Source organism: Cajanus cajan, chromosome 5, assembly GCF_000230855.2.
Source record: "Cajanus cajan strain Asha chromosome 5, NIPB_CcT2T_4, whole genome shotgun sequence".
Lineage (NCBI taxonomy): Eukaryota > Viridiplantae > Streptophyta > Magnoliopsida > Fabales > Fabaceae > Cajanus > Cajanus cajan.
In genome coordinates, this window is record NC_138521.1 from 4,990,720 (window position 1) to 5,105,783 (window position 115,064).

The 115,064-nt window shown below is 32.5% G+C and overlaps 6 protein-coding genes and 1 pseudogene across 14 annotated transcripts in view; 5 read left to right on the plus strand and 2 right to left on the minus strand.

The window, feature by feature from the left end:
* The window catches only part of LOC109802346 (aminopeptidase M1), an 8,334-nt gene extending 2,005 nt beyond the window's left edge, over positions 1 to 6,329 (plus strand). For 3 of the 5 annotated variants that reach the window (XM_020363678.3, XM_020363679.3, XM_029272075.2), the window contains 14 exons: positions 127 to 280; positions 818 to 922; positions 1,004 to 1,120; positions 1,305 to 1,418; positions 2,342 to 2,524; positions 2,644 to 2,965; positions 3,182 to 3,303; positions 3,395 to 3,492; positions 3,861 to 4,038; positions 4,143 to 4,257; positions 4,370 to 4,437; positions 4,524 to 4,601; positions 5,205 to 5,282; positions 5,567 to 6,329. In XM_020363678.3, coding sequence (XP_020219267.2) covers positions 127 to 280; positions 818 to 922; positions 1,004 to 1,120; positions 1,305 to 1,418; positions 2,342 to 2,524; positions 2,644 to 2,965; positions 3,182 to 3,303; positions 3,395 to 3,492; positions 3,861 to 4,038; positions 4,143 to 4,257; positions 4,370 to 4,437; positions 4,524 to 4,601; positions 5,205 to 5,282; positions 5,567 to 5,749 — 1,915 coding nt within the window. In that variant the 3' untranslated portion in view covers positions 5,750 to 6,329. Of the gene's footprint in view, positions 1 to 126; positions 281 to 817; positions 923 to 1,003; positions 1,121 to 1,304; positions 1,419 to 2,341; positions 2,525 to 2,643; positions 2,966 to 3,181; positions 3,304 to 3,394; positions 3,493 to 3,860; positions 4,039 to 4,142; positions 4,258 to 4,369; positions 4,438 to 4,523; positions 4,602 to 5,204; positions 5,287 to 5,566 lie in introns of those variants that run through there. The other 2 variants (XR_014433834.1, XM_029272074.2) reach the window with 2 other exon arrangements.
* Positions 6,330 to 6,334: 5 nt separating this feature from the next.
* On the minus strand, positions 6,335 to 8,059 carry LOC109802610 (uncharacterized). Its single transcript, XM_083074194.1, has one exon. The coding sequence runs from the start codon at positions 8,057 to 8,059 to the stop codon at positions 6,335 to 6,337; it is 1,725 nt and encodes a 574-aa protein (XP_082930320.1).
* An 8,003-nt stretch (positions 8,060 to 16,062) lies between these two features.
* Positions 16,063 to 19,840, minus strand: LOC109802422 (large ribosomal subunit protein eL20z). 2 transcript variants are annotated; one of them, XM_083074799.1, is made up of 5 exons: positions 19,649 to 19,840; positions 19,094 to 19,227; positions 16,863 to 16,989; positions 16,647 to 16,764; positions 16,063 to 16,402 (listed from the first exon to the last, which is right to left on the minus strand). In XM_083074799.1, the coding sequence occupies exons 2-5, from the start codon at positions 19,128 to 19,130 to the stop codon at positions 16,349 to 16,351; spliced, it is 336 nt and encodes a 111-aa protein (XP_082930925.1). In that variant the 5' UTR covers positions 19,131 to 19,227; positions 19,649 to 19,840; the 3' UTR covers positions 16,063 to 16,348. The 2 variants fall into 2 exon arrangements, with proteins under 2 accessions (XP_082930925.1, XP_020219382.1); XM_020363793.3 differs by lacking the exon at positions 19,094 to 19,227 and having other exon boundaries at positions 19,649 to 19,839.
* A 2,183-nt stretch (positions 19,841 to 22,023) lies between these two features.
* LOC109802612 (U-box domain-containing protein 35) lies at positions 22,024 to 26,996 on the plus strand. Of its 2 annotated transcripts, XM_083074800.1 has the most exons (9): positions 22,024 to 22,474; positions 22,924 to 23,021; positions 23,137 to 23,264; positions 23,653 to 23,943; positions 24,459 to 24,547; positions 24,635 to 24,726; positions 25,013 to 25,114; positions 25,210 to 25,638; positions 26,057 to 26,996. In XM_083074800.1, the coding sequence occupies exons 1-9, from the start codon at positions 22,159 to 22,161 to the stop codon at positions 26,759 to 26,761; spliced, it is 2,250 nt and encodes a 749-aa protein (XP_082930926.1). In that variant the 5' UTR covers positions 22,024 to 22,158; the 3' UTR covers positions 26,762 to 26,996. The 2 variants fall into 2 exon arrangements, with proteins under 2 accessions (XP_082930926.1, XP_029127956.2); XM_029272123.2 differs by having other exon boundaries at positions 22,026 to 22,474; positions 24,459 to 24,726.
* A 5,286-nt stretch (positions 26,997 to 32,282) lies between these two features.
* On the plus strand, positions 32,283 to 75,364 carry LOC109801768 (midasin-like protein). 3 transcript variants are annotated; one of them, XM_029272076.2, is made up of 77 exons: positions 32,284 to 32,657; positions 32,912 to 33,231; positions 33,875 to 33,941; positions 34,029 to 34,264; positions 34,354 to 34,563; positions 34,790 to 34,959; positions 37,570 to 37,679; positions 37,796 to 37,915; positions 39,085 to 39,160; positions 39,672 to 39,794; positions 39,918 to 40,017; positions 40,103 to 40,196; positions 40,287 to 40,421; positions 40,498 to 40,548; positions 40,660 to 40,836; positions 40,934 to 41,059; positions 41,137 to 42,897; positions 43,225 to 43,292; positions 43,427 to 43,622; positions 43,729 to 43,836; positions 44,074 to 44,379; positions 45,039 to 45,232; positions 45,329 to 45,419; positions 47,870 to 48,020; positions 48,686 to 48,759; positions 49,463 to 49,610; positions 49,941 to 50,039; positions 50,128 to 50,228; positions 50,321 to 50,410; positions 50,490 to 50,555; positions 50,682 to 50,846; positions 51,124 to 51,331; positions 51,465 to 52,357; positions 52,840 to 54,345; positions 54,580 to 54,748; positions 55,040 to 55,111; positions 55,919 to 56,004; positions 56,083 to 56,334; positions 56,529 to 56,664; positions 56,774 to 56,859; positions 56,951 to 57,027; positions 57,892 to 58,033; positions 58,132 to 58,221; positions 59,434 to 59,557; positions 59,813 to 59,967; positions 60,132 to 60,245; positions 60,890 to 61,039; positions 62,885 to 63,064; positions 63,142 to 63,330; positions 63,441 to 63,542; positions 63,637 to 63,861; positions 63,959 to 64,081; positions 64,940 to 65,021; positions 65,109 to 65,239; positions 65,343 to 65,507; positions 66,233 to 66,308; positions 66,400 to 66,512; positions 67,537 to 67,598; positions 67,700 to 67,813; positions 68,018 to 68,086; positions 68,180 to 68,336; positions 69,064 to 69,221; positions 69,301 to 69,413; positions 69,524 to 69,747; positions 69,829 to 70,074; positions 70,438 to 70,659; positions 70,746 to 70,904; positions 70,992 to 71,216; positions 71,302 to 71,607; positions 71,698 to 71,841; positions 71,955 to 72,161; positions 72,253 to 73,968; positions 74,058 to 74,339; positions 74,443 to 74,622; positions 74,706 to 74,804; positions 74,894 to 75,019; positions 75,112 to 75,364. In XM_029272076.2, the coding sequence occupies exons 1-77, from the start codon at positions 32,553 to 32,555 to the stop codon at positions 75,142 to 75,144; spliced, it is 16,326 nt and encodes a 5,441-aa protein (XP_029127909.2). In that variant the 5' UTR covers positions 32,284 to 32,552; the 3' UTR covers positions 75,145 to 75,364. The 3 variants fall into 3 exon arrangements, with proteins under 3 accessions (XP_082930928.1, XP_029127909.2, XP_082930927.1); XM_083074801.1 differs by having other exon boundaries at positions 43,445 to 43,622; XM_083074802.1 differs by lacking the exon at positions 70,746 to 70,904 and having other exon boundaries at positions 32,283 to 32,657.
* An 8,921-nt stretch (positions 75,365 to 84,285) lies between these two features.
* Positions 84,286 to 86,844, plus strand: LOC145958183 (glutathione S-transferase T2-like; annotated as a pseudogene).
* Positions 86,845 to 94,194: 7,350 nt separating this feature from the next.
* LOC109802613 (uncharacterized) lies at positions 94,195 to 110,557 on the plus strand. Its single transcript, XM_083074804.1, has 4 exons — positions 94,195 to 94,394; positions 94,679 to 95,831; positions 101,113 to 101,498; positions 110,335 to 110,557. The coding sequence occupies exons 2-4, from the start codon at positions 95,473 to 95,475 to the stop codon at positions 110,550 to 110,552; spliced, it is 963 nt and encodes a 320-aa protein (XP_082930930.1). The 5' UTR covers positions 94,195 to 94,394; positions 94,679 to 95,472; the 3' UTR covers positions 110,553 to 110,557.
* Positions 110,558 to 115,064: the final 4,507 nt, after the last annotated feature.

The window sequence follows — 115,064 nt, forward strand, 5'->3', positions numbered from 1 at the left end:
TAATCCCAGAAATATACATTAATTCTCATTCTTGGTTCAGGTAATTCAGGGTTTTTTTCTTCTCTTGTCCCCATATGTAAGTTTCTGCCATTGATGTTAGTTGATAAAGTTTTTGACATCATCTAGGTACTTCTCAGTGCCTTATCCGCTGTCTAAGCTGGATCTAGTTGCAGTTCCTGAATTTTCTGGTGGAGCCATGGAGAATTATGGTTTGATTGTGTACCGTGAAAATGAACTACTTTACCATGACCTATACTCTACAGCTGCCAAGAAGCAAAGAGTAAGTTAGAGCTAAGCTTTCTAATACCTCATTTTTATCTTTGCATTGAAAATTTTATCTTTTTTTTTTGTGGGTGTTTTTTAGGTCTTAGAACGTGCATTTAAGTCTAATTCAACCCTACAAAACCGATTTGTAAGATGAGGATTGTTCCTCACATATATACAATATTTTGGCCTTATACCTAGTTCATATGTAATCTTCAACACACTTCCTTCATGTAAAATACTGGATATCTCAAATATAAAATTTGTAGAACTGAACATCTACGAGTAGTTTGATAACGGTCCAACAGTAGGTGACTTGTTAAACAAAACAACAATTAATATTCACTAAGACAGTCTCTGCATCATCTTAGAATGTAGGTTTAGACTTAACCCTAAACCGGTTTATAAAATGATGATTGCTCATGACTTGTATGACCTTATCACTAGTTGATGTGGAATCTCTTATTGGGCTTATGATTATTGTTCATTTACTATGCTCATGAAATGCATAATTATAATCAACCATGTATTAGTCTTCACTTGTTACCTTTAGATAACAATTGTCACAGCACATGAAGTAGCTCACCAATGGTTTGGCAATCTGGTAACTATGGAATGGTGGACTCATTTATGGCTCAATGAAGGTTTTGCAACATGGGTAATTGGTTCTCTTAACCTGGTTGTTTTTATTTAACAAACCATCTGTGAATGATATTCAAATTTGCCATCATGTTTGCAGGTAAGTTATATGGCCACTGACATCTTATTTCCAGAGTGGAACATTTGGAGTAAGTTTCTTCTAGATGCTGCCGATGGTTTACGAATGGATGCCCTAGAAAAATCACATCCAATCGAGGTAAGAAGTTGTCAATATTTGTAATTATGCCTTGCATGGTTCACTTTTTTCAATCTTGGGTTTTAGTTTGTGTCTTATTCCCCTCTTTAAAGAAAAGGGTAGTAACATTACAAATGTAATTGTCAAGCATTATTGCACCAAGCAATCTATTGGTTTAATTTACTTTTTATTGGCATATTTTCAGGTAGAAATACACCATGCACGCTCAGTTATTGAAATTTTTGATGCTGTTAGCTATTATAAAGGATCCGCTGTGATTAGAATGTTGCAGGGTTATCTTGGAGATGTTGCATTTCAGGTAACAATAGACACAACTTTGTTTAAAATCTTAAATTGTTGAGGTGGAGCATTGTCTTTGCATTTAGGAGACTATTTTTTATTTCTTCCCTTACGTACTTATTGGATATTACTACAACAGTTTATTAGATTTGGAACTTTTTCTTGTAAATTACTTTAAATTTAAACTGGAATGTTTTTTGTCTGAATTTGGACTTGCATAATTTCTAGCCACATTGCAAATTTTACATAAGAAGACTAACAGGATCAGAAAGTGCACATATGCTGCTTTCTGTAAGATTTTTATTTCTTTGAATGTGGCTATATTTTATATGTTGAAATGCCAAGCTATCTTTATACCACATTAAGATGTCAAACTTTTCAGGTTACATTCAAATCTATAAATGATGTTCATCTAAATGAGTTTTATGTACTTTGTTAACTTTCTTCAGAATACTATTACTTGCTGTCCTAAATTGATCCACCAACTTGAAAAGGAATTAATTTAGAGAAAATTAACAAGATTATCAACTAATGATGCAAAACTAAAGGTGAAAGACCGAAAATAGCCATTCCTGGAATGGCGTTGAGCATTCAGAATGCTTAAGTAACCATTTGGAATAGTTAATTGGTCCTTCCTGTTCTTTTTGCATTATTAACTGTGCTTTCCCCTATTATCCCTTGTATTTTATCTCCGCAAATAATTTGTGCTTTAAACCTAGTTTATGTTTGAAATAGAAATAATCTTTCCAGTAGCCTTTTCTTAGCAAGATTGATATCATGAATATGGTATTTAAATAAGCCTTTCTTTGGAAGGGAAACAAAGGGTTAGGATTTCTAGCATGCAGTTTTGCTAGTTGTAGTTTGTAGCTTCTGAAAGTGGTGATGATTTTTGTTTTTCTATGCGCATATCCTTCTGAATTCTATATTTTATTTTACAACCAGAAATCGTTGAGCACATACATAGGAAGATATCAAGCTCAGAATGCAAAAACAGAAGATCTGTGGAATGTTCTTTCAGAGATATCTGGTGTGCCAGCCAACTTAATGATGAACACTTGGACAAAGAAGGCAGGATATCCAGTCATTCATGTTGAATTAATAGATGGTATTTTGAAATTCAAACAGGTATTATGAAGTTTCTATCAAAACTAACAAGTACCATTTACTTTGACAATGCTTTTCAAATTTCACCTTAAAACATAACTGTTACTGGAGACTGTCTGATGTAGCATTTGATTTTGCAGTCACAATTCCTTTTATTTTGCCAACTTGTTGATGGACAATGGATTGTTCCTATAACCATGTCTATCGGTTCATATGAAAGACAGAAAAAATTTCTTTTGGAGACAAGCCATGGAAGGGTGGACATATCTGAACTGATTCAATCTATTGGAGATGATACAAACTCAAATGAAAAGAAGTATGAGGATGATAGTCAAGAAAATATATGGGTCAAAGTTAATGTTGATCAGAGTGGTTTTTATAGGGTAAACTATGAAGACAAGCTTGCACTTCGGCTGCGGAAAGCCATACAACAGAACTGCTTGCTGCCTACTGATAAATTTGGTGTGCGCAAATATATAAATAGAAACCATTGATACATCTTTTTTCTAGGCATGTTATATTTGAGAGAATATGATGTATGTAATTAAGTACCATTGCATGATTGGAAATGAATATGTATGAGAGGTCCAGTACAATTCTGAAGAAAACTTAATTTTATAAGTTTCTTATACCTATTTATCAGTTACAAGTTGTGAATAAAAAACTTTAACTTTACAGGCATTTTGGATGATGGTAACGCTCTTTGCCAGGCTTGTGAACAGTCACTATCAACTTTGCTTATGTTGATGGATGTTTATAGGAAAGACTTCGATTATGTTATTGTATCCAAGCTGATCAACGTAAGTGGAACTTCTGTATTGTGTAATCTACTTCTATTAACTTCAGCGTTTATTAGTAGGAACATGATTTTAGAACTAATTTACATGCCAGGTTTGTCTTGATGTGCTGAAAATCTCCATGGATGCCATTCCAGATTCAGTAAATGAGCTGAAGCAATATTTTATCAGCCTTCTCATGTTTTCTGCAGAGTAAAGACTAAATTTTATGTATTTTAGTAGGGTTCTTCCCTTTTCGCTCAAAATAAAGCACCTTCATGATTGGACTTTTTCTTTGAGTGAATATTTACTTTGGTCGTGAATTTATATCCAATTTGGAGCTTATAGATGCCTTGTCCATAAAAGTTGTGCACTTATAAAATCAATATGTCTATAGGGATACCGATATCTAAAATCAGAGAATTTTGTATGCATAATGTTATGTATCCAACCTGATAATTGATCCTGTATTCCTTAATTCTATGTTTTATCTTCTGAATACTTCATTAGAATCCTTTTAAAATCTGTTGCCTGCTCTTACAGGAAAATGACATACTAGCTTAAGTTTACTGTTTGTGCAGACAGTTAGGTTGGGATTCTAAATCAGGTGAAGATCATTCTATTTCACTCTTGAGAGGAGAAGTTTTTCAAGCCTTGGCTACCTTTGATCATGATAAAACACAGGAAGAAGCATTACGCCGCTTTCAGATTTTGTTAGATGACAGAAATACTTCTCTACTTCCAGCCAACATTAGAAAGGTAACATCAACTTTCTTCTTCTTCTTTTTTTCTGACAATATCATTGCATCATTGTTTTGATTCTACTTATTTTTTTACATGTATATTTGCAAAATACTTTTCAGGTTGCTTATGTAGCTGTAATGAGGAATACTACCACCGAAAATAGGACTGGATTGGAGTCCCTGTTGAGTTTCTATAGGAGTACTGATGTATTGCAAGAAAGGGAAAAAATTTTACGTATGACCCAAGCATTTAAACTGAATTCAACTTCTCAAATTCCATAACCAGCATCACAGTAGCTAAAGCGCTAAGTCACTTGATTAAATATCTTCGTTATAAATTCATGCAGGTTGTATTGCATCAAGTGCAGATCCAAATGTAGTTATAGAGGTTCTGAATCTTTTGCTGTCTGATGAGGTATTATAGTTTTCTTATGCAAGTTCCGGTAATAAGCAGCTGAATTTCCTTCTTGTTTGACCTTTGTTTATCTGAAATCTTCCTAGATTCCAGATCAAGATATGATTTATGTACTAGCGGGAATAAGCATGGAAGGCAGTGAAGCTGCTTGGAGATGGTTGAAGGTGTGTGCTTCTATCGTAACAAGTTCTTTGAGTGTGTTGTTTCCCAGATTAAAAATTCAATGAAAGCATGGGAATGCATTATGGGATTGCAATATTTCCATGTTCGTTACGAGTTTCAAAAATTAATCTCACTATCGTTTATTTCTGGGAAAGTTATCATATTGTATTTTCTAGAAGTTTATTCCCATGTTGAGGGGTGGAAGTATGAGAAATTACATTCTAAAACGCTTGTAACTTTCTTAATTAATTGTTTTTTATTTAAATTATTTTAAATTTTAAAAGATTATCCCAGGAATATCATAATATAACCAAACACCTTTTCTAAATATATCCGGAAATTACATTCGATTGAAAACAATTTGGGAATGAAATGTGATACCTTGAAGTAAACGTTCCCTTAGTTATTCTTGTTTTGTCTTTACCAATTCACCATATTTGAACTGTGGAAAATATTTAACAGCAACAAGTACGTAATATTTAACTTATAATGTCTATAGGAGTAGGAGTAGATTGGAAAGAAGTTCTGACTTCTGAGATTCATCTAAAACCAGTGCATATCTATTTTGATTTTATGGTCTCATTTTCGTTTGACACCAAATGCAGGATAATTGGGAAAGAATATTGGCCAAATATGGTGCTGGACTTTTACTCACCAATTTCATAAGGCAAATAGTCCCACTGGTAAGCAAATGCAGAGAATGTCAGAAAACTTTAAATTAGTGAGTTTTTGGTTTTGATGAATCGATCAACGTAGGCACAGCAATTTAACTGTTCATGGCAGGCAGCCTGTGAGTTTTTGTGGCTGTTGGCATTGATATCTTAAGTAACAATATGTGAATTAAGTATGAAGACTGAGTAAATTATTACACTATATGGTGCCAATTCCAAAGTTATGAAACGTGGCAATATCTATATGCCTTCGTATTTGAAACCTCTCATTCCTTGAATTTCATGATCTGTGACAGGTTAACAGTGATGAAAAAGCAGATGAAATAGAAACATTTTTTGCCAGTCACATGAACCATTCCATCGTTATGAATTTGAAGTTGAGCATCGAGCAGATCCGTATCAAAGCCAGATGGATTCGAAGTGTAGAGCAAGAGCACTCTCTGCCTGACTTAATCAAACAATTAGCTCAGAGGAAATGATAAGCTTTTTGAAAGCACTTTTCTTTTAAGCAAATCTTCTTGGCACAGACAGTTTTCACTACGCTGTCTATACTTCTGCTTCTTGTGCATTCCTAATTTATAGTTATATCCGAGTAAATTCTTGTATGGAATAATGAGTAAATTCTTGTTTGGAATAATAGTTATATCTATTGAAGTTTGTATCCTCCTTATTTGATCGAACTTTAAACTATGTACTTGTAACATTAATGAAAATGGCAAGTCTATTCAGTGGATAAATTCTAGTTTACAGTGAGCTAAAATTTGAATTATGTTAATTGTCCATTGATTAATTAAATAAAGTTTGTACTATAGTCTGTAATAATATTCCAAATTATACAGTCACAACATCCAAATACTTAAGCGTAAAGCCGTAAACCACTCCACCCAGAATAAAAGAGCACTCCAACAAGTCAACAACTACAAGTCAGAATTCTTTTACACAAGAACCACTCCTCTCATTCCTCTATACGAATTTAAACCCTATGTACATGTGTGTGAACAATTCACTTTAAGAAAAAACTGTTTAGAAAAATCCAAAAAAAAAAAAAACAAAGCAAAACATCTTCACCATTCATGGTTAGGTGAAGGGCCAAGATTGGACCTCCCAATCCCCTGCCTCTCCTTCATGGAGTTCATCTTGGCCATCCTCAAACCAGCCCTGAAGCTCTCAATGAAGTTGTGAGCCTTGGTATCAACATCAGGGCTAGGACAGAACAACGAGGGTGCACTCACACTTGCAGAATCTTCACCATCTCTGGCAAAAGGACTATTACATTGGCTTGTTTCATCATGAGTACTAGTTGTTGGTGTGTCCACACTAGCTTCATCCAGATCAGGTGACCCACTTCGTGAACTACCAATGCTGTCTACCCTAACATAGTCACCCTTCACCCGGAACTTCCACGCCGGCAACTTGAACGGCGGCGGCGGTGGTGGTGGAGGAATAGGAATCAATGGTGACTCATTACCGGTTGTCATCACATTATAGGAGGAATTCTCCTTCTTGTTTGATACGCTTGCTGTTGCTACAGAAACAGAGTGGCCTTTTTTGTGTTTCCCTTTCTTCAAAGAAAATAGGTTCTGAAAAACCCTAGGTGGTGGGGGAGGCGGCGGTGGCGGTTGTGGAAACAATGGTTCGACAAGTAGAATGCTATCAAAATTTTCAACGCTTCTTTGTCTTTGTTTTTTCTTCTTCCCTCTTAAAGATGTCAAGAACTCCTTAGTACCAATCCCTCTTTTCTTCTTACCCGTCACCGTCTTCACCTCCGCCGGCAGCGAAGGTGGCGACGGCGGTGAACTCTTCACAACCATATCATTTCTTTCCGGATTGACACTTCGTCGTACATCTTTCGTTTGCGTCGCAGACGGTGGCGACGGCGGTGATTGTGAATTTTCCAAATCTAGATCGTTTGTTTTCCGTTTCTCGATGGTTTCCGCGTGATTTGTTCGGTATGCACTTCGTCGTCGAACACCTTTTGTTCTCGTCGACGGCGGCGACGGCTGCGGTGAATCCATCGCAGGTAAATCATTTGTTTCATGTTTCTCGATTGCTTCCACTTGATACGCTCGATTGAAATTTCGACGAACACTTTTCGGTCGTGTCGCCGCCGACGACCGCGGTGGTGAAATCTTCCCGTCTATATCGGTTTCTTCGTGCTTCTGAATGGTTTCCACTTGAGACGCTGGCATGACATTTCTTCGAACAGCTTGCGACGGCGGCGATTGCGGCGGAGCGGTGGCAACGTGCTCAATTACCATTTCTTTTATTTCTCCGTCTTGAGGGTGGTGGCGGAGGAGGAAGGTGTCATCGTAGAAGCGGAAGCGTTCTTCTCCGGCAATCTGTTGGCGGAGATCGGGGTAGGAGTTGAAGCTCCTGAGCCTGTTAAAGGAACGATAAGGAGTGTGAGAGTGGTTGTAGTGATAGCAGTGCGGTGGCGGCGTGGAAGGATTGGAGAAGGTTCTGTGATTGTGGTAATGGGAACGTGGTGTTACAGTTTCGTTGGCGTTGTTTCTTCCGAGGAAGCCGCAAACGATGGCGAAGAGAACGAGTACGAGGTTTAGGGAGTCCCAACTGTTCTTAACCGTACGAGGTCTTAGGATGTTGGAGGCGAAGGAGTGCAACGTGGGGACTAGGATGAGCGAGAAGACGAGGACCAGTACGAGGAAGAGTAAGAGGAGGGAGGTGGAGGTGAGTAGCAGAGAGTAAGAGCGGCGGAGACGGCGGCGGTCCCGGTGCTCCGCCGCCCAGAACGGCGGCATTGTCCACGTGTCTCCCTCTTGTTGTTCCATTTTTAGTAATGTGGTGAGTATGCGGTGGATGAAAGTGAACTTTTGCTTTAGGTTCGCCTTTGTGTGTTGTGTTTAGTACTACTGTAGTATGCTTTAGGTTAGGTTAAATACATAAAGGTGGGGTTAAGACTTAAGAATGTGAAAAATGAAAATGAGCAAAGAAAATGCTGGCAATTGGGTGTTCTTTGTCGTTTAGGGGAATCTGACAGCTGAATTACAGAAACAAGGGTGGTAAAGCATGTGCCCACTTTGAAACAGAGCCTTCTAAATTCTAATTCTCACCTGCTACCTAGGCAGAAATACTACTTTTTTAATCCAATAATATTATATTTTATAATTTATAGTGAAATATTTATCAACTATGTTGTTAATTAATGAATTTTATTGATTAAATCCAAAACTTTATTTAAAAAATCAAATAGATTGACTAATGAGTTGCGGGCTCAGATAATTAGATTTTAGTTTTATCTAACATGGGACCATGAGTTTGGAAATCAATCAGCCATAATGAGTTGTCGCAATTGCTGGCCTAAATTAATGCATTCTCTGAATCGTGTAAATGGAATGGAATTGAATGCAAATACTTTTTTTTCTCTATTTTCCTCCTTAACGTAGCCAACATTAAGGAGATAGTTAGTACCTTATATTTGGAGAGATCGTAAAAATGAGTTATACCTCCTTAATAGTTTCTGATAGGTATATTTTTCATTAAGATGGATATATTAACTCAAGAGATTAGGATATTTTATCGATAGTAAAAAGTAATTAGCGTAGAGGAGTAAACAATAAAAAATATTTAAAAAAAATCATCATTTTTATAAGCTGTGATTTGAAGTGCATGGTCATGCAGTTTTATTTGAACGTAGCTGGTAATGATCAAAAAAGCAAAGAAACAAATAATTAAATAGTGGCCATACACGTCTTGGAAGAAAGCGCGTTACGTGACTAGTGATTAGTGTTGAAGTAACAAGAAGTCGAAAGTTTTGTTGTTTGTGCTAAAACAAAGCAGATTCTATTTCAGCTGCAAAAGGATGCCGAAACAAAACAGTTTATTATTATTGATCAGACAGGGAAATGTTACTTGTACACTATTAGTGTATAATACTACTTTCAACACCCTAGCTAAGCAAATGATTATATGTGTGCCTTTCGCATCTCATGTACAATATTTGATTTTGAATTCTAGCATAGTTTATGGTGATAGTCGGAGTTTGGGGAAAACAAATCTATGTATGGTTAAGGTGGAACATAGATTGAGTGTGACAGAAGGTATGAGTTGTGTGATGTTGGGATTGGATGTTTGAGAATTTTGGTTTTGGAGATGGAGGCTCGAGCATGTCGTGTTTGGGAGTGGCTTTGGTTTGGTACGTGAGAAAATTGGATTTTTTTTGTCTTCTTTCATTAAGTTTAGGATATTGCATTTTTGTCATAAATGGTATCTTACATGAGAAGTTTTATTATTTTAAATGGTATCTTTTTAATTATTTTTTTCTTACTAATTAGGATTTGAAATTGAATCTAAAGTTATTTTATATAAATTTATGTTAAAATGAGATCAAATTTTTTTATGTTTTATAATTTTAAAAATGAAATAAGCAATTCCTAAATTTTTATGATTGTTTTGTATATTTTTTTTTTTTAAATCTAACCATAATAAATTATAGAACAACAATGATTCAAAAGATTTAATTTTGTGGTTGTTCTAGTTTAGAAAATGAAATAGTGGGGGCTATAGAGATATTAATGATCAACTATATAACTAATTGGATTCTTATATTTTTTTACAATAGTTTTTTTATTAGGGTTTATTTGCCCCCCACTAATTAAATAGGACCCTTAATTTGTGTTTTCTTTTTCTCTTATCATTTTATATTTTCATTTTTTTAATTACAAAATTATTATCTTTTTATTTTTGTTTTCAAAATTTATAAAGAAAATAAGAAAATAATTTTTTTACGAATAGTTGAAAATAAGAAACATATTGAAATAAAGTATCAGTTTGTTATTAAAAAACAAAATAGACAAATAAAAACAAATGTAGACGGTCTAATTAACCATGTCATTATTTAAGTCTAATTTCACTAATCTACATAAGAAAAAAGAAAAGAACTAGATAATAATGACATAAATTATGTAGGAGAACAAATGAGCATCGTTTATCGAATTAACAGAGTTGATAAAAAAGATAATAAAATAAAAAGCTTTTTTTTTTTAACAAAAGAAGATTGAGAAAGACGGATTTGATGGACAATAAAAAGTTAGAGAAGATTAAAGAAAAACTATAAAAAAAATACCGAATTGAAACATAAATAAAGTTAGAGGATGAAAATATTTTTTTTACGTAAAATTAAAGTAGAACAACTTTTGTTATTTTTTTTTTGAATATACTGAAGAAAAAGTGAAATGATATATTGAAAATTCTCAAAGTATTTCAAATTACTTTATTATCACTTTTAATTTAAAGTGAATATTTCTCAGATATGTAAATATGAAGGATAAAATATATATGTAATAAATAAAGATAATTGTATATAATATTGAATATGGTATCAAACATTTTATATAAAAATAATAGTCTTTTATATAAAAAGTTATGTGACACTAAAAGTGGTCACAACTGCTTGCACTTTTTTTAAAAAGAATTGTTATATAGTGAGTATTTCGTTTCAACTTTTTAAAAAGCAATTTATAGTTTTTTAACCTCATGAAATAATTTAAAAAAGAAAAAGCATATTAAAAAAATGGTTATTAGCAAACACACACAAACTGGCCATTTTTTTTTATAGAAATTTTTGTTTTATCACAAACTTTTTCTTTTTACTAGTATATTTAGAGATTAAAAGTATTTTTTTAATAAAAGATTAATTTATTTAAGATAAATAAGATTATTTCAAGTGATAAAATTTTTCTTTTAAAGTTTTAATATAATTATGCATTTAACTTTTGAAGTTAAAATTTTAAATTAAATTAAAATAACATTGTTCTTTAAATACGTGATCAATATTGAGACTTGATATAAAAAAATATTTGTTGCAAGAAGTGGAGGAGAAATCTTGAGGAGGATACCTCAACCGGAATCTCATTGAAGAAGTCATTGTCAGCAAAAGACACCAATTTTGGGGTCCAAAAAATCGTGGCCTCCAAAAAAAGCTTTACAAATAGTCAACAATTCACTTTTTTTTAATAAGGACATACTAATTAATAGCAAATAATTTCAACAGTTGAATTTAATATTCTATATATCTTAGGGTTGATTACTACTGGCATCAATTGAATCACCTAAAAACTTCTTCGTGTGCTTACTATACCCATGCTAATAAGGTGTTTCATGTTAGAACTTTTTTCAATTAAAATTCCTAAATGTTTTTAGGATGAAGTGGTTTGTTGTGTGTCTCACCCATAATATAAGAAATTTATCGATGATTGGCTATTTTTAATTGGAAAAATAATTTATTTTATAATAGAAATTTTAAATTTAATTTAAAATGTTTGTGCTGTGATGATTGTCGAACCAAAGAGAAATGGTGAAATGTGTGGATGAAAAACTTTAGCAAAATTGCAATTGTGAACCTAAATCAGAAGATCACAAACCCTTATGGTGTGTTTGGATGAAGAATTTATATAGGGTAATTCATTTATTTGAAGAATTTCAAATTCTTTGAGGTGAAATGTTTTGTTTGGATGAAGAATTTACAAAGAATTTGAAATTCAAGCATTTGTGAAATTCCTTAAAATAGTAGAATTTCAAATTCTCCTAAAAATGGGAGAATTTGAAATTTCTCATGTTTGTTTTTCTTATTTCACCTATATATTTTATTTTATCTCTTCATCCTTTTAATTATTGAATATTCAAAAATATTTTTAAAATTATTAAATATTATCTTATATTAATTTTTAAAAATATTAAATATTATCTAACATTACTTTTTAAAATTATTAAATATTTAAAATGGATTAATATTTATTTTTATAAAATTTAATTTAAAAATCTCAATATATAAATATATTTTTAAAATCAGGAATCAAATTATCATATTCAACCTAACAATTTAAAATTTAAGAAATTTGAATAGACTCATCCAAACAAAATATTTTAAAAATGATATAAATTGAAATCAAAGTAATTCAAATACAAAAAATTTAAAATTTTTTGAATTTGTAAAATTTCTTATCCAAACACACTATTAAAAATCTGGTGGTAGTGGTTGTTGTTAATCTGTAGTAAAGTTATCGGTGAAAGAGAGAAGGGCATGATGGTGGAAAAATGTTCGACAGTGATTAGCTTAGCTCACTGTAAAAGCATACAGAGGAAGAGTTTAAAAAAATAAGGAAAGAAATCGGTTAAATAAGTCGTAAGTAAGAACATCCATTAAATATTGTTCGATGCTTTTGCCCCAAATTTTCAAATATGCCTATTATGATGTAACATGTTAGGCACGTGCGATGGAACATTTAACTTTTTCTAATTTAATTAATCAGCGATAACAATTATTATTATTTTAAAAATTATTATTTTATTATTATTTATAATAATAATAATAATAAAATTTGAACCAAAGACCTTTCCATATTAATCCTCAAAAGTTAAAAAAGTTATATTTAGATTAAAAATAAATAAATGAAAGTTAATTTTACAATTTTCTCTTAGTACAAGTTTAAACTTTCATTATTCAAATATCATTATCAATTTTTTATTTTTACAATCAAAATATATTTATCTAAAATCCTTAATAATGTTACTTTCTACTTAAATAGTTAAGAGTTTATGATGTTGGGAAGAAAAGATATTTCTTGTAACACCCATCAAATTTAAGGTTTTAATGACACTTCATACGATGACACTTCACACAACTTTTTGTTGGTTAGAATCATTTGCCAATTAGAACCCTAGTTGGTTAGACCTTGCTTGTGCCTTGAGTATTGTTAGTCAATTTATGCATAATTTGGGAGAAAAATATCTGAACGTTGTTATGCATATTTTGAGATGTTTAAAATCTACTCTAAGGAATTTTGTTCTCAAAAAATGAAAATAATTAAAGTGAGTGTATATACTTACACTGGTTGGACTAGACCTATAGATGACAAAAGATCTACTTTAGATTACTTTACCTTTGTTGGAGGTAACCTTGTCACATGGAGAATTAAAAAAAAAATATTATTGCACATTCAAGTGCAGAAGTTGAACTTAAAGGGTTGGTTCTTGGGCTATGTGAAACACTATGGCTAATATTTCTCTTATCAAATTTGGGTTATCCACTTGAAAAACCATGTGGAAGTACACAAATTCTTCATAAAGGATAAATTGGATGAGAAGATACTGAAGCTATCAAAAATATGATCAGAGAATCAATTGGTAGATATCTTGATTAAAGTAATTTCATCTCAAGTGTTCTCAAAGACTGTGACCAAATTGGGCATATCAGATATCTATGCACCAACTTGAGGGGGTGTGTTGAAATATTTTTTTGCTTAATTTAAGGGATTCATATTTTTCTCGTAAACCAAGGATTTAATTTTCTATAAATCTGGAAATTGTAATTAGCAAATTGTTGAGTCTCCATTTAGGGTTAGCTTCCTTCCTTGTTAAATGTAATTGAATTACTAACCATGGGCTCAAAAAACATGACAAGCTAACCATGGGCTCAAAAAACATGACAAGTGCATCGGTCATTCAAGTATTAATAAAGATCGTATCCACAAGGATTAGATAAGGTAAAATAAGCATTTAATGACTATTAGTGACTAAAGAATGATTCCATTTTATAGTATGTGTTGAAATGGAATTTAAATGATATAAACTCGTATAAAACCAATTTTAGAAAATAGTTATGTATGGAAAAGACAAAGAGGTGATATTATGGAATTATAGAATTGCGGGGTTAGACCTCACCAAACTATACTCTTATGCATTAATGTTTCTCTTGTTGCAAACACTATTTAGTCAACCCATAACTATGCTTACCTAATTCCTTAGAGAGAGAGCCTACGAACATACATTGGATATCAATCCCTTAAGTACCCAACCTATGCTCCCACATTAATGGCTAGGGTTTGAGACTACTAATGGGTTAAGTTCCATTCCTAGACATATTTTCCATTAGGTATTTGGTTCCAAAGCTAGTTTTAAGGGTTGTTTTCCAACACCCAATGAACCCTATATCAAGTAATGGAAGATCAATCCAGAGCAAGCATTATGAATAGAAACATAATACAATAATGAATGAAACAAACATTTATCATTAATAGAATAAACAATATATAAGAGTTTAGTTGGTTACATCTAACTCCATAAAAATTGGGTAGAACCACTCAAAACTATGAGGGTAAATCAAAAATAGAGATGAAAGAATCGAAGGAAAGACCCATACACAGCACGATCCTAAGCACAAGGAATCCCTTCCACAGCTCCTAGAAGTCACAATCTGTGTGAATATCATAGAAACTCTCAAAAATGTGTTCAAATATGAGCTGGATGAGTCAGGATAGAGTTTATGCGTCCAATGCAATATAACTTCGCGCTCGGCACTAAGTCTTCTAGAGAGTTGTTGCTCTCTACCTTGAATCACGCTCGACGCAAGTACATACGCACCCGGCACAATAATGAAATTCAAAGAGTGGTGCTCTCTGTCATAAGCATGCCCGACACAATAATGCACAAGTCCGACGCAAATTGTTTTCTCCTACTCTTTAGCTCTTTATTTTTGGCTTTTTCAAACTCCAATCCCACATATCCTCAACATCAAACTCTTCTACTCAATATCTACACAAAAATGAGGTGTATCAAGATATTGTTAGATGATTTTCAAGTTAGCTATCTATGCACAAAACTTTGAATCAAAAAAAGAACAAATATTATGTAAGATTGAATGAAGGAGTTGAAATTGCTCAAAAATTTGTAACAAAAAATAAGTAGAAATGAGACTTAACACAAATATGTGGACAAAGTTACTTTAGTTTTTTTTAGCTTTCTCACTTTGTAATTGATGACTATATATTTTGTGCATAGTTTTGTCATGAAATAATATACATGAAAATATTCTTCTTCACCTACTTAACCCCTAGATTCAACCACCCAAAAAAAGTCATTAAAGCCTATTTTTTTTCATTATCAAAGAATATTTTCTATCAAACGGGAGAAAAATCTCTTTCACGAGTTTGACACACACAAAATAGATGAATCTCCTCCTAACTTAAAGTTTATACATTCACAAGAGTCAAAATTTAATCTCTAATCACTTGATTTTTGGTTCACTTCCCAAAAGTATTTTTCGTCCAATACAAAAATAATATCTTTAATCAGTTTGACATATACTAAATAGGCGGACATTTTCTCTTATCTTAAATTTTCTGCATTTACAAGAATTAGGATTCAATTCCTGGTTAGTTCGCCTTCAAGTTTTCTGCATTAAAGCCTTATTTAAGAATACATTGTCTAGCTTTATCCGTATCAGCATGATTTTCCGTGAAATTGGAAGATAATATAAAAGCTCTGAATATCCTTCAAAAGACCGACGGAACTTTTGTTACTCATGCCCCTACTATTCCTACAAGAGATGTTCATAACTTATTTTAAAAGAGTAGTAGATTATTGTGCATTATGAATTTATTTTAGAAAACAGCTTTTTGAAACCAAAACATGATGAGAGTCAAAAAATTGTTTACTGAGTAAAGTAAAATTGTTTTACAAAAGGGGTCCTTAGTTTTCTCTCTTATTCTCTTCTCTCTAAAGAAAATAATTTTGTGGTCCACCAACTTTTCTTTCCCCCCTATGTTCTTCTCTGTGTACCCAAATCGATGAAGTGTTTATTTTCTACGTTACCTCTTTCTGTAATCTCCCACTTTCGTCATCTCTATTGGTACATGAAAACAAACAGAAATTTAAGGAAGGAACAACACAGAAAACCACGCTTTCATATGGTCAAATACCACCAGCAGTATATTTTCACTTTCTTGTTATTCTAATAATGATAATGATAGCAACTAATTACCAATCGCAAGAATCATACACACCAAAATAAGTTAAATAGACTGAACCATCTTTTGGATAAAATCCGAATTACATCATCCTTGTCTATATACACAATTCCATCATCTTTTGGAACAAAACCAGCTGCATGTCAACATAATGGAACTGGCTTAGGTGCTTTGCTGCCTATTTTCTTGATGTTCAAAAGTGATCACAAGAGCTTGATCCACCGTGCCTGAATCAGCCTTGCCTTCCTCATGTAGGGGCGATATTATATTTTCATTTTTTATCTTTAGCTAGAGATTGGTTAGTGGAAAGTAAAATTACAAGACAATAACAGCTACTGTTATCACCGCAGCAATTGTGAAAACTAGAGCCTGCAACACCAATAAAAATGTATTAAAACAATAACAAGAAAACAATCACTCCAATGACAACATATACAAGACTTGATATGGCAAATGAAACAACAGTATATAAATCAAAGAGCCTGCAATGTTTGGCAATTTCAATTTTCGACAATGGATATGCAGAACATAAATGTATATTTATTCTTAAGCACAAGACTTAGAGCAATAAGCTAAACATAAATGTATATTTATTCTTAAGCATAAGACTTACAGCAATTGCAGAAGCAGCAAGCCCGGCTCGTTCTCTTGGATCCTTATGATAGTAATTTCCGAAGTAGAGAATTGTCGCATAGTACCACAATAGTGGGCAAACAAATCCTAGCAGAAAACTGGCAAAAAAAAAGGAGAGGGGAGGAGAAAATGCAAAAATCATATCATGCAAGCAGAAGAATTTAAGAAAGGAGCAAATATGGAAAAAATTACTCACGAGAACCATCCAATTCCACAGCCAAAACATGGAAGTGGCTTGTCAAATTTTCCCAATAGTGGGTTCTCTGAATCACTTCTAGGAGCATACTCGCCTTTTCTTTGATCACCTGTATCCATCTGGAGCCCTGTGTATATTAAACTCAAGTTCAGTTTACTTTGTCTCATAAAAAAGGAATAATAATTGCATATTAGAATTTGAGTTTTTTTTTTACAAAAAGGCCTCAGCAACAAATCATGGATTTTATCATAATCCTTAAAGTGAAACCAAAACAAAAATGAGAGGGGAAAAAAGTTCAGACGAGAAGTTGGTGCCAATTGCCAAAGCTCGTGATCATTGCCAAAAAAAAAACAGAGAGAAAGAAATATATCATATAACTGTAAAAATAGCATTGAAACATAATTAAGATCAGTTTTAAAATCTCGTTCCACAAAAAATCCCTAACTGCAATGAAAACTTCCTGTGCCATATTAAGTATTAACAGCTTAGTCATGAACTTTTTAACCATGCATTGACAAAGAGGGATAAGTATCCCTTAAGTCTTTTGCAAGCATATCATGTGTTAACCCTTGTAACTCCAATCACAAGCTATAAAAGATGAGTTTTTGCCCAAACCATTGTTTGGGACTTTCCTACCAGAAATCTAAACATGCTACAAGTAGGCAATTATTCATGGCCAACCCATAAGTGGCTAAAAATGCTTTGCTTTATTGTTCTTTTCCTTCTAAAAGACAACAAAAATTCATCAAGAAGCTGTTCAGATGAAAACCTTTTGCTAAAGTGCTTCAACAGTTAAATATACAAGATATTTATTGTCCATTTTGCAGAGATGAAACAGAGTAAGTACTAGTTTCAGTGACACCGAGTATCTTTTACTAAAAGGTTAATGGCTCCCTCTTCTCAGCAGGAAAGATCTAGTTCTGAAATTGGACTAGAATACTTAGCTGCACCCCAATAGGGAGTAAACACCCTCTCGTGGCCCAACAGCTACCGTTTATCAAAACAGGGGAATCTTATAAAGTGAAAGTTGTTGAGTGATAGGAGTTATTTAGTTAGGATCTGGGTAGGTTTGGATATATCCTTATTTTCTTTCTGTTTTGTTATTTACCTTTATGTATTTCCTTTATCATTTGAGAAGTGAGAAGATAGTATAAAGTTTGATAAAACCTTACATCCTTTTCTCTCTCCTCTCTCTCTTGACATATTTGTAATCAGTTTCAGCTAAAATAAGAAAAGCATCACTACTCTCCCTACATTTTATAAAAAAGGATCTCTATACTATACATAGTTTGACACAAGTCAGTCAAATTCAGAAAATCATTTCCAGCTCTAATGATTAACACCAGATTAGCATACTCTATTTCACTACCTGTAAGAAAATAAGTGTACAAGGGTTTAGGACAATTGGTTTGATAAACATGTACTGCTTTAATGGCTCAGCGTTGAACAGACAGGGTGGCATCATGATAGTTTTTGAGGCATTAAAACAACAACCACGCTTATCTAATAGTTTCTGAGGCATTATATATGGTAATATAAGCCCCAGTAAAAAGAAAGCTGGCAGTCAATACTACTGATGAATGATGAGATTATAATATTATGATTTTGAAGAAAAGGCTGGCACCACATCCATTCCTCTTGTATGACATTTGCATAAAAAAATCATCAATACAATCAGCATCCTACAATAGCAGGTTAAACTTTCAGAGCACAATTCTACCTACCTGGAGCCACTAAAGTAGAAGAAAACTTTTAAGTGTTTAACTTACAAAAGAGAACAAAATATTCAAAATCAAACAAATTAGAGGTCCTTTCAAACAGTATAAACAAACATCCAAACAAACAAGAGAAATTGCACTTTTCACATGATAACTAAAAACAAAATGACACGGAATTCCATCATTTCACTAAAAGGTACCCTCGGCCACAAGCTGGGGTGGCCTCCTTACAAAAAAATCCCAAATCTCAATCCTGAATTTCACACGTGACTGGTTTCAAGGGAACAATTTCAGATCAAGATTTCTCAGTCGTAACTTACAATCAGTTTCACATCTAAGAGGTGGACCCTCCACGGATTGAAAATAGATGCTTGTTAGGGGATCTAGTGCTTTAGCTCAGAAAAAGGGGATGATCAAACTAAGAAATTAAACACATGCCATAAAACAAGCATCTATTTTTTCAATATCACAAAAATATAATCCATCTACAGTGAGTGAAAAGATAACACCCACCGGAAAGTGAATTATCAGCTACTACTTCAATCGACATTCAACATAACCAAGCATGCAAACAATGCCCAGATATGAACTCTAGATATAGTTTAGCTTTGCTTCCTTATGCAAGCCGGAGGATCCATCACTTATAACTTACAAGGCAAAACAAGAAAACACTCGCATTAGCCAGTTCCCTATCACCGATTGCATTTCAAGCTATCCACCCCGATTTACACAAATACCAAAATCACAAGTCAAGCATAATAATGCAAAAACTTCAAAATCAATATAAGAATAAAGAAAAGAGAACCACACTAAAACCAGAACTACCTTGCAAGTAAAGTTATTAGCTCATCTAAACTACATATGAAAAAATATAAATAAAAAAATGCTTTCTCCCAAAAGCTTTAATACAATTTAAGAAAATCACCAAAAAAAAAATTTTAAAAAAAAAGATAGTGATATCACATGTTCGATTAACGGAATTCCTTCAATGCCATCTTCTAATTATCCACCCCCTTCCTCCATTAGAATAAATAAATAAATAAAATAGCATAAAAAATAAAAAGTTACCTGTGAATTTAAAGCAGAGGGAATTCAGAAAGAGAAGCCCTTCTGAAGAAGAAAAGGGAAACACTTGGATTCTACATGGCTGCGTTCATTTGTTGGGAACGGTAAGTATAAGAACATAAAAGCAACAACTATGGCTGAAGTGAATAGTACGAAGTGAAAACTCTCGATTTTTTCTCGCTTCGGTTGCGAGTACAAAATCAACAAATAAATACAATACCTTGGTCATCGGAAGTAATGGATACGACGTCGTGTATCCATTTTTTTATTATATTCTTTTCAATAAATGTGGCTAAAATAAAATTAAGTTTCAACACATAATTATATTTAAAATTTGTATAAATAAATATTTTAAAATATGTAAATTATATTTTAAATTTCTGGTATATAATTTATATTATATTATAATATTATTTTTATTTATTAATAATTTTTAAAATATTAAAATATAATTTATAAAAAATTATGATAAATAAAAAATAAATTAAATAAAAAATTTAAAATTTTCTAAAAATTATCTTATTAATGAATAGTTCCTAAAAATACTCTCGTACAAAATAGAAATTTATGTTTAATATATAAAAGTTGATTCATTCAATAAAATCATATATTTATACCTTATTTTGTATAAAGGAAAGATCTACTTATTCCAACAATAAGTTTATCTATTATTAACTCATTTTTTATATTAAATTTTAAATATTCAATTATTAAATAAAAAATTAATAATGCATACATCAATTATGCAATATTTTAAAAATTTTAAAAATTATTTAATACTTCATTATATAAATTCAAATCAATGTATAAAATTCTCTTTTTAAGTGGGTCCCTCTTCTTTTATACTAGTAGAGTTTTTTATATTTTATTTTATAAAAGTGTTTAAGAATTATCAATATTTATTAGAAGAAAACAAAAAACGTATTTTTTATCTCTTAAACTTTTCAAATAAAATTAAATAAAAAGGATAATAGAATAAATATGTAAAAAATTATTAGAGATGAGAAAAGGTTAAGTCTTAAACAAAGGCTTATGATTTAACTTGTTTAAAATTTGACTTATTTAATAAAAGGTCAAACTTTAGACTTTTAAAAAAGATTACGATTAGGTAATATAATAATACACACAATATGTGTATATATATATGTGTGTGTTAAGATAAATTTATTTTTTGTCTCTCAAATTTAAAATTATTGATTTTAGTTCCTATAATTTAAAAAAAATGTTATTTTAGTCCTCATATTTAATATTTGTTAGAAAATATGTGAAATGTCTTCACATAAAATTTATCTATTGAATATATCACATTAAATCTAATCGATGCTACACAACTATTTTAATATGTCACTTTTAAAATATATTATTGATAATTAAAATAAATTTTAAAAATTATAAAAACTAAAATAATAATTTTAAATATAAAAGATCAAAAATAAATTATTCTAAATTTAAGAAATTAAAAAGAATATTTAAATCATAAAAATATTATATTAAACCAGCTGAATTTCTTTATACACATCATCAATGATATTAATATTACATGTGGTCATGAGTGATTAAAAATGTTGCTTTTAAATTAGAGGCATAAAAATATCAATTTAAAAATTGGATAAAAAATAACCTTATCTCAATTTTGAGGAATAAAAATATATTTAAATTTAAATTTAAATTTTTTAATATTTATCGGTGTACATATTATAAGTCAAAATTATATTCATGAATTGTATGCGTTTGTTTAGAGTAATAATAATAAATTTGTAGTATCGAGTTTTAAATTAATTATTCATTTGGAGTTAATTACCCTAATTTAGAAAAGGAAAAGTTTGAATATAGTTTTTTTTTTTACATTTTTTAATAAATATTATTTTAATTCGTGTAACGTATAACATAGATTTTTATATTACATGACTAAAATTTATATAAATAAATAAATATTATTTTACTCCATCTGATTTATGTGTTCCATTATCCAGTGTGTTAGATGCTTACATCTTACATGACTAATGTATGTCATTTGCCAGTTGAAGTTAAATATGTGCGACGTGGGTTACAAGTGGACATACACATCAGTGGATGTTTTTATTTTATTACATGTTATTAGAATTATTTCAGATTTTTTATTTTTATAATTTATAATTTAATATCCTAATTAAAATAGATGGAATGTGTCGTGTCCTTCTATTTTCCTAATCACTTTTCTAGAAATCTAGTCGTAGCATACAAAGTCAAAGTGTGACCTATTACGATAATATTGTAAGGTTTCTAAAAATAATACAAATATATAATATGATTCACGTTCACCCTCTATCTTTGAATTTGTTACAATAAAATCATGTCAAATGGTGCAAATGATGTAACATTTTGATTTGTTGTTTGTAAAAACATGAAGATAGAATGATAATTGATAACCTACTGTTTTTTTTCCCATATAGGCACTTCATCAATGTCATCATATTTCTAATCCCTAGTGCAAGAGTGTTCTAGAAATCCAACTTTTCACTTCCAGCTAGATCATGAGGGCAAAAAGCCTCATCTTACGTGTTAGTAACGGTTTGGCCAACATTACAACAAACCTGATGAGAGTGGCACAACCTTATTGCTCTGTACCTTTTTTATTTGTATTCCCAACGTGTGAGACACCATTTCTCACAAACATGTTCCACATGCAAACTTCTCCGTCATCCCTTGTAGCAGCAGGAGACGCCACCGTCATCGCCGTCAGTGGCGGCCGGCACAGCCATTCCGCGGTCAAATGGGCTGTGGAACACCTTCTAAAGAGGAACTCCTCATGTATCCTTATTCACGTTCAGACCAAGTCCATGCATGCCAGTAGGTACCCTTCTCCTTAGCCCCTTAATAATATTGTGGTTTAATTAATTATGATTTCTATATTTCCATCAACTTTCATTCTTTATATTTAAAATTTTTTGTTTTAGTCTATAGGATAATAATTTTAATATTTTAGTTTTCGTCTCTAGTTTTTATCGAGTTAAATCGCCACAAATTGAATACATAAGTACTAAATCATAAAAAATTATTCATAAATTTTTAGGACTGAGATTAAAATGAGAATTCTATGCAAGTATAAGGACCAAATGATTAATTAGACGTGATATTATCTGCAAACCAGGGCTAATAATTGAAAAGTGGGTGATTAAAATATACGATATTAGAGACTTTATGGTATTATGACTTGGTACGTACTAGTAGTTTGTTCATGTTACATTCCCAATTATCCAATTGTTTGTATTATGGCTTTTCAAATTTGGTTTTTGCAGATGATGTTGTTGACGTACCTAAACATGGTCGTACACCAACTGAAGAAGAATTGCACCAATTATTTCTTCCCTTTAGAGGGTTTTGTGCTCGAAAAGGGGTGAGTAATATATGAATTCAATAGTTTTAATATCAACTCCTGAATCCTCACATTTGTATTGTAGTGTAAATATCTTGTTACAGTTTATAATTATGATGGACGTTAATCGTTTCAGATCGCAGCAAAGGAATTGGTCCTGCATGACATTGATATTCCAAAAGCGCTTACAGATTACGTCGTTGAAAATTGTATCAGCACTGTTGTTATTGGTGCTGATACTTCCTCCTGGAATACTTTTATGAGGTCCTTCTCTCTCACATAAACATTTATGCATGGAAATATCAATGTATTGGTGAAAATATGATCATGCCTAGGCTAATTGACTATCAATGCAGTAAGGTGAAATTTTCATCACAAACGATTTAGTAACTGCCATAAAAAATAATTAATTAACGAATTCACTTTTCTTTTGGCTATGGATTCTCTTGCAATATTAAACGGGACACAATCTCAAATACTACATTTTCTTGTTCACTTGGAAATGGGTTGCATTTGCACTTGAAAGTTATCATCATATTTTACTTGCTTCCTAGCAGCTTGGTTGTGAGTGTTGAACATATTATAGTGCAGAGATTGAGTAGTGACAAAGCCTTATCTGAAGTTTAACCAGTGATTTCATTTTGATCTACAGGAAATTTAGCAAAGATGCAGATGTGCCAAATAGTTTATCGAAGTCTTTGCCAGAGAACTGCACTTTATACGTCATAGCAAAAGGAAAAGTACAACATATCCGACCAACAGGTCTTCCTTATCATCAACATATTCATCCTCATCAACAACATATTCATCCCCATCAACAACATATTAAGGTCAAACCAACTAAATCTATAAGAGACATAGTCACGCTCTTGAACAATGCCCCATTGGTTCATCCACATATGAATCTTGCAGAGACCTTTGTAGATTCTGAAGATATTACCATGTATGTTCACCATTACATCATATTTACATTTTTTTTTTGTTTTCCGGAGACACTTTTCACTTCCCAAACCTGATGGTAGCTTTATCACTTTATAAGAAATGTTAATATAAGTTTTCTTTAGCTTATAAGTTTTACAGTCAATCTTAGGAATGAATCTCGTGTACATCTTTTATTGAATAGGACACCTGGAAGAATTTTTTTTTGGGGCTTATTTGAGCTTAAGACTCCTTATAACCTTTTATTTTTCTATCTTAAAGTTTTATGGAAAATCTCATCTAAATAAAATCCTTTTAGCATAGTCATGATTGTGAATGAGTGTGAATATGATAAGCTCTTTTAATAGTTTAAAGTCATATACAAATCATTAATTAATGGTTTTAAGAACTTAACATATAATTTTTTTATTAGTATGAAAAGGAAGTTTTAAATGGTTTCTATAATTTTATTGATTGGTGGGTGCTTTCATTGACTTATTTATATGTTTTTGGCATTTTGACATTGTCTTAAATGTACAGAAAATCAATCAAAGATCCAATTGGGAGGGACTCCGGCAAAGCTTGGGAATCTTTACGTGAACAAACAACATCGCATAAGCACAATGAAGGTAACAATTCACCAAGAGGTCCAGAAGAATACTCCTCATTACAAAATTCATCAACTAGAAGTTCTTCTGAAAACAGTGACAACACAGGGCAAATGCTTGATTCTCCTATGGCTGATAAGTCACGTGGAAACCATGAAGTAGCTGTAAACTCAGACAAGCCTAAGTCTCTAAAACCCCAAGTAAGTACTGGATTATTATGCTATTAAAGGAACACATCACTTTCTTTTTCCCATGGTTAAGCATCTAGGAAAATAACAAATTAGCATGAAATGATCAAGTTTGCATGCATTTCAAAATTTAACAGATGATGTAATGTTTGAGATTGGATTGACATAGTTGATACTTCACTCCCAATTTCAATCATTTGAAATGAGTTGAAAGTTTTTAAGCATAAAAAATACAATTTTTTTCTTTCATATGTGAATATTTAAGTTTTTTTCCCCTTTTGCATGGATTACCTTACAGGTAGACTTAGAGATGGAAATGAGGAAATTGAAATTAGAATTGAGGAAAACAACGGAGAAGTATGGCATGGCTTGCAAAGAAGCTGTTATAGCAAAACAAAAGGTAATGTCATGTCATTAAGTTCTGTCTGATCTAATGCCTTTTATGATAAATCACTGTGAAAAATAGGACTTAGAAGACATGTTTTTGTCATTTAGGCCACGGTGCTTGAAAAGTTTAGACAAGAAAAGGAACGCAATGTAGAAGAAGCTAGGCATGCTGAAGAGACTGCATTGGCTTTGGCAGAGGTAGAGAGGCAGAAAGCCAAAGCAGCTATGGAGTCGGCAGAAATGTCACAGCACCTGGCAGAAATGGAAATCCGAAAGAGAAAGGAAGTCGAACTAAGAGCCAAGCAAGAGGAAAAAGAGAGGAACAAAGAATTGCATGATGTTGTGTGTAATAGTATTCCATACAGAAGATACAAAACTGAAGAACTTGAAGCTGCAACAGATAACTTCCACGATGCTTTGAAAATTGGAGAAGGTGGATATGGACCTGTTTTTAGAGGAGTGATTGATCACACTGTTGTTGCCATTAAGGCCTTGAGACCAGACCTAGTCCATGGAGAGAGGCAATTTCAACAAGAGGTAACTGTAGTTTTCTTTTGGTAGAAACAAAGAGCATGAATATTAATCATAACAAATTGGATCAATTATTTATCGACAAAACATAAAAGCTAATACAAAATATTTGTGTTCATATTGTTACCATTAAGTGTATACACTTCAATAAAAGGAATAACACTAATTCACTAGTCAGGACTTCACATTGTACTTGAGCAAAGTATGCCACAGATAAACCTATACACGATGTCTGTCAAAGTCACGTGTACTATAGAAATCTAGTTAGGATCACTTTCTGGATAGTGACACAATAGCATTTCTATCTTTTTTATAGAAAAAAAAAAAAAAAAAACCTCTCTCTACCAATTCTAAAACTATCTCTAATATTAATGAGACCCTTATTCTACCAACTAGTTATGCATGATGAATGGTTCTTATGCAGCTTATTGTTTTGAGCACCATAAGGCATCCAAGCATGGTGCTCCTCCTAGGAGCATGCCCGGAGAACGGATGCCTCGTGTATGAGTACATGGAAAACGGCAGCTTAGAAGACTGCCTCTTCCACAAAAACAACACTCCACCAATTCCATGGAGAACGCGTTTCAAGATAGCCTCAGAGATTGCCACAGCCCTTCTTTTCCTCCACCAAACAAAGCCCGAACCCCTCGTGCACCGCGACCTTAAGCCAGCAAACATCCTCTTGGACAAGAACTACGTGAGCAAGATCAGTGACGTGGGTCTGGCACGCCTTGTTCCCCCTTCTGTGGCAGACAAAACGACACAGTATCGCTTGACAGGTGCAGCAGGAACGTTCTGCTACATTGACCCTGAGTATCAGCAATCGGGCTTGTTGGGTGTGAAATCAGACATATACTCATTAGGTGTGGTGCTGCTACAGATCATAACAGGGAAGTCTCCAATGGGTTTGTCACACTTGGTTGAGAAGGCTCTTCACAAAGGCACCTTCAGCGAGGTGCTTGATCCTAGTGTCACAGATTGGCCTGTGGAGGAGGCTATGGCATTTGCCAACTTGGCCTTGAAGTGTTGTGAGTTGAGAAAACGTGACAGACCGGATCTTGGTACTATCATTTTGCCTGAGCTTAATCGAATATCAGGGATATGGGATTTTGAAGAACAACCACGTTAGTTCTCCTCGTTTTTGAATAAACTGCATGCATGCATGGCGTGCAGTTGTTGAATGTTGATGCAGTTGCTCTTTATACTCTACACTTTATATTTTATCATAATTTTTTTTTAATATTTATGCACTGCATGTTACATTGTAATCAAATAGAAAGTAGGTATGACTTTTAAAGTAGTCTTTGTAAAATTACACAGATTTTATCATTCATAAAATTTATGATTAAAGACATTTTACGGCATGTCATAGTTTATTTTTAAGTTTTACAACATGTTTTGATGTAAATGTAAAATATTCACCGACTTTTGACGAGGGAATCAAAAGTCGATGAATATTTTACATTTACATATATAACTTTAGTCAAAGTATTTTTGCACTCTGCTATAAAACGTTTCTTTATAATTTGATTTAAATCTAAAGTCTTTCTATACACTATAAAAACAATTTGATATCATTTTAACCTAGATATTTAGGATAAAACCAAAGCTAACTTACTACTTTATTAAAATCTTTTGATATAGTCTGATCAAGATTTTACTTGTGCAATTTCTAAGTAACCTATATTCTAATTTGTATATAGAAGGATCGATAAAAAAAAAAATTTGTTAAAATATAAATTATTTATTATAAATATTAAGTATAACTTTTTTGTTTAAAAATACTTATTACAAGTTTAGTTGATAATGTAAATATATAGCTTATGTATTCCAAAGTATTTATTTATGTATTGTAAATATAGCTATATAAAATAAATATTTATCATGTACATCACATAAATTAAAATATTAATTTTGAAATTGAACTTGAAAATATATTTTTAGAACTATAAGGTTTCATAAAATACTAGTATTTTAACATGTACAATAAACATGTTAAATATTTAATATATAATTAAAATTTATAATAAATTATATATAAAAAATACTATATTTGAATATATAAATTATATTCAAATTTTATATAAATAGATATGTTTAAAAATATAATTTTATTTGAGATTTACGATAAATAATTTTTTAATGTAGCACAAGATTATTTTTATTCATCTTTAATTTTTTAAAAATCTTAATATTTAATTTATAAATAATTATGATAAATCAAATCAAATTAGATAAAAAAGTTAATTAAAAAATTTCTTAAAAATTTTCTTAAAAATTTTCCATTAAATAAAAGTCTCTAAAAAAGTTATTGCACAAGAAAAACATTCTTGTTTAATACGTATGAGTTGATGAGTTGATTAAATAGAAGATTTTAGAGTTTATTTTGATAAATATTTTGTTAATCTCTTATTTTTTCTAATTTGTTATTTTCATATTTATTTTAATAAAATTTCATTTTTAAAGTTATCTATAATTAGAAAAATCTTACCTTATAATATAAACTATTTATTATAAATTTAAAATATAATTTATATGATAAATTAGTTTTTATTATAATATAAATTATTTATTAAAAATAGTTGCTTGTTATAAGTTTTGTTAAAGATTGATTTTTCACATCGCCAGATACTAAAGTACTAAAATTTATTTATTAATAATTTTAATTATAAAAATTAAATAATTATCTCCTGGATTAAAAATCTTTAAATACTATTTTATTTTAAATAAAAATAATAAGCATTATTATATTTAAATTCAAATTTAAATATATTAATACATATTCTTTTGCCAAGTGAATAAAGATAAAATAAGTAATTTCAGTTATTAATTGATGGGAAAATTAACAATTGTTATTTTGACATCCATAATTTATTATGGATTACTAAGGTTATTTTACTTTTAAAGCGAGAGAGGAGATGATCGTATAACTTTTAATCTTATATAATGGTATAAATATCTTTTTAATCCATGAAAAATGAGTGAATTTTGTTTATATTATTTTTGAGATTTAAATAAGCTTTAATATTAATATTTTTTATTTAATTATTATTATTGTTAATATTTAAGTCTTAAAGTTTCCAATTTCAGTATAATTAACAAAATTGGAGGATATTTTTGTCAATATCAATTTATCAAAAAGAAAATTTAATCTAAAAAAAATGATCGATATTTGATTTTAATTTCAGTAAAAAAATTTATAAAATTTATAAATATTTTTTTAGTCCTCGTAAAATGAGAAAATTTTGATTTTGGTCTCTGAAAAATATTTATATTTTAATTTTTATCTCTAAAATTTAAAATTATTATTTTTAGTCCATGATAATAATTTTGAGATAAATATATAACAATTAGAGTAAATTATATACATTTCTAATATTTGTTAAAATTGTATTTTCCTTCCTCAATAGATTTGAATATATGACATTTGACTAATATTTGTTTTAATTTTTTGTTGAAGTTTCTTAATTTTTGTTTCAAAAATTTATTACCAAACACTCTTTACATCAACATTTATTAAGAAATATAAATATCACACCATCCTCCATTCTTGTGTTAAAATAAATATTTTTATATTAATAAATTCAAATGTTACATTTTTACAACTTATATCTTAATTTATATATTTATTTTGTAACACTGTACGTAATAGGTAAATTGTTTAGAGTTAGTTAACTCTAGAGAAAAAAGTATATAATAGTTTTTCTAAGAACGGAGTTTTATAAGCTCATTTTCAAAGAATTTTAGAGAAAAGTTTTAGAAAGAAGGGTTTTGGGTCAATGAACTCCTTTATTTATCAAATTTCTCTGTTTAATTATTCTTCTCTGGATCACTAATCTCTTCAAAATTTTCTTTAAATTCAGGCTAGAAAGCTTATTTTTGGCGGATTGAAGTTTGTAGGTTGACCGCTTGGAGTTTTCTCTTCCTTCTTCCTCTTCTTGGCTGTTTTGGGCCAATCTTCAGGTGAGGAAAGCTAGGATGTTGTTGAATTATTTGCTTGTGAGTTTAGAAACTTAATTAATTGATGCATGATTTGGGGGATTCTATGTTGGATTCAGGGTTTTAGTGTTTTCGGGCTAAAATGGGAATTGGTGATTTTGGTGCATGTAATGGATGCATGTTGAATCCGAGTTAATTTTTGGATTGTATGGAGTGTATTTGTTGTTTTGTATGGATTGCATGTGGTCGAAATTTCCTGATTTGCAGCTTTTGGATGGATTTTCTGGGTTTTGGTTGTTGTTGTTTAAATTTGCGTCGGGTGTGTGTTCTTGGTGTCAGACGTGCATTTAACAAAAGTAGTCATTTCCTGATTGCATCGGGTACAATGTTAGTCGCGTCGGACGTGATTTGAGATGGGAGCCTCTGGATGAGTTACGCCGAACACGATACCAGAGAGTGATTGTGTGTGGACTTTTACTGATATGGCGCCGGGCGTAGGAATGATTACACCAGGCATGGAGACCCTATAAGTCTTTGACTTCATGAGGTCGGTGCAAAATGAATTGCATTGGGCGTAATTTCTTAGGAGAGTCTCTACTATATTGACGTCGGGTGTGGTACCCTAATGTCGGGCATGAGAGAGCGTGGAGCTCTCGAATTATGATTAGCTCGAGCGCAAGATGGGTTGTGCCAGGCGTGAGTTATAACTTGGTGTCATAATTAAACTGTGATGCTTTAGCATGTCTTGATGTTTGATGTTGGATCATGTATGTATGGTATATGATGTGAAGTGATGTGTGGTTCATATGTATGCTTAGAAAGATATGTATGAATGTTTTGTAATATGATTTGATATGTATGCATGTTCCTATGTGGATGATATTGATCATGATGGTGGATCAACTATGCATGATGTATGATGCATTGTTTGCATGTGGTGCCTTGTGGCATGTGCTTAACTTTGGACTTGAGGAGAGGAAAAAATATTTTGGACCGGAAGAGCTCACGTAGAATCTCTTGAGAGTGGTGCTTGGATAGACCATTAGTTTTGGTTGAGAATGGTGTTTGGATAGGCCACTGGTTTTGAGTGAGAGTGATGCTTGGATATGCCATTGGGTTGGATGAGTCTCCTCTAAGTCCTTAGCCAGTATTGGAGCGAGTATGAGGTCGAAGGTTATTCCTTTAACCAAATACTGGGAAAGGTGCATGATTTCTAGCGGATAGTTGGTGGGGAAACTCCACAATTGGTAATCCATGCCAAGATCGTGGTAAGCCTTTTATCCAGTTGTGTTGTACCTGACGATGAAATTGAACTTCCAAGTGTGTAAGTGACATTATTCGTGTAAACTCGAGTGGGGATTTTATATCCTGATTTACTATGATGAGCGGACATATTGGGCGTGAAAACGGTTTGGTAGGATAAAATGTCACTTATACTACTATGTTATTAGGGAGATTTTCTAAGTGAATGGGTGACAACACATTAAATGATTTATATGTATGGATGTCTGTCATGAATTGCATGTATTGCATGATTATTATGTGACAGAGTGCATTGTTTGACTCTATGAACTCTAGTTTATCCTTCTGTTTCCATGTGGATGGACTGTGATAGTCATAATATGTATGGGAGTAGGTCAGAGTTAAGTTGGAGCTGACGGCTGCTGGACGCTGGAGTTTTGTCTTAATGTCAGGATTACCATTTTGGGTAACTAGTAGGATGTGCTTGACCAACACTAAAAAAGTATTATTATTTGAATGACTATATATACATAGTATTCCATTTTATATTTGGTGATATGGTTTTTATTTATATGTATACATGTATGTATTTTGTTTTTCAGTTTAATAATTTATCCTAGTTAACTAGTATAATTAATATTCTAAAATGTATAAAGACCACTACGAGTCGTTACATATTTATTATTTTAAAAATTATTATAAATTTTATAAAAACTAAAATTAAAACTTATTTTGTTGAGATTAAATATATATTTATATCTATTTTTAAATTTTGTAAAAAAACTATTTTTAAATATGTTATTATAATTAAAATTTAATAGTCATACACAAAAGTTACAATTTATACGAATTTTAAAATAATAGTAAAACTCAACAAACTTATTATATATAATGAATTACAATAGAATATTATTACTATTTAACTTTATAATTATATACTAGTAAATTTTAATTAAATAAAATATTGTTTAATACTTTATATTAATTTCCTTTTTTTACATCTATTATTTTCTTATAAACATTGTTAATTTTTTATTAAAAATATAATAATTTTTTTGACAGATATAATTTTTTCTTCAAAATATAATATAATAAAATAATTCTAATTTTAAAAACAAATGATCACATATAAGATTATTTAGGGCTTATTTTAAACTGTTAGCTAGTTATTAAGAAAAATACTCTTCAGGTGTTGAAAAAAAACTCTTCATATCCTTAATAAAATAAAATACTTTTTTAATTTTTTTTTTTATATTATCAACTGTATAATTTTTTTTCTTCTATTTTTTATCTTAAACTGGCTAGTAAATAGTTAGTAAATCTTAAATCTAGAAACGAAAGAATTTCATTATTTTATAATAAACAGTTTTTTTTATCTTTTCTCTAGTTCATCAAATCAAATCAAAATAAAAATATATATTAAGTCGATTTAGTGATAACCAACAACGTATATATATAATTTCTGTTAAACCCTAAAACCCCGCACGAGCACAGACAGCAGAGAGTTTTCGTGAAGAGACTTGCTGCGTCCAGCTTGAGAGCACCCGTCACACAAACACCACAGCCTACGGAAAACTTTTCTCGAGCGAGCGAACGAACGCCAACACTGACAACCCTAACCTACTCTATTCACTCTTTTTTTCTTTCCTTGCGTATTTTTATTTGAATATTTTGCTTTTTATATATACAATACAATACTCTTTCACTGTTCATCTTATAGATAAGTGTTTCAGTTTGGAATGGCGATTGACGGTAGTTTCAGCCTCTATTCTTCGCTTCGGAGATTTCTCGATCGCTGCCCCAAGCTCCAGAGTTTTCCGCAGTTTGAGTCGCTCGTACAGAAGGTATTGCTTCAATTTTCAATCCTCTGCATTGCTTGCTTTTCGTATAAATTTATGATCAGCTTGCATGTAAAGAGTTCAATTCAATTCATTCCTCTGTTGTTGCAGTCTTGATATAGGAAGCTTTTTGCGTTGGTTGTTATTTTATTCTTATTTATTTGTGTTTTTCCGTGCTTATGCGTTCTTACTACATGCTCTTTTTGGAGGAATATTTTTTTCATTGATTTTTATTTTATTATTTTTTTCGTTGTGCGCAGGGAGACTTGGTCAGGGAAGAGGAAGTAGTTAGTGTTTTAGTTGGAGTGTTTCTGCACCCCAGTTATACAATTCCATTGATGGGATGTTTCCGTCCAATGGCTCGACTTATTGTTGATAAGGCTGTTGCATTGCTTCGTCTTGTGCCAAATTTGAGGTCTAATCCTGAGGATACTTCTGCTGAAGAAGATCGTGACAGAGTTTTGGATGGAGTTGTGAATGTCATAGAGTTTTATAGTCAACAGGGAAGGGGTCTTGATCTTCATGAGCTTGCTTGTCTAGCCTTCTGTAGGGCTCTTGACATGGATTCATTTCTTCTGAGGTTGATACCTACCCTGAGCATAGTTTTCAATAACTTTGTCTATAGAGCTTAGCTTATGCATCTAATTTTCATGCTCTGTTTGTCTTACCCTATTTGTGCTTTCATAGGTGTGATATTCGTATGATTTTGGTAGAAAGATGGTTTGTGTTGATTATTATCATAAAAAACCTAGGAATGTAAAATGTTTCTTCTATATTTACTTTCTTTGTTTCTGTGGCTGGTTTAGTGTAAAATCTTATTTAATGACAAGAAAGTCTGCTTATACTTTCCAAAATGCAACAGTATAACTGTTATCTTCGCATGACGTGACAAGTTTGTATTTCAAAAAAGTAAGGTATATGTGCGTGTGGAATTGGAGATCATTGTATTAATGGTTTTATTTTCAATTTCTATATTCTATCCCTCCAACCCCATTTACAATTCAGTGCTGAATCTCTGCATAATTATAAAGAATATGGTAGTTTGTTTGTGGTATCAAGTTATTATCTATCTTCCTATCTTCACAAATGGCATGTCCTTTTCATAATGGATGATGGTTTCCTGTCAAATTTTTTTAGTGGTCTAAGGTTTGTTCTAGCTTGTTATATTCTAATTTAATTTTTAATAACGTTATCTGATCATCTATTTTTTCTGTTCGATTCAGCTCTATATTAAGCTATTTCAATTTTGCTCCTGCTCCATTTGAAAGATTTTCGGTGAAACAAGTTACGGTCAGTATATCTTCTGTAAATATTTTCTTGAGAAACAATTTTGAGACATGCTTCTTCATATTGCCAAGTAATGCCTTATTCTTACAGGTTGAGACCCATGAATTGCATGTTGCCCAAATATCATACCGCCTCCTTCTAATGGAACCTGAAATTTTCTCTAAGCGTTGGGACTGGTCTTGTTTTCTGGAACTCGTAAAAGACCCATGCAAACCAGATCTTACATGGTGCATGGTGCAGATATTAAGAGTTTTGCTCAAATTAGGCTATAAAGCTGTTGAAAACTTAAATATTGGAGCTGAGGAAGCATTTTCTTGTCTACTGCGGTCAGTGTTGTTTACTTCTTTTCATCTGTATATATTGTACTTAAAATGTAGTTCATGTTTAATTGCAATCTTCAACTTGCTGAATTCAGTTGGGAAGAGTTCTGTCAAGACACCTCACTCGAGAAAGCTGGTTGGTGTGTTGAGCCAATACCAGACTATGTGTCTGATTCTCCAGATAGAAGTATGGATTTCAATAATGAGAACTGTTTAAAATCCTTTGGCTTTAATTATCTTCCTGTTAATTCACCAAAACTTCACGAGTTACAACCACCTTTTAAGAGGCAGCGGCTTACCACAAGGTACGGCTTATTTTATTTGGATTTGAAACACTGATGTTTTTGACTTGTATTGGAATAATTTGATTTTAAACACTTGCTTTCTTTTTAGTGCTTGAACTATTTTAAATGATCCGTTTATGCTTTCCCTTTGTTTATTTCTTTTGGCTTCTCTTTGGTAATTCTTACTGATATTCTGTATTTCATTTGGATTACCACTTGAATTTTGATATCTTTTTTGTAATTTTAGGGATGATGTATCATTAAGTAACACATTCATATTAACCTCAGCGGTGAAGAGAAGTTATGATAGAGTTCTTTTAGCAGTGAGTCAGAAGTGGCCTGTTCTTTTATATGGTCCCTCTGGTTCTGGAAAATCTGCTCTGATTGCCAAGCTGGCTCAGGATAGTGGAAACCAAGGTATGCCTTAATATTTACTGGTTATGTATTATTATTTTTTGTTTTTCCTTGTCTGCAAATTAATTGAGCATATAGAGTTGAAATAACATATCTTATTTATTTTTTTATTTTATAATTTTTATTAGGAAGTTGTTGGCTTTGTGGGTTGGACTCTGGGTAAATTAGTTTTCATTACATGTTTCATGGATGATGGTAACCAAGATTGGTTTTATACCCACCATGGTGGCATTTGTTGAAGTATGCTAGTTTTTTGAAATTTATTTTTGATATTTACTTTCGTGAGCACTTAAATGCAACTGTTAATAGGTGTGAAAGCAGGGATGTTGATGTGATTTCTTCGTGGACATTAAATATACAGTGCACTTCATATGTGCTAGTTGACAAATTATTTGTTTTTGTTTTTTTAATTTTTATTTGGCATTTGTAGAATTTTTACTGTGATTTATTGTTCATTTTGTCATAATAAATTTTCATGTGTGGCATTATGGTGTGACATGGATGGAGGTTGGATGTCTTTTTTTTTTTTTTTGTTTAATTTTATGGTGGATGTCCTTACTTAGTGATAATATTTCTAGATCTGGTGTTAATTTTCACAAAAAGAGTTAAAGTTGGTTCAGAGGGAATTGTCATTCCTGTTTTGCAATTTGCTAATGCTAATGATACCATTTTATTTTTATTTGAGGATACAGAGAGCTTTTGTAATGCCCTCACTCTGTTTATGCCTTTTGAATGTGCTTCTGGGCTGAAAATCTTAAATCAATGTCTTAGATAGATGTAATGTGGACCCAACAATTTTTCCTCTTTCTCCATAATGGCTGGTTGTCCTGTCTAGGATTGGCCTCTTGTTTCCTTTAGGCCATATTCTTAGAGCTGCCTCCTTTTTGTATCCAGTAGTGAATAAAATCTCTAAGCACATAGATATTTTGAACAGGGGCTTATTTTTCATTTTCTTTGGGGTCGGATCAGATTACCCTTTTTCAAGGCTGACCTCCAAGTATTTTTTTCTATAGTCTCTTCTCTCTTGTACTTTCTCTATTTCCAGTGGGAGTTGCTCAAATAGTAGAAAAATAGAGAGGGATTTTTTCTGTTGTGTCACATACAAAATGGGATCATTGGTGACTTGGGAGCAATGGGAGGCGTGTTTTGTCCTAAGAATGGAGTCTGTTGGGGACTTCAAAATTGTGTCCAAGAGTGGTTTTGACAGCTAAAATGGCTTTGGCAATTTTGTATTTTTGGATCTTTCCTATCTTTGGCACCAGGTTATCCATATCATGGTTTAGATCCAGGTGAGTGAGATATCAACATTGCCATGAAGAGCTCTCTTCATTTTAGTCATTTTAGTCCTTGAACTAAAATGTTAACAAGTGAGTGAGAAGTGTCCTCTCAATGTTACTTTAAGGTTTTGCTTTGCTTGATGGTGGGCACTGATTTATGTTAAAATTTAGAAGGACCTATCGATATTATTTATTTATTTTTTTACTCGTGTCCAAGATTTTTTTATTTTTTATGATCGTTTTCCAAAATTTAGATGATGGTCATTTTCTAAATTAGAACCCTTTTTGGGTCTATTTGACACTGTTCATTTGATTTGTCTTCATGCTTTATTTGTCCTCTCAATGTTACTTTAAGTTTTTGCTTTACTTGAAGGTGGGCAGTGACTTATGTTAAAATTTTGAAGGACCTATGGATATTATTATTTTTTTTACTTGTGTCCAAGAATCTTTTTATTTTTTTATTTTTTATGATCGTTTTCCAAAATTTAGATGATGGTCATTTTCTAAATTAGAATCTTTTTTTGGGTCTATTTGACACTGTTCATTTGATTTGTCATCTTGCTTGAATAAAAGGATTTGGTCCCTCGATCCTGCTGTAAGTTTGTTGGGTCTATTTTGTTTTTCAATTTCTCACTTTTTCTTTGAATAAGAATACTTTTCTTCCTGATAAACAATTATTGAAATGCAAGACTCAGATGAGATTTAGTCTTTTATTTGGATTTTGGTTCTCGATAGAGTTAATACCAATGATATATTGGTGAGTTCATGGTCAACTAAGGTTCGTTCCCTTGGTATGTAATTTGTGGGGCATGCTCAAAATCTGTATCTCATCTGTTTTTTCACCATTCTGGTGCTATTTTTTATGGAACTTTATATTCATCATTTCTGGTGAATTTTGATGTGTCTTAGGTCTGTGGACTAATTTTTGATGATTAGTTTTCATAGTTTTTAACTTTTGTATGAAGTGGAGGCTATTTTTTGTTCCAATGTGTAAACTGTGTTACATTACTGTATATTTTGTTAGAGTGGAACTTTTGTATCTTCGAGGAGGTTTCCTTGGTAAATGACTTGGATAAGACTAGGTAGTTGGTATTTATTCAGTGCAAAACTCTTTGCCTTTTTATTTTTTATTTTATATGTTTTGTTATTTTGATAAGAGCCTTGGAAGAATCATACCCTAAAAGCTAGCTTTTGCAGTTGAGAGCCCAAGGCCTTACAAAATCCCACAGTAGTATCGCATAAGTAATGTGGGACTCAAGTTCCATACCTCGCAATTGGATCCCTAATGTGTTCTGTTTACATTAATAATTGTTTATGTTCTTGTGTTGTTTTGCAGTCCTATTTATCCAGATGGATGATCAAATTGATGGTAGAACATTAGTTGGAGCTTATGTCTGTACAGATAGACCTGGGGAGTTTAGATGGCAGCCTGGCTCGCTTACCCAGGTTTGTTTTAATTTTGTCTATCATATCTAATCATAGAACTGATGCAGATTTCTCGCTATATGTGCCTCTAGATAATTGCTAGTAAGCTTATTTTACTTTTTGGTACTTTATTTCAGGCTGTGCAGAATGGCTTGTGGATTGTTTTTGAGGATATCAACAAAGCACCTTCTGATTTACACTCTATATTAATGCCTTTATTGGAAGGGGCCAGTTCATTTGCAACAGGACATGGGGAGGTGATTTCTTTGCACTCTACTTAACAAAAACGATCTCCTAATCCTCTTTCTTAAGATGATATTTAAGATACCATAGATCCATTAAAAAGGGGTCACCCACCACCATTTATATGCACACCAAGCCCAATAGTATTGAGCATGAGAGTGTGTATTGGGAAAAACTTATGTCCCACCTATCCTAGCCTAGATCATGTAAAAATGGACCACCCATTGTTTATCCATGTAACAAGCCCAATAGTGCAGGGTGTGAAAGGTTAAATTGGTTAAAACTCAAGTCTCATATCGATCAGAGACAAGGCTAACATAGAGTTTTTAGGTGGGAAACGATCCTCATTTTACAAGCTAGCTTTGTAGGATTCAGTTAGGACCAAACCTACATTCTAAGAGGATTTATTTCTTGTATTAAAATTTGAAAACTGAAACTCTTGAAAAATTGAAATTAAAAATTATAAAACTAAAATTTGGTTTTAGTTTTGAAATTGTTTAAAATTTAAAACTATCAACCATACTGAACAGGGCTTAAAATGATAGCTTGAGGGTCTGTCTTACAGTTTTGTCTCTCCTTTTTAATAAACTCTTTGTTAAAAAAAGTTAAATTGATAGATTTTTTTGTTTTCATTTTTAATTACAAAAATGCAACTTTGTTTCTTGTTTTCAAAAGATTGTACAAGACATCTTACTCATTTTCGAAGATAGGAATAAATTATACAAGCTTATGAAAATCGGAATCAAAGTGAAAACATTACAGTATGAAAATACAAAATATTTTCTAAAGCTAAACAGCCAAATGCCGTAATGAGGTAAAAAATCTAACCAATCACACAGTGGACAGGAGAGGAAACTTCTGCAAAAAATTTTCATCTGGTTCTTTTTGTTCAATTGCTTTAAAATGCTGTGCACACAGCATAATTTGTCCTTTTGCTGTTGAATTTCTTGTATTACTATGATTAATATAATAATTTTGTTGAGATGTGGTTGATTTGTAATGATGGTAGGATCCTTTGTCATCTTTTAAGGCCTCGATTAACCTAAGATTATAATATTTTGTTTTGGGGAAAGTGGGTCACACATTACAAGAGTGCTAAATGGGTTGTTTTCATATTTGTTTCCCTGTCCTTTCCTTTGTACTTGGCCTGGCACTAATTGCTGAAGTATTGCTTATTTCGCAGGTAGTAAGGGTGGCTGAAAGTTTTAGAATGTTTTCAACTATTGCTGTTTCTAAGTTTGACACTTCAGAGAGTGCAGGTTTTAACTTTACTTCTCAATTTTCTATTCCATTGTAATTTATATTGTTTTGCTGATATCCCTGCTAGTTTTAGTAATTTAGTAGGGATCCTTTCCATTGAACATTGGTTGTAAGAAAGTGACCAACATTTTGTTGAAGTGTGCACAGTAAATGCAGTCCTTTGGTACAGTTGGTTGAAACATGACGCATGCACCATTAAGGCACACAATTGTTTCTCGCACTTTGTTCTCTGGTGGAAACTATGCACCATTAATTTTATCTTGGGAATTGTATCTTTGTTTGCCCCAGGATGCATGCATCTTTGTTTTCAATTGTCCATCAGTTTTAGAAAATTGCTTTTGTAAAGTTTTAGGTTGAGACTAATAATATCTTTAGATCCATGTGCTACCTGACCTAGCGATAAAACTTAGGTGTTGTTGAATGAAAATTCTATTGTTCTCCTTTTTTTAATTTTATTTTATATATATATATATATATTTTAAATGAGTTACAACTCTTTTGTACTGGAAGGTCAAAATTCACTTGGTGTTTTTTGGAGACGAGTGATGATTCCGGCACTGGATAATAAAGACTTGCAACAGATAATCAAAGTGAGGCATCCAAATTTGGATCCTCACATTGGAAAACTCATAGGTATTGATAATTTTTTTTTAATTTATAGTTGCAGACAGATACACATGTATTTGTACCATTGCAAGCAGTTAACATGAGCTCAGTCATTATTATATTGCTGAAGATATCTAAATATTTTGGCAGAAACCTTTGAAAGGGTTAACTCTATTTCCATGCTTCAAGTTGTGGGTTCTCTTCCGGGAAGTTCTGCTTCTGTTTATTGCCCCTGCAGGTTCTCATTAAGGTAATTAAAGAAAAAATATTTTGGGTTTTTTGCTTGTTTTTGTCAATTTTCTTTAATTGTTGCAACTTTTGATTATCCATGGTAGGGATCTCCTTAAATGGTGCAAAAGGATTGAAGGTGTTGGTTTTTACTTTGATGGTAGCTTATCAGAAAACCAATGTTTTAGTGTGTATAAAGAGGTATGATTTTAAAAATCTTTTTATCTTCTCAATTCGTCATAATTTCTTCCCTAGACTTACTACATGTTTTGCTATTGTGTTGTATCTCAGGCTGTTGATGTATTTGCATCCTTTTCATCTTCAATTAAAAATCGTTTGTCAATAATGAAAGAGATAGCAGAGTTGTGGAAAGTACCAGTTTTTGCTGCTGAGGCCTTGTATCCCTGTGACAAACCTATAATTCAGGTTATAGTTAGTGAAGTACGAATCTTTGCTTCTTGATTTTGCCATATCAACTACTTATTTCTGGATTTAAATGCAGGATTCTGTCACAGATTTAAAAATAGGCCGAGTTTCCCTCCATAAAAATTCAGTCAGTATTCAGTATAGTCAGTTGACTTTTTAAAGTTGAAATGATGATACAATTTTTGTAAAAAGTCTCATGTTTCCTTGGTTTTGCTTCTTTCCTTTGTTTCATTTTCAGTTACAACATAATAAAAGACCTTTTGTTGAGATCCGTAGTTCTCTGCATGTTTTGGAGCGAATAGCTTGCTCTGTCAAGTTTAATGAGCCTGTCCTCTTGGTTGGTGAAACTGGTACTGGGAAGACTACAATTGTTCAAAATTTGGCTTCAAGGCTTGGTCAAAAGCTTACTGTTTTTGTATGTTACATTTTCTCTATCTCCCTATTATTTTCTGTTATTTATATTTGTGTTACAAGTGTGTTTGAGTGACACATGATGATGGTTTTTTCTCCAGAACCTGAGTCAGCAAAGTGATGTTGCTGACTTACTAGGGGGTTTTAAGCCTACGGATGGTCTGTCTGTGTATTTGTCCCTTTATGACGATTTTATGTCTCTCTTTACCAAGACATTTTCAAAAAAGGTATTTGTTGTTTTTATTTTTTATTCATATTTAGTGTCAGTTGTTTATTATGGCTATAATGCTTTGCTGCTGTTCAGAAAAATGAAGACTTTCTTACTAAAGTACGTGCGTCGTTAGGAAGTCATCGACAAAAGTTTTTAATTGATAAGAATGGGGAAGTTCTATTGAAAAATTTGCGAAGTGCTGTTGCAATGTCAGTTAAGCTTATACAACCTGGATCTTCCAAAAGGCGTCAAAGGCCACTAGAAGAAGAGTCAATCCAAGATTGGGAGAAATTTTGTTTAAAACTGAAGAGTGTGTCTCAAAGTAATCCTTCTTCGACGATGATGTTTTCTTTTGTAGAAGGAAGTTTTGTAACTGCTCTTAAAAATGGTGAGTGGATTTTGCTTGATGAAGTGAATTTGGCTCCTCCAGAAACCTTGCAAAGAATTGTTGGTGTTCTAGAAGGGGAACATGGTGTACTGTGTTTAGCTGAAAGAGGTGATACGGATTATATACATCGCCATCCAAATTTCCGTATATTTGCCTGCATGAATCCAGCAACAGATGCAGGGAAGCGGGATTTGCCCTTTTCTTTGAGGAGTAGATTTACCGAGATTTTTGTTGATGATGTTTTGGATGATGAGGATTTAAGTCTATTTATCAGTCAGTTCATTAGTAGTGGCTATATGGATCAACAGTTGGTGAATAAAATTGTGTGTTTCTATAAAGAAGCGAAAAAGGAATCTGAAGAGAGGTTGCAGGATGGTGCTAACCAGAAACCTCAATACAGTTTAAGGTCCCTTTACCGTGCTCTAGAGTATATGCGGAAGGCAGAGAGAAAATTTGGATTTCAAAAGGCTTTATATGATGGGTTTAGTATGTTTTTTGTTTCATTGTTGGATGGATCCAGTGCTGAAATAATGAGGCGAAAAATATTATCTCTTCTGTTAGGAGGGCATATGCCTCGATTCGAGCTTTTTTCTGCCTATTTGGATTCCTCGAAATCTGTTGGATATTCAGGGAATTATGTTCAAACCAAAACTGTACAGGAGCATCTTGGGAATTTGGCCCGGGCTGTTCTTATGAGATATCCTGTCCTCTTACAGGGACCCACATCTAGTGGGAAAACTAGCCTTGTTTGGTATCTTGCTGCAATAACTGGTCATGATTTTGTGAGAATCAATAATCATGAACACACTGATTTGCAAGAGTATCTAGGTTCTTACATAACTGATGCAGGTGGAAAACTTGTTTTTAATGAAGGTGTTTTGGTTAAAGCTGTTAGAAATGGTTACTGGATTGTACTGGATGAGCTTAATTTGGCTCCATCTGATGTGCTGGAGGCATTGAATCGATTACTTGATGATAACAGAGAGCTTTATGTTCCTGAACTGCAAGAAAGAATTCAAGCAAATCCAAACTTCATGCTTTTTGCCACTCAAAATCCACCTACACTTTATGGTGGTCGCAAAATGTTGTCCCGAGCATTTCGTAATCGTTTTGTAGAGATTCATGTTGGTGAAATACCTGATGATGAGCTCAGCAAAATATTGGCGGAGAGATGTAAAATCTACGTAGGTTATGCTGAGAAAATGGTTGAAGTCATGAAGGATCTTCGGTTGCACAGACAGAGTAGCAGAGTCTTTGCTGGTAAACATGGATTTATAACACCTAGAGACTTGTTTCGCTGGGCCGATCGTTACCAGAGATTTGGTAACTCTTATGAAGATTTGGCCAAAGATGGCTATTTTCTTTTGGCAGAAAGGCTACGGAGTGAGGATGAGAAGTTTGTTGTTCAAGAAGTTCTTGAAAAGCATCTCCGGGTTAAACTAAACATTAAACAGTTATATGATCAGGTACAGACCTTGCTTTTAGTGTTTTCTCATACTCATAAAAAATCTGCTGTTTTCTTTGTCACATACAAACTACTGTATTGTTGATAACAGATCCTATTATTTGGACTTAAATTCAAAATTTGTTTGTACTTACATATTGTATATTGCATAGTGTTGATTATGTACCATGTATGATAATTTCTGATTTTCGGTAATTGTGTTCTTGTGATTTAGTATGGGAATTATTCTTTCTCTTCAGATTTAGTTCAGATTGTTGCCTGTGAAATACTTCAAATAGTTGAAAGCTGAATATTTAATATATCTTAAGCATTTTTAACTGTATTTCAGACATTATTTAGTGACCATTCTTCCTCCAATTTGATTGCTGGTTTAGGAGCTCCAGAGAGTCTAGAAAGGTATGACCTCATTGTTGCCTTCTACATTTAGTCCATAGTCCTTGGTTCAATACTTCTTACTGATATTTTAATATATATACATATATATATATATATATATATATATATATATATATATATATATATATATATAGTGTACTCTTGACTAAAAGTATGCAGAGGCTATACTTCCTTGTGGAACGCTGCTTTGATTTACGTGAGCCTGTACTGCTTGTTGGGGAAACAGGTGGAGGGAAGACTACTGTGTGTCAGTTATTAAGTGCTTGTTTGCAGTTAAAATTACACACATTGAATTGCCATCAGTATACAGAAACATCTGATTTTATCGGGGTTGGTTTTCCCATGCCTTTTCTTTTAATCAATCTTGTAACGACTTTAAAGAGAAATGTGTATACTACAATTTTAGCTGAAGGTTTAACTAGAAAATGTTTCCCAGGGATTCCGTCCAATTCGAGAGAGATCTACATTGATTTCTAATTACAAAGAGCTCATTGAGAGGTTGAAGAACCTGAAGGCTTATTATCCATACTTCCCTGAGGACTTTGTAAGTGTTCTTTGTTTCTTATCCACTTGGATCATACAAAGAATTTTAAGATCAGTTTTATGCATATATTCATAGCCTTATTTGTCAGTTTTATGCATATATTCCTAGCCTTATTTTTGCTGCATTTAGACAGTCTTTTTTTATTAACACTAGAGTTCTTCTCTTTGCTCTTTACCTTCTATCTGAATCAATGTTATTGAGATGAAGTGAATACTGATTTGTCATCTTCTTCTACAGATTGTTTCTTCTGACATAAATCATGCTTCTTCAACTCTTGATATGCTGAATGGTATGATAAGGAAATGTAAAGAAGGTCAAGTTTGTGGTTTGGATGCCAGTGGAGAAGATCTTAATGCTCTTGAGCAAATAAAGTTGGACCTCAGTGGCTTGCATCAAAAGTGGCAGAGCATATTTGTGTGGCAGGATGGTCCTCTTATACAAGCAATGAGAGATGGTGATCTCTTTCTTGTGGATGAAATATCCTTGGCTGATGATAGTGTACTTGAGAGATTGAATAGTGTGTTGGAGCCAGAGAGGATGCTAGTAAGTTTATTATCTGTATTGACACATTTAAGTTGCTGCTTTAGCCTGTTTTAGATCTTGCTGTATAACTATGGTTTATTAAATAGTGAACATATTAATTCTGCTCTCCCCAAAGAGTTATCTGTATTGACACATTTATCTGTGTTTTTCTAAATACCATGTGAACATATTACATAAAATACCCAAAATGAAAAATGTGTTTGTTTCTTAATTCTGTATGCCCCAAAGAGTTATTGGATGGATGTGAAGGTCATGCTTTTTTTCTTACTGGGACATATCTACTGAGAAGTTGGTGAGCTTTTTTAAACTGGATTGAGAGGAAATATTGCTAAGTAATATGAATGTTACAAAAGAATAGTAGGATATGATATGCTCTTGACTATGGCACAAATAAACACAATTAAGGTAGATGAAGGTGTTAATATTAGAGAGATCTAAATTATTTGTTTACCTGTTCTAAAGAACCTTGTTAAAGGACAAAAATATTGAGCACAAAGCAAGCTTTTTTTGTTGTGTTCTATAAACCCTAGTGATTTGCTCATATATATATTGTGCTTACTTATTGCTGGTGACTTTTCTCTGCATAATTGCTTGCCAGCTTTTCCTACCATTTTCTACAGTCACGAGTTTTTTTTCTTTTTTTTTTTTTCTGGTTGCAGTCTTTGGCTGAGAAAGGTGGGTCTGATCTTGAGAAGGTTACTGCACATCCAAATTTTTTCGTTCTTGCAACAATGAACCCTGGTGGTGATTATGGTAAGAAAGAGTTATCTCCAGCACTACGCAATCGCTTCACAGAGATATGGGTTCCCCCTGTTAATGATCTAGATGAGCTTCAAGGCATTGCTCTTAAAAGGTGCCCTCAATGAATTTCCCATGTTAGTGTTTCAGTGTTTAGATTTGATGGTGATCTTGAATTTTATTTTCTGTTTATTTGTGTTTTTTCTTTCAGAATTTCGAAGTTTAAAGTTGCAGGCAAATTATGCTCCATATATCAAGAAAGACTCTTGCTTATTGTTAATGCTATGATAAGTTTTTTCGAGGTATATTATACAGAAATCTTTTTTTGAAGTCATTAATTGTTCATTTTTTGCATGTAAATTATTCACTGCTGAGCTGATATGGGTGGTGTCTGATTCTCATTTACTTCAGTGTTGGCATTCTGTGTATTTGATTACTATTGTAACTTATAAGTGAGCCATTCTCATCATTGTTGCAATATGGGCATGTGGTTCATTAAGGTACTATTTGCCCTTTAAAGAAATGGCCTAGCAAAACCCAAGTTAGTAGAACAATGGAAGTTTAATAGTGAAGAAAAAGAAAAGGGAAAAATGGAGCTTGCCCAAAGAGCTGATGAGGAGGTTTTGCTTTTCTATTTTGAATACACACTTGCTTCTTCACCTCCATCTTGTATATCTTCCAGACACACTACCTTTGAATCCGGCAATTTTTGTTAATGAGTTTAGACAGGTACAACTTACCTGGACACAATTATAAACAAGTTAGCTGAAATACGGTGACACTGCAACTTGATCCAAGGTTCATCCTCAAGTTGGACAAGGATAATTAATGATTTCTATTGGGAAAAACCCAAGTCCCACATCGACTAGAGATTAGGCAATTGAATAGTATATAAGTGGAAAGCAACCCTTACAAGCCGGTTTTGTAGGGTTGAGTTAGGCTTAATCCACTATTCTAAGAATTTCCAACTTGCTGTTTGATCTTCAAACACTGATCTTGATCAAGTCTTTGCAAGAGAATCTGCACTTTGAGATTTGGCAGTGATGTAGGCTAAATCTAATTCGACTGTTTCCCATCTCTTGTTTAGTAAATTTCCTATTGATTCTCTTATTTTTCATTCCATCATGCTGTCGTGGTACTGATGGATGGTTTATTGTCAATATACAACCTTGTAGGCCCTTTTAAGTCCTCTAGTAACCTCTGTACTCCGTGGTCTGTATACAAATTCCTTGAATATTACTTGGGCCATGTTCCTGTATTCTATCACCGCAGTGCTCCTAGACACCACTGTATGCACTATTTGTTATATCTTTTTCCTGTATTTTGGAGTCTTCCAACTTGGTTGATACAAAAGGTTTGCCTCTTGCCACATTTGCATTGGGTTATTGAAATATCAATGACACTAATCGTCCTTAGTTGTTAAATAAAAGCATTAAGCAGAATTTTCAAGGTCCAAGTATGTTTCTTTGTCCATATTTCACACATCTTTTGCATTCTTATAAAAGTGTTATACGTGACTAATGTTGGTTTCCATGGAGAAAGTTAGGCATAATAATATTTTTTTCAGCTTCTTGCCTGTATGGTAGGTAAAAAGGATGGATAAGGTTTAGAGAGGAAATTAGGTTGGTATCATTTTGGATTTGATTATTGAGTTATTGTGTTCATTTTCTCTGGTTAGGATTTTGGTGTGGTTGGTGATTTTTGCCATTGATGTGGGGTAATTTCTTGGGTGGATCTGGGGTTATTCCTATTTGAGATCTAGAGGCTAAATCCTCATGGTATTGACATTCATTTAAAGGGCTAGCTGTTTGTAACAGTTGCACTTCCATATATGTGGATCTGGTGATTGAACCGCTAACTACATGTATAAGGGACATGGTGATTTTGGCCATAGATGGTGGGTTATGGTACCCAATATACTGCTCCGTTACCATGAAGAATTGTGAAAGGTTTCCTCAAGCATTTAAACCTTCTCATTAATCTGAATTCTCTATTATACATGAGATGCTTCCATGGAAGCAAGCAAATAAATGCCTAATAAAAAAGCAATAAATTATACACAATCTAGAAAACCATAACTAAGGGACATGATTATTTATCTATTGTACCACACCATGGTGATTTTGGCCATAGATGGTGGGGGGTATGATATGCCCAATACACTGCTACGAATTATCTATTATACAAGAGAGGCTTCCGTGAAAACTTGTAAGCGAATAAATGCAAATAAAATGTTCTAAATTAATGCCTACAGATTTACTTGTTTTCACTTTCATTTCTATCACAACTTGCATTTTTTCATTTTGTGTTGCACTTTATTTTGGTTTTCCATATAGTTTATTCTAGCTTATTTATTTTTATATTGTTTCACAATGCTTTTGGCTTGTTTGTGAGTATCTTGCTTTTTTTATTTTTTTGGGATTGTTGATCTTATAGATATGAAAAAGGTTTGATGAATTTGCAATTGTGGTGTTATGATGTTTTCTGTGCTTCTTCCATGTAGTTCTCTTCTTTATAAAAAATACTTTTGTGTATATAGGTTCTTGCTTTGTATTATTTTAGCATGTAATTATACCAGCAATGTCTGCTCTTAGAACATTTGGAATGAAATTTGGAACAACATCAAAAAGGATGTAATGTATTTGAATACTACTATTCCACTGTTAAGTGCAATTCGCTGCTGTAATGATTAATTCTTTGATCAATTATATATTATTATTCATTTGCTATTTATTACTCCTATGCTTTCCAGTGGTTCAATAAATTGCATCCAGGGAGAATGCTTACAGTGAGAGATCTTATTTCTTGGGTGGACTTTTTTATTGCAATGGAAGAAAGCTTAGGGGCTGAATATGCACTTCTTCATGGAGTATTTCTTGTTTTGCTTGATGGGTTAACTCTAGGTAGGATCTGTTAATGATTTTTCGTTTATTCAACTTCTCTGATTTCTTTTATGACATCTGAAATTCTTAGATGAAATTTGCAACTTGAGAAGGATTGGCACCTTGATGTTGGCTCTGTCACACTTGGGGGCTTTAGTATGTTCTGAGGGTTGGACATGTGTTAAAAATGTTGTATTTCTGCCCAAGCTAGAAACATTTCAGAATGTTGTGTTTGGGTTGCACAAGGAATTAAATTTTATTTTTGGGCTTTATTCTCTTGTTATTATTATGTTTCTAAATCTATATTTTTAAATGAAAAATATTGTGAGTGGAAATTTTAAAATTGATCATATAAATTTAATATTTGTTATAATTGGGTTGTAGTATTGATGATGATATTAGTGGTAATAGCTATGTTGGTTATGTTGGCAATGGAGATGATCTATATTATTTTATTTTAGAATGAGCCAATTATTCTTAAAGGTTAAAGTTGTAAGTTGAATACACATGAATGGTCTTATATAGTTAAATTACTGTATTACATTACTATCAAACAAATCTTCATATATGAGCTCCCAAAATGTCTGAAGCAGAAACACGGTTTAAATATAGATATCCCTGAAGTTGTGTAGACATGAGTTAAATATTACTGTATGTTTTATTGACAGCTTCTTAACTTTTATCAGGGACAGGACTTTCAAAAAGGGATGCTGCCGTGTTAAGGGAGAGATGTTTATCCTTTCTTCTGCAAAAGCTAAGGGTATGTTTCTCCCTTCATTATTTGTTATTTATGCACTATTTATTGTCTTTAACCAAGTTCAATGTATCTTATGAAGTAGTGACATTTTAATTGTTATCTGAAAATAATAGTTGTTATTTCTTATCCTTGTAATCATCATCATTATTATTATAAACAAATCCCCTATGCAAGCCTACGAGAGCAGTGATTTCTTGGGTTCTGTTTTCAGCTGTTTACAGTTTTTTATTATTATCACAATTCCTCTTGAAATTTAATAAGACAACATTGTACAGCACCAGTCTTATGTTAATAATTTTGATTGAAATACATCAAGATAAAGAAAGACATAGCTGAGAAAGAGAGATCAGAAAGTCACTATAATCCCTTAGAATTCAATTATGATCAAGATACATGACTGTTAGTATTTATATGATCAGTCTACATAACTAACTGCTGACTTAGCAGTTAGTTATACCAGTCAAGACAGATGGCTAATCTTTTACAACAGCAGGAAATACAGAATTTGTGTAAATTCCTTTTGAGATAAGGGTCAGTTATGTCCTTATTGGTGGGAATTCTTATGAATGTTCCTGTATTTATAGTTTTATGGTGCAATCTTTTGGAGTGGAATTCTCATATTTGTATTTTTATTGATATCTCTTTGGGTACTCTCTATAGCTGTATCTTAAAAAAGTTGTATTTGTTGAATGAATTATTCTTACAGGTTGATGAAAGTGATTTACTACATTCAAAACTTTCAAGAATGAGTAACTACAGTTGGGGTGAATTTGGCGCTATTATGGATGTGTCAGATATTGATAATAAGCAATATGATGATTTATTTGGCATTGATCCATTCTATATCAGTAAAGGTAATAATGTGATGCTGCATTCTTTTTTATGATTTTGTTTCCTGATTGTTTTGTCACGGTAAATTCCTTTCCAGGTTTGGTTTTGTATAAATATTATTTACTATGTTTGATACTCCATCATCTTTTTCCTAAAATAATTGTAAAGGTCGGAGAGATGTTATAGCTAATGAGTAATTGTCTTGTTTATTTATTTTCATTTAAGATTTTTAAGAGTCTTCACTTTCTTCCTTCTTTGTAGTCTTTGTCTCCTTTATAGTAATTTTTACACTGAAATACTGCCATGTCTACTGTCTCGTGTTAATTTTTGACTACTTTTCTTTATGGCTATAGGTATTGGCATTTGTGAGGATAGTGGGTTTGAATTCAAGGCACCTACTACTCGCAGGAATGCTTTGAGAGTTTTACGGGCTATGCAGCTTCCAAAGCCTGGTATTTTCTTTATTTACCTTTATGAATATCCTTTATTTATGTCAGAAATTATTTGATTTATTAGTTCTAAATATTTGTCCTTTTGCAGTTTTACTTGAAGGTAGCCCAGGTGTAGGGAAAACTAGTTTAATCATTGCCTTGGGAAAATGGTCTGGGCATAGAGTGGTACGGATAAACTTTTCTGAGCAGGTCAGAAAATACTCTTACTTGTACTTTATCTTGTAGCATTTGGTTTTTTCTGTAATAATTTGATCAATTCTGGTGATGTTTTTCTGGTGCAGACTGATATGATGGATCTGTTAGGGTCTGATTTACCTGTTGAAAGTGAAGAGGGAATGAAGTTTTGTTGGTCTGATGGGATACTATTGCAGGTTGATTTGTCTTCTGAGTTAACGTATCATGTTCTTCTCTGCTTTTGATTTGTATTTAATTTTCAACTTATTTCCGCAGGCCCTCAAGGAAGGCTGTTGGGTTTTGTTGGACGAGCTTAATCTTGCTCCCCAATCTGTTTTAGAAGTATTTTACTCATCAATCTTAATATCCATTTCCCCCTCCTTTATTTTCCTTTTTAAACCTTAATTATCATTTCTTTTCTGTTTCATCTTCTGTGATGCTTTGTCGTAACTCTGATCTTCGTATCAGGGCTTGAATGCAATTCTTGACCACAGAGCTGAGGTGTTTATACCAGAGTTGGGTAGTACTTACAAATGTCCACCATCATTTAGAGTTTTTGCTTGTCAGAATCCATCACATCAAGGTGGTGGCCGAAAAGGCCTTCCAAAGTCATTCCTTAATCGATTTACCAAGGTATGCTGGTTGTGTGATATTGTATTTATATTTTATTTGGAATCTCTCAAAGTTGAAATATGGGCGTTCAACAAGCAAATCTGAGGAGTCCAAAAGTTAGAATCATGTATAGCCTATAGGGACTCTAATTATCTTTCTATTTTGCACTGTTTAATAATGTTCCTGTTTCAGAGTAATTTTTGCCTATTTTCTATGATAATTTTTCAGTCAGATATTTTTCTTTAGTACTCAGTATGCAAGATTTGTCAAATCTCTGTTTTTTGGTTGTTGACTACAGGTGTATGTTGATGAGTTAGTTGAGGAAGACTATCTATCCATTTGTGAATCAAAATTTTCAACTATACCTAGACCTTTACTATCAAAGTTAATCTCCTTCAATAAAAGGATGCATGAAGACACCACAGTAAATCAAAAGTTTGCCAAGGATGGCTTTCCATGGGAGTTCAATCTTCGTGATGTATTTCGGTCTTGTGAGATAATTGAAGGTTCTATCATCTCTAACTCTCACTTGTAATTTGTCTGTTATTTTTACCGGTTTCCTTTTTTCATTTTTCTTTCTAATGTCCAATTGAGACTCATTCTCTTTTTCATCCTGATATTTCCTTATATTCAAATTAGGTGCACCGAAGCGCTCTGGAGTATATTCCTTCTTGAACATTGTTTACATTCAGAGAATGCGTACGGAAGCTGATCGTAAGGAAGTCTTACGAGTCTTCAAGGAGGTATTTGAGGTGACACCATTTATAAATCCATATCCTCGCGTTCTACTCAATTCACATCATTTAATTGTTGGGAATGTGACTGTTAAGAGGAATCATGCTCAATTAAGTATGCCCTCAAGCAAACAGATCCTGATGCTGCCTGGAATTCGTCAAAGTTTGGAAGCTGCTGCTCAATGTGTTGAACATCAATGGTTATGTATCTTGACTGGGCCATCGTGCTCTGGAAAAACATCATTGATAAGATTACTGGCTAACCTAACAGGCAATGTGCTAAATGAAGTAAATCTTTCCTCTGCAACTGATATATCTGAATTATTAGGATCATTTGAGCAGTATGATGCCTTACGTAATTTTTCCAATGTCATTTCTCAAATTGAGCGGTATGTTAATGAGTACGTAAGTTTGCAACTGGAGACTTCAAATGAAGCAATTTTCAGGGAAACAGATTTATATATCAGATGGACTGCTTTTCTTTCTGGCTTGAAATTTGATAGCTTGTCATCTTCTGCTTCAAATTATTTTGAGAACCAGAAGAGGATAGTATGTTCTGTTAGTTTGTTAGTTGAGATCATTGGACAACTAAAGTTGCAGATAGAAAATAGTTCTCTTCCTGTATCTTACTCATTCGATGAACTTGATTTGGCCATGAAGAAAGTTTTGAAGATGAAAGCGGATGATCAGAAAAGGGTTGTTTCAACCAAATTTGAATGGGTTACAGGAATATTGATCAGGGCTATTGAGCAAGGGGAATGGATTGTCTTGGAGAATGCAAATCTCTGTAACCCCACGGTATAGGGTGCCTCTACTACATATTATTGTACAAGTTCATGCATTTAAAAGCTTATTTTGCCCGAGGAAAATTGTATTTATGCTCCGTAGTTTTCCTCACTAATTATGAATTGTTTTAACAGACTAATCTCTTCAGTTTTCAAATTTTATTAATAAATTTCAAACCAGACCAACATCCTCTGTTCTGCATTTGGGGAATAAAAGTTTTTGTCAAGCACATCTGGCTCATTAACTTCACATTTATCCAACTTTTATTCCTAATCCATCTAAGCCTCCTGAAATTAATTTGAAAATTTTCCCCAAATAAACTATAATATAACTTATATAAGTCATTGGTTGGTTTGTTTGTTTGTTTTTTTTTTCCTCTCTAAAATTTGGCATGCAAGATCTGCATAAGATTCGTTGTAATTTAGCATTTTGGATCAATCTAATGCTTTTGTTGATACTATTAAGTTATTTTTTTTATTTGTTTTTGTTGCTAGGTTCTTGATAGGATTAACTCATTGGTGGAACCTAGTGGATCAATCACAGTAAATGAGCGTGGAATTGTTGATGGGAATCCATTGGTTATTCATCCTCACCCTAATTTCCGCATGTTCCTCACAGTTAATCCCCACTATGGTGAAGTTTCTCGAGCAATGCGTAATAGGGGAGTTGAAGTATTTATGCTGCAGCCATATTGGGCATTAGACGATACAAGTGGATACAATTACGAGGATATTGAATTCAAAGATGTCAGGAGGTTTCTTGTTTTATTGGGTGTACCAGTTCCTCATTTGGTTGATGCAATGGCTAGAGCTCACATTTATGCTAAAATTGAAGGTTCAGAGCTTAATTGTCACATTACGTATCTTGAACTTTCACATTGGGTTCATCTGTTTCTGCAGCTTCTCAAAAATGGTTGTTGTGCTTTTTGGAGTCTACAGTTAAGTTGGGAGCATATATATCTGTCCTCGTTGGGTGTCGAAGGAGAGAGAATAATCAATTTTGCCAAAACTGAATATTTATCGATTACTAATTTGGCTGTGTATGATGATGTTTTGATGGCCTGTCCTTTGGGTTTGCCTGGAGGATGGCCATTGCCACTCAGTTTAAGGGATTATGTATACTACTCAAAAGAAGCTTCTATTAAGCAGAACTGCATGTATCTGGAATTTCTGGGAACTCAGTTTGCATCTCATCAATATCGAACTGCTCGTAAGAGGCACTCAACAGCTTGTTTACAAACTTCCAGTGATCATGTGAGGATGTATTTGATGGATTTCTGGACTTTACGTGAACTAATGTTTCCTAAGGCCTCAAATGTGATGATTTCAGACTACAAAAATGAGTGCAAATTTGACTCAGAATTGACAAATAAGATGCTATTGTTTGCAGCCAATTGGACGATTGAACAAGCTACTAAAAGTGATTTTAAGTTCTATCTTCTCAGGTTTAAGTGGTTTATTTCTCAGTTGCAGCCCTTCTGCCAGTTCTTTAATAACTTCGTCATACTGATAGAGAAGATGATCAAGCATCCTATTTGGGAGTATATTTCAAGCCATGATAAACTGGATGTTGATTTGCAGTTAATGCCATTGTTGTCACTTGATCTAGTCGATTTGGCTCCATCAAATAGCAAAATTAAATCTCACTTGAATGCTATTAGTTGCTTTGATCTACTAAGATTAACTTACCAACAACGGAATATTGAGAGCCAGTATAGTTTTGATGATGAAGCCAGTTGCTTTCTTCCACTTTTGAAGTCTCTTCATGTTTTGCAAGATGAAATAATTAACAAATTTGTTGTTTCATCTCCTAGGCTAATTGAGGACCAATCATTTGATTATAAAGTACAGTTATACTCTAACCTTATCGAGGACCATGTTTTATTTTGGCAGTACCTAGTTTCTTCGAAGTTTGATCAGATGATAATTTCTTGGCATTCTTTGGTGAAAGATGCTGGAAAGTTTAATGATATATGTGGAGAAGCTGTAGATGATTTTTTGGTAAGCTATGCATGTTGTTTTATGTATTCAGTAAGGAAGTTTATAAAGTGAGAAAATTAAGGGTGTTTTCATCCTAGATTTTAACAGAAGTACCTTGTAAGCTTAATTAGCTTTAAATTAGGATGGATGCACCCTTATTTACTACACACATTCTTTCTCTGCTGTTGCAAAAATATCCATGATTTATATGTTAAATTATTTTTAGTCAGTTAATTATTGTTTTTCCTTGAACAGATGGAGGGCAAAAAACTGGAGAAGTTTTCTCTTTCAGAAAAATCCTTACTATGGATTCATGGTGGTCACCCATTTTTACCTTCTTCATCTGATTTACATAATCAACAGCATCAACTTTTAAAATTTGTTGAAACAATTTGGCCAAGAAAGACAGGATCAAACTATCAAGGTTCTCTACTCTGAATTCCTTTTTATTGTTTACTTCAGAGGAAATTTTGAACAAAGAATTCTTGGTAAAGATATTCCCAGTTTTGGTACTTATCCACTTAAGTAGTTAATCAACTCAGTAATTGGGTGCAAGTAACCAATTATTGAGCATTGTTAACCAGTTAAGTGGTCAATTATTTTTAAGATTAAAATATTATTGCCAAGATTTTAAAATTTAAATTTCCTCAGTAATTTTGTACTTCTTATTTTGTCAAATTTTATTTAATTTTTAATTTTTTATTGAGATATTTAGGAAGTTTGAGCTGCAATCTTATTGATGTTGTTGCATCATTTGATAATGGTCTTCGCTTCCTCGTGATGCAAGGTATATACAGACATCTTTCTTTCCCTTGTAATATAATTATTAGGACACCATTCTCACATTGAGAGTCTGGTGAATTATCTGGATATACAATGATCATTAAGTGTTATCCTTTGGCCTATTCCCCACTAGTTTCAGGATGATTTAGTCAAATAAGTTGTATTTATCTTGTCAAATAAATTTATTTGGGCACGAGAGATTTTCACAAATTTCTTCAAGCATCAGAAGTTTTTTGGCAGTGTATAAATATGTCTATATCATCAATTTTTAGTGACTGTTTAATGGTGTGTGCATTACTGTGGAGTGATGTGGTTCACACATCACTACACATCTGAAAGTTAACATCAAACAAATTTGTTTATTTTTAGCATGTTATTGTCTTCTAGAATTTACTGTATGAATCATGATACTGATCTTGGAAAGTCTCAGCAAAGTGACTTTTTGTCTTCGATTTACTTTCAATCTGACTCAATTTGGACAATATTTATTTTCCATTGTTTCAAATATGACTCAGAATATGGTATTGAATCAATTCTTGGTTTTGGTTGATTTGTTCCTGTAGATATTTTGGCTTCTTATAGTAAACTGATTCACCTCATAGCCCTAAACTGATGTAGTTTTAAAACATTGGTTTACAAAATTAAGATTTTTGTTTTTTTGCTTCATACTTCCCATCTACTTTCTGGCACTTCCTTCTAGGTTAATGTTTATTCCTGGCTAATGGTGATGAATATCATCATATTTACTTTTGCATTATTGTTTATGCTACTTATCTGTAGATACATAATTCTTTATTCTATAATTGTGTAGATGTCTCAAACTTATCTTTTCTAATGGCGAAATGGAGTCATGAGGATGGTATTCATACTGTTAAGAAGTTGGAGGAGATGCGTCAGGTTTGCGCTTTCATGATTGTACTTAAATCTATAAGAATGCAAATTCCTTATTTGGTTGTTATTAAATTTGTTCTGCAGATGCTGTTAAGAAGGTTTGAACATGAAAAACACAAGTTGATATTGAATACAGGATCCAAAGGCCTTTCCTATTTTGCTGAAAATTCAGATGCCTGTTGTTCATTTACACCTGAAATGTTGTGTCAAAAATCTGTATTTGAGGCATGGCAGGACACGTTTGTTCCAGTTGATTATACCAGTTTATTCTGGGATATGGATTTACTGCAGAAACTCACATCAATTCATTTGGACGATCTCGAAGGATTACATCAAGTAATATTGAACACAATTACCTCGTGTATTTATTGTAAAAAAATATTTTCTAATTGATATTATAAAAAATATTCCTTTATAGTAGGGTTACTAGGGTAGAGAAGCAAAAATTTGTATATTATGCGGCAAATAGTCTATATGCATACCGGATTGTTTAAACTTAATTTTCCATGCTTCTCTGATTCTTATGATAGGCCATGGGACGACTATCCAACCTTTTGGATTTTTCTTTGAAATTTTCATTGAGTTTCTCATCAAGGCCTCCCCAAATGTTTTCGCCACACCAAAAGATGTTGTGGACCCTGAATGCATGGGCATCAATGGATGCAGGTTGGTGTTAAAGCTTGAATGTGTCCAATTATCCTTTTTCTTTGTGAATAGGTTCACAGAGATTTTAACTTCTTTTTTTTTTTTTTTTGTACTTTTGTGATGGTTGCAGTAAATTTCAAAATTGCAAGCTTCATTGTGGAGATGTGGTTTAAGTGGCATGAATCTATTTGGGTATGTTTCCCTAAATTAGTTAAGGTATGTGGAGTGCACATTTATTTTCATATTTAGTTCTTGTGTATATTTTTTGGCCTATTTAAAACTTTTTGTGTGTTGGAACTTTGGACAGATTGATGATTTTGATACCATTGCTCAACCCCACATGCTCACTGAGCCTTTTGGTGCATCAACTGTGTTACAGATCATGTGAGTTACTTTTTTTTTCCTTTTCTGTATAGATGTTTTTGTTATTTGTTTCCTACTTTCTATAAGATTTTTACTATATTAAAATTAGAGTTCTTAAAACGGTGAAAAGTTAAATAAGATGGTGGAGGAATTGGTTTTTTAAGTAACTAGAGCTTCTAATAAACTAAGGTCATTAGTCATACTTCATTCCTTCTTTAAGTTGTAAAATTGGGTTTTTAATGAGGTCAGATAAATAAAATTAATTTTACCCCCCCCCCTCCCAAAAGTGTACACTGTTAAATTTATATTGTTTTGTATTGGGAAAAACCCTTGTACCACATTGTCTAGATAAGTATATAAGTGAAGAGCAACCCTCACCATATAAACTGATTTTGTAAAGTTGAGTTTGGTCCAAATTCACATTTTAAGATGATATCAAAGTCTGTCCTAGATCCATTAAAAGAAAGGGTTATCCATCATATATCCACCTACTAGGTAAAATAGTGTTAGGTTTGAGAGAGTGTATTGAAAATTACTTTATTATAAAGAATTTTTTGGAAACATTTTTAATTTTAAACAAATTGGCCCATTAGTATTTGTTAATTGTTACACCAACATTAGTTGACATAATTGGTAATGACTTGTATTACTTAACCTGGTTGTTTAGGATTCAAATCCTGACTTTGATTATGAAATAAACTATGTTGGGAAGGGAATATTCACTTTGATTGTGTTCCAATCTCTGATGGAGATTAGTCACTACTTTTGGCAGTGGTTACTTCGTATCTATGGTTACAAAATAAATTCTTAACTGCTACTTGTACATATTGAGCATCTTTCCAGGTGCAACAGAAAGTATCATTCTTCTTTGGATAATATTTTCAGGAAAAGAACACATGCTATCAATGAGTTTTGGGTGCAATCTCTCAAGTGTAGGGTTACCTTGCTTAATTTGTGGCATTGCTCTCATCATGGAATACATATGCCTAATTTTCTTTTAGGTGCTTCTCGATCTCTTTTCCAGCAGGTAAAACTATCGCTCTCCTTCTATTCCTTAGTCATCTGTGTCATAATTGTATCATTAATTGTTAAACTGATTCATGCATATGGCATGCTTAAATGCAGATTATTTATGCACACAGGAAATCTTTTGATGGGGAACAATTTGCTAGAATCAAATCTATTTTTTCTTCTCTTGAGAAGAATATACATACGGTATGTCCTTTGTCATGTGCTTATTATGGTATTCTACTGTTTTATTTGTTTCAGAATAGCAAACACAGTTAAGCCACTGTAATCCAAGATGTTTTCCTTGAAGCATTTTAGAATACATTTTTTTAGTCTTTATTTTGAAATGTTCACAATTGTCATGCAATTGGGAATATTTATGAACATGTATTATAGTTGAAAAAGAAATACATATTAAATTTTTGATAAAATTTTCCCTATCTGCATCTATTTATAAATTAATTTTTTTTTCAACAATTAAACAATGGCTACACTTTGTGCTGTGTACTTATATTTTTTTTTTCATTTTCCAATCAAACAATTCAGGCAAACATTATGCTTCACTATGTCACCCTGAAGTGCTGCTTTGCTTATTTTAGCACCGTATGCACTGTACACTAATTATGTACAGGGCAACCTAGATTAGTATTCTGGTAAAGCTCATTGGGACAATATCCTACACCTTATAAAACTATACATCGATGTAGAATATAGTGAACGAATTTAAGCATTGTTTTGCATGTTTTTCTCATTGTTGGAAGACATTATTAAAAGGAAGTTGATTTGGATTATCGAATCTGTTGTTTGTTCTTGCTTCTTAGTTCTTTTGTTCACAGTTTCTTTTTCCATTTAGTTCACACCTTTTCATTTAGAATAAAAAAAATTATGCAAAATTACCTTTGATTATTTATATGGAAAATCATGATAATTTAACAATAAATTGATGACAAACTTGAGAAAAATAATTAGTTAGTGTTATTCAGGTGCTTATGGTGTGTTTATCCTATATTATTTTATTGTCACATCATCCTTTTTTCCCCCATGATTTGATAGATGTGGTGCGTCAAATAATTCTCATGTATTGTTTTCATTTGAGAACAACACTATAAGCACCTCAGTAATTTTATGCAAATTTTGTCCTAGACTGAATGTTGTCACTATTTGAGTTAATATCTGTTAATTCTGAATGTTTTATGGTCACATGTCTATTAAGTTGAACCAATTCATATAAATGGAACATTGGGACCTGAGATCATTGGATTTATTTTCTCAAATATATAGTGTGTCATTTGGCACTCTCATCTTGTTTTACGTTGAACTTAATTTATTTATTGCTGTATTACTGGTTCTGCATTCTATTTGAATGGTTGTGATGCTCAAACTTTGGCTTATTCTCATTCCATTGTTAACGGAATCTAGGAAGAAAGCATCTATTTGCTCAGCTCTCTTGTAGCTTCATCAAGACACTACAGGTTGAAAAACTCAGTGCAGAAGTTCATAGTTCCACTGCTTAGAGAGCTGTATCTTCAATCTGATAAGACTGGTAATTATTTGCTCCTTTCACCCCCTCAATCCCACCCACCCACCCACCCACACAATAGACATGTGTAATGACTGATTGACTGTTTATGATTTCATATACACAAACCCACTAGATATTATATACTGACAAGCTGTTACACTGACTAACTACTAGCTGATAGGGGAATTTGTACTGTGAAACAATACATTCTCACTTTTATTCTCCTGCTTCTGAATGTTCTCTTATATTTTAACCTTCTCATTTTGCCTATCTTAGATTTCAATTATACAATTGGTTGTGCATGGACACACATTGGAGCATTACGCATTCATCTCTTGCTTAGCTGCTATGACATTGATCCTGCCATGAAGTACTATTGCAAGTACTCTCAGCTTGTAGAAACAATATCATCACTTGAACTTGAAATTCAGGTATTCTTCAAAGAGTCTTAATTCAATTGATACTCTTCTCTTTGTTTCTTGTATACTGAACTCTTATTTTTTATTACTACAACTACTAGTACAATTATAGTTCCTAAATTGAATGAATCTGTGTATCAACGGTGAGACATTTTATATTTACTAAATTCTTCCAGGTACGAAAGGAGTGTGGTTATTTTGCTGGACAGTTTCTGACACAAGAGGCTGACAAAAGAAAAGAACTAAGAAAGGAAAAGCTTCAGGCAGAGTGTCAAAAGCGGCAAAAAAAGGTTTCTAGATTCTTATGTTCCTATTTTGTTTCTAGTTTTTTTATTCTTTTTCATGTTCTGCATGTAGTCACTGGCTTTCTTGATTGTAATTTCTGAGCTGTGGGTGTGAAAATTGTTTTAGAATGATACAATGCCAATATTTTTCATAAACTTCCACAATCATCATTATTAGTTTTTGGTCTGTAGTTCAATAATTTTTGTATTCAATTCTGCTAAAAAAGTGGGTGTAGGGGCGGGTGATGCAATAGCAAAAAAAGCAGCACGCCTCTTTAAAATGCCTTTTTTCCTTATCATATTTCTTCTGTCAAAAAACATAAGGTAGTCTATTTTGAATAAGCTATTTGTTTTGCCATTGGTTGTGGTACTACTTAATTTGATCATTCATTGATATATTTTACACCTAAAATAATTTCAGTGGCGGATTTGGTTAATTTGACATTAAAAATAGTTCGTTGACACCTAAAATAATTAATATATTTTCTTGGGCATTTGTCTGATTACTTCAGCTGTTATTTTACCTCTCTTTTTCTGTCTCTATTTGCAAGCGTGAAATATTATTTACATTTGATTTCTATCTGTTCTTTTCTGCTCTGTCATCCTTTTCGATTAAATGATGAAAATTAATGATGGCTTCTTGGCCTTAGATTGTGTTTCGTGCTGAACCATGGAAATACAAGAAGTTGATGAATGAATGTGATGACTTTCTTAAGCTTGTTGATGCTTTAGAAGTTTTGGTGAGACGGGGTGCTGCTGAGGAATTACAACAGGCTGTTGATCATGCTTGCAGCTGGCAGGTAAACTTATATAGACTTTTTTTTTTTATATATATAACTTGAATGCAAATATTATAATGCTTAGAATATTTTTATTTCTCATTAAAATACCGAATATTATTAATGATAAATGCATGCTGTAGTTTTTATAATAGAAGTTATAGAATTTATTAACAATACAAGATAACTTATTACAAGGATAGGGATAAGATATGCTCATAAAAGAGGACAGATGAAATTAACAAGACAGCCTAGACAAGGTAGCAAAGCTCACAAATCTATCTTCTTTCTCGGCATAGAAACGTCTCTAAACTAACCTTTTGTAAAATCTGACATTCCTCTCTATTGATAAACTGTTTCATCCTGTCATACAAATTCTATTGATTGAAATTTGAGAACATGCCCCATGCTCTGCTAATTCAACATTTACTAAATTTAGCTATGAGGCAATATGAAATATATAGCTGCTTAGTCTCAAGTTAAGAAAGACATAACACAAACATTACTGTGAAGTCTTCAGACCTATGATTAATGACTGGAGAATGAGTGAAGAATTGCAAATAAGACCTGCTGGAGTATTTTCTAGAGGAATCCAAAGTTCGTCTCCTTTAGTTTAATGACATATATAATTAACTATTGAATATAGGTTATGGATGAGAGAGATAGAGAAAATAATCTAGATAGAATACAATGAATGGAAAAACTTGTTCTTCAGGAGTACATAGGTTTTGGAAGACATTCTTGTATATAGGGTTCTTAATAGACTTAGTGGTGACCTTTTCCTGTCCTAATATTAATTGGGTATATCTTACTTGACACTAATACTTGTGAACAATAAATGCATTTTATCATGTGATACGTGAATCTACTCTTTTCTGAGAACATTTAACCATTGTTCCCAACATTCACCAACACTTGTGAGACATGATATTTGAAGCTTCTCTTTTAGTAGGATTTTGAGAGAAGTGTAGTTTCCAATAGAGGTTTTCAAAAAAATGTATGTTTTTCATCATGTTAATCCTTGTCGTTTAGATTCCACAAGGAAGACAAGGATTGGGACTGGCTATGTCTAGCTTTACAACAAAGCACGGCACATGCAAGCTTTAAATAGAAATTTAGGGTAGCACCTATATAGAGGAGATGGTAGAATTTTTGCTTTAGTTGGTTTTGGCATACATAGAGAAGACTAGTAGAAGGTTTGGTTTCGAGAATATATCGGATAGCGGATAGCTGCACTGGTGATAAAGCTGAATCATGAAAAAGTATAGGCAAAGCCATAAGGATTTAGAGGTCATTTGTTTGTCTATAACATAACGGGGAAGTAGGAATAGTACATGATTCTAAAAAATAATACTAAAATCTGATAATGAACCATTCATGAATTAGAGTAAAACCAAAAGCATGCAAAAAGAATACCATAATTAAAATTTCCAGGCCTAAAGATATACTTAAACAGCAAATTTTGTATCCTGCCCTTTTTCTTTGAGGAGTATTTGTACTAGATTACCTGAGGCCCTAGAAAATTTGAATTGAGGAAATATCTATGCTCAATCTATGCCCAAGCAGCCCTTTTGTGTGATTGATATGATACCACACACCTCACACCTCCCAATTTATTTTATTCCTCGTACAATATACTGCTTGAATGTGAAGAAAGTCTCTTTGTAGATAAAAAAAGTTATCATAATGGATTATGATATAATCATTTTCTGTTCAATATAGACCAAATAAACGAAAACAATTTGTTTTTTGTTGGCCAATCTGGATACACTTGTCTTTTTCTGAAAGCCCTCTCTTGTAAGATTGTATCTGTTGAAAACATTATCCTTCTCATTTTTTCTTTTTCTTTCTGATCTTGAATTCCAGGAAACAGCTACTTGTTTTATTGATCGATTGATGGATGAGTACACTGAATATAACGACATTATTCAACCAATTCAAGTTGCTGTGTATGAGATGAAATTTGGATTGTCACTGGTTCTGTCTAGTACTTGGGAAAAAGATTATTTGAATAAGGTTGGGCAGGAAAATATCAATGTCGTTATGGTATGTTATTTCATGAATTTTGTTATGCTTGATTTTATTTTACTTTTGTTTAGAAACTGACATGATGAGTTTGACAGGAAAATATATACACACTTATGCGCTTCCCTCGTGCTGCTTCATGCAAGTTCATTTCTGTTAATCATGACATTGGGTTGGACATGCCTCCTTCATACAGTTTAGATTTTGCTCCAGGATTTTATTTGGTAGATGTGGATTTGATGGAAAGGCTTGCTACACTTGCAAGTGGCATTGCCGCTGATAAGAAGGTATAAATTTCACCGGATTAAAATCCTTCCGCAAACATCATTCTGGGTTATGAAATTTACAAGATTGATTAGTTTTGTTCATTGGTTTGTATCTGAATCATCAAAAGCAGGTATCTGTGGTGCAATATAGAGCTGCTGTCTATCGGAACATTCTTGTTCAAATAGCACATTGTACAGCAAATGCAAAAATAATTGATGATAAGTCTTATATGGTCAGTTTCCTTATTTTGGTTTTTCTATCAGCTAATTCATTTGTATTGATTGAAATGAATATCTGTTTACAACGTTATATATCTTCTACTTCAGCTCTTGCACAAGATATTTGATGAGTTTGCCAGACTTTGGTTGAATACTAAAATTTTTGCAAAGTCAAAGAGTGATTTTGATGCCCAACAGTACAAGTTTAAACCTCGAGCCTTCCAAATTGAGAGTGTTATTGAAGTTGAAATACCAACTCTTGCAAATTCATGCGCACAGGAAGCATTTTTGGAATGGAAAGAATTTTCTTGCGACGAAAAAGCTGCAGACAATGTAATCCTTATGCAATCTTTGAATCTTGGATATCTGTTTATTATTGATTCCATCCTGTTCATATTGACTATCTGAAATGAAATGTTTGTTCAACCAGTTGGTAGGCTCTGAGGAATGTTTCACATTGGATGAAGAATGGAAGCAGCTGGAAGAGTCTATCCTCAGCCATGTGGTTCTCATTCACAATCAGTTATTTGGATCTAGTGATCTAGTCCAGACTGTGAGTCTAAGTATCTCTGTTTTCATAAATTCAAGCTAGAATATGGTTTGCAATTTGAAGTTAAAAAGGATTTTTATGCCATGTTTCCTAGTTGATATAATCTTGGTTATTGCATGGTTAAGTGGTTGGGCTAACTGGTTACTCTTACGGTGTGTTTTTGGTTCAATGAATTAATTCACCTGGATTGGTCTTGTTCTTAGTCCACTTGTCTGTATTCAAAGAAAATTTATTGACATCTGAAGTGAGTTGTGTGGGAGGAATTTGACACAGACCTATTGTCTTGCACTTTTCAATGATTTGGTTGACTCTTTAAGTCCTCTTTTGATGAATGTAATTGTACCATATCTATTTATTTAATGGATCCAATGCACAACCAATTGTTCTTGCATTTATTTGTGAATGAATTGCTGTGTACATCTGTTATTGTCTGTGTGTATGGATTTCTGATTGGGGTTACTAAATACACTTTTACAGTATGACTCTATTAAAGTATCTTTTAAATGTCATGAATCAATTATCACAAAAGCTTAAGCTACTGAGTGAAAGCACATAAATAGATATTACATAAATAGATATTTCTGGAGCTGTTTAGTAAAAGCACATGAATGATTTTATATTTTATAGATATTACACTTGAAAAATTCACGGTTATCCTTGATTTTCTATTGCTAACCAAGCTTGGATTTATTTTTGAAATTATTCACTGTATATTTCTAGGTCCATTCAGTCGTCATCATGTTTCAGGGGAATTAAACATTAATTTTAGTATGGTTAACAGCCACTACTAGTACTGATTTGTTATGAACTTGCAATTTTTTATACATCCCTTGTAGTTATGATTCTTCATTTTTCCTTCAGCCTGGAACTTTCGAAGTTTCTGATGAAGATCGATTGCATTCCTTTAGTGACTCGTATACCTTGGGTGTCGATTTAATTAGAGGTAATAATCAGTTCATTTTTAAAGAAAGGAATTTGAATTGGTCATTGCTTCATATTACATTTTCCATTCTTAATTTTGTTGCCTCAGGTGTCCACTCTACAACTTTGCCCAGTGTAGATGCTAAGCTCATGCCAGAGCACTTATTTTACCTCTGTATAGACTATAGAAAGAAATATCTTTTGTCTCACAAATCTGCTACCAGATATAATTTTTACAAGGTGTTGCTCAACTCTGTTTTGATATTTTGGAGCCTGTGTTTTTTTGCCTTTATTTTTTTGAAATCAAATCATGACCTGTGTATTCTACATATTGTTTCTGAAGGATTCAAATTCTCCTGAGATGGTACAAATGTTGAAAGTACTTGCACCTATCCAACAACAGATTCTTTCCCTTCTAAATGAATGGGAAGATCATAATGATCTTCGGAAAATTTTGGATGTAATTGACATGCTCTTGAGTCTCCCATCAGACACCCCTTTAGCAAAGGTAGTGATCAAGGACTGATTAAACTTCTATTGTCTATACAGATTGGTTTCTTATGTACAGAATCTACAAATAGTGGTTTGGTGTAAAAACTAAATTATTATTTCTGTCCACCGACTTTTAGATATAGATAATTTATTTTCTTTGAGTTTAGTGTGAAGTTATTGTAAAACTCAAGTCTTACATCGACCAATGATAAGACAAAAAATAGAGTATATAATTGGGGGATGGCCTTCACCTTAGAAATTTGTTTTGTAGGCTTGAGTTAGGATAAAATTCTTATTAGAGCTTATCTTGAATCTATTAACAGGTCACCCACCATAAAAACCGAAGGCCACAATAAAAGTATATAAGTGGGATACAACTATCATCTAACAAGTTGGTTTTGTAGGATTAATTTAAGTCCAAACCCACATTTTAAGAAAAGTTTTTGGATATGGTTGAATTTTTCTGCATTGAATTGTAAAGTTTTTCGAAAATCTGTTGCCAATCAGTGTATCTTGGTTTTTTTAGTACTTAAACCCATAGTGTTGATCAATCCTTAGTTGTTACAGTTATCATTTTACTTTCCTTAAACTACGTGTCCACTGAAATCTATTTAACCCATTTATCTGTATTGAATTGAAAACGTGTTTTTAATTATAAATATGCCCTTTGGACAGTTTTCCTTTTAAAATGATTCCATTCATGACTTTATGGTATAATTTAAATTATACTCTGCTCTGTAGGTTTTTTCAGGGTTGCAATTTTTACAGCACAAAGCTCAAGTTATGCAAGAAAATGGTTCAAAGTTCTCCTTCTCAAGTATGAATTTTCTTAATTTTCTTTCAAATGTTGAAGCTGCAATTTTGTACTCTGTATTTTACTAATATTTTTTTTTTAAAATGAATTGTAGGTCAATTTAAATCTGTGGATGATTTGTTGTCATCATGGCAGAAGATCGAACTGGACTCGTGGCCTGCATTGCTTGATGAGGTGAAGGATCAATATGAGAATAATGCAGGGAAAGTGAGTTGCTGGCTGTTCTTTTTATTATTGTTGTTTTTGTTAAGTTAGTCAAAGTAGAAAATTTGTTGTACTTTAGAAGAATCTAAATACTTGTCAATTATTATAAATATGCAAGTGCATAGGTTGTACACGTAAATGTAATGTAGTATAAGAACTACATATGATCTCACTAGGAATCGTACTTACCTGTTGTTAATTGCTAAGCTATCATTGATTTTCTCTGAAAAATTAAAATAAAGAAATATGAATAATAGCAAAAGAACTACATATCGTCTCACTAGTAAACGTACTTACCTGTTTTTTAATTGCGAAGCTATCATTGATTTTCTCTGAAAAATTAAAATTAAGTTGGCTGCCAATCATTTAGGAGCCTTTATCATAAAATAGGAGGCGTGTGGTAGAGTGATGCAAAGTGGCCTCATCTGGTTGGAGTCAAAATACTCAATCATCACCTCTTTTGTGAGATAAAAATCAAATAGGCTGACTTAGCATCCAATTTTCTGACCGCTTAGCACAGCTTTTTGATGTTGTTTCTGGCCAACCCTGTGCATGAAACACAGCACTTTGGTGTCCGCTCTTGTCTAGGTGGATGAGGGATGTATTGTGTTGTTATCTTTCCAGCTTCATAGATGTTTTCTATTCCCCTCTCGAGTGTTCTGAATCTTAGATTCATGATGATTTATGATTATGTGTTTAGATTTAAACTGTGAAGTTTTATTTGTATAATATAAATTAAGTTATTTATCTTGTGTCTAAATCTTCTTTATAGTGGCTACTCAACTATCTACTATACTGCTAGTGTTTTTAGGGTTGGCCACTCCATGTGCTATATGAGATTGATAACTTTGACTCTTTGCTCTTCATTGTGCTTTTGTTTGACTTATTTCCTTTTGATATTATTTCTTTACTAAAAGTGAAGGGTCTAACCGTCATCTTGTTTATCTTTAAGGGATGATAATTTTGATTTCCATATTTTTATTTCTTTATAAGTATATAGCTTATTTGTTTCTTGCTTTTGTTGCAGTTGTGGTTTCCTCTGTACTCTGTTCTTCTACCTGGCTCTTGTGATATATCAATTATCCAAAGGCATGTACATATTATATTCAGTCTGTTTTCTGTCTCGTCTATTTTATGATATATCAAATATTTATGCAGCTACTTTTGGTTTTGCCTTTTGTGTTTTACAGCCTTGAAGACTTCATTCACACGTCCAATATTGGGGAATTCCACAAACGTCTTCAGCTTCTCTTTGCTTTCCTCGGTCAAAACCATATAAGTACATCCTTGAAGATTAATTCCAGGTATAATGTTTTCTTGCAGTTAAGCTTTCTTGAAAAAAAAGAATAAAGAAGTCATGAAAGCCAGTAGAAATTTTTTACTTTCATGCCCTCCCAACTCCCCAAAAAAAGATGTTAATATTTAAGATTTAATGTTGAATATTTTTCAAGTTAGCCTCATTTGAAAATTTAAATCTTGTGGCTGTTCTTCATTATCAAACATTTCAGCCCCCGTCAGCTGGAACAGTCAACATTACTGTACAATATCTTTGGATTTTATGTGCAGTTCTTACCCATGTAAGTTCCTTTGACTTTTTGTTTCTTCAATTTATTTTCTATTTCTTTTCCTAGTCTTATTGTCTGTTGGTGTACTTATGTGACTGACTGTAGAGTATTGAAGTACATTGACGCTAGTAGGAAGGAAGTTGAGATTGAATTGAGCAAGCTAGTGAAACTATGTCGGTGGGAGAATGGCAAGAATTATATATCAATTGAAAGTTTGAAAAAGGGTCGACAAAAGCTGAAGAAGCTTATACAAAAGTATACCGTAAGTTTCAGACTGTCTATTTGATTATCGGAAAGCTGATTTGAATATGAGCATTTTTTTTTTCTGTTTGACACTGAGCATCTGATTATGGAGTGCCTAAGTCCCACATTGAGTAATATGGGGTGGAGCACTTAAATGGCTTGGTTTTCTCCTCTGAATTGCTATGTTTTTAGGGAGGGTTCTCCTAGTGCTTGGGTGCTTATCAATCTCCCTGATTTAATTTTGTACACGAACTATTGTTAATAATTGCTGCATATTTTTCAAATGTGACATCACTGTTTTGACATTTGTTGCCATATTCTTTATCTGATTCTTTCAAGGGTTTTGTTTTTCCCTCTATTTTAAAATCATATACGGTATACCCCTCATTTTATTTTCCTTGTTTAATTTGTAGGATTTATATATATTTTTTTCTGAAATTGTTTATGTGAATACAAAATTCCACTATTTGAAACCAAAATAAAACATGTTAAAACTGTTTGGTCCTTTGGTGGATCTTCCAATATGCATAAATCAATTATGAAGTTGTAGATCATTTCTGTATCTGGAAGTGGGAATAGGTTTTACATTAGCAATTTATTTTTTGCTAGTCTTTAATTTGGGCAAAGTTTTAGTTTTTGGCCTCTTTACTCCTCACACGTCCAAGTTTTTTTTCTCGTCTCACCAAACTGGTAAATACTTCTTGAATCCTGATTTTCATATGCTGTTCTCTTTCTTATTGGTGAAGGATATTCTGCAAGAACCTGTGTCAATTTTCCTTAACCAAAATGCTGCACAAAGAGAAGCAAAAGCACATTCTTTTCATGGGCATAAGCTTATTTATGGTGTTCAAAATAAGGGTTTGGTTGGTGGTGCTTTTGATTTGACATTGTTCAGTGAAAACAGGTTATCTTACAACTGATGGTGTAGAATTTAATTTTATCATTTGGAATTTTTAGTTGTTGACATTTCTTTTGTGGTGTAGGTTCATGTGGTTTGACAATTGTAGCGAGGGATTAGACAGTGCTTTTCAGAACTTGCTGTTTAAGAAAACATCAGTATTGGATGTTCTACCTTTACATCAGAAAAGTGTTGAAGGTTCGCCCCCTGCCCCTCTTATTTTTTATCCGTGTTCTTTTGATGTTGCTAGCTTTTTTAGTCTAGTTGATTTCTTGTTCGGAAATATTGAAACATGGTATTATATGCAGAAATTCAAAGCATATTTAGACCTTGTGATTCCCAGCGTACAATTTACCTGAAGGGTTGGAAAGCTGTGTGGCATATGATTGAAAAAATATATATTGCAGCAGTTGACTATGGTAATCTGTGGAAGGAGGAAAAAAAGGGTCAAGGGAAGAGAAGAGCTTTGTCTGAGCTTCTTAAGCTTTTAGAAAGCAATGGGTTGTCTCGGCACAAGTCAGCATATACAGTGGTATGAAACCTAGCCTTTTGTTTCAATGAATGTCCAGAGTACATATTAAAAATTGCTAAAAGTAATCCTCCTAATAAACAGGACCAGGATAAAACTTGGTGGTTCCTTCAGCTTTCTGGGAGCATGCCGTATTTACTGCTAACAAATAGTAGATTGCCATTTGTAACCTCGGGAGTTGCTGCTGAAGTTGAAAACAATAATAGCCCAGAAGAAAGTTTGCTTATGGAATGGAAAACAGCCGTTGATTATTACTTCAGAAGCGTTGTGTCTGTGCTGCTTCTCCAACAGATATGCCTCAATCCGCACAAAGATATAAGTCTTGAACAGGTGAAATGTCTTTCTCAAGTTAGTAGTAGTGTAAGGACCCACACTGATGTCAATATTTGAGATGTTATGTGCCTATGATTTATTTTATTTTTTAAAATTTTAATTTAATGTTAATTTCTTTTTTACCTTTTAATCTCATTTGGTCTTCTACATTCTACCCCGCCCATCTTTTTATATAGTATCTCATCTCCCTGCTATTTTTCTTCACATTGGAAGGGATTATTTATTTAATTTGAACTTTTTGATGTCTACTGCATTGATTTTGATATACTCTCAGTGGTAGGAAGTGAATATCAAACTTACCCACCTGTTTCTGTGTTCCTTCTGTATCTTATGAAATTTGAATTGCTTTGGTTTCTGTAGGTTGACAGTTCTAGTTCATTCGTCAACCAGCTTGTTCAGATACAACAGAAGCAACTCATTGCTGCCAGTGCATTTGACAAGCAATTGAAATGCTTTAGAGAATGTGTATCTACTCTGGGAAAATTGTTTTCATTTTCCTCCTCCGCTGATAACAATACAAATTATATGTGCTCTATCATTCCGAAACAGTTTGCTACTTATAAGTGCATGTGGCAACAAAAAGTAAGTTTATTATTAGTTTTGTTTGGATATCTTTTTTTGCTGGTGTTTTAGGTTTCTGATATGACTATATTTTCTTGATCATGCAGCAATTATTTGATACTCTGTGTGCTACATCACATGAAGAATTGCTTTTACTAAGGATATTAGAAAATAGCCATTTAAACACTTGTCTTAGAGCAAGACCTGTAGCCAGTCAAATGATTGCTTCCATTGAAGAATTTTTACCAATGTTCTGTAAATCAAAGGTGCATTTATTGTTTTTAGTTGTAAATTTCTTTTAAAAAAATTGATATAGTATGTATTCCCATGGATTCACGAAAACATGATTACAGGAATCATTGGATTGTTATCTAATTGGGAGGACCAAAGCTGTCACTGCACTGAATTCTTCCTCACATCATTGCATTGTTACTCAAGAAATGGAGCAGCTGGTATCTGAAAATTTCAAGACTATTAGGGATTTTGTGGATCGTTTTTTCGAATCACAGGAGCAAGACTTAGATAGAAGCACAGTTAAGAAAGTTCTGATTCAGAATTTCCGAGAAATAACTGAGAAGGTACTTCGTCTTTTAACTTATCCTTGTGAAACTTAGTAATTTATTTGAAAGAGAATTTTGGAATTTAAAAGCATTTACTCTTCAGGCAGAATTAATTGAGGAAGAGTTTACAACAGCAATAAAGGGAAGTAATCAAGTAGATTTATCTGATGAGGATAGGTTTTGTGAAAGGAACACCATGGAGCTCAATGCCAGGTTCAATGAAGCGATTATGTCTTCTTATCAGCATCTTGCAACCATATTGCAGAACTTATGTTTGTCAAGCAATATTCCCATGGTCGAAGACTCAATGATAAAAATTGTTTCATGGGAATCACTGTTTGAGTCGTTTGTTACAAATCTTAGCTTGGACATTTTGTGTGAGAATCTTTCCACAGCAATTTCTTTTGGGGTAAGTTTGTTTTTTCTTTGCAGGTTATCTTAACTTATTATTTTCTCTCTCTTCCTAGATAACTAAACTGATGATACCTTTGCTGTGTAGGAGAAGTTGGTGAATCATTGCGATGATAAAATCAATACTTGTTCACGTGTAGGAGCCCATTTTAGAAATCTACATATTTTCATGGATCAATTACTAAACTTTGGCGATGAACTCATGAAAAATTTCTTAGCCATGCACAAATCAGTAAGCTTAATACTCTCATGCTGTATGAGTTCATTTTCTTTCCGAAGTTATGACAATATCTCATTTTCTAAATCATTGAGTTGGACAATCTAATTGTATATGTCAATTCGCAGGTGTCAGTGACAACTCATGTGATTGCAAATATTTTAGCTTCTTTATTTTCGGAGGGCTTTGGAATTTCTCCTGAAAACCAGGATGATGATGGAACCCACAATACATCTAGAGATGCAAGTGGGACAGGCATGGGAGAGGGTGTCGGATTAAATGATGTCAGTGATCAGATTGCTGATGAAGATCAGCTGCTGGGAACACGCGAGCAGGTTAGCTTTTGGGCTTATTAATTTTGCTGATTTGGCAATTTTCTTCTCATATATCTGATTTCTGTATATTGTCCTCATGTCAATGCTGAAGGAAAATGAAATGCAAGATGACACCAATGAAGTGCCAAGTAGCAATAATACAGGAATTGAGATGGAACAAGATTTTCAGGCGGATGCACTGAGCCTTAGTGAGGACTCTGGAGAAGATGATGATATTGATGGTGAAAATGAGGAACTTGAGTCTGAAATGGGACCCACTGGACCAGACAGTGAAGCAGTGGGTGAGAAAGTTTGGGATAAGAATGAAGATGAAACTCCTAATGATACAAGAGAAAAGTATGAATCTGGAGCTTCGGTTAAGGATAGAGACGGAGGAAACGAGTTAAGAGCCAAGGATGACTCTACCACTAATGAACCTGGGGATGGTAATTGTGATGATGGTGATGCTCAGGATGATGAAACTGTAGCCCCAGATGATGTAGGTGATGGAGAGGATGCAGATGAGGTGACTATGGACAAAGAGATGGCGTATTCAGATCCTACTGGGTTGAAGCCTGATGAACCGGATCAAACTTCTGACCTGGATGTGGATTTGGATGTAAAGGAAGATTCTGATCTCTTGGAAGATGGAGAACCTGATGATCAAGGTAATTCTGCTGAGAATGCAAATGAAGGGATGCAGGATGAAGAGACCTGCTCACCTGATGAAGTTATGGAAGAAGCGCATACCGAAGTTGATATGAACTCCAAAGAAGATGATATCGATCAGGACCATCAAGATGGTGCAAACATGGATTTCACTACTGAACCGAAGAAAGATGACTCTAAATCTTCTGAGTTGATTAATGAGCAAGTTTCTCCTGCTGAATTAGCATCACAGTCCAAAGTGGATAGGCTGACATCTGGTTCTGAAAATGTAGCAGCAGAGTCGAATTTATTGAATAGCCATGGAGACTTTGACCCTACTCTGTTGGGAGGCTTGCCTTCTAGTAGTATGTCTGAGATGGATGTTACGATGTCTGACTCATCAAAAAGTGGTGGATTTGGTGAAAATCAACCCAAATCTCAGCATCCACAGATTGACTCATTTATTCAGGAGAAGCATACTAATCCTCATCGAAGTATAGGTGATGCACTTGAATATCAGAGAGAAAGAATTAATGTATCTGGTGATTTTCAAGATGATAACAATGAGAAGCAGAGTGAGATGGAAGATGAGAATGCTGATGAGTATGCCTATGTTTCTGAATTTGATAAAGGCACAACTCAGGCTCTGGGGCCTGCAACCCTGGACCAGGTAAATAGAAACATTGATGGTGATAAGCTTGATAAAGAATGTCTTGCTGGAGAAGATGCAAAGAGTCAGTTTGAGAAAGAAAAAACAGAAATGAATTCTTTAAATAATTCTTCATTAATCCCTAAAAATGAAAAAAAGGAGCAAGTGAATATGTCAGGCATGGAGAAGTTGCAAGATGATGGATCAGTGAATCGGTTTGCTAATGTGAACATTGATTTTGAAAACCGTTTGGAAGATTTGGTTTCTTTCGGAAGTTCACACATGATTGATAGCACAGATAGTCTGTGTCAGCTTTCTCTGCATGATAAAGACTTGGGTAAAGTACAAGATCCTTGTGATGTTCCTGACCACGTGAAAGATAATGCTAGTCTTTTGTGGAGAAGGTTTGAATTTAGCACAACAAAATTGGCTTTTGAATTGGCTGAGCAATTGCGCCTTATAATTGAGCCCACTGTAGCCAGCAAGCTCCAAGGAGATTATAGAACTGGCAAAAGGATAAATATGAAAAAGGTAGATGATTTATTTTTTATGTAAAGGTAACATTTGTTGATGAGACTATGGTGTTTAACTTTACAATTTTTTTTCTTAAAAACTTTCAGGTAATTCCTTACATAGCAAGTGATTATAGTAAAGATAGAATATGGCTTCGGCGGACCAGACCCAACAAACGTGATTATCAAGTTGTTATAGCCATTGATGATTCACGTAGTATGTCAGAGAGTTGCTGCGGTGATGTTGCTATCGAAGCTTTGGTCACAGTGTGTCGTGCCGTCTCTCAATTGGAAATGGGCAGTTTGGCAGTTGCTAGTTTTGGGACAAAGGGAAATATCAAGTTACTGCATGACTTTGACAGACCATTTACTGGAGAGGCTGGTGTTAAAGTAAGTGGAATTAACCGTTTAACTTGTAATTTTTTATTGATGTCATTTATATTTGTTGAATGTCTTTGAGAAGATCTAACTGTTTGTTTTGGTTGAGGAACAGATGGTCTCCAATTTGACATTTGAGCAAGAAAATACCATCACTGATGAACCGGTTGTTGATCTATTGAAGTACTTAACTAACAAGTTAGATAGTGCAGTTGTAAAAGCACGGCTTCCATCTGGACATAACCCTCTACAGCAATTAGTTTTAATAATTGCAGATGGTCGGTTTCATGAAAAGGTACTTGATGAGAAAAATAATTTTCTTTTTATTGGTCTTTACTTGACCTATTTGTTCACTCATCTTCAATTTTGATTTTTCAGAAAAATTTGAAGCGATATGTTAGAGATGTGTCAACCGGTAATCGAATGGTTGCTTTCTTGCTTCTGGATAATTCTGAGGAGTCAATTATGAGTCTTGAGGTATTTTAACATTTATGCTCAAATATTTTTTTAATTATGAGGATTATAGGTAATTTCTCTTCTCTCTTACATTACATTCTGGACTGCAGGAAGTTTATTTTGAGAGTGGAAAACCAAAAATTTCCAAGTACATGGATTCTTTTCCCTTTCCTTACTATATTGTTCTGAGAAACATTGAAGCACTGCCTAGGACTCTTGCAAACTTATTGAGACAGGTTAGTTTGAATTTCTTCTCTCTTTATGAAATATAAATAAAATAAACATCTTTGTAAACAAAATGAGTTATATTTTGTTGTGTTCATTTCAGTGGATGGAGCTTATGCAGCATTCAAGTGGTTGAGGACTTTTATTGAGCAGCTTCTACTTTGAGGATCATTTTAGGGGAGATGGTCTATTCCTTATTTTGTTTGTAGAAGGACCTATATGTATAAGTTTTGTACAGTTCTAAAATGTATAGATGCTACTTATTTGACTAATTAAAAATATCATGTTAGCTGTATAAATTGTGTAGTAATCTTTCATCAGTGTCTTTAAACAATGTTTACAAGATCATTTTGTGAGATTGGTTTTGGTTAAATGTAATTTTATAGTGATAGAAATAAACATAACAACATAAAGAATAAACTTCTATTTGGTATATCAAACATGTTTTTAAGCATTATGAGAAGAAATGATAAAAAAAATATATTAGAAGAATACAGTCATTGGTAGTATCTGTTTTTACAATTTTTTTAAAATAACAAATAATATTTGTAATATGTAATTCAAGTTTAATAATTAAATATAAAATACTCTAAAATACAAACACTTGAAAAGTATTTATAAGAATATTTAAAAAATTTAATTGATATAATTTTTTAAATATTTTAATTACATAAAGTGATTAAAAATTAAAAATTCCATTTGAATTCGTAACTAGATAGAACGTTTATTTTTAATTTGTTGAAATTTAGTGAGAACTATATTGTGCAGATTTTATTTATCGAGTTTTTAATATTAATTTTTAATAATGATAATAATAATAATAAATAATGCACTAAAGGGTGATGTTATAGATAATATGCTACTACTTCAACAAAAGACAAATATAGGAAGGTCAAGTTAGAAGAATTCTATAGTTTATGTTAAATCAACATGATCATATAATACTGATTTAGAATCACAACTAACAAATTGTAGATAATATGCTACTACTTCAACAAAAGACAAATATAGGAATGACATTTATGTCTATTAAAGGAAGGTCAAGTTAGAAGAATTCTATAGTTTGTTAAATCAACATGATCATATAATACTGATTTAGAATCACAACTAACAAATTGTATAATTTATGATAAATTAATACAATTATAACATATTGATTTAGAATCATAACTAGCAAAATTGAACAAAATTTTTTTTTAACTAGTCAAGAAACATGTTATTGACTTGCTCTTCTATGAGTTATTTTTTTGTTGGATCTAAGCTTGATCACATATAATATTAATCGAGTTAAGCTTTGTTTGGTGGGTTGAACCATCATCATCTTGGTACAAAATTTTACTAGGAGAGGCTTCTCTAATCTTTACTTGTAATATTGGGCTAATCTTATAGGCTAACCAAAAAAGTGTTTCTTAAGTAGTGGAATGTAGAGTACACCGCTAAGCCAATAACAATTCCAATAATTCCTAAGTCGTTTACTCTTAATCCTCCCCAATTTTTTCTTCAATTCAACTAGGATGACCTTGTTGGCACCTTCAGCTTAGTCATTTGTTTGAGGATGTTTAATAGACAAAACTCGATGTTGGATCTGGAGTCCTTCAAAAAACTTGTTGAGTTGTTTATTCATGAACTGTCTACCATTGTCGACCATAATAATTTTTAGGATGACCTTGGGCTATTTTAGAGTTTGTTGGACTATAATCTTGTGTTGATCGGATTGCCAAGTACTTGCCAACTTTGAGAGGACATTAACCTTAGTATTCTCTTCTCGAGGCATGTGCTCAATCCAAAATTTCACAAAGTTACCCTTCAATTTATCAGCCACATAATAATATTTTAAAATTTGAGTATCCTTGGTATGATACTCACCTCTCAATTTCCCTTCAACTAGATGTGAATTGCTCTTGCATAAAAAGTGTTCGATCTTCATCTCCAAAGCCAATCTGATACTCGTAATAGGCTTCATACCTAGCTAGATTGTTTGAGGTTTGGAATCTGAACTAAAAGGATTGCTCAATAACTAAGTCCCTTGGTCCCTCCAACAGGGGGGAGCCAGAATAGGAGAACACTCATCTTGGGGGTGGGTTTACTACTTAGATGCTTTCAGCAGTTATCCGCTCCCCACTTGGCTACCTAGCATTTATTGTGGGCAAGATAACTAGCACACCAAAGGTGCATCCTTCCTAGTCCTCTCGTACTAAGGAAAGGTCCTCTCAATGCTCTAAGCCCACACCGGATATGGACCGAATTGTCTCACGATGTTCTGAACCCAGACCGAATTGTCTCACGATGTTCTGAACCCAACTCACGTACCACTTTAATGGACGAACAACCCAACCCTTAGAACATACTACAACCCCAGGTAGCGAAGAGCCAACATCGAGGTGCCAAACCTTCCCATCGATGAGAGCTCTTGGGAAAGATCAACCTGTTATCTCTAGAGTAACTTTTATCCGTTGAACGACGACTCTTCTGTTGGGGAGTTTTTAATATCGGGAAGCACTTTACTCAACATGCCCAACTCTAACTAATGTGGGACTTTACTTCACACTTGAACTTCAACACTCCCCCTCAAGTGTGAATCCTTTCCACATGGTCACGCTCCCCCTCAAGCGGAAGCTTTTCTTTCATCCACGAGTATTCAATGGTTGCCTTACTTGCACTATGCACTTCAACGACACACGTCCTCCACACCTCTAGGGAGACTTTCAGTACAAGGGATGATCTTACTCTTGGATCTCCTGCCAATTCCATTTAGGATCCCACTCCACTCTTGGATCCAGCTATTACTCGTCTGAGCCGATCACCAGTCACTTAGTCAAACCATTGGTTCTGATACCAATGTTTGGGGAGTTTAGAACACTAGGGAGCATTCCACACAATGATACCACAACATAACCTAAAACCTTAAGGCATTAGGAGGTGGGTCTTTCTCACTTATATATTACTCAACATGCCCAACTCTAACCAATGTGAGACTTTACTTCACACTTGAACTCCAACATCTTCCACTTGGCACCGTCGAATCACTAAGGTCGACTTTCGTCCCTGCTCAATAGGTGGGTCTTGCAATCAAGCTCCCTTTTGCCTTTGCACTCGATGGCCAATCTCCTCTGGCTTGAGACTCCACTACCTTTTTTACTAGATGAACCATCAACAAACAATGTCCATACCTACTCCTATAAGGGTCTAGTGGTCATTTCGTTGTTAGAAAAAGATGGCTAAATTTAAAATGGGGGTGAATTGGATTTTTCAAAATTTAATCAGAGTTATGGATCTTTATTTGAAAATTTTTTCTAAAACACTTTTCAATTGAAGTATATTGAGTTCTTGTTATATGGGATATGCTCCTATATACTCTTTTAAGTTTTCTTTAATCTTTAGAACCTTAACATTGAATGATGCATAGATTACATTTCAATTAACACATTGATCATATAAAAAATACAAATCATATGCAATTAGTTTTAAGCAGGTTAAGATATCATTTAAAGATTACACAAGTAAAAAGAGTAAGGATAAGAAAGAGTGCAAGGAGATTTATTTTAGTTCAGCCACTCCACATGTGGCTTACATCCAGTCCTCAATCAAAACTTGATCAAGATTTGTCTACTATCTTTATGTAAGAAGGTTTACAATCACAAAACACACGCAACCTACTTCTACATACAAGATACCACTTTTACCATTTTTATACTGAAACAAGTAAGGAACGAATTCACCTGTATGTTGAATTAATCAGAACGTGAATTGAAGACAAATCTTTATCCTATTCTTTCAATATTGTAGTGATGATGATGAGATCTTCAAAAAGTTTTACAAAATGTTTTTACTTCTTGGTTTCACAAAGAAAACACTCCAAGTAAATCACAGAGATTCAAAGTTTCACAAAGTTCACTCGCAATATCACTTGCATAAGTTTCTAAATGAGAAAACCTGTTTTATAAAATTCTCAAGCTTAGATAATCGATTATTTATAATGATAATCGATTATTTTGTTCAGAGTAATTCTAGAAATCACTCAAGAACAAAATAATCGATTATTTCATAGGATAATCAATTATTGCAGATAGTGCTTTTTTGGGATAATCGATTATTTCTATAGATAATCGATTATTTCAACAATGCTTTTCAAGGTATTGAAAAATAGAGTAAATAACTGACTATTGTAAGTGAATAATTGATTATTTTGAGTAATATCTCAAAATTCATTTAAACATCCAAAAACCTGCTGAAGTTATATTCCATCATCATCATACTACTTTCAAGTCAATTAGGATAAAGATAAACCCTTGCATAAAGCACAAACTAAAATAAACATGCACAAAGATAAACACAAAGCAATTACAACACATAAACTACATTATTAAAACTTTTCACTTTAAACACTTTATGATCTTCATGCTTCCCCTTTGTAATCATCAACACTTACATAAATTGATTCAACAGCTTGTGAATCTCAATAGAAGTCAGCCAAGCATTGTGCTTGTATTGGTTCTCTTGGTTGGTATGTGAAACCAAACTTTTTGATAGCTCCACCAGCCAAGCGATCATTCTTCCTACAAACTTTGGATTTCTAAGGATTTTTACTATAGGGTAGTTAGTCTTGACGACTACTTGGTGACTTAAGAGATGTGACCTTAATCTTCTTTTCGCAATTACCAAATCCAAAGCTAAAATCTATAACCTCTAATACTTTTGCTCAATGACCTACAATACTTGACTAATATAGTATATGGGAACCTATCCCCCTCTTTCTCTTGGGAAATGACAACATTGGTTGACTCATCTCAAGCAGACAAGTAGAATAGAAAAGGGAATTTTTAGCTAGGCTTTGCCAAGATTGGAGGTTGTCAATAGGTTTTCCTTCAATCCTTGGAAAGAAACCTCACCCTCCGATGTTCAGTCAAATGCTTTTTTCTTTCTCAAAAAATTAAACACGAACATCACCTTATCAACCAAGCACAACAAGAAACAAGAAAAGGAAACTAGCATGTCAGTTAGTCATTGAACTTAATTTAAATTGGTCGGACTCTTCATGTCAATGATTGCTCGACACTTGTCAAGGTTGACTTCAATACCCCTTGCATGTAACATAAAGCCTAGAAACTTGCCACCAAGCATATATTATGTTTTCTTACCTCTAAGAGCACATCGACAAGATCGTCCATGTATTCGACCATACTATTTGACTTGACCACCATATCATCAACATATACCACCAAATTCTTTCCAATTTTCTTCTACAAGACTTTATCCATTAGTCGCTAGTAAGTGGTGCCAACATTCTTAAGCCCGAATGACATCACATGATAGTAAAATTTAGCCTCCTTGGTTATGAAGGCAATCTTCACCTTGTCTGGAAGGTACATAAGGATCTAATTATATCTTGAGTATGCATCCACAAGTTTGTCGATGCTTGGTAAGGGATAAGTATCCTTAGGGTAAACCTTATTGAAGTCGATGTAGTTAACACACATCCTTCACTTGCTATTACTTTTCTTGATCAAAACTACATTGGCAAGCCAAGTGGTATAATGTACCTCCTATATAAAACTAGCTTTTAATAGTGTAGACACCTCAACCTTCACAACTACTTCTTTCCTCACTCATTTTCCTTTTCTTCCGAGCTACTAGTCGAGCTTCACAATAGATTGATAGGTAATATGGAAATGAAAGGATGGATCAATGCTCGACATGTTGGATGCTGACCATGCAAATAGGTTGATGTTCTCCTTTAAAATATTGATCAACAAAGCCTTTGTCTTCCAATTCAAGTTGTGTACCTATGCTAGTATATATATTGTCCTTTTGTACCTAATTGAAACTTCTCATTCTCCTCAACTGGTTTTAACCGAGCTTCATCATTTACTCTTGGGTTTAGCTCCACCAAGTTTACTTGCTTTTTACTTGCCGAGGGTAAGGGTTCATCAACTATGGTAAGTTGGTTGTTAGCCTCAACTTGACTAATTAGGGGTGCTATTTTTAAACTGGTCATGTAACATTCTCATGCTATCTTCTGGTCAGCATGAATGGTCACAATCCTTCTAGTCAAGGAGGGGAACTTCATTGTTAGGTGTGACGTTGAAACTATAACACCCAACTCATTAAGAAAGGATTGCCCTAGCAAAGCATTGTAGGAGGTGTTAGTGTTAACTAATATGTAGCTTATGTTGATTGTCCTCCTCCTCCTCTCTCCATCATCAAAGGTAGTAAGTAAATCAACATAGTCTCTCGTGTCAACTCGCTCTCCCAAGAAGCTGACGAGTTGATCATTATATGGTTTGAAGTTTGACTTAAGGATTTGCAATTGTTGAAAGATGGACATATACAAGATGTTTATTAACAAAATAAAATGGGATTAGAAAAATAAAATCATATTTAGAATCTAACTATTACTTACTAAGAAAGATAAAACTTGATCTCATCATTAATATCTTATTATATCTTTCATTAAAGTCGTCATCTAAGTTAATTATTCAAATTATAATATGTTTAAACATGTTTATTTTACCGTTGTTTCTTGAAAAAAGAAAGACAAACGAATAAAAATAATAAAATTTAAAATTTGCAAGGCTGGCAATTACTATCATTTAAAATAAATGATAGTAAGGTATATATTTCTAAAGAATTGATATATATACCTTACTATCATTTACCTTATTATTAAAATATTCATTTATATAAATTATATCGAATTTTATCAGTGCGTAAAAAAATAATTAAAATATCATCATGATTTAATTGAGAGAAATTGACGCAAGGCTGGCAATTTGTTTTAAAAAATATCAAAAATAATATTTTTGAAAACATTCCAGAAATGGATATCATCATTATCTTATTTTCTTGGGAAATATTTTTTATTGTTGATGAAAAATTATTTTTCAAAATATATATAATAATAATAATAGTAAAAAGTAAAAAAATTTAAAATTGATAATAAATTATTCATACAAAAACAAGTAAAATAATAACATTGCAATAATATAAGATTAATTAAAGATAATAAGAGATTTAATTTGACTAGAGCATAAAGTCGGAATTGAGATAAAACTTTATTTTTATAGGAAACGGTATGGTGGAAATATATGTTATATTATACTTTTTTACTAAATAAATAGTGATAAAACTCATTAAAGGAAATTATTTTCAATTAGCAATAATAAGGTAGTATTATACTTTTCTCCTCCATTTTCTAGTTTTTTGTTTTGGAATTACTCATAAACAAAATTTCACTTTGTAATATTCAGGTTATATTATAGTTTCCCCTTTTTGGAAAAATCAGATTTTGTCAAACGTATTACTTTATTTTTCCTGTCTTTTGAAACAATATATAATTATGCAGTTGCTTTGTGGATCAACGTGATGTGTTGTTTCTTGCTTGCTGGTTGTGCCATTTGTAAGAGAATCGGAATAAAAATGGGTTTCGAACAAGTTCCCGTGGGTTAATTAGCATTCAATTAGAGGCTCTTTTATTTGAAACCTACGTGCATATATAAATGCTTTTCGAAGATGTTCATTATATATACGACAATCATAATTATATATAGGGCCGACTAATTATAATAATCAATAATGGATCATTTTTTTTTCAATTGACTTTTCTGGTGAATGACATACCGGTGGTTTCCATGAGCGTTCGTTTCGGAGGCGTTGGATGAACTTGACAAAAACTTGTATATGGACTTGTCTTTGCTTCAGAAGCACGCACATATTTATTGGCATCACTAGTACTTGACTTCCAACAAGATTTGAAGAATGGATAGAAGGGCACTACCAACAAGCTTAAGCATGTTCACACGGCAGAATAGAAGGCATAATTGGATGGAAGAGAAGCGAGGATCCCTTATGGTGGTAGCCACAGTTATAACAACCATGACTTTCCAAATTGCCATAAACCCTCCAGGGGGTGTTTGGCAATCAAACGCAGACAGCGACCAAGATTGTGCTACTGGTAATAAAACGTGTCATGCTGCAGGTACATCGGTGTTTGCCTCTGCAGCTAACCATGACCTTAAACTTGGATACGAGATATTCATACTGTTATGTACCGTTTCTTTCTCTGCCTCTCTCACCACAATCCTGTCACTCATTTGTGGAATTCCCCTCCGTAACAAGTGCCTCGCGTGGTTGCTCATAATATTTATGTGCATCTCAGTAATTTGCACTGCAGGAGCATATGCTATTTGTATTTGGTTGGTATTGAACCCAGGTAATGATGGAACAATTAATCAAATCACCCGTTACTACGCACTCTTTTGGGGTGGCTTATCTCTTTTGCTCTGTCTTGTGTTCTTCTGCCGCTTTGTCTTTTGGTTGCTCAAGTTCTTCTTCCGCCTTTTCTGTTGCTGCTGCTCATGTGTTCAGGATTCCACTCAAGAATTTATCGTTACCAATTAATTAAGTGTACCCATGAACTTGCTGATTAATTTATACTTATCAATGATCGTGTATCTAAGTTTAGGGATTAATGGAGTGTTTGTCTGTTCTTTTTTTAACAAAAAAATTGTAGAATGATCATACCATATATATATATAAGATCTATAACTCCATGTATACTATATCTTCCCGTGGGTTAATTAGCATTCAATTAGAGGCTCTTTTATTTGAAACCTACGTGCATATATAAATGCGTTTCGAAGATGTTAATTATATGATTTTAAGTTTGACTTAAGGATTTGCAGTTGCTGAAAGGTGGATATATACAAGATGTTTATTAACAAAATAAAACAAGACTGGAAAAATAAGATAATATTTAAAGTTTAATTATTATTTATTAAAAAAGATAAAACTTGATCAGATCATTAATATTTTATTATATCTTTCGTTAAAGTCGTCATCTGAGTTAATTATTCACAATTATAATAAGTTTAAACATGTTTATTTTGCCTATTTCTTAAAAAAAGAAAGACAAACGAATAGAATTAATAAAATTTAAAATTTACAAAATTTCATTGAAAAATGAAAATAACGAAGGTAGAAAGAAAATGAGAATTTATTTATGAAATAAGAGACTAAATTTTTTTTTCTTCATATGATAGTAAAACACTATAAAAGTAGTTAGTCTCAATAAATTAAATTTAATATTTTAAATAAAATTTCAAATTTACGTCTTATCAATAAATAAAATATAATTAAAAGAAAGAAAGCTCAAGTTAAAATTACATTGCATCATATATGTCTAAGCAACATGAGACACAATCAAATGATAATAGTAAAAACAATAATTTTTGGATGTCCTTCGACCATAACATTTTTTTTTCTTTTTCAAGTCACATCGCTTATTATACACATTTTCTCACTCTCTTTACTTTTCGCTCTCTCACAATTATTCTAGACTAATAGTATCTTGGGTGTCCAATTATATTTTCCAAATTACAAACCATGCAAACCCAATTTTCCTCCTTGTCACATGCAATGCAAACCCATTCCATGTATTAGAGCACCTCCAGCGGAGGGTGCTTGTGTTGTTTCTTAAAATTAAGCAACGGAGCTTATAAGCATTTGTCATTGGAGTGATCCTACGTGGCAAGAAAAAGTTGAAAATTTTTAGAACCGTTCCTTCCTGAAGCTCCGGTGCTTAGGATTGTGAAATGCCAAATGGAGGGTTCTTATTGGTTCATCTGTCCAAGCTGGCCGCTTCAACATCTCCATGCCCAAAGCCACGAACCGTCGCACATAAGACCTCCCCGTGAGCTAGCAACACCGCCGGAGATTCACTCGCACCAGCACCAGCCACTGCGGAGCTCCTCTGGTCGTCGTCCCCGTGGCCACCGTCGCCGGACCAGCACCGTCACACTAGCACCCGTCGTCGCACCAAAGTTGTCGTCCCCGCACCAGTTCCGTCGCACCAGCACCAGCCACTGCGGAGCTCCTCTGGTCGTCGTCCCCGTGGCCACCGTCGCCGGACCAGCACTGTCACACTAGCACCTGGCCACCGTCGTCGCACCAAAGTTGTCGTCCCCGCACCAGTTCCGTCGCACCAGGACCAGCCCTCCTCTCGCCGTTGTCCCCGCACCAGTGTCGTCGTCCCTGTGGCCACCGTCGTCGCACCAGCGTCGTCGCCCACCAGCCACGAGAGAGAAGAGAGAATCACAGAAAGAAAAGAAAGACCTTGAAAGAGGGACCCGCGAGCGCCAGAACCCCTCCACCTCGCGTGCGACCACCGTCGCCCGTGACCCGTGGTCGCCCGTGACCCCTCCGCGCGCCAGTCGGAGAAGAGAGAGTGAAGAAAGAGTGAAGGGAGAGTGAAGGGAGAGGGCAGATCATGAATGGAGAGACTTTGATAATCGTAAATAAGAAAAAAGAGACGTTGGAGAGACGTTGAAACCCGTTGGAGAGACGTTAAAGAGCCGTTGGACTTCTATGTATAAATTGATGTCCAATTTTGAATTCATTTGCACTCAATTTTCAATTCATTTGCACTCTGTTTTCAGCATTGCGTAGTTCATTTGCATTCTGTTTTCCACATTGCGTAGTCCATTATTCAAGTTTAGAATTTATTTTAAAAATTTTACTATTAACATTTACTATTCGTTCACAACAAAAAAATTTATTTTATTTTTGTTCATTTGTATCTTTTTTTTTTTATTTTTATATTCTACCATGGATCCCAATCAATTTAATTTTCAAAGTTATTTTAATTTTTTACAAAACCAACCACCACCTCCAACCCCTTCCGATGAAAATTCTCAAAATCCTCAATTTTTTACATACCCACCACCACCACCACATTCAACCAATGATAATTCTTCAAATCCCCATTTTTTTATGTATCCACCACCACCACCACATTCAACCAATAATAATTTTCCAAATCTCCATTTTTTTATGTATCCACCACCGATACCAACCAATCCCAATATAATTTTTAGGCCTTCAAATTTTTCCGAAACAGATTCACCAAATGGTTCCGTATCCGAGTCTCAAGTAGGGCTAGAGAACATCACACTTGATGTTGGAAGGCAACAAGGAGAAGAAATATCTACTCAAAAAAAATCACGTGTTAGTTTTTCTGTTGAAGAGGATAATTTACTTATTCAATCATGGCTCAACATTTCGAAGGATCCAATTGTTGGAGTTGATCAAACTGGAAATAGTTTCTGGATTAGAATCAAGGAGAATTACAACAACAATCGCAATCAATTTCCAGTAAGAAATCCAGGTCAGTTAAAAAGTCGTTGGTTTCGAATCAATAAAGCTGTTCAATTATTTGTCGGATCTTATAAACAAGCTCGTGATAAAAAAAAAAAGTGGCAACTCAGAAAAAGACATCATGACAAATGCGTATAAAATTTACTCGCAAGATGTAGGTGAAAAATTCAATTTTGAGCATGCATGGCTATTATTAAGAGATGAGCCAAAATGGAAATCTGAATCAATGGAGAGCTCTTCCAAACGATCAAAGATTTCTAAATCTGGGCAATACTCAACGTCTTCTAACATAGATGCAGTCAATGATTGTGAAGAATATGACCCAACAACACCAATGTCTCGTCCAATAGGTCAAAAAGCAGCGAAGAGAAAAAGTAAAGGAAAGGTTGGCGAAACATCTTCCAACAAAGAGGAGTTGGATAATATGGCAAAAGCAATATTAGAAAGAAGTGCTGCAGTAAAGAAATTGGCTGAAGCGAAGGAAGCAGCTAACTTTAATGCAATGTATGAAATTCTCATGAAAGACACATCTGGAATGACTGAAAAGCAGCTCAAAGATCATGAATTGGCTTGTAATTTTATTAGGCGCAAATTAGGAGATTAAATATTATTGTAATTTTAATTTATGTAAATTAGACTAGTTTTATTGTAATTTTAATTTATGTAAATTAGACTAGTTTTATGTAATTTCTCTTTATTATGTAATTTTTTTTATTATTGCAATTTTTTGTATTTCTTTTTATCAATAAATTTTTTTTATTATTATAATTTTTAATTTGTTAATTATTCATATTTATATATTATTCATAATAATTAATTTTATAAAAGTTTATCATAGTGTAGTGTGAAGTGTCAAAAAAGTGTAGTATGAGTTGTAAAAAGTAAGAGTGCTTATAAGCAATTCCCATTGGAGCAAAAATTGTAAAAATGTAGTATGAGTTGCTTATGAGTGACGTTGCACAATGAGACCCATTTAAAGTGGTTGGGAGTTGCTTATAAGCAACTTCCATTGTAGATGCTCTTAGGAAACTAAAAGTTGGTTATCTCACAGGACCATGTCAGCAACATGACAAAAGCACTCCAACGTCATGGATGATGTTGTGAATATAAACATGATATATCAAGCACTCTCATCCATTCATTTCGTAAAATCCTTTACTATTATCATGTCTTCAGGCTTATGCTCCATCTTAGCCACATTTTCCCATTCTAATTCTAAAAATTTGACTTCAATTGATGCATAAGTTTCACTAAAAAACAATCCAATTCGCATTCTTTCTCTAATGAATCAAGTTACGACAAAATGATTAAGAGAAATTATTGAAAAATTGATGCATAAGTTTCACTAACTTTTCAACTTCTTTTATTTTAGTATTCATATATCATTTGTATTGTTTATGTACTTAAAAAAAAATATTGCCTCCAATTATTATTATTATTGTTTAAAATACTATTTTAATATTATAAAAAATTGTTCTGTAACTTTTGTTCACCCATAATCCCTTATCAATTTTTATATCGAGAATTATTATGTTGAATAAAATAAAAAGTTATTATTCATGTAAAAAAAAATATAACTCCTTTGTTAATCTTCATTCCTTTTTTATTCAAAAGTTTATTATCAGGTAGTATATTTAAAATTATAATTTTATATCATTTATTTTATTTATATTTTAATAGGAAATTAAGTATTTTTATTTACTCATTTTATTTTTATGGTTTAAAAATATTGTATTTTATGAAAAATATATTAATTATAATTATAATGGTTAAATGCTTGTTTAATTTATATATAGAAAAAGAATTTTAATAGTATTAAAAATGAAGAGTTAGTCAATTATAAACTAGTTGAAAATTTATATTGTATTATATTTTAAATGTTTTAAATTATGATAAATATTCTTTTCACTACTTAAAATTTTTAGATAGAATAATTTTTTCTCATAAAAATTAAGATTAAAATAAAGTATAATATTAACCACTTATCTCTTTGAATATAGAAGTTGAAAAGATAGAATTAAGCATGTATGATGTTTGGGAGGGGAATCATACTCCATCTTTTGTACTCCACATCATTAATTTTCCATATTTTTTCCTCCACATCATACATATAAACTGTCCTATAAAGAATATATATAAATTTCCCTAGCATGAGAAGAGCGAAAAATAAAATAAAGTAAAAATGGTAAGTTGGGGCCACAACATCTAGATTGATAAAATTATGTAATACTAATAAAGATAGTATATTGCAATAACTGAGATTAGATAGGAAAGTGTTATAGTAAATGGTGTATATATAGGTAGAGGTAGTTGAATCATGCTACTGTTAAGTGTAGTGGTGTGTCGAACACTCAGTCTACAGAACTTGCAGATAACGGAACTCTTTTCAAATTCGTATAACTATGTACTTTTTTTTCACTACTCATGACAATTTTAATAGCTTTTCCCCTGGTTATGGAAGCATTATTCTTTAACGAATTTTTTAAGATTTTTTTGGCCATTCTAAATTAAAAGAAAATAAAAATACTAAAACTAAAATTTTAAAAACTATTTATTAAAATAAATAGTTTGTGCGTACACTACAAGAATAATATTGTCATATAGTGACACACACCCTATAATAGGCTGATTGACCAATTTAGGGTACTTTTCAAAATTATTTACGTAAATAGGGCTGTTTTGAAACTATTTACACCTTTGAGACATTTTACTATGGTGTCGCTATGGGGCATAGCGACACCAGTGACATGTGGATTTTTTTTTTTGGTAATTACGAATGACTAAAATTTAGCCAGTAAAAGTCACTATAGGTTGTAGCAATTTTTGCAAAGTCGCTATAGATTACATTCTCATTTAAAAAATATAATTAATATATATTTTTATTATTAAAATAATATTTTATCTAGAGGCGCTATGGGCCATAGTGACACAATGTCGCTATGGGCTATAGCGATACCACTTTATTTTATTTATTTATTTATTTATTTTTTAATATTTTTATTTTATTTTAATTAAATTTTTTTTTAAGTTTATTCAGATAATTTTAAAAAAAAAAAGTGACGAAAAATGACTGCTAGAGAATAGGTGTAAAACTGCTCGGAAATGGAGCATGAAAGTATGAAACTACTTCCCTTTACACAAAATAGCTATTTCTTCATACTGTTAAATTACTTTCATCTTGTAGTGTTCTTACCGGAGATCGGTTGTAGGGGTCGATCTGCTGGGTAAGATCGGTGAGCCTCCTTCACTGGGTACGTTTGTTGTTCCAAGGCGGGGGTGGTACCTGCAAAAGAGACTCCGATGCTCAAGTTAGTGTTTGTGGGTGTATGAGTCTTGTATAAGTAATGCACGTACTTTTGTGTGAATTTAGGGTTCGCTGGGCCTTGGGCCTAAGATCAGTTTATGACCTATTTGGATGTCAGGCTGACGTGGCCTAGCACGTGTTCGAGGTCACGCCGCGCTGAGATGCCAAGCTTGAGCTTGGCATAGCGGTATGGATAGTATACTAGCCCCCCGAGCTCCGAAGATCGTGGGTCAAAGAGTTAATGCCGAGCTCGGTAGGGGGTCGTCACCCTTCGCGTACGCTTCTCTCCTGTGCTGCCATGTGTCACAACTGTCGCTCCGGATTCCGAAACGCGTGGGTGGCGCGTTAATGGGGATGCCGGTTATGCAATGATGGTAGTGTTTCATCATGATGGGGCCTCATTAATATGCCGTCAGTCTTGTCCCCTTGCTGACACATGTCATAGCCGTTTGAATTTCAGGGAGCTTTTTTCTCTCTCTCGCGCCTCTTCCCCTTTCACTTTACTCTTTTCACTCTCTTTCATCTCTGGCTTCTTGTGCACGCCGATTTTCTTTGCTTTCCTCTGTCCATTCTTCATCTTCGCCCTTCTTGTCTCTGTTTTCCTCTATCGCCATTTCCGGCAACCGGGTTCCCATCCTTCGTTATTGTTCTTTGTTTGTCAAAGGAGTACCAGGTACTTCGATTTCTTTGTCTTTTCCTTCTCCTCAAATCTTTTTGTTTTCTTGATGGCTGGTAACAGTGACGCCGCTCCTTCCGCGTCGGTCAAGGGTAAAGGCAAGGCGCGCGACAAGGCGGTGGCCACTGCCGAAAGGAAAAAGGGGGGAAGCCAGCCTAAGGAACCCTTCCCCATCATCCCTGGCTACGACTGGGTCAGGGGTGACGTGGGGGAGTTTCAGAGCATCTTCAAATTGTTCACGGAGATTAATGCGATGTGGAAATCGCTTAGGATCTGTGAATCCTCCATTTATAAGCTTATCCGACTTAAACCCTGTCAGCCCGGTGAGCGTGTTTATATGGGGAGTACTTCCGACCCTCCCTTCTTTTACATGTATCAGTGTTTTTTCAGGGATTTAGGCATATGCCTTCCCTTTACGCAGTTTGAGTGCAATTTTTTAAATTTTTTCAACTCGGCTCCTTGCCAGTTGCACCCCAATAGCTGGGGTTTTTTGAGAACTTTTCAAGTCCTGTGTTCGACCCTAGGGATAGGGTTGTCTCTGCCTGTTTTCCTTCATTTTTATCAGTTGAAACTGGGCGTCCCTCCCAACGGTTGGGCGTCTTTGAGTGGTAGCAAGGCTGGGGGTTGTTTTCTTTTTACTCCCAATCTTATAAAAATTTCAAGCAAGAGTTCTTCCGGATTGCGCTCAAGGACGTTGACCCGTTGAAAGATGAGGTATTCCACTTCGGCGAGTTGTCGAAGTTCCCTTTTTACTGGCGGCAGGCCTCAGTCAGGCTTAACGGGTCGGGCAATCTGCAATTGACAGCCTCGGACATTGCTACCATTGCAAACCTAGAAGTGCTTCCTCGTCCCTTGGATTGCAAGCTCATCCTGTCGCTTGCTAATTCGGCGTACAAGGAAAGGGGTCTAGAGAGTGAGTACCTTTTCGTTCTTAGCTATTAGGGTTTGTGAAAGTTTCTTTTACTGATGTATCTGATTCTTGTGTTTGCAGGCATAATGGGAAAAAGCAAGTGGCGCGAGCTGAAGTCTCGCTACAATGTTGCCGAGATTGAGGTCCTAGAGCCTCAAGAGGAGGAGGTTGCCTCCTTGGAGACCCGTCGAAAAAGAAAGAGGGGAGAGAAAGAGGCCTGCGGGACCTCTGCCCCTCAAGTTACCGAGGAGGTGACCTCGAAGGCTGCCGATGCCGGCGAGGTTGACCTCACTAGGAGTTCTCCGCCCGAGGGAGCTCCCCAAGTGGCCGCCGAGGAGGTTGCCCAGGTCGTCGAGCAGGTTGCCCAGGCTGCCGAGTAGGTTTCCTAGGCCGTCGAGGTTGGTGCCTTTTTTTGTGGTTTTTCTTCTATACTGCCCTTTTCTTCATTTTTGACTTAGGAGGATATTTTTGTCTTTTGTAGGCGAGGAATACTGCCGAGGTCCAGGTGGCTCCGAGCTTGGAGGTACCAGGGGCGGGCGCCCCCGTTGCTGAGCAAGAGGCGCCTGCTTCTACTTCTGTCGAGGCCCACAGAAAGGGGTCGACCTCCGAGGTCCAGACACCTACTCCTGCGGCCTCGGCGCCATCGTCTGGCCCATCGAAGGGGGCCCCAAGAGCCAATACCTCGCCAAACGCTTTGCAAAGGATTGCTCTCTGTTGCGGTTGGACCACGTGAGCGCTTCGGAGGATATAGACTCACTGTGGAGCGTGGGGGTGACTTCGGAGAAATCCTTCCCCAAGGGTTCGCTGAGCTCAGCAAATCAGGCTATGATCGAGACGGTCGGGCCAGTGGAAAGCCTTGATTCTGCTGAGGTCTTTCTGCAGAGGACAATAGCTATTGTGGACCACTGGAAGCACAAGTGGTCCAAGCAGCAGGAGGACCTGGTGAAACTGAAGGGCCGAGTTCAGTCTTTGAAGGAGGAGAAGAAGGCCTTAGCGGCTGCCCCACGATGGGCGCCAAATGTTCTTACCGGAGATCGGTCGTAGGGGTCGATCTGCTGGGTAAGATCGGTGAGCCTCCTTCACTGGGTACGTTTGTTGTTCCAAGGTGGGGTGGTACCTGCAAAAGAGACTCCGATGCTCAAGTTAGTGTTTGTGGGTGTATGAGTCTTATATAAGTAATGCACGTATCTTTGTGTGAATTTAGGGTTTCGCTGGGCCTTGGGCCTGAGATCAGTTTATGACCTATTTGGATGTCGGGCTGACGTGGCCTAGCACGTGTCCGAGGTCACGCCGCGTTGAGATGCCGAGCTTGAGCTCGGCATAGCGGTACGAATAGTACATGTAGCATTAATCACGATCACAAGAAAAAAGGCAGTTCCGTCCACAAATCAAGTACCAACTATTATGACTGTACACAGAAATCATCCCTTTTTGCATGCATAAATTTTTTCCAACTGGCATACGAGGCGCTATGGCCTATAGCGACACAAAATCGCTATAGGCCATAACGACATGCTATTATTTTTAAAATTTATTATATTATCAATTTATTTTAAATATTAATTTTATATTTCTGTTTTTTCAATTTTTTTCATTCAAATCCTTTATTTAATATATTAATTTTAATTTATATATTTTAATTACTTTTTTAAACATTTTTTTTCTTCAGTTTATTAATTATTTTATTTTAATATATTTTCATATTTTTATTTTTATGCTATTTCAACTTATATAAATAAATTTTATCCCTAAAAAAATTTCTTTTTTTTTTTCATTTTTTATTATACACTATACACAATTTTTAAATAAAATATCTATTAAAAATTTGTTTTTTTTAATAATATACTAGAGTCGCTATGGCCTGTAGCGACATTGTGGCGCTACAGGCCATAACGACTTCATTTTTCTTTATTTTTTTAATGCTATTTCTATTTATATAAATAATTTGTGTTGCTAAAAATATTTATTATTTTTTAAATTATATTTATACTACAAAAAATTTATAATTAATTACATTTGTTCAAAAAATTTATATACGAAAATTTTAAGTAAATTATTTTTTAAAAAAATATTTAATTGGTGGAGTTGTAGCCTACAACGACTTCTTTGAAGCTGTTTTGTGTCGTTATAGCCTATAGCGACTTTGTTGGAGGTGCTACCGGCTGTAGGCCTGTAGTGACTTTTACAATATGGCGTTCATGGCTTCTAAAAATTAAAAAAAGGACACGTGGCAATGGTGTCGCTATGGGCCATAGCGACACTGTTGTAAAGTACCCCAAAGGCGTAAATAGTTTCAAAACAGCCCCATTTAGGTAATTAATTTCTCAAATTTCCCTACAATGGTCAATCAGCCCCTATAATAACATTATACATGTCACTAAAAATTACTTTTACCCACATAATAACTACAATATATGTTGATATATTATTAAAAAGTGTAGGTATAAGTTATAATGACACATAAAATATGTTGTTAAATCTCATTCAAAATCAACATTAAAATTGTGTGGAACTATATGTCAAATAGACATATACCTACATATATTGTACCTATAGTGACAATTTTTGTATGTCACTATATGTAACATTTCTTGTAGTATCATATTAAAGAAAATATCTCTAGAGGATAATGTTTTATAAAATATTTGAACATAAAACATCCAAGGCGAGACATTTTCTTTTTACGTCCCATCATGGGTCAGTTTAACTAAAAACGTCTACCCCAAACATTTTTTGTTAAAATTTTTTGAATAACAAACACCTTCTGTTTAGATTTTTTTATTTAAAAAATTTTTAACTCTCAAAATTATATTATAGAATAATATGGGATATGATATACGGGTTATGCTCTCATGCATAATTCTTGAGATTATTTCCTCAATTAGAATATTTAATTTGGCGTATATTTTGTTGGTTTTAATTCTCCTTTATTACAGAATATTGCCAAATCATATCAAAGATATGAGGGAGATAATTTAGCCTGTATACTTGTATATAATTACCTATTGATCAATAGAATGAGAGACGATTATTTTTCATAACTTTGTTATGGTATCAGAGCGTATAAAGTCTCGGTGAGAACGTGTGACAAAACTCTTCTCATGGATAAAGCTGAGATCGAGAAGAAGACCAAATTGGTGAAAAAGATACCTTCACCATATGACTTGCATGCAAAAGATAATTCAGGAAATTTGAATGGAGGTTTTCAAGCAAATGCAATGCAAGTGAATGGAGAAACCAATGGGACTAATGAAAATGCATTGAGTGGACTAAGATCTGAACAATGGAAAACTCTAAAGGATTTGTTGAACAATCACAAAGGAACCACAAGTGACAAAATGACAGGTAAACATAGTGAGTGGATCATAGACACAGGAGCCTCTAGCCACATGACAGGAAACTTGAGTTTATTATGTGGGCTGAGAGACGTAATTGGGTGTCCAGTGAGACTTCCAGATGGAAAACAACTGATGGCAAAAAAAGAAGGGACAGTGACACTTGATGGAGGATTGAAAGTGGAAAATGTGCTTTATGTGCCAACATTGAGTTGCAACCTGTTGTCTATTTCTCAATTGAAAAATGAAACAAATTGTGTTGTCTATTTCACTAACAACTTATGTGTTATGCAGGATTGCACTTCGAAGATGCTGATTGGAGTGGGTGAACAACGAGATGGACTTTACTTCTTTAAAGGAATCCGAAGTGAGAAAGCACACAAAGCTAATGGAACTTGCGAACTTAATCTATGGCATCAACGCATGGGGCACCCTTCTTTCAAGGTCACTAAATTAGCTTCCAACATGAGGTGTGATAACAGTATTTTAAAGAACAAACCATGTGATGTATGTTTACGGGCTAAGCAAACTAGAGATGTCTTTCCATTAAGTACAAATAATGCTAGTGATAGTTTTGAATTAATACACTGTGATTTGTGGGGGCCCTATAGAACCCCCTCTTCTTGTGGTGCTTTATATTTTTTGACAATAATGGATGATTTTTCTCGTGCTATTTGGATTTATTTGATTTCTGATAAAAGAGAAGTGTCACGTACATTGCTGAATTTCTTTGCATTAATAGAAAGACAATTTGGTAAACAGATTAAAGTGCTACGTAGCGATAATGGTACTGAATTTACATGTTTGAGAAACTACTTTCATGAACACGGGATAGTATTTCAAACATCTTGTCCAGGAACCCCACAACAAAACGGAAGAGTAGAAAGAAAGCATAGACACATTCTTAATGTTGCTCGTGCTCTACGATTTCAAGGTAATCTCCCTATTTCTTTTTGGGGTGAGTGTGTCTTAACAGCTGGATACTTGATTAATCGTACTCCCACTCCAGTGTTGTCTGGAAAAACACCGTATGAGATGTTGTATGGTCAAGCTCCCATGTATGAGCATTTAAAAGTTTTTGGTTGTTTATGCTATGCACACAACTAGATAGACATGGTGATAAGTTTGCTAGTCGAAGTCGAAAGTGTATCTTTGTGGGTTACCCCTATGGGAAGAAGGGTTGGAAATTATTTGATTTAGATACTCAATGCTATTTTGTGTCTCGTGATGTTGAGTTCTTTGAAACGGAATTTCCTTTCACACCTACAGCTGGGGTCAAATATGATTTATCTGTGGATTCGTCGTTAATGAACGATACATTGGATAATGATGATGATAATGATTTGGATAATGACACAAGGATGGGAGAAAATACACTCAATGAGGTAGTTGTAGGTTCTGAAGTGAGGGAGGGAACTGTTGCCTTAGACAGTGAGAGAAGTGATGAGCTCGTAGAAGAAGGAAATAATCCAACTCCTAATGTTGACTCACTAGAGCTTGTTCGTCAAAGCAGTTTGGAGGAACTAGGAAGAGGTCATCGTACCAAATTGCCTTCCGTGAAGCTACGTGAGTATGTAACTCACACCATAAAGAAGTTAAGTCCATCTCCAAGTCAATCCACTTCACAGTATTCTTCAGGTACTCCCTATCCTATATCTCACTATATAAGTTGTGAAAATTTCTCTGAAAAGCATTGCAGGTTTGTTGCTGCTATTACTCTAGCCCAAGAACCCATTCATTATGCTGAAGCAGTGCAAGATGCCAAATGGAGGCTTGCAATGCAGCAAGAACTTCATGCACTAGAAGCCAATGGAACATGGTCTCTAGAAACTCTACCGGATGGGAAGAAACCTCTTGGTTGTAAATGGGTATACAAGATCAAGCATAATTCAGATGGCACGATAGAGCGATACAAGGCGAGACTGGTTATTCTTGGGAATCATCAAAAAGAAGGGGTTGACTATACTGAGACATTTGCCCCTGTTGTCAAAATGGTTACGGTTCGCCTTGTTCTTGCTGTTGCAGCGACAAAGAAGTGGGAATTGCATCAAATGGACGTCCACAATGCTTTCCTTCATGGTGATTTACATGAAGATGTCTACATGAAGCTTCCTCCGGGCTTTCATGCTTCTCAACCGAACCATGTTTGTAAATTGAAAAAGTCTTTATACGGTTTGAAGCAAGCCCCTCGTTGTTGGTTTGCCAAATTATCATCTGCTTTGATAAACTTTGGATTCCGTCAATCAGGTTGTGACCACTCACTCTTTACTCTTCTTGCCCATGGAGTGCAAATGATGGTTCTGGTATATGTAGATGATTTAATCATATGTGGGAACGATTCCGCTGCAATTCAACGCTTTAAAGAATATCTTAGCAAGTGCTTTCACATGAAAGACTTGGGACATTTAAAATATTTTTTGGGAGTAGAAGTTGCAAGGAATTCAAGTGGAATATTTTTGTGTCAACGTAAATATGTATTAGACATCATTCAAGAAGCAGGCCTGCTTGGTGCACAGCCCGTGGCTACACCTCTTGAGCAGAATCATCAACTTGGACTCGCCACTGGACGCTACATTGATCAACCTGACAGGTATCGACGCCTTGTTGGGCGCCTCATATACTTGTGTTTTACCAGACCGGAATTGTCCTACTGTGTTCATACCTTGTCGCAATTCATGCAACAACCGCGTGAAGAACATTGGAATGCAGCCATTCGAATTGTGAGATACCTCAAAGGAAGTCCTGGGCAAGGAATTCTCCTCAAAAGCACATCTGATTTCCAACTACATGGATGGTGTGATTCCGACTGGGTCGGATGTCCATTAACTCGGCGTTCAACTACTGGGTGGGTTGTGTTCTTGGGTCACTCTCCTATATCTTGGAAAACCAAGAAACAACATACTGTCTCTCGTTCATCTGCTGAAGCAGAATACCGTTCTATGGCTACTACTTGTTGTGAACTTAAGTGGCTCCGGAGCTTACTGGCTGATTTAGGCATTTCTCATAAAGGACCTATGCACGTCCACTGTGATAGTCAGGCTACTTTGCATATAGCGAAAAATCCAGTTTTCCATGAACGGACAAAGCATATTGAAGTGGATTGTCATTTCATTCGTAATGAGATACTCCAAGGCACCATTCAACCATCATATGTTCCGACACAAGTGCAACTTGCCGACATCCTTACAAAAGCCTTGGGACGACATCAATTTCAGACTCTACTTAACAAGCTGGGCATTCGTAATCCTCATGCTCCACCTTGAGGGAGGGTAATATGGGATATGATATACGGGTTATGCTCTCATGCATAATTCTTGAGATTATTTCCTCAATTAGAATATTTAATTTGGCGTATATTTTGTTGATTTTAATTCTCCTTTATTGCAGAATATTGCCAAATCATATCAAAGATATGAGGGAGATAATTTAGCCTGTATACTTGTATATAATTACCTATTGATCAATAGAATGAGAGACGATTATTTTTCATAACTTTGTTATAGAAGTTTCACTCAAGATGCAAATAAAATAAGTTTACAAACACACATATAGATATATCACTTTGTAGATGCAAAGTTTAAAAGAGAAATATTATATTAAATCTACACATATAATAGGATTAATATTTAAATTTATAAACTTAAAATTTAATAATGGAAAAAAATAAATATAATTTTTAAAATTAAGTATTAAATTAAATTATAAATATTATGAGGGTTAAAGTTTTTTTGAACAGAAATCGCTTTGGGAATAGGGTTTAATTTTTAAAATTTGAAAAAAAAAAACTATTTTATTATTTTTTTTATAAGAATCCAATTTTTTATTAGTTCAGTAAATTTTATAAAAATCTCAAGTCAAAATTTTCTTTAGATAGAAAAAATATGTTAGATCAGCCCTACATTGATAATACATATTCTTTAATTGGTGTAAAAAAAATACATTCTTTAATATTTATAACACATTTATTTTTTATCAGATGGATTTTATATATGTAGTTCTTATTAAATGACATAGATTTATTTACTTGAATTTATATATTAAAGTTACTGGTTGACAACTCAAATGAAAAATGAAAAATTGTAAATCAATCTAAAATATTAAAAATCGATTGAAAATTTTAAATTACCTGTTTGGTTCAATTTTTAAATTTCCAAAATTGCATGAGTTGGTTCAGTTTTCAAATTAAAATTTCAAGTTGTTCCAAACCAAACTAAATCCCATTTATTTGTAAATGTTTTTTTTAAATGCAAAGTGTAGATATAAAAGATTGACACAATATAAAATGATTTTTTTTAAAATTGTAAGTTATTAAAATTTTCTCTCTCTCCAAATATAAATTATAATATTTAAAAGATATTTTATAAAATTATAAATTACTAAGCTGAATTTTAGACTGAAAAATTATGAATTATTTATAATTTTTTAAAATAATTTGTTTTAAAGTGACAAATTATATATATGAAAGAATATTTAATATCTTAACTAAAACGGTATTAAAAGATATTTTTATTAAAATAATAAAATAAAAATTAGTGTCTAATATATTAAATGATCGAAATATTTTAATATTTTTTATTTTATTTTTTATGTATGATCTTAAACAATTAAGATAATATTATATATTTTTAATTTTAAATAACAAATTTTAAAAATAAAAAATCAAGCTATATCAAATTGCAAAAGTTAGTTTCATTTTATTCAAATTTTATAATTCATTTAAATTAAACTAAATTATACCACACTTAATTTTCTTATTTAATTTGAATGACTTTAAAATAGTATCACAAGCACCGTTACTAGATATTCGTCATCGTCCCAAAGCTAACGTTACCATTCGGTATCAATGACTTTAGAAGCAACAAAACGATAACTTATATCATATCCCTATATAACCACGTAGTCAAGGACGGAGCCAAGGGGGGACCTACGGGTGCCACGGCCCCCCAACAAATTTTAATTTTTTTTTATATACATATATATTACTATATGGCACCCCCTATTTTTAATATAAACTCATATGTATAATTAAATGAATAACCCAAATTTATTTTTTTATTCAACTTTTGGACTTCTGGTACGGCCTGCTATGTGGTATCACTTTGGAATTTTTTTTTTTTTAAAAAAATGTAGCGCCTCATTTGATCATTCCAATTCTCGGCCCCCCCAGTATTGAAATCCTGGCTCCGTCCCTGCACGTAGTTATTTTATTTTTTCATTTTGTGCTAGGAGTCTTCTGAGTTTGTATATCAAATCTAATTAATAGTACCTTTTTCAATTAGTTAATCAATTACAGTATAATTTACCTTCTCTAATTCTGGAAGCAATATTACTCATATACTTTCAATTAATTAACGATAAGCATCAATGTGGTTTTGAACCCTTTTCATATATATATATATATATATATATATATATTAAGAATAATAGTTCACATACAACAATATATTATATTTGTAATTATTTTTTTCTATCACATAATTTATTAGTTTTCAAATTTCTCTCTCTTTTCTCCTTTTGTTGTACAAATATCATCTCTCTTTGCAAATGATATACTAACTAATTAATTTCCATGGAAAAAAAATATAGTAACTAATTTTTCATCAACTAATAATTAAATTCATGCTTAAAATTGAACGTTTTAAACAGTTAAATATTTATGCTTTAATTTATATTTCATTACTTTTGAATTAAATATATTCTTTTTTATTTGTATGTACATGTACATGTTTTCATGTTTTGCATTATATTTATAATTAAGTATCTGTTTAAAGCAAGTTTCATTCTCATTTTTGCTTCATAAAAAATGGTTTTACACTTTTTAAAGATTTTATAAAGCTTTATAGTGTGTTTGGATGGGGAATTTAAATGGAGTAATTCATTTATTTGAAGAATTTCAAATTCTTTGAGGTGAAATACCTTGTTTGGATGGAGAATTTATAAAGAATTTGAAATTCAAGCATTTGTGAAATTCCTTGAAATAGTAGAATTTCAAATTCTCCCAAAAAAGTAAGAATTTGAAATTCCTCATATTTTTTTTCCTTCATATTTCACTTATATATTTTATCTTATCTCATATCTCTTCATATTTTTAATTACTGAATATTTAAAAATATTTTTAAAATTATTAAATATTATCTAATATTAATTTTTAAAATTATTAAATATTTAAAAATTAGTTAATATTTAATTTTATAAAATTTAATTTAAGAATCTCAACATATAAATATATTTTTAAAATCAAATTTATCATGGTAGAATCAAATTATCATATTTAACCCATAAATTTAAAATTTGAGAAATTTGAATTGACTTATCCAAACAAAATATTTTAAGAATGACGAAAATTGAAATCAAAGTAATTCAAATACCAAGAATTTAAAATTCCTTGAATTTGTAAAATTCTTCATCCAAACACACCATTAGATAATTCTGTTTTACTTTTCATTTTTAAAGATTGTTATAAACTAGCTGGTCATTGTATAAGTGGATGGTTAAGATCCAATTAGGGTGAGTGAGGGTGTATGAAATTTAATGATTTCCTTTGAGAAGGAATAAACATTTCATCCGTTGAATGTGAATAAACATTCATCCAATAATTAGAAGGAATAAACATTACATGCAGATGTGATTGTTAATTACGGTGCTTTATGTAAATTTAGTTGTGACTAGTGCTTGTTAATTTCGTTGAAGGTAGAAGAGATTAAAATGAATGAAATTAAGCAGCCGAGAGAAGAGAAGAAAGGATGGAGAAAAGTTTTAAAAGTTATAAGGAATTGGATGGCACACAAGAATAAAAATGAATGGTTGAAGGACATGAGAGGGATGCTAAGTTTGGTGGCTACAGTAATAGCCACAATAACATTTCAAAGTGCTCTTAATCCACCAGGTGGTGTTAGACCAGCATCAGATGACAGTGATGATGTTCTATGTCATAACAGTTCAGACACGAATCCATGTCCCGGAGAATCTGTCCTAGCTGTTATATACCCAGACACATATGAGAGATACCTTTTTTGCAACACTTTATGTTTCGCTTCATCTCAAGCTGTTTGTCTTTTGCTTGTGAGTGGGTTTCCTATGAATCACCGATTCTTCACCTGGCTGTTGTTAATAGGCATGTGCATCACTCTCTCCAGCCTCACTTTAGCCTACTTGTATGGTGCGTTTATGATTACTCCAAATCCCGTTTGGGCTGAAACTGCTTTAGGCATGTTTGCTGCAATTATTTTGATTTGGCTTGGGCTGCTTGGACTCATCGCACTTTTCCTTTCCTTCCGCCTAATTGTTTAGCTTTTCACCAAATGGAATGAATCAAGTAAACCATAATGATCTGCTTTTGTGCTAGCTACCTCATCTCGCATGTGAAACTCTAATTACTTCCCCAGTGTTGTACCTTGTTATGGTTGAGTAATGTAATTCAAATGTATAGTCTTTATGTATCATATAATCTGTGTTTAGTTTATACATATAGTCTGAAAGTTTAGTTTATACTTATATTGTCTAATGACATCCTCTAATGGTATAGTTTGATGATATTATCTGATAGTATAGTCTGATAAATAATAATATTATCTGTATACCTTAGTTTATAAATATCATATGCTTGTATCATTTATCAATGTATTTTATAAATACATGTTTGTATTATTACTTATTAATAAGAGTAATAGTAGTCATGTTTAATGTACAAGTATGAGAATACAATTTTTTTTTACTCAGTTTTCACTTTGTCTGTTATAAATGTGTGTTTCTATGCATTTCATTCTCATCAATTATGCAATTATATCATTTAATTTATTTAATTTTCAACTATATACACAATATTGTATAATGATTTGATGGAAATATATGAATTTTGTTATTTCCAAGTCTAGACTTTGTCTTGGTTTCATTCTTCATAATTTTCTATTACATACACTAAGAACATGCGTTATTGCGAGAATTCATAATTTTTAAATTATTAATAAAAATAATTAATAAATCAAAATTAAAATTCAATTATAGACATTTTTTTTATTATAAAATATTACTATTATCCTTTAAAAAATTATCAACATCACATGTCCGTAATATTTTGCTTTATTAAAGGAAAAAGCAAAATCCGTCGGAAATTGCTGTCAAAATTTCTGACGGAAAAATCCGTCGGAAATTGTTGTCAAATTTTCCGACGGAAAAATCCGTCGGAAATTATAATTTTTTTTTAATTTTAATAAATTTATTAATGTAACAACTCTCATATTTGGCTTCTCAAGGGTTCTATTTCACAATATTTCACTGTTTAGCGTGTTTTATTCTTACTTGTGCAATTTCTGGGAGACTTCCCAGAAGGTCACCCATCCCAGTACTACTCCAGGTCAAGCACGCTTAACTGTGAAGTTCTGATAAGTAAGCTACCGAAATGTCTATGTATGTTGTCAGTATAACTTGTATAAATTAATTCATTTAAGTCATCCTCAAATATACAATCTCATATTTGTACTATAATAATAATATATAATAATTTTATATTACGAATAATAATAATAATAATAATAATAATAATAATAATAATATATTTAATTATTCTTTATTTATATGTACTTACTTTTATAATTAACATCTACTTACTTTTATTTAAAATTATAATTTAAATTATTTAATTTTATAATTTATAATGATAATATAATTTATAAAATTATAAATATTTATTTATTACATACTTATAAATTAAATTTTAATATTTTAAATAAATTATTAATTAATTTAATATATTTATTTACCTTAAATCAAACATATAAAATTTAAAAAATGTATTTATCCTTTTTTTTTCTAATTATCAACTATTAATAAAATACTAACTTAAAATCTTATCTAATTATATATAATATTTTCATATCAAATTTAAAACCAGATATTAGTTATACAAAAATATTAAGATCATATAGTAAATTGTCAATAAGATTTTAGTTAAATAATTTAAAATAATTAATATTTCAATTATATTGTTAATTAGCAAATAATTTATTCCAAAACTAATTAATTTTTTATATTAATTATTAGTAAAATTTAATAACTTTTAATTTAACAATTAATTGGATCGATGAAATTCAACACACCATGAGTTATTGAGCGGAATAACTTTACCAAGAGTTATTTTGTAAGTTATCTTAAATCAAACATATAAAATTCAAATAATGTATTTATCCATGTTTTATTTTTTAATTATCAACCATTAATAAAATACTAACTTAAAATCTTATCTAATTATATCATAATATTTTCATATCAAATTTAAAATCAGTTCTTACATTTTCGACAAATATAAATTTGTCTGAAATATTCTATCAATAATATAACTTTTTTTACAAAAATTTTCTCATCAAAAATATAAATTTTTCGACAGATTTAATTTTATTTTATAAAAAATCATCTTCGATTAATATAACATTTTTTATATATGATTTAAGAGTAAAAGATTTTCAATTGAACGATTAAATTTACAAAATTCACATTTAATATAAAGTTATTGAGCGGTGTAACACTTAGTAAAATTAATACCATTGTAATTATAGCTCCTCTCATGTATATATATATATATATATATATATATATATATATATATATATATATATATATGTGTGTGTGTGTGTGTGTGTGTGTCTATATATATATATATGATTTAAGAGTAAAATATTTTCAATTTAACGGTTGAATTTACAAAATTCACATTTAATATAAAGTTATTGAGCGGTGTAACACTTAGTAAAATTTATACCATTGTAATTATAACCCCCCTCATATATATATATATATATATATATATATATATATATATATATATATATATATATATATATATATATATATATATATTAAATGCGACTTTTACAATGTATTACACCGCTCAATAACTTTATATTAAATGTGAATTTGGTAAATCCAACTGTTAGATTGAAAGTTCATATCTCTTATAGATTATATATACAAAACTTTATATTAATCCAAGATGATTTGATACTTCATTTTTATAAAACAAAATTGATGTAATATATTCATTTCAAAATACACTAAAATATGAACACTTGGATTATCTTCCAGTTGTTGTTCAATTTTAACAAAACTTGATATACACGTATAAAGTGATATGAACTTTCAATTTAACGGTTGGATTTACAAAATTCACATTTAATATAAAGTTATAGAGCGGCATAATACTTAGTAAAAGTTACACCGATATAATTATAACCCCTTATATTATATATATATATATATACACATACATATATATACAGCGACAGCTGCACGTTTGGAATAGTGAGGCACTTGCCCTCACTACTATTTGACATATACATAATTTTTTATCTAAAAAAATAATATATTTTAAAAAATAAAAATTATATTCTAATAAAATAAATATATAGATTCAGAAAAAATGTTTATTTATTTGATATCTGTCAAATTTTTGAAGGAAATTAATTCTCATGTGATAAAAAAAATTTCTTAATAATGAATTAATTTTTAAAAAAAGTTTAATTATAATATATATGTATATATATATATATGTCTTAATATTCACATATATAATGTAATATATTAAAACAAATAATTTTTTGATAAAATAAAATTTGTAGCATGCATGTTTTTCTTTTGTGTTTTTTATTTATTGTATACGTTGATTGAAAAAATCAAAATTGTAAAATTGTATACATTGATTAAAAAAATCAAAATAAGAAAAATCATAAGATTTATATTCTATTTAGAATTGTTATTATAAGATATATTTTAAAATAAATTATCATCTAAAAATATATATTAGATATTAAAAACAGATTTATATCATAAATAAATTAAACTTTATTTTTATAAATTTAACATATAGATTTTTATATTTTTAATAGTGTTAAATTATTATAAAATAAAAGTCTATATAATTGTAGTTCTACCCAAATATTTAAAAATTATCTATGATAGATAAATAAGTCACACTTAAAATATATATTTTTAAAGAAAGTTAGGTTCAAACCAAGTAAATTATAATAAAATATAGTATAACCTAATTTATTTTCATCTTTAATACTAATCGTAGATATAAAAAACTTGTAATAAATAATTATAATATATATTTATACCTTTAAAAGATATATAAAATTTTTAATACTACAAATATATATAAGAAATTAAAAATAATAAATTAAAAATAAGAAATTAAAAAAAGAAATTAAAAATAAGATTTCCGACGGAATAATTCCGTCGGAAATTTTCCGGCAGAAATTTCCGACGGATTTATTTTTCCGTCGGAAATTTCCAACGAAATTTTCCGTCGGAAAGTTTCTATCGGAAATTTCCGACGGATTTATATTTTCGTCGGAAATTTTCGACGGAAAATTTCCGACAAAAAATTCTGTCGGAAATTTCCGACGAAAATATAAATCCGTCGGAAATTTCCGACGGATCCATATCCGTCGGAAATTTTCCGTCAGAAATTTACATTTTTCTTGTAGTGACAATGATACACCACGATGATCATGACTATTATTGTCATTGTCGTCATTATTACCATTGTTGTTAATAATGGTGGTGATGACAACATCAATGATGACAATAACGGTGGCGGTAGCAACGATGCCAATATTGGCGTTGTCACCATTATTCTCACTGCCACCGTTATTAATTTGTTACTATCATCGCCACCACTGTTCTTAATGACAATGATAGTAATGGTGTGACAATAGTAACAATGATGAAAACATCAATAATAGATAGTGGTACATGTTGATATTTGTAGAAAAGATAATAATAATAATTTTGTAAAGAAATGTTTATACTTGAGTTTTAATCTTGATAATTAATTATTTTTATCTTCAATCTAAAAATTATGATTTACTCCACACATATATCTCATAATAAGACATGCTCTAATTGAATACTATATATATATATATATATATATATATATATATATCAAATCTATAAATTTTAAAAAATTTAAAAATTATTTGATATTTTATTTTATTAATTCAAATTGATTAATAATCATAAAAATATTTTATATATTGATTTGAATTTATATAACAAAGTATCGTATGATTTTCAATCTTTTTAAAAATTTGTATATTTCATCAATACATTAAGAACTTTTAATTTAATATGATTGGATTATTCAGATTTGAGGTAGTACATGAGTTATTTAATAAAATAAGTCTATCAAAAATTACTCTTGCATTAAATGAATCTATATGTGTGTGTATAATACCAAAAATCCTTAAACTAAAAAAACAACTTATATTAAAAGATTGTAAATAAAACTACATATTACTATTATAGTTGTCATTTATCATTGTCGTTGTCACAATCGTCACAACTATTGTTGTCACTACCAATGCCATTGTTACTGTCACTATTAATATTGTCACTACTATCAATACTACAATCATCACTAATAGTATTATTGTTACCATCAGCGATACCAACATCATTATCATCATTAATTGACATAATTAATTACTACCATCATGATTAACATAATTATCAAAAATAAAATAATATCAATAACATAATTATTAAAAATATAAAATAATATCAAATAAATGCTTAGTAGTTAAATTGGAGAGAATATGTAATTTTAAACAAGAAAATACCCTTTAATGCAAAGTAACTCAGCCCCTTCATCTTGTTTTATTTTCTATTATTTTTGACATCATAATATTGTGTCCTTTGTACCATCCTTTACCATGACTATACAACGGAAAATGTTTGCAAGACATCCATTACGAGATACACTATTAGTATTTTTCTTATTATATGCGATTTTTTAAGTGAATTTTTCATAAAAATTAATTCGTAAAAAACGTTGTTCCTACAAATTTTTCTACAGGTAATACCTTTGTAGATAATATATTTTTGTGAATATTAAAATTCGTAAGAAATTTCCTAAGAAATTTGTTGCAAAAAAAATTCACAGGAAAGTTTCCTGCAAAAAAAAATTTGCAGGAATGTTTCCTGCGAATTTTTTCACAAGAAATTCTGCAGGAATGTTTTTTACGAAAAAAATTAAAGCAATTACTACAAATTCTATCAATAATTCTTCAACTTTCAAATGTTCACAATGAATTCATCCGAAGTATTTGTTTCCACTCCTCCAATATGTGATACTTAATCTTTTAAATTCTAAGATTATATATTATAAGTCTAACACTCAACCATACAAATCAACTTGTAAGGTAAGTGTTGTCCTAACTTATATACTTTTTAATTATTTTATTTTCAATCAATGTGAGACTTGAAGTTTTTTTAAAATATTAAACTTATAAATTTAAATATTTTTTATTTTTCCTGCGGATTAAAATTGGCAAGAAAATCTGCAAGAAAAGTTACCTGTAAAATTTTTTTACGATTTAGTAAACATTACTTACGAATTTATTTTTGTAAGAAAATCTGCAAGAAACAAAATATAATTCTTACAATATTTTCTGCAAATTTTTACCATGGAAAAAATTTTCTATGATCATTAAAATTATAGGAAAATTTGCAAAAATTTCTTGTAGATTATTTTTCATAAAAGAAAATTCTAAGAAATATATGTAAATTATTTTTTGTAAATAAATTCGTAAAATTTTTGTGAAATTATTATTACAAGAAAATTTGCAAAAAATTTCTACGAATATTTTTTGTAGGAAAATTTGCAGGAAAATGACATTTTTCTAGTAGTGACAAAATACTTCATCACTCTTTAAATTTTATTTATTTTATTTTTTAATTAATATTTTAAAAATAAAATATTTACTTGACTAAAAATTTGCTGTTATTTTATTATTAATGAGTGTCCCAAAGTGTATATGAAACAAATGAGTGTAAAATATATAACCCGTGTCCGAATTTTGCTTGTCGAGTGGATGCTCAGCTTACGAATTCTAATTAGAGTCTCTGAGGTTGATGTCCGTTAAAGAATTCAGTCTATTGCTGAACTATATATTGGTCACTGTTGAATAAAAATATAAGTGGTTCTGTTAAACTTTTTTTTTTTTTTTAATTCAAGAGATAGCTACTTAGTATTAGGGGGCGAATAACAAAGTATAATAATAATATCTTAAGAAATGAAGTTTAATTAGTTCAGTTTTTAAAATAAGATCCAAAAATTAATCCAAACGAGATGGAACATAGTCCAACCAAAGTAAAAACAAATGGTTTGAATTCAATTTTAAAATTATAAAAAAATAGACAAAATAAACCTTCAAATCGAATAAAATTCTCTTTTTTAAAATCAAAAAAATCAATCATCTTATATCATATATGTTGGAGATGACACGCATAGAAACAAATATACTCATAACAGAGAACAAAGAGTGAAAACTAAATAGTGAAAAACTTTATTCTCACACTTGTGTATTATACATGATTACCCATTCCTCTTCTTAATGAGCAGTAATACAAACATGTATTTATAGAGTATATTGACAAATGATACAAACATATAACTCTAACAAACTAAGGTATACAAATGATACCTATAAATTATACCATTAGACTATACTATCAGATGATACCATCAGACGATACATGTATAGATTAAACCTTCAAACTATATGTAAAGACTAGACACATAGACTATACATTTGAATTATAATATTCAACACTTCCCTTTAATTATTCAAATGTTCTAAGGACACAACTCCTAGCATTTCCATTAACTTCTTGAATCTTTCTGCCTTTAATGGTTTAGTAAAAACATTTGCAACCTGTAACTCCGTACAACAATAAACCAACTTTAGTTTTTCTTTGCTCACTTGATCTCTCAAGAAATGAAACTTAGTCTCTATATGCTTGTTTCTTCCATGTGCAATTGGATTCTTAGCCAAGCTTATAGGTGACTTTTTGTTAACAAACAGCTGTATTGGTTTCTTGTACTCAATCTTCAACTCTTCAAGTAGTGATTCCAACCATAAAATTTGACATGTTGCTTGTGAAGAAGCTATATACTCTGCCTCACAAGAAGATAGAGCAACCACACTTTTTTTCTTTGAACACCAAAAAAATTGGTGCACTCAAGAAAGGAAACAAGTAACTAGAAGTATTCTTTTTGTCCACCTTGTCTCCACACTAGCTAGTCAAAATCTAAAAATGCTTCAATTTCTCTCACATTTCTCCTTTCTATTAGGAAATAATAGACCATACTTTTGTGTTCCCTTCAAGTACCTTATAGTACGTTTGGTAGCAACCATGTGTGAGACTCTTGGATCACTCATGAACCTACTAACCAACCCAACTTCAAAACAGATGTTAGGCCTACTATTACACAAAAATCCCAGTGATCCCACAATCTGCTTGTACAATGTGCCATCAACAAACTTCTATTTCTCCTTTACCAACTTCACATTTGTGTCAACTAGGGTCACTACTTCATTGCAATTTTTCATATGGAACCTCTTTAGCACCTCCTAGATATATTTTTTTCTGATACAAAAAACACCCTTACTTGTACGTATAAACAACCTCCAAACCAAGGAAGTAGTTAAGAATTCCTAAGTCAGTCATTTCAAATTTTGACTTCATTCCCCCCTTGAATTCCTCAATTTCAAAGCTATTATTGCCTGTAACAAGAAGGTCTTCATATACAAACATACCATAATCAAATCAACATCATTCTTCATCTTCACATATATCCCAAACTCCACTTAACATTTTGAGAACCCCTATTGGTGTAAGAAAGCATCCATTCTCTTCTTCCAAGCTTGAGGGGCTTGTTTCAATCCATACAAGGCTTTTCTTAACTTGTATATTGCATGTTCTCTTCCTTTCACCTCAAATCTTGGTGGCTGCAACACATACACCTCTTCCTCCAATAAACTATTGAGAAATGTAAGTTTCACATCTAATTGAAACACTATGTTTCGCTTCATCTCAAGCTGTTTGTCTTTTGCATGTGAGTGGGTTTCCTATGAATCACTGATTCTTCACGTGGCTGTTGTTAATAGGCATGTGCATCACTCTCTCCAGCCTCACTTTAGCCTACTTGTATGGTGCGTTTATGGTTACTCCAAATCCTGTTTGGGATCAAACTGCTTTAGGCATGTTTGGTGCAATTATTTTGATTTGGCTTGGGCTGCTTGGACTCGTCGCACTTTTCCTTTCCCTGCGCCTAATTATTTGGCTTGTCACCAAATGGAATGAATCATGTAAACCATCACAATGATCTGCTTCTGTGCTAGCTACCTCATCTCGCATGCGAAACTCTAATTACTTCTCCATTATTATACCTTGTTATGGTTGAGTAATGTAATTCAAATATATAGTCTGCACATATCGTCTATATGTATAATTTATGTGTTTAGTTTATACATATAGTTTGAAGGTTTAGTCAATACATATATTGTCTAGTGACATCCTTTGATGGTATCAGTTGATAATATAGTCTATAAGTATTATATGTGTACCTTAGTTCATAAATATCATATGCTTGTATCATTTTTCAATGTATTTTATAAATACATGTTTGTATTATTACTCATTAATAAGAGAGATATTAGTCATGCCTAATGTACAAGTGTGAGAATACAATTTTTCTCTACTCAATTTTCACTCTCTCTGTTATAAATGTGTGTTTTTGTGCGTGTCATCCTCATCAATTATGCAATTATATCACTACCACCCACCACCACAATCATGATTACCATTGTCATTGTCGTTGTTGTCATTACTACCATTGTTGTTGATGACAGTGATGATGACAACATCAATGATGACAATAATGGTGGCGATAACGACGATGCCACTATTGTTATTGTTGTCATCACTATTTTCACTGTCATTGTTATTTGTTACTATCATTGTCACCACTGTTGTCAACGACAATGATAGTGGTGGTGTGACAATAATGACAATAATAACAGTGATGGCAGCCTCACTAGTAGACAATGGTACATGTTGATAGTTGTAAAAGAGATAATAATAATAATTTTGTAAAGGAATGTTTATAATTAAGTTTGAATCTTGATAATTAATTATCTTTTATCTTTAATCTAAAAATTATGATTTACTCCACACATATATCTCATAATAAGACATGCTCTAATTGAATGTTATATATATATATATATATATATATATATATCAAGTCTATAAATTTTTTAAAAATTTGAAAATTATTTGATATTTTATTTTATTAATTCAAATTGATCGATAATCATAAAAATATTTTATATATTGATTTGAATTTATATAACAAAGTATCGTATGATTTTCAATCTTTTTAAAAATTTGTATACTTGATCAATACATTAAGAACTTCTAATTCAATATAGTTAGATTATTAAAATTTGACGTAGAACATGAATTATTTAATAAAATAAATCTATCAAAAATTACTCTTACATAATATATATATATATATATGAGGAGGGTTCAAACGATACTAGTGTAACTTTTACTAAGTGTTACACTGCTCAATAACTTTATATTAAATGTGAATTTTGAAAATCCAACCATTAGATTGAAAGTTCATATCTCTTAGATCATATATGTCAAATTTTGTTAAAATTGAACCACAACTTGAAGGTAATCAAAGTGTTCATATTTTAGTATATTTTGAAATGTATACATTACGTCAATTTTTTTTATGAAATGAAGTATCAAATCATCTTAGATTAATATAAAATTTGATATATATGATCTAAGAAATATGAATTTTCAATCTAACGGTTGGATTTTCAAAATTCACATTTAATATAAAGTTATTGAGCGGTGTAACACTTAGTAAAAGTTATGCCGGTGTCGTTTAAACCCTCCTATGTGGCCTCAGTAAAAATAATAAATTAATAATACCAAAATCCTTAAATTAAAAAAAAACTTAAATTAAAAGATTGTAAATAAAATTACATCATGTATATATCGTTACTATTATAATTGTCTCTTATCATTGTCGTTGTCATAATTGTTACAATTATTGTTGTCATCATCAATATTATTGTCACTATCACTATCGATATTGTCACCACTATCAATATTGCAATCATCACTACTGTTATTATTGTTGCGTTATCATCATTGACATAATTACTACCATCACCAATAACATAATTATCAAAAATAATATAATATTAATAACATAATTATTAAAAATATCAAATAAATGCTTTGTAGTTAAATTAGAGAGAGTATGTAATTTTAAACAGGAAAATACCCTTTAATGCAAAGTAACTCAACCCCTTCATCTTGCTTTATTTTCTATTATTTCTAACATCATAATATTGTGTCCTTTGTAGTACAAAATACCCTTTTTATGTCGGGTATTTGAAGCTTTTTACGTCGGAAACGCAGCCTACGTTAATACGGGAGACGTAAATTTACGTCGCCTGTAAAAGATGACGTAAATTTACGTCGGAGATTTCGCTAGCCCGACGTAAAAAGGGGCCTAAAAACACGCCAGAATTTACGTCGGACAAGACCATGTCCGACGTAAATTTACGTCGGCCAATGCAAGGCTCGACGTAAATTTATGTCGGACATGGTCTTGTCCGACGTAATTTCTGGGGTTTTTTTTTAAAAACATTTATTAATTTTTGATATACCCAACACCTGCATATATATATAGTCCAGAATATCAAACCTAAACCAGGCAGTCCAGAATACAAATTCAAATTATATTTCAAAATTGAATGACAAAAAGAAAATAATATATAAATCTTAAAAAGCATAAATTATGACAATGTAAATCCTATTATCTTAAAAAAACTATAAAACATATGTTTGTCAATGCTATCTAACTAACTAAACTAACTAGCTAACTATCAAACTATAAACATAATATCTAACTAACTAAACTTAGAAATCTAACTATTATATACTTTGAAGAAAAAAAAGTTGCCCATTGTTCTCTTATCTTGATCATCTCATCTTCGGGCAATGGAGATGGATCTTGAAAGACCTGAAACATTAATTTAAGTGTCATTAATATGCAATGTTAATTATCGTAAAGGTAAATATAGTTAAATAAATTTTGATATGAATTACCTGCGTCCAAGAATCAGTAATACCCGCAGAAACTATGGCTCTCATCCAATACATGATGTAATAGCCACATTCAAACAAGTTTTGTTGCTTATTACACTAAAATGACAAACAAATAACTATTATTTCCAAAGTCAATAAATTTAAATATTATTGGCTGTATTAATTAATTTTCTAACCTTAGGGTATATGAAGTGCAATGTCTTTGATGATCTGCTTCTTCCTCTTAAAATATTAGCTCCAGACACGATTCTAATTAATTGAAATAAAAACCGATGTTAGCCAATATATATAATTACAGTTTTAAAAGATAATGAAAAATTTTAGTTACCCTTGTAATTGGCATTTAATTTCGTGGCTTGGTTTTCGATGTAATAAACAAAACCACACCACGGTGTATTCCTTAGGAATGATTACCATTAACTGCCAATGAGACCTACATTGTATGACAAACAAATTAGGTATAAAATTACCATGATTAAAAAACCAATTAAAAAACTAACCCGTCAATGTATGGAGCCATGTATATATCTCTTCGTGAGTCACTCATCCATGTTTGCATATATTGCTGGATATGGACCTGAGTGTTTCCTGATTTTTGGATGGATTGAGGCTCAATAAATCCATATACTTCTACTTGTGCTTGCTCCACACTCAATTTGTCCATGTACCCAACACAAATAATTATTATAAGTTAAATGTAATTATTGTAAATTTAGACTCATAAAAGAAAATATGACTTACATGGCTCACAACTGTATGATAGATATATTTAACATGGAGTTTCCCCCAACAATCTCTAATGCATCAGGTAGGGATATGTATAGTGGAACATCAGAGCTATCAACTCCAAAAACTCTAATGTCCCACTGCAATTGAATTGGTTTCTTCTTTAATCGTGGTAATATGGATAGAAGCCTAGATATGGGATCATCCTCGGCTTCTGCGATATTAGCATGATCAACATGAGGTTCTCTCATGACCTCCTTACCACGATTGATAAAATCCTAAAGAAATAATCAAAATTAGTTAAACAATAATAGAATTATAAGAATATAAAAGAGTAATAATAGGATTACCTTTGCCCGTGCTGAAAGCGGCATGACCAAACGCTTTGGCCAAGCTAAGAATGTGTCGGTTGCCTGCCCCACTAGTTGAACCTCTGTATTGGGCAAAGGCACTGGAGCAGCAGCATCTTGAACTTGGTCAACCACAACCGTGTCCAGTCTGGCTGTAGAGGGACACCATGAATGGTTGAGCCACCCTCAAATACTCGGCCAATAGCCACTAACCGTGGGGGGTCATCCTCAACATATAACTCACACTGGTTTGGTACATCAGTGTGAGTGTGTTCTGCTGAGGGATCTGGAGCAGCACAACTCCCTTTAGTGCTGACTCGAACACCATCATGAGCAACTGCAGTCTGAAGCTGAGAACGAGCCAAAAGTTCAAACTTCTGTTCAAACTCTTCTCGAATGTTCTTCAATTTCTCTTCAAACTGCATCTCCATTCTCTGCATAGCCTCTTGACTGCAAGAGTCAATAGTGCTCCTCGATGATCGTGCACCAAAGAAATCCCGGTGGCTCCAAGAACCACCAACACCACGCACACGGCCTCCGTGCTCTAGCCTTCTTATGGCCGTTGTGAGGATATCATCCCGACCATGAGAAACAAATGAGCCCTGAATGGTCTTCTCAAC

Excerpts from the sequence above, each read along its gene's own strand:
- LOC109802610 (XM_083074194.1), bottom strand. The coding sequence starts at position 8,059 with ATGGAACAACAAGAGGGAGACACGTGGACAATGCCGCCGTTCTGGGCG.
- LOC109802422 (XM_083074799.1), bottom strand. The coding sequence starts at position 19,130 with ATGTCGATTGAAGTAGTAGCTGATAATTCACTTTCCG. Across the intron at positions 16,990-19,093 it reads AGCTGATAATTCACTTTCCG|GGCTCCAGATGGATACAGGT; the intron begins GTGGGTGTTATC and ends TAATATACACAG. Across the intron at positions 16,765-16,862 it reads TGTGGAATTGGATGGTTCTC|TTTTCTGCTAGGATTTGTTT; the intron begins GTGAGTAATTTT and ends TTTTTTTGCCAG.
- LOC109802612 (XM_029272123.2), top strand. The coding sequence starts at position 22,159 with ATGAGGGCAAAAAGCCTCATCTTACGTGTTAGTAACGGTTTGGCCAAC. Across the intron at positions 23,265-23,652 it reads TCCTGGAATACTTTTATGAG|GAAATTTAGCAAAGATGCAG; the intron begins GTCCTTCTCTCT and ends TTTGATCTACAG. Across the intron at positions 25,115-25,209 it reads CTGTTATAGCAAAACAAAAG|GCCACGGTGCTTGAAAAGTT; the intron begins GTAATGTCATGT and ends TTTGTCATTTAG.
- LOC109801768 (XM_029272076.2), top strand. The coding sequence starts at position 32,553 with ATGGCGATTGACGGTAGTTTCAGCCTCTATTCTTCGCTTCGGAGATTT. Across the intron at positions 40,422-40,497 it reads GTGACAAACCTATAATTCAG|GATTCTGTCACAGATTTAAA; the intron begins GTTATAGTTAGT and ends ATTTAAATGCAG. Across the intron at positions 41,060-41,136 it reads CCAAGACATTTTCAAAAAAG|AAAAATGAAGACTTTCTTAC; the intron begins GTATTTGTTGTT and ends GCTGCTGTTCAG.
- LOC109802613 (XM_083074804.1), top strand. The coding sequence starts at position 95,473 with ATGCTATGCACACAACTAGATAGACATGGTGATAAGTTTGCTAGTCGA. Across the intron at positions 95,832-101,112 it reads GACAGTGAGAGAAGTGATGA|AGAAGAGAAGAAAGGATGGA; the intron begins GCTCGTAGAAGA and ends TAAGCAGCCGAG. Across the intron at positions 101,499-110,334 it reads CACCTGGCTGTTGTTAATAG|GCATGTGCATCACTCTCTCC; the intron begins GCATGTGCATCA and ends TGTTGTTAATAG.